General features: G+C 45.9%; 2 protein-coding genes and 1 long non-coding RNA gene across 3 annotated transcripts in view; 1 reads left to right on the top strand and 2 right to left on the bottom strand.

Annotated features, from left to right (window-relative positions):
* LOC137321523 (uncharacterized) overlaps positions 1-8,715 on the bottom strand; it is a 12,379-nt gene extending 3,664 nt beyond the window's left edge. The window contains exons 1-3 of the mRNA XM_067983920.1: positions 8,532-8,715; positions 5,080-5,209; positions 1,759-1,933 (exon numbers count right to left, since the gene is read on the bottom strand). Coding sequence (XP_067840021.1) covers positions 1,759-1,933; positions 5,080-5,209; positions 8,532-8,675 — 449 coding nt within the window. The 5' untranslated portion in view covers positions 8,676-8,715. The remainder of the gene's footprint in view (positions 1-1,758; positions 1,934-5,079; positions 5,210-8,531) is intronic.
* Positions 8,716-23,187: 14,472 nt separating this feature from the next.
* On the top strand, positions 23,188-30,655 carry LOC137321522 (uncharacterized). The gene is made up of 3 exons (XR_010962844.1): positions 23,188-23,259; positions 26,019-26,196; positions 30,253-30,655. It is a non-coding gene; the product is annotated as an uncharacterized lncRNA (long non-coding RNA).
* Positions 30,656-62,928: 32,273 nt separating this feature from the next.
* gnmt (glycine N-methyltransferase) lies at positions 62,929-128,153 on the bottom strand. The gene is made up of 6 exons (XM_067985168.1): positions 127,769-128,153; positions 83,174-83,301; positions 74,430-74,543; positions 68,114-68,256; positions 65,672-65,793; positions 62,929-64,848 (listed from the first exon to the last, which is right to left on the bottom strand). The coding sequence occupies exons 1-6, from the start codon at positions 127,972-127,974 to the stop codon at positions 64,677-64,679; spliced, it is 885 nt and encodes a 294-aa protein (XP_067841269.1). The 5' UTR covers positions 127,975-128,153; the 3' UTR covers positions 62,929-64,676.
* Between the last annotated feature and the right edge of the window lie 16,026 nt (positions 128,154-144,179).

Below are 144,179 nucleotides of genomic sequence, written 5' to 3'. Positions count from 1 at the left end.
CAGCCACCTGATGTGAGTGTGCGAACATGGAGCTGTGAGACCCTTGTACTGGTGTCACATCCCTGGTGCTTCATATTTAACCCATTAATAAACAACATGGACGGCACAGTGGTTTGGTAACATGGCCCAGAGAAACAGATGAGAATGAGCATGTCTGGGATCAGCAGTTGGTAAAGTGCCCTGCGTTCCCCCTCTGTGATGCTGCTCCAAGTGAGGAGCAATAAAGAAGCTTGGAAAGATAATCTCTGAAAGTGATGTCACTAGTTCACACACTTACATTCACAGAAATCAAAGATTTTCTTTCTCACCAACTCCCAGGTTGGGGCCTCAAGTGAGACTGCATTGATGCACTGTGTCATCTCCAACCATGGTGCTCTGACAGTTCTCTTTATTGCTGGGAGGTCTCTCCTCCAATTAAGGTCTCCCTTAGCTGGAGGACATCCTGCCCCAGGCCCGCCATTGCCTGATCGCTGTGTGGGGTTATTCTGCACCCAGTTATTTATTTAGGTAAAATCTAAGATGCAACTTCAAGGGCAGCTAGCTGCCCTGTGAGAGCTGTTGTGATTGTTTTATTAATTATAATCTGGAGTAAGTAGTCTTCATACAACAACTCTACCACATACTGCCAACCCATATAAAGAGTGACCACATCCAGCCTTCATTTCTATCTCAGAAACTCCTCCTGCACCACATTCTGTACATTTAGAGGAAATAATCCCACTTTCTCTGAGCTTTCTGGATATGAGGGCTAATTCCCTGATTGGGGGGTTCCTGGATCGATGCTCACAGGGAGCAGTTAGTCAATCACAGGCCCAAAACCCCTGATTTTCTGTTAACAATTTAAACAGACTGAAAATCAGACCCCAAGGGCCGTGATCTCCCAACCTGCGATCCCTCCGATCACCACTCCTCGGTGGGAACACCCAGTCCTGGAATCTCCACAGATGATAAAATAATACTACAGCTGCTAACAAAAGGTGCACTGACAGAGAGGAGGACACTGTCTACATTGGGGTTCATGCTGTGTAGTGACCCTCATTGACAGTGTGAGTTGGTGAATGTGGAGTGAGGAAATGACTGGGCCCAGCTCTGAGTCTCTCTCTGATCAGTAAATCACACTGACGTTCATCGCCCAGACACATATGTGGAAAATATCCCCTCCACAGGGCACTGGAGGGTGGGCGGTAACACTGGAACCGTGTAATTCATGACTCTGATCAGAAGAGAGCAGATAAAGGGACATTTAAGATCACTACAGTAGAATGGAACATCTAACATCTCAATGAAATGATGTTAGATTTTGGGTGCGGAATTGATCAAAGAAAGTGAAAGTGTTTCCCAAAAATACAGAATGTGGTGCGTGTGAGAATATCTGAAATACAGGAGCCGGCCCCATTATTGTTACAATAGAGGAGTCTAATACTAATGGGACAATCCAGCAGAGAAAAGCCCAACTACTTTAGTTACAAGGTATAGATTTCACATCCTGGGATCGTGTCCCGAGGAATTGTGGGTCCGCCATGTCCAGTGCTCCAGATGAACCTGAGTAATGTGAGTGTGGAGGTCCAGCCGTGTCCTCAGAAGAAGGAACTGAAGGATGTGAGACATGAAATACCTCATTACATGATCAATATTGGCCAACGTCCCCACCTGACTGGACCAGCCCGTTAATCACAGTCTAACTACAGGCTGAGTGGTGTTACCATGGCAGCCGTTGTTGAGAAATATCAATCACAACAAACTACCAACTAAGCTCACCTGATAAAATAATGAAGAGAAGATTCCTTTATAATTTTAACTGTTGGATCAGTTGGTTCGGGTGGACTGATGATCAAAGGAGGTAAATTAAGGGACACATTGAATTTCTGCTGCACTGTCCCATCTACCAAGTGTCCTTGAATCACCCAAGGTGCACTGACAGGAACAATTGTAGCTGCAGACAAAGAAAAACAGTTACAGCATTTTACTAGCAGATCACCGTGGAGTTGCTCAGAGTGAATCAGAAGTTACAGGTGGGAGCAGGGGGAACGGCACTGGGGTGGACCTTATTAAAAGCTTTTTCAAATCTGTATGAACCACATCCACTGCATTTCCTTCATCCCTCGTCTCGATTATATCGTCAAAGAATTCTATCAGTTTGGTCAGGTGTGACCTGCCGTTTAGAAATCTGTGTTGATTCGCTCTGATTAAATCCGGATTCTCCAAATACTGAGTAATTCCATCCTGTATTCTAGACTCTGGGACCCTGAAATTCTGGAGGCCCTGCTCCACCTCCGGAAATACCTTTGGGGTTGACCCTCATCTGAAATGACAGGGCCGGGGTCATTTCCACAGTGTGGGTGGGCAGCCCGTGTCTGTAGAGGTGCAACAGAGGGCACTCGCTCTGCTGTGTTGGTGACAGGTGGAGCGGCATCTTATATGGGAAGGGCCGAAGAGAAAAGATAAGCAAATTTCTTTCAATTCTCCACAGGGAGCAAAAGGGCATCACCGTAAAGAAGATCGACACTCTGGGATCGGGTCCCCAATCTTGAGACCGTCCTATGGTCCAGTTCTCAGGTTGGGTACTGAGTGCAATTCCCAGTTCGTCGGGGAATCTCCACAGTCTCACCTCCAAGGTTTACTGCATAAACAGGGGGTATGTTGGGGGAGAATGGGGGGGGAGAGTGGGGTAGAATGGGGGGAGAGTGGGGCGGAGAGTGGGTGGGCGGGGGCACGGAGGACCCACCTCCCCACCCCCCAATTAGAATTTATGAAGCTTCTTACAGGAGCTGTAAACCCGGTTGATCAGGATACCGCTCAAAACTCACCATTCCTGCCCTTCCCCAACCCTGGATTTTCAGGTGCCAGGTATTGATCAATAACTGAAGTGAGTTCTAGTGGGCGAGATGTTCCTCACTTATCTCTGTCACCTGTTCTGAGGATACTTTTCCCATTTGTCACACCCCAGTTCTCTGGCACAATTTAACCATAGTTAGAGCCTCTGATATTTCTTCTCCAGCTTTCCTCAGGTATAAACCATCAGGTCCCAGTGATTGGTCTACCATCATGGGGAGAAATTTAACTCAATACTGCCTGTTTTTCCAGCATAAAATCAGCGTTCGACCCCTGAGTTTCATGTTGTGATCTGTCGTGCCTAAACTGCGCTGGAAGTGCAACAGATGCCAACCTTTCTCGGACGATTATTATTCTGCCAGGGCACCCACCTGAAACAGGCATGCAGTTCCTTAAATATGCAAATTGGGGTCTTAAGGGTTGTAGAACCCCAAATGTGAAATTCAGGTAGAAATGGCCGAGTTTGTCCATTTCGCTCATGCAGCTCGACGGTATTTAATTCGGGCCGATGCCGATTTGTACCCCTTCCAAATCCTCTTCAAATATGTTCCATTGCTGATCTATGGTTCTATTTGCCCATGTTCCTTCTATTTAAACTGGAAAAGGTCCCATTTTACACTGTTATAATTTGGCTTTTTCCTTTTCTTTTTGCTTTTCTATTCTTACACCGAACCCAAATAGTCGTCACTGTTTCCCAATGTTCCATACTGTTAGTTCACCTATTTGCTCCATTTCATTACCCAGAACCAGGTCCAGTCGTTCCTCCTCTCTCAGGTAGAATGAAGCAACATACTGAAAACAGTCCTGAACACACTGCAGCACCACCTCCCCTTCTCACCACAAACATTTTCCCTGTCCCAGTCTATTTTTTGATAATTGATGACTAATTGGATAGCTCTTTCAAAGAGCCGGCACAGGCACGATGGGCTGAATGGCCTCCTACTGTGCTGTATGAATCGATAATTCTAATTAAATTCTCCCACAATTATTCCATTTTTATTTAGACATGATTCTCTAATTTGTCTCCAAATTTTACCCTCAATTTCTTTCCACTGTTTGTCAGTCTGTAACAGACCCCCAGTAATGTCACTGATCCCTTCCTATTCCTCAGCTGAATGAAAAGGAAATTTGTTTGTCCCACTTCTCTATTTAAATCCTAGTGCTCTCTGATATTGTTTCCAATTAATACTGCTGCTCCTCCTCCCTTTATTCCGTCCCTCCTGAAAGTATTATACCCAGGATTATTGAATCACCAATGCTGACCCGGCTGTAGCCCTGCTTCACTTACAGATATTAGGTCATGAATTTCTGTTTTAATCAATGACCATTCTATAATTTTGTTTCTTATCTCTGTGAATTAAAACACATCGATTTTTGTTTGGATTCAGTTGTTTACTAAATTTTTACCATTTTGTCTTATATATAAAAAAAACTGTAAACTGTCGATTTTTATCCTGAGTCTGGGGCAACTCAAAAAACAAACTCTGGAAATGTTGTGTGATACCAAAAATGGCCCAGAAATTCCAGGATGGTTCTACGGTCTCCATGGTAACTTGAGCAGGAGACCAATGGAAACCCTGATAAAAAGGGGAAGACCTGGTTACATTGGTTGTCCATCATTCCTGCCAGTTTCCACAATGCGTTGTTAGGGAAAGAGCTTCTTTCTGCCTCTTACAGGGTGAATGGTGGGCTGATGTAGGGGCCAGAGTGTGGACTCCCCAAGCCAGGAGTTCCTTCCATGGGGCCCAGTGTTTCAATGGCACCAGGCACACCGAGAAAGATGATGTGTATTGGGCTCCACAGGGGCACATGTGGGCTCCACTGGTGGGATCTAAGCCTGGCAAGGTGTATGGACTCTGGAGAGGACAACTTAATTTTGAGAAACTTATCTCCTGGATCAGCCTCCACACTCAGGGGCCAATTAGACCCATAACTGGGGTTTGGAGGGGCCTTGACATTTCACCCTCCCTTCAGGTGGCGACCACACCAGATTCATGGTGCACGGGGCAGGTCGCTGCCAAAGTAGCACCCTAAACGTGGAACCCTCCCAGTGACCCCACAAACTCTGGCAGGGGGTGTGCTGGAGGACATCAGTGGGCACAATCCCAGAACAAGCTCCAGGATGGCCAACTGTGGAATTGTGGGACCCATGTATCTCTCTATACAGGTAGTTTCAAATAAGACAGGTCAAACAGTGAAAGTTTGCTTTACATTCCGTCTTGTTACACTGATGAAGATCTGATATACCTGCAGCATTGGAAAAATATGAATATTTCAAAAGTTTGTCCATGCCAGTAATTACTGCATTCTTCATATCCATTCCACTAACTTCTGTTACAACCCATTGCAGGGTTGGAAATTCATTCTCTTCGTAAGTCTAAGAGAACAAGTAAAAAAATATTAGCTCATGGCATCACTGTACAGTTACTGAAAAAAAACCTGTGTTGAGGGGACTGTCCTCGGTACCGAGGTCTGGGAGCAGTATTCATGTCCTGGATGGACTGGGCTTTAAAAAGAGTTCGGAGTTTTTGATGGGAGTCTGAGCATCAGCACTTCATGATTCACCTTGTTTTCTCTTTTATTCATTTACCCTCAAATAATGAAGCAGTCCAAGCCTGCATGCAGCAAGATCTGGACAACATCCAGGCTTGGGCTCATAAGTGGCAACTAACATTCGCACCAGACAAGTGCCAGGCAATGACCATCTCCAACAGAAGAGAGTCTAATCACCTCCCCTTGACATTCAACGGCATTGCCATCGCCGAATCCCCCATCATCAACATCCTGGGGGTCACCATTGACCAGAAACTTAACTGGACCAGCCATATTAAAACTGTGGCTGCAAGAGCAGGTCAGAGGCTGGGTATTCTGCGGCGAGTGATTCACCTCCTGACTCCCCAAAGCCTTTCCACCATCTACAAGGCACAAGTGTGTTAAAGGGTGTAAGAGAAATGACAGCCATCCGTGGCTAAGTAAAGAAATTAAGGATAGTATCTGACTAAAAACAAGGACATATAAGGTAGCCACACTTCGTGGGAGGATAGAAGATTGGGAAGTCTTCAAAAGACAGCAAAAAGTAACTAAAGGATTGATTGAGAAAGGGAAGATAGATTAAGAAAGGGAAGATAGATTATGAAAATAAATTAGCAAAAAATATAAAAACAGATAGCAAGAGTTTCTACAGTTATATAAAAAGAAAAAGGGTGGCTAAGGCAAACGTAGGTCCCTTAGAGGATGAGACCGGGAAATTAATGGTGGGAAACATGGAGATGGCAAAAATGCTGAACAAATATTTTGTTTCAGTCTTTACGGTAGAGAACACGAAGAATAACCCAACACTGGACAAACAGGGGGCTCTGGCGGGGGACGAGCTAAATACAATTAAAATCACTAAGGAATTGGTACTCAGTAAATGAATGGGACTCAAGGCGGATAAATCCCCTGGACCTGATGGCTTACATCCGAGGGTCTTGAGGGAAGTGGCAGTTGGGATTGTGGATGCTTTGGTAATAATTTTCCAAAATTCTCTGGACTCGGCAAAGGTCCCGGCAGATTGGAAAACTGCTAATGTAACACCCTTATTTAAAAAGGGTAGTAGGCAGAAGGCTGGAAATTATAGACCAGTTAGCCTAACATCTGTGATGGGTAAAATTTTGGAGTCTATTATTAAGGAGACAGTAGCAGAACATTTGGATAAACATAATTTAATAGGACAAAGTCAGCATGGCTTTACTAAGGGGAAGTCATGTCTGACAAATTTGCTTGAGTTCTTTGAGGACATAACGTACAGGGTGGATAAAGGGGAACCAGTGGACGTAGTGTATTTAGACTTCCAGAAGGCATTCGACAAGGTGCCACATAAAAGATTATTGCTCAAGATAAAGAATCACTGGATTGGGGGTAATATTCTGGCATGGGTGGAGGATTGGTTATCTAACAGGAAGCAGAGAGTTGGGATGAATGGTTCATTCTTGGACTGGCAACCAGTAGCCAATGGTGTTCCGCAGGGGTCGGTGCTGGGTCCCCAACTCTTTACAATCTATATTAACGATTTGGAGGAGGGGACCGAGTGTAACATATCAAAGTTTGCAGATGATACAAAGATGGGAGGGAAAGTAGAGAGTGAGGAGGACATAAAAAACCTACAGGGGGATATAGACAGGCTGGGTGAGTGGGCGGAGATTTGGCAGATGCAATACAATATTGGAAAATGTGAGGTTATGCACTTTGGCAGGAAAAATCAGAGAGCAAGTTATTATCTTAATGGCGAGCAACTGGAAAGTACTGCAGTACAAAGGGATCTGGGGGTCCTAGTGCAAGAAAATCAAAAAGTTCGTACGCAGGTGCAGCAGGTGATCAAGAAGGCCAATGGAATGTTGGTTTTTATTGCTAGGGGGATAGAATATAAAAACAGAGAGGTATTGCTGCAGTTATATAAGGTATTGGTGAGACGGCACCTGGAATACTGCACACAGTTTTGGTGTCCATACTTAAGAAAAGACATACTTGCTCGCGAGGCAGTACAAAGAAGGTTCACTCGGTTAATCCCGGGGTGAGGGGTTGGACATATGAGGAGAGGTTGAGTAGATTGGGACTCTACCCATTGGAGTTCAGAAGAATGAGAGGCGATCTTATTGAAACATATAAGATTGTGAAGGGGCTTGATCGGGTGGATGCGGTAAGGATGTTCCCAAGGATGGGTGAAACTAGAACTCGGGGGGATAATCTTAAAATAAGGGGCTGCTCTTTCAAAACCGAGATGAGGAGAAACTTCTTCACTCAGAGGGTAGTAGGTCTGTGGAATTTGCTGCCCCAGGAAGCTGTGGAAGCCACATCATTAAATAAATTTAAAACAGAAATCGACAGTTTCCTAGAAGTAAAGGGAATTAGGGGTTACGGGGAGCGGGCAGGAAATTGGACATGAATTTAGATTTGAGGTTAGGATCAGATCAGCCATGATCTTATTGAATGGCGGAGCAGGCTGGAGAGGCCGATTGGCCTACTCCTGCTCCTATTTCTTATGTTCTTACGTAAGTCAGGAGTGTGATGGAATACTCTCCACTTGCCTGGATGAGTGCAGCTCCAACAACACTCAAGAAACTCGACATCATCCAGGACAAAGCAGCCCACTTGATTGGCACCCCATCCACCACCCTAAACATTCACTCCCTTCACCACCGGCGCACTGTGCCTGTTGTGTGTACCATCCACAGGATGCACTGCAGCAACTCGCCAAGGCTTCTTCGACAGCACCTCCCAAACCCACGACCTCTACCACCTAGAAGGACAAGAGCAGCAGGTACATGGGAACAACACCACCTGCATGTTCCCCTCCAAGTCACACACCATCCCGACTTGGAAATATATCGTCGTTCCTTCATCGTCGCTGGGTCAAAATCCTGGAATTCCCTTCCGAACAGCACTGTGGGAGAACCTTCACCACACGGACTGCAGCGGTTCAAGAAGGCGGCTCATCACTACCTTCTCAAGGGCAATTAGGGATGGGCAATAAATGCTGGCCTTGCCAGCGACGCCCACATCCCATGAACGAATAAAAATAAAACCCTTAGTTGCGTCCTGCACTATTAGCCTCGGTCCTTCACGTTAGATTTTCGATTAAAACCATAGAGAATGTAATGAAAAGTAAAATGAACTGGCACAAACATGACAGCAAACAGTGGACTCCTAACTATACTTACTCCGTGTGAGGTGAACGACAGGGGCTCAAGGCAGTAAACTTCATGGCAGAAATCGATCACCTCTTGATCTGCTCCTGTTCCTGTAATTTGAAGCCCGAGTAGGACAGACAGAGTTAAGCAGAGTCTCAGCATCTTGGTGTCCATTCTGATCACTGTTGAACGCACTGATTGACTCTCAGGCCCTTCAGGTGGATCTGGTGTTTGAGCAGCGAGTTCAGATCTTTTTATACTGTTTTATAAAGATGATTTTGAATACAACTATCTGCAGGCAGGAACATTAGATGCTGGAGAGAAAAGCAGGTGATATATTATGGAAATGTTGCTTTGTTCCAACCTTGTGATGGATTTAGAAATCATTAACTCTCTAAGTGCCGGATCCAGGGAAGTCTGAACACCCGGGGCAGCTCCCATTTTTTAAATGATACCAGCTCACACACTGTAAGGCTGGAAAACTCCCCAATAATACAGTAATAACATTGATGAAGTGTCAGGAGTGGCTTGTTCTGTGTGTTACAATTCAGCCTCTCCCAAAACTCTCTCCTTGTTCTCTGTAAAAGGCAGATTCCATTATCAGGCCCATTCCTCGAGGGAGATATCCGTGTTGGACGATTGTGAATCATCACCCGTTTTACACTCTGCTCGATTTATTTTTCCATTGGAGTCAATCGAAAGAAAGAAAGAACCTGCATTTATATAGCGCCTTTCACAACCTCAGGACGTCCTAAAGTGCATTACAGCCTATGAAGTACTTTTGAAGTGTAATCACTGTTGCAACGTAGGAGACACAGCAGCCAATTTGCACACAGCAAGCTCCCATATACAGCAATGAGATAATGACCAGATCATCTATTTTAGGTGTTGGTTGAGGGATAAATATTGGCCAGAACACTGGGAGAACTCTACTGCTCTTCTTCAAATAGTGCTGTTGGATCTTTTACATCAAACTGAAAGGGCCTTGGTTTAACATTTCATGTGAAAGATGGATGAGATGTTAAATTGAATAGAAAAGAAAAACGGGCCGGGTATAAATTGGGTAAGATATAAAACAGGCAGGGTGTAAAACGGGCGGGGTGTAAGACGGGCGGGGTTAATGATTCAGGTATAAGACTGAAAGCTGAGAGGCTGGGATATCTTTCAGTTTTCAGTTCTGAGGAAGGTCTTACAGCTACTCTTATTGTTGTAAGATTCTCAAAATTCACAGATCCCCCAAAACTCGGAGAAAAACCCGAAAGAAAGTCACCTTTTCCCTGAGTATGGAAAAACTTTGGACCTTGACTGTAATCCTAAGATGGAAGGATAGGTGAGAGGTCACCAGACGAATCCACCACAACACACAGTGGAATGCGGGAGAATTACTGCTTCAGACATGTCTCTGTTTTAATGCAAAGCCTACATCAGGTGGTCAACATTCAGCACTAATTCGAAAGGCAGTCGGCCATTGAAAGAGGCAACTGCTCCTGACTTGGTTCGGCAATGTCTTTGTTTTAAAGCAAAACCGATCAACACCTAGGACGTTGGATACAAAAGGAAGCCTTGTGTGACAAGTTCTAAAAATCGTTATTAACAATGACCCATCGCGAGAAGCAATTGCAACATGATGAGCGACCATCAAAAAGCCATCAAAGATTCTTAAGGACTTTGTAAGAACAGTTTAAACAGACATGAAGTTTTTATTTTAAAGTGACGAAAACCATTGGAAGAGAGGGATATAGAAGTAGAAACTCGATAACTCTCTCTCTTTCTCTGATTCTTGCTGGCGCTTGTGAGCTGCTTGTCTTGTTCTGCCTGTCTCTGGAAGGAAGAGCAGCTTCCAGCGAACAACAAGGCGAGGGGGCAACAGAGAGAAGGTCAGCAGCTCTAGAAGCAGGCCGACACACAAGAAGAAATCAGAGCAACAGCCCCAGTGACTATCGGACACCTCACGGCAACAAGGGCCTTTCGAAACAACCAACCGAATATTACCACCAACCAACCGGGTAATATTGGGCCACCGCGACCAAAGAAAACCAACTCGGGAGAAAACCGAAGATCCGCAAAGTTTCCACTCCACAATCTATTTCTGACTTACCTCTGGGTGAATTACTGTCAAGGATTCATTTGGGGAGCATTATCTCTGGTCCTTGAGAGTCCAACTTAGCTAGTTAGTGGGATTGGGAGGGGTGAGGTATCTTTCGACTGTAATTTCCCTCGTGTGTATCGAAGTGTTCCCCATTTTATTAGAGTGTTAAGATTGTTGTGTTGTATTTTCTCTCTTGAATAAAGGTCAAAGTTTCTTGCACCAAAACCAGTTGTCTGCTGCACTTTGTCACAATCCCCAAATAAGACCAAGGTCGAGAACCCAGGGAGTGGGAGCGATTCGAACCACTCAGAAGTCAGAGGTGAAGCTGACACACACCACCACCCCCGACACAGTAAAGAATTCCCTCCATCCCACAAACACAGTTCCATCTCCTTATTGAACTCCATGGCAACAAAGAAAGTTTAAAGTGGGACAGGGAACCAGACCTCGGCCACCAGACAATGGGGAGAGGTGTGGAGACAGATCACCACAAAGTCCACATTGGGCAGAATGGAAGAATCAATTTACAATCATTCCCCAACCATTGAAAACCAGAACCCCTCTCCCCCCACACAACATAAAGATAAATGTAAGGGCATGAGGTGATTTAGGTTGGAGATGCCCCTCCAGTTGCTCTGCCTGTTGCCGGCATTGAGCGCAATTTTACCTGAAGAAGATTGAGTAAATTAGGCGAAGGCTTGCAGTTGATGATTGTGTGAACCATCAAGGTGGTGATAGGTAGCCACATGGGGAAATCCCGAGTTTGTACTCCCCCTAACCAGAGTGTATTGTGGAGGGTTAGATGTTAGATGAAGGAATAGAGACTCACTCTATTTCAGAGCTGTCCTGGACCGCAGTTCCATTTCATCCTTCGCCACATCCGGCACTTTAACAAAACACTTTTTCACTTCCTTTCAGGTGTCAATCTCAGAATCATAGAATGCTACAGCACAGAAGGAGGCCATTCGGCCCATCGTACCTCTGCCAGCTCTTTGAACGAGCTATCCAATTAGTTCCCTTCCCTACCCTTTCCTCTGAGTCCTCTGGTTACCGATACTTCTACCACTGGAAACAGTTTCTCCTTATTTACTCTTTCAAAACCCGTCATGATTTTGAACACCTCTATCAAATCTCCCCTTAACCTTCTCTGCTCTAAGGAGAACAACCCCAGCCTCTCCAGCCTCTCCACATAACTGAAGTCACTCGTCACAGGTACCAATCTAGTAAATCTCCTCAGCATCCTCTCTAAGACCTTGACATCCTTCCTAAAGTGTGGTGCCCAGAATCAGACAGGATATTCCAGCTGGGGCCTAACCAGTGAATTATAAAGGTTGAGCATAACTTCCTTGCTTTTGTAATCTATGGGGGTAATTTTAACCCCACCTGGGGGCGGATGAGAAGGTAAAAATTGTAAAAATGTAAACCCCGACCCCAACTCGCTCCAACCCGCCCACTTCCGGTTTTAACAGAGGCCGGTCAGAGGGTGGGCGACTAACTCACTCTCAGGAGGCGGGTCGATCAGTAAAATCTTTTAAGGAGGGTGTGGGCCTCCATTTTAATAGGTTTTTTATTTTTAACTCCTGGAGGCTGGGATTCCCGGGCCTTCTGATTCACGACACATGAGAGGAGGCGAGAAGGCCCTCACTTACCTGCCATGATCTCACACAACCGATCGGCCGAACCCCCACTCCATGTTCAAACACCCGCCTCCGACGATCTCTGACCCCCACCACGGTCTCCAAACCTCATCCTACAACCGGCCGGCCCACACCCCCGCCCCCACCATGTCCAAAACCCCCCGATGATACCAAACTCCCATGATCTCTGAACCTACCACCCCACAATCGGTCGACCCCACCCCCTCCACTGTGTCCGAACACCCACCCGATGATATCCAACCACCGCCATGATCTCTGAACCCCCCCACCGCCATGATAGGCCAAACCCCCACCATGTCCAACAATTCACATGATCTACGACAACCACCCACTATTGATCCCATCCGTAATCTCTGACCCCCACCCTACGATCTCCGACCCCCCCGCTGTGATGACCGAACCCCGACGATTTCTGACAACCCCCACGATGTCCGACCCCCCCGCCCATCACCGATGACCGACCCCCATTCTGATACCCCACTTATTTGGCATCTGCTCCCCAACTTCCTTCCCGTCCCAATAAGCAGCCAGCCTATCAATCTGGCGGCCTGTTTAGCGGGAAATGCGCTGAGAAAATTTAAAAAGATGTCCTGAAGACAAAATCGTCTGGGCGTCCGGGAAACTCGAACTTCCAGGTTTCCCGTCCGGAAATCTTCCTTCCCCCTCTTCCACTCTCTTCATGGCCCCTATGCTGCTGTTTATAAAGCCAAGGATCCCATATGCTTTTTTAACAGGATTCTCAACATGTCCTGCCACCTTCATAGATTTGTGTAGGGACAGCCCCAGGTCTGTCTGTTCCTGCACACCCTTTAAAATTATACCATTTAGTTAATATTGCCTCTCCTCATTCATCCTACCAAAATGCATCACTTCACACATCTAAGTGTGTAATTGCATCTGCCACATGTCTGCCCATTTCACCAGACTGCCTCTGTCCTCCTGAAGTCTATTCCTATCCTCTTCACTGTTTACTACATTTCCGAGTTTTGTGTCATCTGCAAATTTTGAAATTATGCCCTGTATACCAAAATCCAGGTCATTAATATATATCAAAAAGAGCAGTGATCCTAATATCGACCCCTGGGGGACACCTCTGTATACTTCCCTCCAGTCAAAAAAAGACCCATCACCACTATTCTCAGCTTTCTGTCTCTCAGTCAATTTCGAATCCATGCTGTCACTGCCCCTTTAATTCCCATGGCCTTCAATTTTGTAAACAAATCTATTATGTGGTACCTTATCAAATGCCTTTTGAAAGTCCATGTACATAAAATCAACCGCACTGCCGTCATCAACTCTCTCCATTACTTCAAGGACCACAATCTTCAACAACTCTTTGATGCCAACACCCCTCCTGATCCTACTTTCTTGTCACTTTCTTCCGACCCCATCCCTCCTTCCAATCTCATGCCTTGTCCTGTTTTTACCATCCCCTCTGACCTTTCCCACTGTGACCCCGATCGATCAGTCCTCAGCAACGGCCTCAGCTTCATTTCCTTACGCCCCCACCTCAATGAATTTCGAGCTCGACGTGATGCTGGACCTGGACCCCTCCCTCTGGCCTTTTACCCTCTCTTGATCTTTTCATTGGGTACTGCCGGCGTGACATCGGCCGTCTCAATTTCTCTACTCCCCTCACTCACTCGAATCTATCGGCCTCTGAACTTGCAGCACTCCGTTCTCTCAGGTCCAACCCTGTCATTGTCATTAAACCTGCTGACAAGGGAGGAGATGTTGTTCTCAAAACTGTTAAATCTCTAACTTCTCCCAGTTCTGATGAAAGGTCATTAACTCTGTTTCTCTCTCTCTACAGATGCTGCCTGACCTGCTGAGTGCTTTCAGCATTTTCTGGTTTTATTTCACTATTTCTTACTAACCTGCTACACCCCAGCCTGCTGCTGCAATCTTCAGCCAGCACTGATTGTTTAAACACTGCACTTTAATATCTATGCACCTCAGCAGCTTACTCCCATCAGGGCTTCTCATCAATATTTCAATGTTGGGGTCAGCTGCATTTTTGGCGGATTATTTTCCTCACTCCACAATGTCCTTTTCTTTGAACAAACCCACATAAGGGAAAAGGATTGAGCTCCGTGACTGAAGAGCACTTGAACAATTTACAAATATAAAAATCACCTCCACGTATTGTTCTGAAATGGAGATCCTGTCAATGTCGGGATGGACATTTGGAATTTGGCTCCAGATCCTCCTTTGGAGGTCGGCTTCACTTCTGTGAACTTTGGGTGGTCCAGATCGCAACCACATTTACAATGACCCTGTTTTTGAGCGAGGTATCGAGCTGATTTTATTACTTTGCATTAAGAGTCACAAGTCATCCCTTGGCCCCTCTCCACAGTAACATTTACAAGGTGATTTACATCTTTTTATGTTGAGCTCATGAGAGATGAAGAAAAACATTGTCACAAGTCGGAAAGTGACCTCATCTGGACCTGTTCCTTTGGACAAACCGAATATCTGAATTTTACTAATGGGAGATATTATAATTGAGGCATGAAATGTACCAGCAATTGTCACTGACTCTTTATTCCCTGGAACATTTACAAGGTGCTTTACATCTTGTTTTCAGCTTGAAGCCAAACTGGTTGTCAGCAACGAAGAGCAGTGTGTGTCAGAGGTCAGAAAGTGACCTCAGTGGGCCAGTTCTTCTCAATTCACCAAATAGCTGGGAATTTACTGAAATCAGATCATTTATGGTCAGGTGCACACAAGTCTCTCTTTTTATTTATAAAATATAATATTGTCCATCATTATCTGATTTATTTTGTCTTTTAGGCCTCAGGTCTCTCTGTGCCATTCACCAATTTCCATCTGATTGCTCAGACAGGCGATATAATCCCAGGCCTCTAACCAACTGATACTAAAGGTGGAACTGAAGTATCTTCAGCCAGAAGTGCCAAGTGGATGATCCATCTAGGCCTCCTCCCATAATCTCCACCATCACAGAAGCCAGTCTTCAGCCAATTTGATTCACTCCACGTGATATCAACAAACGGCTGACTGCACTGGATACAGCAAAGGCTATGGGCCCCGACAACATCCCGGCTCTAGTGCTGAAGACTTGTGCTCCAGAACTAGCTGTGCCTCTAGCCAAGCTGTTCCAGTACAGCTACAGCACTGGCATCTACCCGACAATGTGGAAATTATCCCAGGTATGTCCTGTCCACAAAAAGCAGGACAAATCCAATCCGGCCAATTACCGCCCCATCAGTCTGCTCTCAATCATCAGCAAAGTGATGGAAGGTGTCGTCAACAGTGCTATCAAGCGGCACTTACTCACCAATAACCTGCTCACCGATGCTCAGTTTGGGTTCTGCCAGGACCACTCGGCCCCAGAGCTCATTAAGAGTATGAGAGCAAAGTAGCAGGGAACATAAAAACTGACTGTAAAAGCTTCTATAAAGATGTCTAGAGAAAAAGATTAGTGAAGACAAATGTAGGTCCCTTACAGTCAGAAATGGGGGAAATTATAATGGAGAACAAAGAAATGGCAGAACAATTAAACACATACTTTGGTTCTGTCTTTACAAAAGAGGACACAAATAATCTGCCGGAAATGTTAGGGAACCAAGGGTCTAGTGAGAGGGAGGAACTGAAGGAAATCAGTATTAGTAAAAAAAATAGTGCTCGGGAAATTAATGGGGCTAAAGGCTGACAAATCCCCAGGGCCTGATAATCTACATCCCAGAGTACTAAAGGAAGTGGCCCTGGAAATAGTGGATGCATTGGTGGTCATCTTCCAAAATTCTATAGACTCTGGAACAGTTCCTACAGATTGGAGGGTGGCAAATGTAACCCCACTATTTAAAAAAGGAGGGAGAGAAAAAACAGGGAATTACAGACCAGTTAGCCTAACATCAGTAGTGGGGAAAATGCTCGAGTCTGTTATAAAGGATGTGATAACAGAACACTTGGAAGGCATTAACGGGATTGGACAAAGTCAGCATGGGTTTATGAAAGGGAAATCATGCTTAACAAATCTACTGGAGTTTTTTGAGGAGGTAACTAGTAGAAGAGATAGGGGCGAACCAGTGGATGTGGTGTACTTGGATTTTCAGAAGGCTTTCGATAAGGCCCACACAAAAGGTTAGTGTGCAAAATTAAAGCACATGGGATTGGGGGGAGTATACTGGCATGGATTGAGAATTGGTTGACAGACAGGAAACAGAGAGTAGGAATAAACGGGTCTTTTTCCGGGTGGCAGGCAGTGACTAGTGGGGTACCGCAGGGATCAGTGCTTGGGCACCAGCTATTCACAATATATATCAATGATTTGGATGAGGGAACGGAATGTAACATTTCCAAGTTTGCAGATGACACAAAGCTGGGTTGGAATGTGAGCTGTGAGGAGGATGCAAAGAGGCTTCAATGTGATTTAGACAAATTGGGTGAGTGGGCAAGAACATGGCAGATGCAATATAATGTGGATAAATGTGAGGTTATCCACTTTGGTTGTAAAAACAGAAAGACAGATTATTATCTGAATGGTGATCGATTGGGAAAAGGGGAGGTGCAGCGAGACCTGGGTGTCCTTGTACACCAGTTGCTGAAAGCGAGCATTCAGGTGCAGCAAGCAGTTAGGAAGGCGAATGGTATGTTGGCGTTCATTGCAAAAGGATTTGAGTACAGGAACAGTGATGTCTTACTGCAGTTGTACAGGGCCTTGATTAGGCCACATCTAGAGTATTGTGTGCAGTTTTGGTCTCCTTATCTGAGGAAGGATGTCCTTGCCGTGGAGGGAGTGCAACAAAGGTTTACCAGACTCATTCCTGAGATGGCAGGACTGCGTCTGAGGAGAGATTGGGTCGACTCGGCCTATATTCACTAGAGTTTAGAAGAATGAGAGGTGATCTCATCGAAACATATAATATTCTAACAGGATTAGAGAGACTAGATGCAGGGAGGATGTTCCCGATGGCTGGGGAGTCCAGAACTAGGGGTCACAGTCTCAGGATATGGGGTATGCCATTTAGAACTGAGATGAGGAGAAATTTCTTCACTCAGAAGGTGGTGAACCTGTGGAATTCTCTACCACAGAAGGCAGTGGAGGCCAAGTCATTAGATGTATTCAAGAAGGAGATAGATAAATTTCTTAATGCTAAAGGGATCAAGGGATATGGGGAAAACGTGGGAACAGGGTACTAAGTTAGACGATCAGCCATGATCGAAGGACAAGAGCAGCAGATGCATGAGAACACCACCAACTGCACGTTCCCCTCCAAGTCACACACCATCCCGACTTGGAAATATATCGCCGTTCCTTCATTGTCACTGGGTCAAAATCCTGGAACTCCCTTCCTAACAGCACTGTGGGGGAACCTTCACCACACAGACTGCAACGGTTCAAGAAGGCGGCTCACCACCACCTTCTCAAGCGCAATTAGGGATGGGCAATAAATGCCGGCCTTGCCAGCGACGCCCACATCCATGAATGCATTAAAAAAAACACCTCCTGCTTTCACTAATATCTTTGCTCCTCCTTTCGACCCACTGGTGGAATGTGGAAACCTATTACACTGAGATCGGTTTGGATGAGCTTGTTATATTCTGTGGTTGAATGTGCTGGGACATTAATAGCACCTCATCACACGCAAGTACAACTGAATGAAGGGGCTTGCTGGGCCATGTCAGAGCATATTAAGAGTCAACCATGTTGTTTGAATTACAGTCTCATGTAGGCCTGACCAGGTTGGGATGACTAGCACTCTGGACATGAATTTTTGAAGAGGAAGTGCAGTTGGAAGAAGTTAAGTTGGAGGCTCCTGGAGTGAGGTATCACAGAAGGCGTAAGCTCACTATGTGCAGATGTGCACTCACCAGGGTTCACAGATAAGACAGGCTTGTATTTCTCTGCAGTTCACTGCCTCAGAAAGCCTCACTGCTTCCTGGAGACTACTGGGGAGATATGTCAACTAATGGTTGAAGACCTGCAGCCCACTTCCACCATCTTTTCCACTCAAAGCAACCACCGTCTTGAATTTCTTTGTAACTGGACATTCCAGACAGCATTATTCATATTTTTCCATATTATTCAGGCAGCAACTCATGATTACATTAAGATTCCGACTGATGCTCTCCTCTGATGGGCTGCACACTTCATTTATTCCCAATGGAACCAGGGAACGAGACAGCAGCACAGCTGAGCCCAATCCTGTCCTCTCCTCACACCCACACACGTACATTTTTCAGCAGGGATCAGTGGATAGTCGCCAGTAACAGGAACCCTGCTGCTCTTTTCCCATTTCCCAGACTCGGGATATTAGACTGACTGTTGTGTCACTACAGCCACCTGACTGAGATCAGATGACTGAGCACAGACTGGAGATTAAACCTCAGTCCTTGCTGGTCTTTATGGTTCTGTTCCACACTGCAGGCCAACTTATCAACTGAGAAAAAAATAGATTTCCAGAGACCCATTTTTAAACATGGCGGCCTACAAATTCGATTGGGACCAAAAACAGGCAAACAGGGGACGTGTCACGAGTCTGTTCATGTGGTTGAAGGGACCTGGTTAAATTGGTGCTTCCAGTAATAAGTCAGGTGAACAGCCAGCTCCCCCTGATATTCATTGGTTGCACACCTGTTTCAGAGGGCCGCGAAATCAGGCTTCTCTGGCATCACTTCAAGGCAGCCAGCACCTCTTGAAGGGAAATTACATTCAGGCTGCAGGCAGCAGGGAATGCTTCTGAAGAAATAAATGGCTGCAAGGCCTGCTTATCGGGCTCTGATTATGCTTTAGAAGTCCTGGTCCAGGTGGAGGACAGAAGGAGGAAGATCCTATTCCCCTCCAGGAGGCTGAACTCCTTATAGGCAATTTGATCTGAAGACAGTGGGAAGACGTTACAAAGCAAGTCAATGCCAGGAGCATAGCTTCCAGAACATGGCTGTGATGCAACAAAAAGTTCAATGACCTCACTAGAGTTGTCAAGGTAAGAATCTTATCTCTCACCTCAATTACTCTCTCTTCACACCTCCACCACCTACAGCTGCACGACTCACAACACTCCCTCCCCTGCTTCCCTTCACTCTCCTGCAATCACTGCTCCGCACAACATATGACCTCTTCCATCATGACAGTCACGTTCTCAAAACACCTCCGAAGGCTGTCACCAGCACATTACATTCTTACAGGAGAAGGTGGTGCACAACTTGCGACAGCAGGCCATGACGGGAGGAGGCAGAGACCGCCTGCACGCCCAGTCCCCTCTGGAAGAAAATGTGCTGGCCATCACGGGCAGAGGGAGGGTCATGTCCGTGGCGAGTGGTAACTCTGGAGGAGACATCGCGTAGGGTTTCTTCACACCTTCTCCCCCTTTCCCCTTCTACTTGTATCTCATCCTACACACTCTGCATGACAAACTGCAGCTGCATTCACCAACCACTCATCTCTCCCTGCTCCCTCTTCACACTAAAAGCTAACTCTTGTCCCTCTCTTTTATTTCAGGTGCTGAAAATCTCAATGCCCCTGTATCTCTTCTGGAACAGAAGGCCAGCTTTCCTGCAGATGCATCGTCACTCGATTTGGAATCTGTCTTTTGCAGTGAGAACAAGGAGAGAGTTTTGGGAGAGGCTGAATTGTAACACACAGAACAAGCCACTCCTGACACTTCATCAATGTTATTACTGTATTATTGGGGAGTTTTTCAGCCTGACAGTGCGTGAGCTGGAAACATTTTTAAAAATGGGAGCTGCCCCGGGTGATCAGACATCCCTGGATCCGGCACTCAGAGAGTTAATGATTTCTAAATCCATCACAAGGTTGGATCAAAGCAACATTTCCATAATATATCACCTGCTTTTCTCTCCAGCGTCTAATACTCCAGCTTGCAGATAGTTGTATTCAAAATCATCTTTATAAAACAGTATAAAAAGATCTGAACTCGCTGCTCAAACACCAGATCCACCTGAAGGGCCTGAGAGTCAATCAGTGCGTTCAACAGTGATCAGAATGGACACCAAGATGCTGAGACTCTGCTTAACTCTGTCTGTCCTACTCGGGCTTCAAATTACAGCAACAGGAGCAGATCAAGAGGTGGCTGATTTCTGCCAGCAGATTATCTGTTACCATCCCACACAAATAATTCAACACAATGTAAGTAAAGTTTAACATCGATCGTTTGCTGGCACATTTTTACCAGTTCATTTTTCTCTCTTCAATAAGAAACAATAAAACATCAGACAGGATGAAGAATGGATAGTTTTATATCGGGATCTGAGAAAGACAAATGGGAATATTTTCTTCATGGTGAGAGTCCAGGAGCTGAGGAGGAGCAAAGGAATTTAAAAGCTCGTGCACAGGTAAAAAATAAATCAAATGGGCGAAAGGAATGTTGGTCTTTATCTCAGGGGGGTTTGAATTCAAAAGTGAGGATGATGCTTCAGCTGTCCAGAGTCTTGGTCAGACCCCATCTGGAATATTGTGTTCAGTTTTGGGCACCGAACCTCAGGAAGGATCTATTGGCCCTGAAGGGTTGAACAATGAGGACAGGTTTTATAAACGTGCCTTCTATTCCCTTGAGTTTAGAATGTTGAGTGGTGATCTAATCGAGGATTTTCAAATGATAAAGTGCTGCGATAGGGTAGATACAGAGAAACTATTTCCTCTGATTGGGGAATCCTGAACAAGGGGGAATAATCTTAAAATTAGATCCAGGCCATTTTGCTGTGAAATCAGGAAGGATTTTTTCACACAAAGTGCAGTGGAAATCTGGCACTCTCTCCCGCAAAGTGCTGTCGATGCTGGGTCAATTTAAATTGACTGAGACTGATCGATTTTTGTTCGGTGAGGGTATCAAGGGATATGGAGCAAAGGTGGGTAAATGGAGTTGAGGTACAGATCAGCCAAGATCAAATTGAATGGCAGGACAGGCTTGTGGAGCTGAATGGCCCACTCCTGTTCCTATATTCCTGCTCTCATTGTTTACTTGACAGAAACCTCAGAGAAACGGCATAAATAGCAGTTTACACAATTTTTCCAGATTTACACTGATCACCAAATTTACAGTGGTGGAAGTGACAGGGGAAGAGATGTCAGTGCTGGGGACTGGAATGTTCTCCACAATTCAGATGGTCCCAGTCAGCATCAAGTACTCCTGGACCGGCTGTAACACAGACAGCTGCAGAGTAAAGTCCCAACTGGAACCTCAGGCCAAAGTTCACAAGAGCAACCACTCCTCCACCAGTTGGACACTTCCATTTCCCACAACACTTGATCCTTTCCCCACTCTGAGTCAGATTATCAATGAGTGGACAGTTCGAGCCATTCTATCTTCTGGATCCACCCCCTCTAGGAACTGGGTCTAAACTCCACAAACTCCTTTCACATTGGATCCTTACAGCTGACAGAGAGAGGAGACCTTCATCCTGTCAGCCTGAGCTGGGTTCAAACCCATTCCCTTGAGATGAAAGGATCGTTTGCTGTCCACTTTACAACTGAGCTCACTCGTCTCAGGCAAGTCAAAGTTTCAACACTGTTCCCCAGTGGTTGATACTCATATTGAAACATGTCTGTTAAAAGATAATGTGGTAAAAGACTCAGGGGGAAACTCCGCACCTGGAGACATGGGGCAGGATTTTAAATGGGAAAATGGATGGGTTGGGGTCGGAGAGGGGATTGAAAATTGGAACAATTTCAGACCGGAACGGTTTTCACCGGGGTGGGACGAGGGGCGGGCAACCAACCCCCTCTCAGGAAGCTGGCTGGACATGAAAACCTTTCAAGGAGGCTGCGGGATTTCAACCTGTGTGAGCCGGGATTCCCAGGCGTTCTCCTTCATGCCGCTTGAGAGGCACTGCTTGTGGGCCCAGAGGAGCAGGTCTGCCTGCACGACTACCTGCAGCGACCTCCCCCCAATGATCGCAAGACCCCCACAATGATTACGACCCCCGTGATGACCCCTATTCCTGACCGCAGCCCTCCTTGACTGACCCCACCCCAGTGACTGACAAACAATCACCCCCCCATGACCCCCGATCCCCCCCGATGACTGACGCCCGATGATTGACCCCCCCCAATGACTGACCCCTTGTGACTGACCCCCTCAATTACTGATCCCCACATGACCCCCGATCTCCCCACTGATAACTGACTGCCCCCCCGATGACTGACCTCTGATGCCTGACCCCTCCGATGACTGACGACCCCCCCCAGCTGACCCTCATGCCTGCCGATACCCTCATCCCCACCCATGCCCCCAAACCCCTGATGCCACCATGCACCCTGATGCCCCCATGCCCATCGATGCCCCCATGCCCATCAATGATTCCATGTCCCCACATGCCCCCCATCACCTGCCCCCTCCCATCCATACAATCTATGACTTACCTGAACACTTATCTGATGAGGTCCTCTTCTTTGCTCTGCTCCCGTCCCACTGAGACCAGCCTGTCAATCAGTCGGGCCTGTCGGACAGCAAAGAAAAATTAAAGGCGTCCGTCCTTATGTCAAAATCGAAAGCGCGCCAGGGAAAACCCATACTTCCGGATTTCCCATCCTCAATTCGAACCCCTGCCCCCTTCCCGGCTCCGGGCTAAAATCCTGGCCGTGGTCATGAGCATCTATTCAGTGTGGAAAGCTTTTAATAATGTTCTCGATGTTTACTGAAAACCCAAAGTGAAGGACCAAGGCCCATAGTGCAGGACAGCACCAGGGGTGAAAGAGTGAGAGAGAAAGGAAAGTGAATCAGGAAGTGTTGATGCCAGGAGTCCCATCAAAAGCTCTTAACTCTCCTTGAAGCCCAGTACATCCAGAACATGAATACTGCTGCCACACCTGGGCCCCTGGGATAGTCCTCTCAACATAGATGTGTTTCAGTAACTGTACAGTTGTGCCATGTGGTGATATCTTTCCTCTTGTTACCTTAGAATTATGAAGAGATGGAATTTCCAAACTTCCAATGGGTTGAAACTGATGTTAGTGGGACGGATATGAAGACTGCATTAAAGACCGGCCTGGAAAAACTTTTGAAATATTCAAATTTATCGAATGCTGCAGGTACTTTCGATGTTCCTTCAATGTAACAGCACAGAATGTAAAGCAAGGCTTCGCTGTTTGACCTGTTTATTTGAAACTCCTGTATCGAGAGACACATTGGCCCCAGAATTCCATGTTTGGCATTCCAGGTGGTTGGGCTGGGATTCTGCACCCTGGAGCCCTCCAACTCTCACCCCTGCTAGAGCTTGGAGGGGTCAATGGGAGGGGTCCTCGTTTATGTGGGACCATTGTGCGAATGTACCAATTGAGATGCTTCATTGGTGCCCATCTAGCCCTGTGTGACCAGAATCTGGGCAGTCGCCCCACATGGAGGGGTGGGATGCCAAGCCCTTGTGCTCAACCCCAGTCATGGCTTCAATCAGGCCCCAGTTGTGGGGGGCCACCCAGGGTATAATTCTTTTCAAAAGGTGGGAAGTGGTGTTCCACAAGGATCGGTGCTGGGACCACTGTTGTTCACCATTTACATAAATGATTTGGATTGGGGAAGTGGATGTACAATTTCAAAATTTGCGACGACATCAAATTGGGGGGTACGGTTAATACCAAAGAGGAGTGTGAAAAAATACAGGAAGACATTAATAAACTTGCAGAATGGGCATGTAATGGGCAAATGAATATTGGTAGGTGTGAGGTATTACATTTTGGTAGGAAGACTAAGGGAGCTACATACTTCTTGGAGAATAAGATTCTAAATGGGATAGAGGAGCAGAGGAATCTGGGGGTACAGATACGCAAGTCACGAAAATTGTCGACGCAGCTTAATACAGTTATAAAAAAAGCAAACCAAACACTGGGGTTCATTTCCAGAGTGATAGAACTGAAAAGCAGAGAAGTTATGTTAAATTCGTATAGAACCTTAGTTAGACCACACTTGAAGTACTGTGAACAGTTCTGGTCTCCATTTTATAAAAAGGATAGAGAGGGACTGAAGAAGGTGCAGAAAAGATTTACTAGGATGATACCAGATCTGAGAGGTTATACATATCAAGAAAGATTGAGCAGTCATGGGCTCTTTTCTCTCGGAAAGAGAAGACTGAGGGGTGACCAGATAGAGATCTTTATGATGATGAAAGGGTTAGGGTGGACCGTGAGAAGGTGTTTCGTCTTGCGGGAGAGACCAGAACCAGGGGCCATAAATATAAGATAGTTACTAATAAATCCAATCGGGAATTCAGGAGAAACCTCTTTACCCAGAGAGTGGTTGGAATGTGGAACTCGCTACCACAAGGAGTAGTTGAGGTGACGAGCATAGATGCATTTAAGGGGAAGCGAGATAAAGACATGAGGGAGGAAGAAATAGAAGGATTTGCTGATAGGATTAGATGAAGTGGGGAGGGAGGAGGCTCGTGTGGATCATAAACACCTGCATGGACCTGTTGGGCCGACGAGCCTGTCCTTGTGCTGTACATTCTATGTATTTCTACGTATAAAGAAATTTTTGTGTTTGGGAGTGCTGGCCCCTTTTTTATTATTAGTTCTCGGGCATCTAGGGTAAGGCTGATATTTCTTGCCCATCCCCAGTTTCCTTAAACTGTGTGGCTTTCTACACAAATTCAAAGGGCAGTTAAGAGTCAACCACATTTGTGTGGGACTGGAGTCACAGATATCTGAGACAGAGTAAGGACAGCAGATTTCTTTCCCTAAAGGATATTAGCAAACCAGTTGGATTTTTACGACAATCCAATAACTTCATGGTCACTTCTTCTGATATCAGCTTTTTGATTTTCCAAATTTTAAACAATGAATTCAAATTCTCAAACTTCAATAGTGGGATATGAGGTCACGTCCTCCCGATTATTAGCCCAAGGCTCTGGATCACTAGTCTACTAACAGCCCCACTACACCACCGTATCCTTCCCAGGAATGGACTCCTCTGGTGGAGCCCACATGGACCTTGTGGAGGCCGATACATCTCATCTCTCTCAGTGTATAGGACACCACTGAACCACCATGTCCTGTTTGAGACTCGGTGGGAATTCTTGGCTCAGGGAGTCCACAGCAACTTTCCACCTGTCATGTTGAAGCCACTGGAAGCACATCTCGTAGGAGAGTAGAATAGGTCAGGTGACATTTAAGAAAGGCAGTATAGGCTCACACCTGGGTGATAATTAGTTTGTAGACATTTGTCTAAGACAGTAAAATGCTAAACCTTTTTGAAATCTTTGTGTGCAGTGTGTTCCTGTAGTAGCTGGTGACCCGGCAATGTCAGGTGACATGAAGATCAATGTTGGTGTTTGGGCAGATGTAGTTTATTGGAGGGTGGAAGGACTGGGATTGTTGGTCATGACTGTTAATGCAGGATTTGTTCAGCTGAAACACACTTCAATGAGCTGCTGCTCAATGACTCTGGGTTTGAGCTGGTGTTGGAGCCCTCCCTCTTCCTCACTATCCTCAATGTCAACAATATCGTCTCACTCATCTCACTCAATGTCCTCGTTCAACGGTGGCTCTGGGACCTGGAGTCTATAATACAGGAAGAAATGACTCCATATTTGGAGATTCCTAATTTAATCAGGGCCAGTCAGCACAGGTTTCTAAATGGCAGGTCAAACCTGACCAACCGTCTTTCAAATAATAACAGAGAAGACGGATGAGGAAAATGCAGTGGATGTGGTTGATATGGATTTTAAAATGCATTTGATAAGGTACCATGTGAGTATCTTCACCCTGCCCTGTCCTGTAACTCCTGACTCACCATGAGCAATGCCACAGGTGATCTGCCAGTAGAATGCTATAACAGTGTTTTTCTTTGTCTGCAGAAACAATTGTTCCTGTCTCTGCTCCTTGGGGGATAAAAGGATCATTGATGAACGGCAAAATACAACGGGAATTCCAGGTCTATCTTTATTTACCATTTTCGGTCCACAGTCCACCTGAACCAAAAGATCCAACAGTTGAAATAACAACTTTTACTTCTGCTCTTTCTTGTTACGTCAGGTCAGTCCAGTTGACGGTTTGTTGTGATTGATATTTCTTTACATTGCCTGTCTTCCAACATCACTCAACCTGTAGTTAGACTGTGATTAATGGGCTGGTCCAGTCAGGTGGGGACGTTGGCCAACATTGATCATGTAATGAGGTTGTTCATGTCTCACATCCTTCAGTTCCTTCTTCTGAGGACACGGCCGGACCTCCACACTCACATTACTCAGGTTCATCTGGAGCACTGGACATGGCGGACCCACAATTCGTCAGGACACGATCCCAGGATGTGAAATCCATACCTTGTCACTAAAGTAGTTGGGCTTTTCTCTGCTGGATTGTCCCATTAGTATTAGACTCCTCTATTGTAACAATAATGGGGCCGGCTCCTGTATTTCAGATATTCTCACACGCACCACATTCTGTATTTTTGGGAAACACTTTCACTTTCTCTGATCAGTTCCGCACCCAAAATCTAACATAATTTCATTGAGATGTTAGATGTTCTGTTCTACTGTAGTGATCTTAAATGTCCCTTTATCTGCTCTCTTCTGATCAGAGTCATGAATTACACGGTTCCAGTGTTACCGCCCACCCTCCAGTGCCCTGTGGAGGGGATATTTTCCACATATGTGTCTGGGCGATGAACGTCAGTGTGATTTACTGATCAGAGAGAGCATCAGAGCTGGGCCCAGTCATTTCCTCACTCCACATTCACCAACTCACACTGTCAATGAGGGTCACTGCACAGCATGAACCCCGATGTAGACAGTGTCCTCCTCTCTGTCAGTACACCTTTCGACAGGAGCTGTGGTGTTATTTTATCGTCAGTGGAGTTTCCACGATCGGCCATTCCCTCTGAGGAGTGGAGATCGGAGGGAGTGTGTTTAGGATTTAAAGGGCCCTCAGTGCTTGATTTTTCTGTCCATTTTAAATTATTGACAGAAAATCTGGAGCTTTGGGCCTGTGATATCCTAACGAGTGCTTCCTGTGAGCACCCATTCACTCCAATAACTCCCAATCAGGGCATTGGCCCTTATAGAAAAAGATCAATGAAAGTGGCAGTGTTTATTCTAAAACTACAGAATGTGATGTATGAGGAGTTTTGTGAGATAGAAATGAAGACTGGGAATAAATTATTATAAGGATTCGCAGTATTTGGTAGAGTTGTGTGATTATAATTAATACAACAATTACAACAGCTCTTTCAGAGCTGCTCGCTGCCGTTGAAGTTGCATTTTAGGCGGCTGCAGAATGACCCCACTCAGTGATCATGTGCTGGTTGGCCTCCAGTGAAGGGAGACCTTATTTCGAGGACAGATCTCCCAGTAATAAAGAGAATTGCCAGAGCACCATGGTTGGAGATGACACAGTGCATCAATGCAATCCGACCCGTGGCCACAACCTGGGAGTAAGTGAGGAAGAAAATCTTTGGTTTCTGTGAATGTAAGTGTGTGAACTAGTGACATCACTTTCAAAGGTTGTCTTTCCAAGCTTCTTTATTGCTCATCACTTGGTGCAGCATCACAGAGGGGCAATGCAGGGCACTTTGCCAACTGCCGATCTCTGTAATTGCCCAGACAAGCTCATTAACTTCTGTTTCTCTGGGCCATGTTACCATATCACAGTGCTGCCTATGTTGGCAATTAATCGATTAAGTATAAAGCACCAGGGATATGTCAGCCCAAGGGTCTCATAGCTCCATGTTCACACACTCACATCAGGTGGCTGTTGTCCTGGTAACTTTAGTAGAACTCATCTTCCAGTAATAATTGAACAGGCGCTGGTCATTCAGCCCCTCAAGCCTGTTCTGCCATTCAATTAGATCATGCCTGATCTGTACCTCAACTCCATTTTCCCACCTTTCTTCAATATTGTTCCCCAAACCAACAAAAACCCATCAATCTCAGTTTTGAAAGTTTCAATTGGCCCAGAATCCACTGCCATTTGGGACGAGAGTGCCAGATTTCCACTATATTTTGTGTGAAAAAGTGCTTCCTGATTTCACTCCTAAATAACCGAGCTCTAATTTTAAAATGATGTCCTCTAGTTCTGGATTCCCCCACCAGAGGAAATTGTTTCCCTGTATCCAACTTAGTGAATTCTTTGACCATTTTACCCACCTGATGGAGATGACAGGTTCCCATCCCTGAAGGACATTGGTGAGCTCCGTGGGCTAGAAATTGGGCCGTCCAGCGCCCGTTGTTTCGGCGCTACGCGGCCTCTCGAAGTGCCAAAATGGCGTCTTGGCTGCGCATGCGCGTTTCTAGCGTGACGTGAGTCGGGCGCTATCTTGGAGAAAATGGACACAATCAATGTGCAACGTTGATTTAAAGTGATAGACACCATTTTGGGACTTAACGCTCAAATCAACGCTCAACTCAACGCAAGGTCTTAACCGCGACCATCTGAACATATCTTAGAGTGCCTGGAGGACCCCCCCACCAGTGCTATTTAAAGGGACCTTGCACGGTTTACAGGTTAATTGCTGGATTATTGCTTCTAGTTGCTGATGCATTTGTAACTGTTTTTGGAGGTTTCCTACACTTGAATACTAGGACTAGGGGACATAGCCTAACATTTAGAGCCAGGAAGAGCAGGAGTGAAGTTAGGAAACGCTTCTTCACGCAAAGTGTGGGAGAAGTTTGGAACGCTCTTCTACAATCTGCTGATCTGAGTTTGTACCAGGCCTGCGAGAGTGCATGCAAAAAGGTTCTCTGCTGATGCACTTGGTGCAAGATGTGGACAGAAGGAGGGACATCCTATATCCTCAGGCGGGGCAAGAGGCCCTCCAGACATATTCTCAAAGGTCAGTGGGAGGCAGCTGGGGACGAAATCAATGCCAGGTGCATAGCACCACGAATATAGATGCAGTGCAGGAAGAAGTTCATGCAGTTGATGCGAGCTCAATTGTGAATTTTAAATCTGAGATTGATAGATTTCTGTGAACCAAGGGTACTATGGGATTTGGGGCTAAGGCGGGTATATGGAGTTAGGTCACAGGTCCACCATGATAGCATTGAAAGGCGGTACAGGCTTGAGGGCCTAAATGTCACTGCCACTTGCTGCCTCCTGTTATGTGCCACCTTCTCCTGCAAGAAAGAGGGACGTGTGTCTGGGTGATATGCCAGTCATGGTTGAATAGCTGTCGGTGCATTAGGGTTAGGGTTAGGGTGTGAGTGGCTTGTGAGTTGTGGGTAGGCGGCTTGCAACAGTGGTAATGTGTAAGGATGAGAGGAAGCATCTGATTGGAAGAGTTGAGTACTGATTGAAAGAGTTTGTTGGTAGGTGGGTGATGGGGGGTGTAGTGAGTGGAGCAGTGGATGTGGCTTGTGGTGCAGTTGGTCAGAGAGGCCACTTGACAACTGAACTCACTCACTTTCACCACTCATGTCAAAGCATTGAACTTCTTCCTGCACTGCATCCATGTTCGTGGTGCTATGCGCCTGGCATTGACTTCGTCCACCACTGTCTCGTCCTGCCTGCGCAGGAATCACCGGGCGCGGGTTAGTCGTGGATCGCACTACTCAGACCCAATTATTGGCCTTGTCCAATTTAACCCCCGTTATGTCTAAACAAAAATCGGGAAACTTTCATGGTCATTTTTTCCCCTGTGCCTTGTACCAGATTTACTCCATTCAGTTCCACAATTTGCCAAACTGGGATTTGAACTCATTACAGCTAGGACTACTAGTCTAGTACTATAACCACACCATCACACCCTCTCAGCATCTATTTCTTGTTTTCATGGATCCTTCTCGTGTCGGCTTGGAGGAGAAGGCTGCAAATAACAGAGGGCAGAAGTTGCAGACAGGAGGGAGGTCACCAAAGCTGTGACCCTTGAGTCCTTCTGAGTGGAGGGTCATCAGGTTTATGAGGGTGGGGAAATAAAGGGAATGAGGGAGGGGGAATTCAGAGGCCTCCCAATGGTGAGCATCCTTTGATTTTCATTACTTGGGGGTATTTCTGTGTCCCTGTGTACCAAGTCCAGAGGGAGTGATGAGACCATCTCCCTTTCAATATATTTTGAAATAAAAATATAAAGTATCTTTATTCTTATCTGTTTTGCAGGACTTTCCAGCATGACAACCAAGAGTATGGCAGCCGTGTCAGGGAATTCATGAAGGACTTGCACCAAGACAATCGTCCCTTTTACAGGAAGTTCTTTTACATCGGATGGTATAACACACGTGGGCTAATGCAAATTTTTATTTTGAAGAAATGAAACAGAGCTTCTTTCTGAAAGGTTCTGTTACCTTTCCAGACATCAAACAGTGAGATGTGCTTAACTCTATTTTTAACTTTAATTTGAGCGTTCCATGAAGTACACACTGGATTTAACCATGTGCGTGTGTCAGTGTTGGGATTTTGATAGATTCCCCCCAATGCCCCACACGAGTTCTCCCACCCACACTGCTGCATTGTGAGGTGGAGCTTCTTTATTCAGAATTATTCAGCTGCATTAATTCCAACAGTGAGGTTTGCTTTGGCATTTTCTGTTTCGTATTTTACATTCACTGTTCACATTGAATCCTGGCTGCTGTTGTTCCTTTTAATATTGTTTATAATTTGGTGCCCTCTTCAATTCCAAGTTATTTGTCAAACTCCCAGATTCATTGCTGACCGACCACCTCCGAGGGGCAGCTTTGGTCATCAACCAGCTGTGTAAGTGCAGAGAAATCACACTGAAGGACAAAGGAGAATCAATCAGCCAGTAACAGAAACCACCCCCCCACCACATATTGAACCATTTCCCATTAGAAAAAGCAGGACAATAGCAATCAGGCCAATTATTGCCCCATCAGCCTATTCCCAATCATCAGCAAAGTGAAGGAAGGAGTGGTCCATTAACCACCTGCTCAGTTTGGGTGCTGCCAGGACCACTCAGCTCCAGACCTTACTGCACCCATGGTCCAAGCATGGACACAAGCTGAATTTGCGAGGTGAGGTGTGAGTAACTGCCATTAACTTCAAGGCAGCATTTGATGAGTGTGGCACCAAGGAGCTCTAGTAAACCTGAGGATAGTCGACATTAGGGGAAAACTCTCCAGTGCCTGGAGTCATACCTGGCACAAAGGAAAGTAGTTGTGTTGTTGGAGGCAAATCATCTCAGTCTCAGGAAAACGCTGCAGGAGTTCTTCAGGGCAGCATCCTAGGTCCAACTATCTTCAGGTGCTTCATCTATGACCTTCCCTCCATCATAAGGTCAGAAGTGAGGCTGTTCACTGATGATTGCACAATGTCCAGTTCCATTCACAATTCCTCAGATAATGAAGCAGTCCAATCCGCATGCAGCAAGACTTGGACAACGTCCAGGCTTGGGCTGATAAGTGGCAAGTAACATTCGGGCCACACCAGTACTGGGCAATGGCCATCTCTAGCAAGGGAGAGACTAACCACCACCCCTTGAGATTCAATAGGATTACCATCACTGAGTCCCCCACGATCCACATCCTGGGGGGTCACCATGATCAGAAACTCAAGTGAATCAGTCCCATCAATGCTGTGGCTCCTAGAGCAGGTCAGAAGCTCAACACCATCCAGGACAAAGCAGCCCGCTTGATTGGCACCCCATCCACAACCCTAAACATTCACTCCCTTCACCACCGGCGCACTGTGGCTGCAGTGTGCACCATCCACAGGATGCACTGCAGCAACTCGCCAAGGCTTCTTCGACAGCACCTCCCAAACCCGCGACCTCTACCACCTAGAAGGACAAGAGCAGCAGGTATATGGGAGCAACACCACCTGCACATTCCCCTTCAAGTCACACACCATCCCGACTTAGAAATATATCGCCGTTCCTTCATCGTCGCTGGGTCAAAATCCTGGAACTCCCTTCCGAACAGCACTGTGGGAGAACCTTCACCACACGGACTGCAGCGGCTCAAGAAGGCGGCTCACCACCACCTTCTCAAGGGCAATTAGGAATGGGCAATAAATGCCAGCCTCGCCAGCGACGCCCACATCCCATGAACGAATAATAAAAAAAATAAGGTCAGAAGTGGGGCTGTTCACTGATGAATGCAGTGTTCAGCTCCACTCGTAGTTCCTCAGATAATGAAGCAGTCCATGTCCACATGTAGCAAGACTTGGATAACATCCAAGCTTGAGCTGAAAAGTGGCAAGTAACATTCGGGCCACACAAGTACCAGGCAATGGCCATCTCTAGCAAGAGGGAATCTAACCACCTCTCCTTGAGATTCAATAGGATAACCAGCTCTGTGACCCCCACAATCCACATCCTGGGGGTCACCATGACCGGAAACTCAAGTGAACCAGTCACATAAATGGCGTGGTTCCTAGGACAGGTCAGAGGCTGGGTGTTCTGCGGTAAGTGGCTCATCTTTTGACTCCCATAGCATTTCCTTCATCATTACGAGATAAAAATCCATCACCTTCTCACAGCAACTAGGGATGGGTAATATAGAATCACAGAATCATAGAAAATTTACGGCACAGAAGGAGGCCATTCGGCCCATCGTGTCCACGCCGGCTGAGAAACGAGCCACCCAGCCTAATCCCACTTTCCCGCATTTGGTCCGTAGCCCTGCAGGTCACGGCTCTTCAGGTGCACATCCAGGTATTTTTTTAATGAGTTGAGGGTTTCTGCCTCTACCACCCTCTCAGGCAGTGAGTTCCAGACCCCCACCACCCTCTGGGTGAAAACATTTTTCCTCAGCTCCCCTCTAATCCTTCTACCAATCACTTTAAATCTATGCCCCCTGGTTATTGACCCCTCCGCTAAGGGAAATAGATCCTTCCTATCCACTCTATCTAGGCCTCTCATAATTTTGTACACCTCAATCAAATCACCCTTCAGCCTCCTCTGCTCCAAGGAAAACAACCCCAGCCGATCCAATCTGTCATCACAGCTAAAATTCTCCAGTCCTGGCAACATCCTCATATATCTCCTCTGCACCCTCCCTAGTGCAATCACATCCTTCCTGTAATGAGGTGACCAGAACTGTGCGCAGTACCCAAGCTGTGGCCTAACTAGTGTTTTATACAGTTCCAGCATAACATCCCTGCTTTTATATTCTATGCCTCGGCTAATAAAGGAAAGCATTCCATATGCCTTCTTAACCACCTTATCCACCTGTTCTGCTACCTTCAGGGATCTGTGGACATGCACTCCAAAGTCCCTCACTTCCTCTATACCTCTCAGTATCCTCCCATTTATTGTTTATTCCCTTGCCTTGTTTGCCCTCCCCAAATGCATTACCTCACACTTCTCTGGATTGAACTCCATTTGCCACTTTTCTGCCCATCTGACCAGTCCATTGATATCTTCCTGCAGTCTACAGCTTTCCTCCTCATTATCAACCACATGGCCTATCTTTGTGTCATCCTCAAATTTCCGAATCATGCCCCCTACGTTTAAGTCCAAATTGTTAATGTATACCACAAAAAGCAAAGGACCCAGTACTGAGCCCTGCGGCACCCCACTGGAAACAGCTTTCCAGTCGCAAAAACACCCGTCGACCATTACCTTTTGCTTCCTACCACTGAGCCAATTTTGGATCCAATTTGCCACTTTCCCTTGGATCCCATGGGCCTTTACTTTTCTGACCAAGCTACCATGTGGGACCTTGTCAAAAGTCTTGCTAAAATCCATGTAGACTACATCAATTGTGCTACCCTCATCGATCCTCCTTGTCACCTCCTTGAAAAATTCAATCAAGTTAGTCAGACACGACCTCCCCTTAACAAATCTGTGCTGACTGTCCTTGATTAACCCGTGCCTTTCTAAGTGACAGTTTATCCTGTCCCTCAGAAATGATTCCATTAATTTGCCCACCACTGAGGTTAGGCTGAATGGCTTGTAATTACTCGGTCTATCCTTCGTTCCCTGTTTAAACAACTGCATATGCTGGCAATGCCAGCGACACCCACATCCTGAGAAAGAATAATAATAAAAATAGAAATCTAGGAATTTTGAAAAAGAACCATTAAGCCACAAAGATATTTGTTTGATGTCTCCACACTGCACATACACAGGGCTAAATCCAGTTGTACATGGGTGGTGGGCCCCGCTTTGGGCAACAGGGATTAATCACTACAGTAATTTCTCTTTTCTATAATCTTGCTTTAAGTGAATCGTGCACAGACTGAGATTGAGATGGATCTGGTGGCAGATATAGTTCCAGGATGTTCTATCTTCACACAGCGATGGATTATGTTTCTGTTTATCCCAGTCATGCTGATCAGAACATTTAAAGGTGATGTGAAAAGAGCCAATAGAAAATGGAAAGTGTTTCAGAGCACAGAGTATTGAAGTTGTTCCATGTGGAATCATGGAGTGGTCAGATGTGGGATCGTACCTGGGGTCTCTCACTCTGTGAGTTGCTGACCACAGCCAGAGACCAGGTGCTTCCACAGAGCAAGCTGTCACCAGGCCCCTCTCACACTCCTTTTTCTGCCCAGCACAAGTATGTCTTTCCTGGGGCAGATTGTCCACTCAGCCTCAAATATTCAGCAACCAAACAACATAATTCACTCAGTTAAATGGTTTCGACAACATGATGTGCATTTAAACTGCAAGAGTTAGTTCAACACTGAATCATTGAATTACAATCGTATGTTTAAACTGAAAAGACGCAGTGTGTTTAACATTTGTAAAATGTTGAGGCTTTCATCGTGGAATATTGAAAATTTTCCTCCTGTGTTTAAATTGTTCTGTCTCCTGTACTCTGAGATATTAATAGGAATAGACTGTATAACAGACAGTGTCGACTGGACGCTGTGAACTGTAGGAAGAGCAATACATTCACTGGAGAAACCTGCTAATGGGGACCCCCAGTGTGAGGAGTAAAATATTCTCTTTTCCGACCATTCCTAATATGCAATCCAGAGACTGAAGATGTTATAAATTTCAGATTCAGATCTTCTCACACCTATACTGGGTGCTCACACTTGGAATATACACGGACTGAATCTGTGATTGAGAAAATGATCTATTCAGATATTGCTCCTGTTAACAGGCGGCCCATTCACAGGCTTCTCTTGTGGTGTAAATAATCCATTGTCTTCCAGCCTTTGTTTGTCTTTTGTTTTTTAAACTGCTGGGAATGTATTCTCACTGTGAAATAAAGAGGGTGATGCATCACAACACTTGGTCTCATGGTCTCTTACTCAGAAATTAAACTGGTCACTGTTACATAGGAAGTAACATAATCGGCAGGAGAAGACCTTTGGTCCATCAAACCCTCCAATCCACACTATTCCCCTGGTGCATTTCTATAAGAGTTAAACCGTTCAGATCTGAGGTTTATAACCCTTTTTAAAATTGAGTCCATAATTTAGGCTTGAGGCTCTACAATGAGACACTCCACCCCCAAAAGCCTCATTGCAAAGGTTTACTCGATAGACATGAACAGATGATAGACTGCCAATCTGGGAGACACCAGTAATTTCACCAGCCTGGGCTAATTCTAGTTTGTGTGCTCCCGGGGGTGAACTCACAGAGCTGCTCAAAGTTTCCCATTTTCAACCCTCAATGTCTCAGGTATACGTGCCCACTGACACATCTACCCATTACATGATTGGGCCAAAAGAGTTAAACACAATTCCACACAAGGAGAAACTAATAAGTGAGTATATACCTTATCTATAACTCAGTTAACAGGCTGAATTCCTAGCAAACGTATAATTACCTGCAGTTCAGGTAATGGCATCGGTACAATTCCTTATTCTGGTTATCTTATCACATAGCACTTTCTGGAATTAATTGCTGCTCAACCATGTGAATCTGAGAATTACAGCTGTGCTTTTAATACTTTGGGCGTTAAATTGTGCCACGTAGTGCCCGTTGTTTCAGCGCTATGCCTCTCAAACATCTAAGATGGCGTGTTTCCAGCATGACGTATGGCGGACGCCATCTTGGTATAGGAGTTAGTGCATGCGCAAATACCAAATACCGGAAGCATGTAAAGTAAGGAGAAAATGTGTGCAATCAGTGTGCAACGCGGATTTAAAGTGATAGACACCATTTTGGACCTTAACGCTCAACTCAAAGCACAGTCTTAATCACGCACACCTGAACATATCTTGGAGTGCCTGGAGGAACCTCCACCAGCGCTAATTAAAGGGACCATGCAGGATTTACAGGTTAGTTGCTGGATTATTGCTTCTGGCTGCTGGGGGAGTAGGAAGAGTTTTTTGAAGCTCCCTATACTTACTGAGAGTTCCTAGAGTACATTTGAGATGGTTTGGCAAGTACTGCGTTACGGTTCGGAAAGTTACAACCTGGCAATCTGCTCGGGCTCCTGCTGGGCATTGAGCACGACTGGGAGCATGCAGAGAGACCACGCACAGTGGGTCAAGCTGTGAGGAGAGGGAGGACGAGGAGCTGCAGGGCACTGAGCGGGAGGCCGTATCCAATGAGAGCCTTCCGGGACTAATTCTCTTTCCTAAACATGACCGAGGAGGATTGCATCCGATGGCTGAGGTTCACCAAGGAAGCCGTGACCGAGATCTGGTGCGGCCACAACTGCAACTTCAGAGCAGGGCGAGGACAGTATTGCCTGTGACTGTGAAGGTTACCGTGGCACTGAATTTCTACGGCTCAGGAGCATTTCAGGCCTCTGCTGGCGACATGTGCAACATCTCACAGTATGCAGTGCACTGCTGTATAAGGGAGGTCACAGACGCACTGTACCAGATGAAGAACAGGTTCATCACCTTCCCTCTGCACAGAGACAAGCAGAACGAGCAAGCACAGGGGTTCACCCGCATTGCTGGCTTCCCCATGGTGCAGGGTGCCATGGACTGCACGCACATTGCCCTGCGTGCCCCACATATCAACTCAGACATCTTCGTCAACTGAAAGGGTCTCACTCCCTGAACGTGCAGCTGGTGTGCGACCACACGTATCGAATCATGGAGGTCGATGCCCGCCACCCTGGGAGCAGTCACGATGCCTTTGACATGCAGCAGTCCAACGTGCCAGCTATCTTTCACCCGACTCGGCAAGTCAAAGGCTGGCTACGGGGCGACAAGGGCTATCCCCTCACGCCGTGGCTCATGACACCGGTCAGGAATTCACGCACACGTGCACAGCAGGCCTATAATGAGAGCCATGCTGCCACATGGAACATCATGGAGCAGACCATAGACCTCCTCGAACAATGCTTCCGCTGCCTGGATCGGTCTGGAGGAGCCCTGCAGTGCTCCCCCGAACGGGTGGGCAGATTCGTGGTGGTCTGCTGCATGCTGCATAACCTCACCATCATGAGGGACCAGCCTTTGCCACCAATGATCGGAGAAGACCCTGAGCCAGGGGTGGAGGAGGAGGCTGAGGAGGAGGAAGAGGAAGAGGCTGAGGCGGAGGAAGGGGAGGAGCCGGAAGAGGAAGTGGAGGAAGACGCAAGGTGCAACAGAAACCACACGTCTTGTCTGTAAGGGCTCTGCGTGCTCACCTGATCCGTGCCTGCTATCAATAATGTCACTACATCTCCCAACTCACCAACAGTCCTACACTCCCCACCTTTCCACTCCCACAAGACAATCAAATCGCCCTCCATCTGATTACACATTGGGTTCCACCTCAGCTCATCACACAAATAAAAATCACCACCAAATGCAAATTCAAAGTTACATTTATCAATGAATAAATGAAACTATGGGAACAGACAGAACTATTCACCCTTGTGCATTCCCTTAGTGCCTGTTGTCCGTGTGCCTTTACCTCTCCTAGTGCTCCTCCGAGGTTCTTCCCCAGTGGCTGGAGCATGGGTGGTGGGAGGCTGCTGGCCTTCAATGGAGGAGCGTGCAGATGGCCTTGGAGGACGACCTCGAGCAGCTCTGGGCCGGGAGGGCCCGGCTTCAGACTGCATCATCTCAGCATGGGCTGCAGCAGTCTGGCCCGTCTGGCTTACAGGCAACAACAAGGGCACTGGCGGAGTGGCAGGGGCGGGAGCAGGAAGACTGTCATCCTGAGAGAGGACAGCAGGTCCGACTGCCATGGCGCCACTGCCACTCTCCCGGGGCGGCGCCTCAGCAATCCTGGTGATCAGCTGGAGAACGGATTGCTGGAGTGCTGTGACGCCCTGGAAGCCCCGTTCAATAGTGGTCCCCAGAGCCACAATACGAGCTGTCTGGGCTTCCATTGCAGCAGTCTGAGCAGCAACCGTAGCTTGCAGACCTTTGATGACATCGGTTTGTGCTGCAATGGAAGCCGCGACATCGGCCATCAGGAGCTGCATCATGGTGGGTTCCATAGATGAACTGATGGAGGTGACCACCCGTTCCATGTTGGAAAGGATGGGCTCTAAGCTCTGCACAAAGCCCTGTGCCAAGTTGGAACTGGACTCCTCCATGCCCCTTGTCATTGTGAGCAGGCTTTCTGGCAGGCTTTCCAGTGCCCCAAGCATTTGTCGGTGTCGGTCCATCAGCCGTCTTCTGTAGTCTGGCCCATCGAAGTCCTCATCTGACTCCTCTGCAGCAGAACTAGTGAGCGACCTCGCCTTCCGGCGAGCTGACACCTGTGGTATCCGTTCCCGCCGTCCCGGCTCCTGCTCACTTGTGCTCGGTGTCTCACCACCTGCAGATCCCTCCTCTAACCTAACCTCTAAAGGATGCGCAGTGTCAGTCTCTGAGCTGGTGGAAGCAAGTGTCAGATCGAGTGACAGTGTGGCTTCATCATCCCCATCCTCCTCCTTCTCCTTCTCTTCCTCCTCCTCCTCCTCCTCCTCCTCGGACGGTGCCTGCACCTGTTCTTGGGTATCTTTTTTTTTATTCGTTCATGGGATGTGGGCGTCGCTGGCAAGGCTGGCATTTATTGCCCATCCCCAATTGCCCTTGAGAATGTGGTGGTGAGCCGCCTTCTTGAACCGCTGCAGTCCTTGTGGTGAAGGTTCTCCCACAGTGCTGTTAGGAAGGGAGTTCCAGGATTTTGACCCAGCGACGATGAAGGAACGGCGATATAGTTCCAAGTTGGGATAGTGTGTGACTTGGGTATCTGCAATGACAAAGGAAAACAGGTTGAGTTGTGGAGTGGGGAGAGGAGCAAGTAAGACATGTGTGCTGACACCATCTGCAGCACATGAGTCAGAAAAGATTATGGGAGGAGGGAGATGTGGGAAATGAGAAGAAGTATTAGATATGAAGAGACCCCCATCATTGGGACCTCCAGTGCGGCACGTTGTCACGGCTGCAGCGACGGCCCGCACTGTCTCCTCTAGGGGGGTGAGGACGTGTAAGCGTCCCCGTCCACCCTCAGGTCTCTCCTGCTGCCGGCTGTTATGTGCCACCTTCTCCTGCAAGGCAGAGGACAGTGTGTCAGTGAGTGTCCTGCAAGGTGTGTGGGTGATGTGCCAGTCGTGGTCGAATAACTGCCAGTGTGTGTGACCTGTGAGTGGTGGTTGTGTGGCCTGCAAGTGTGGTACTATGTGCGGGTGAGATGCAGCAATCTGAGTGCAACATTGCATATGTGTTTGTTGGTGGGTGGGTGAGGGGGAGTGTGATGTAGTGGTGCAGTTGGTAAGATGTGCCATTTGACACTTGCATTCACTCACCTTGACCACTCGTGTCAAATCATTGAACTTCTTTCGGCACTGCACCCATGTTCCTGGTGCTCACTTCCTGGGCCACAGCCTGCCAATGCCTGCGAAGCTGCAGTCTGGGGGGTCTCCTGCCACCCTGTGGGTACATGTTGGCTCTCCTTTCGTCCACCCCTTCCACCAGGGCCTCGAGTGCATCATCGGAGAAGCATGGGGGCCCACTCTCGCGCCGGTCCTGCCATCCTTGCGGCCATCTTTCCCTCCTCCTGGTGGACTGTGCAAGTCCCATTTAAAATGTGCACCTGCACCTTTAAGAGGTGCAGGCTGCTGATGACGTGCGCTGAGCACGCCCCATTTCCGACTTCCTCATTCTCCGTGCAGCCTCTCAGCAACGTGAGTTGCGCTGGCTGCACGGAGACATCATGGTAAGGAGCAGGCAGCTCGAAATTCACATGCTGCCTGCGTCGGGGCCATCGCGCGCAGGGTAATAGCTTAATCAGGCAACCCATGCCCGAAAATTGGCCCTATCGAATTTTTTTTCTCCCCCAGTATCTCTTCAATATATTGGGGGACATTTTAAGACCTTCTGCCTTGTGGAAACGGGGTAGTATTGCCCTGAAAATGGTGGGGAATGACTTTTCGCCCAATTCCCACAGTCATTGTGGGCACTGCGAACTTCTCCCACCCTAACGCTGGGTGCCCAGAGAGCCCACCTCATTCACACAGTCACACCATTGAAAATGCCAATCAGGATCCTATAAGGTACACAGGACCCCGATTGCCATTTTCGGACAGTCCTGGGTATAGAGTGCACCTCGTACACTCCACTCAGTGTCAGCTGGAGTTACAGCCGAAGAGGAGCCCGCAGTTAAGTTTTACTCTATTTTTTGTCGGACTGGGAGGAGCAGGAGTTCCTCACGGCTCCTCAAAACCTGCCTGGGAAACTGTCACTCCGGGTGCGGCCCCTCTGAGTTTGTAACCTCTCCCACAACCCCCCACCCCCGACATGGACCAACCACAAGGACAACATCATTAAAGAGAGCAGTGGTATCAGGGTCAGTTTCAGTTCAAAAAGGATCAACTGAGGGAGACCTTAATTGGAGGAGAGACCACCCAGCAATAAAGAGAACTGTCAGAGCACCATGGTTGGAGATGACACAGTGCATCAGTGCAGTCTCACTTGTGGCCCCAATCTGGGTGAGGAAGAAAATCTTTGGTTTTTGTGAACTAGTGACATCACTTTCAGAGATTATCTTTCCAAGCTTCTTTCTTGCTCCTCACCTGGAGCAGCATCACAGAGGGGGAACGCAGGGCACTTTACCAACTGCTGATCCCTGTAAATGTTCAAACATGCTCGTTCTCTTCTGTTTCTCTGGGCCGTGTTACCATACCACAGAGCTCCCCATGTTGGCAATTAATGAGTTAAGTATGAAGCACCAGGGATGTGACACCAGTACAAGGGTCTCACAGCTCCATGTTCACACACTCACATCAGGTGGCTGTTGTCCTGGTAACACTGGTAGAACAAATCTACTCGGACTCCCCGATATCCACCGCGGTAATAATGGAAACGGGCGTGTGCACGGTGGGTTAAGGTCATGTTTCGCAAATTTGACTATTTAACACACCCCCCACCACCCTCTCCACACCCATCGTGGGGGTTGGGGGCTAATATCGACCCCAAAGTCTTTTCATTCTTTATTCTTTTGCAGGATTTCCACCACAATGTTTACAGCCAACATTTCGAGAGACTCGTCACAGAATTCCTGAAGGACTTGGAACAAGACAAACGATTCTTTGATGGGAGTTTCTTTTACACTGGTTGGTTTAACACACATGGGCGAATGCACATAATCTTTATAAAGAAAGAAGAATGAAATCTTTCTGAAAGGTCTGAGGGAGTGCTGCACTGTCAGAGGTGCCATCTTTTGGATGTGACGTCAAACCGAGGCCCCATCTGCCCTCTCAGGTGGAAGTAAAAGCCCCCATGATGCTATTTCGAAGAGGAGCAGGGGCGTTCTCCTTAGTGCCCTGGCCAATATTCATCCCTCAACCAACACCTAAAAACAGATTATCTGGTCATTATCACATTGCTGTTTGTGGGATCTTGCTATGTGCAAATTGGCTGCCACGTTTCCTACATTACAACAGTGTATGCACTTTGAAAAAGTTCTTCATTAACTGTAAGGTGCTTTGGGAAGTCCTGAGGTCATGAAAGGCACTATATAAATGCAAGCTTTCACTTTCTTTACCTTTACAGATATCAAACAGTGAGATGTGCTCAACTCTATTCTTAACCTTCAGTTTAGGCCTCCCACAAGTACACATTCGTTTAATCCCGTGCATATTCCAATATTGGGATTTTGATCGATTCCCTCCGTGTCCCATCCCAAGAGCCCTGTGCAAAGTGAACCTGTTGATAAATACTGCCATCTACTGGCAGTTGGCAGTTTTTGTCTCCCACCCACACTGCTGCATTGTGAGGTGGAGCTTCTTTATTCAGAATTATTCAGCTACGTTAATTCCAACAGTGAGGTTAGCTTTGGCATTTTCTGTTTTGTATTTTACATTCACTGTTCACATTATTTGGTTTTGTCCGATGAGTCTAACCAATGGCTCTTTCCAGGTGCCCAGTTCAATGTATCACCACTTGTCATCCTGTGACAGATAGTCCCTGGTTTTCACCGGGGGATGGACCTCCTTGACATTCCCCAAATATGTTGGGGAGCCACCTGATCTTCCACCCACACGTTAACCAGACATTTAGCTCCGACCCTGGCAGATCTGACTGCTCCCGGGAGAGGAGTCCTGGCTGCTGTTGTTCCTTTTAATATTGTTTATAATTTGGTGCCCTCTTCAATTCCAAGTTATTTGCCAAACTCCCAGATTCATTGCTGACCGACCACCTCCGAGGGGCAGCTTTGGTCATCAACCTGCTGTGTAAGTGCAGAGAAATCACACTGAAGGATAAAGGAGAATTAATCAGCCAGTAATAGGAACCCCCATGTTTAAATAGTTCTGGTTAGAAATTTGGGAGTTTAGAAAAAAAAAGTCATCAAGTCTCAAAGGTATTTGTTTGAAGTCTCCACTGCACATACACACAGGGCTAAATCCAGCCTCTACATTCAATGGAACAGCCTCCTCCATTTCCGCCACCTCCAGTGCAATGCCACCACCAAACCTACCTTCCCCTCCCCTGCCCTCTCAGCACTCCAAGGGGACTGTTCCCTCCACAACACCCTGGTCCACTCTTCTATCCCCCCACAACACTCGCTCTCCTCCCCACGGCACCTTCCCTTGCAACAGCCGGAGATGCAACGCCTGCCCTTTCACCTCCTCCCTTCCCACCGTCCAGGGCCCCAAACACTCCTTCCAGGTGAAACAGCGATTTACTTTAACTTCTTTCACTTTAGTATAACTGTATTTGCTGCTTAATACACTGCCTCCTCTACACTGGGGAGACCAAATGCAGATTGGGTGATCGCTTTGCTAAACACCTCCGCTCAGTCCACAAGCGTGACCCTGACCCTGACCCTGACCTGAGTTTAATTCTCCGTCCCACCCCCATTCTGACATCTCTGTGTTCTTGGCCTCTTACATTGTTCCAATGAAGCTCAACAGAAGCTCGGGGAACAGCATCTCATCTCTCGTTCAGGCATTTTACAATCATTCGGTCTCAACACTGATTTCAAGAACATCAGATCATAACCACGGCTCCCATTTTTTTGGACAGCAGGTGCTGGAAATTCTGCTGTTGCCATTTACAGCTAGTCTAGACCTACCTTTTGTTTCTTTACTTGACCCCATTACCACCCCCTTTTGCCTTCCACCATCATCCCTTTTGTCATTTAATCACTCCTGCCCTCCACCCTATCACGGACCTTCCCTTTTGTTCTTTCCTCCCTCCGCCCCTTTTCCTGGCTCTGTACTTACTTAAAAACTGTTAAATCTTAAACTTCTGACAAAAGGTCATCGACCTGGAACATTAAATCTGTTTCTCTCTCCACAGATGCTGCCTCACCCGCTGAGTATTTCCAGCATTTCTATTTTCATTTCAGATTTCCAGCATCCACAGTATTTTGCTTTTGTTTATGTCTTTCCTGGGGCAGATTGTCCACTCAGCCTCAAATATTCAGCAACAATACAACATAATTCATTCAGTTAAAGGGTTTAGACAACATGATGTGCATTTTATCTGCAAGAGTTAGTTCAACACTGAATAATTAAGAGAATATATGAGCGGTAAAAACACAGTGTGTTTAATATTTGTAAAATGTTGGGGCTTTCATCGCGAAATCTTGAAGAATTTCCGTGTTTAAATTGTTCTGTCTCATGTACTCTGAAATATTAATGGGAATAGACTGTATAACAGACAGTGTCGACTGGACGCTGTGAACTGTAGGAAGAGAAACCAGCTAATGGGGATCCCTTGTGTGAGGAGTAAAATAGTCCCTTTTTCCTGCCATTCCTGATAATCAAACACTGGATGATGTGATAGCAATGAGTGGAAGGGTAGTTTCGGAATCCAGTTTGGCCTTACTCAGATCAGTGCAGGTTCAGAAAACAGATCGACCCAGGTAAGGAAAGTGAATCTGAAGGATTTTGGAGCACAGGTGTTAAGGAGCTTAAAACTGGTTATTAAAATAGAAAAAGAGGCTCAATTTTCCCGGGAAATTGCGGGCGCGTTGGGGGTGGGCGGGGGCTCCGAAAATTGGGGGAAATCCCGATTGGGTTCGGAACCCGGCTCCAACCCGCAGAATTCCAGGTTCCTCACTGACTCGTCCGGGTGCGCACGCACCTCCTGAATGTGGAAGTCCCACCGGCAATTAAAGCCGGCAGGATGATACTTTACACAGTGGTTAGTTTAAGTAGGTGAACTACTTAATTTTCTCCACTTTCAGGCAGGGGTGCGATTTTGAAGCATCCTCAGCGTGTTTCCCGTGCTGTGGGAAGCGCTCCATGTTGCAACAGACATGTTTCAGCCAGCAGCCAGTGAGAGATTCAAATCCTTATTTGACAGATGGGGAGAAAAGGTCACTCATTGCAGCCGGGCACTCTGTTATTTCAGACAAAGTTTTGGCTGCAAGATCTTTGTGATTTCACTCAAAATTCTTACTTTCCACTCAAAATTCTACTATTCAAACATATTTAACTACTTTGCGGACCCCCTCAAACTCACACCGTCAGGATGGAGGGGCGCCATGGCTGCATTCACCACTACATCCGAGGACGAGCTACATCACCAACATCGCCAGGCAGGGCGTCCACCTCCGTCACTTGGAGCTCCACAACACAGTGCTGCGCCACAGGCACCTGCACAAGAGCACAGATGGGAACAACAGAGAGAGCGATGTCGCAGGAGGCACTACCCTCGCCACAGGGTCTGCAGACCGAGGCTCAGCTCCCTGGACCTCTATGAGGAGCAGTGCATACGGAGGCTCAGAGTCAGTCGCCAGGTAGTCCCAGACATCTGCAGCCTCCTTCATGCCGAGCTGCTCCCGGCTGGGCCGAGCAGCATCTCCTTACCTGTTGCTGTCAAAGTCACCACTGCCCTCAACTTCTTCGCCTCCGGATCATTCCAGGGTGCCACCGGGGACATCGTCGGGGACTCTCAGTCTTCTGCGCGCAAGTGCATAAGGCAGGTCACCGACGGCTTGTTTCGCAGGGCCTCGCAGTACATCAACTTCCCCATGGACAACCTCAGCCAGGCGGAGAGGGCAGTGGGATTCCACGCTGTGGCTGGCTTCCCACGTGTATAGGGTGCAATCGATTGCACCCATATAATACGAGCACCTTCACACGAGCCAGGACTGTTCATCAACAGGAAGGGCTATCACTCCATCAACGCTCAGCTCGTTTGTGACCAGCGCAAAAGATTCCTTCACATGTGCGCCAGATTCCCTGGCAGCTGCTACGATTTCTTCATCCTCCAGGAATCCAACGTCCCGTCCCTCTTCCACGCACGGAGCACTCTTAAGGGCTGGCTCCTCGGGGACAAGGGATACCCCCTGCACACGTGGCTCATGACACCTCTGAGGAACCCCACCACCGAGCAACAGCGTCGATACAACAACAGCCACATCGTCACCAGGTCTACAATTGAGCAGGCTATAGGGCTGCTCAAGATGCGATTTAGGTGCCTTGATCGTTCTGGGGGAGCGCTCCAATACGCACCAGACATGGCACAACAGAGAGGGGTGCCGCTTGAGGAGGCCCCAACCACATCTGCCACCCACATTAAGGAGGAGGAGGTGGAGGCAGAGGAGGAGGAGGAGGAGGAACAGGATGAACCCATGGGCAGAGCAGCGGCTCACCTGGCTGCTCGTGAGGCCAGGGAGTCACTGATATGTGAACGGTTCTCCTAACATCAGACAGTGTGAAGAGTCCAGTCCTCACACCACCTGGAAAGAGCAGCACCAACACCAGGCCGCCCACCACCCCTCCCTGCACAAAACAGTCCTGCAACTACACATACACCCATTGTAAATTGACCCAATGGGTTGCATCAAGTGTCACCGTTCATGGTGAACCTCATGAAAGGGCCCTATCACAAAAGCCAGTCAAGAAAGGCCAAGACGTGCAGTAGTGGTGACAATCATAATATTTAATGTAAGTTTAACAAAAAGCTAATATAAATAAAAAACATGACCGACCATCAAACACCCTTGTGCATCTCCTTCGTGCTCACAAAACCTTCGCCTTTCTCTTCCGACTACTTCTACGTGGTGCTTCCCCTGTGGCTGCAGCAGAGGTAGTGGCAGGTTGCTCTTGTTCATGCACTGAACGATTAGATGTTTTGGGCCTACGCCTTCTGGGTTTCGGTGCCCGTGAGGGCCCCTCCAAAGACTGCTCCACCTGCACCTGCGCAGGGGCAGACTCGACCACCTGGAGAGGAGGCAACATTGCTGGTACTGGTTGAGAGGGAGGCAATGGGTGAGACGTGGGAACGCTTTGAGTGGCCTTCCATGTCCCCTTTCGCCATCATCCCTCCCCTGGGCCAGGCCCACATCACTCCTACCACCCTGCTGAACAACAGTTTGGAGGACATGTGTGAAGCCTTGTTAGGCCAGTGCTAGTGTATCTACCTGCCTGTTTAAGTCGGCAGAATGTTGTTCACTGTGAGTCCGAACAGTTGTTGTCAGGGCCTGAATGGACTCATTTGTGAGCCGTGCTTGAAGCTCAATGGAGGCTAGCCTTCTCCCCATCGCAGACGTTCCCGCACTTACCCGCAACAGTATCACAGAGATGCCCTCACATCCCTGTGACATTATCTCAGAGATTCCCTCATGTCCCTGCGACACTATCTCAGGGAGTTGCTCACATCCCTGCGACACTATCTCAGAGATTCCCTCACGTCCCTGCGACACTATCTCAGAGATTCCCTCACATCCCTGCGACAGTATTTCAGAGATTCCCTCCTGTACCTGTACCACCATTCCACTCATGCAGGAGTTGGACTCCTCCATCCTCTGCGCTATTGTGGAGAGTGCGCGTGGCACCTGTTCCAGCACCTCACAAATGTGTTGCTGTCCCTCGGTCATTCTCCTTTTAAAGGATGGCCCCCAGGGTTCAGCATCTGCGCCCAGCTGAGCAGAGCATGGAGGGGAGTGCGCCCACTCTCCGCAGCTGCCCCTGCCACCCGCGTATGTTCGTGCTCACGTGTGTGGTAACTCACTATGTGCCAACTCAACTAACTGAGGACTAGGACCCACCAAAGTATGAGTATCTGTGCTGGTGGATGGCTCGCTCAGATGTGACAGTGCACCCTCAGAAGCCGGCAGGTCCTCTGAGGAATCGTCCTCTGCCGTCACAGCGGTCGCTGAAGGTCCTGTAAGAGAACAGAAGGCAATATTAAGCATCATCACAGATGTGTCATGTTGCGATGAGCATACTGAGGTGCTGAAGATGCAAGGCAGGTTAACATCAATTCATATTGTGTGTGCTGAACGTTAAAGTTATGTCACCAGATGTTTGTCGGGTGCCAGTCTCGGTGTCCCCGACGGACAGGCACTCGAGGGTTCAGCTGAGCTCCAGTGCCTCCTGCTCCGCCTCTGTGAGGATGACGATTTGTTGCGGCCCCCCTCCTGTCCTCGCCCTTTCCTGTGCATTCTGGGCTCTCTTCTCCTATAAGGGGAGAAAGTACAAACACGCCAGTGAGTGATGGTGACATGGCCAACCGATGAATGCATTGGTTTGGGTGCGGCTGACCGTGAAAGATGCATCAGAGGGTGAGTATGAGACAGAGCCATGACATTGTATGAGGATTGGATTGAGTGGTAGTGGTGAGGTGAGTACTGGGGAGGTGAGGAAGTGCTGAGGAACTGCAGGTAAGTTGAGGATGAGCCTTAAGTGGGTGTGGGGAGTGATGTGATAGAGTAGTGTTGGCAATGCAGAATGAGTTGGGGGGTGGGGGCGGTGATGTGGAAGACGGAGTGTAGGAGAATCAGTAAGTGTACTCACTTTGGCTGAGATGTTGGTGGTGCTGGTGACCTCCTCTGCCACCTCGAGCCAGGCCTTCTTGGTGGCAGAGGCAGGCCACTTCCTCCTGTCCACCGGGTAAAACACATCCCTCCTCCTCCTCACCCCATCCAGCAGCACCTGGAGTGAGGCATCGCTGAATCTTGGAGCAGCCTTGCCCCTGGGCTGCTCCATTGTGGTGGATGGGTGTTTGTTCCAGGAAAAGCCATTGGAGGACTGCCCCTTTAAATAGAGCTCCTCCAGCTGACAGCCTGTGATGCGGGTGCGCAGCTTTCCGACGGCAAACTCGGAAGCCACGTTAAGTGGCTCCAATTGACTCACGATCATGTGTAAAACGGACATTTTTTATCGGGTGGATTACCCACGTGCCCCCCCTCCCCCGCCCGCTGTTATCCCATCTCCACTCTAATATCGGGGCCAGAATCTCAATACAAAATTAGGATCCAGGGACTGAAGATGGGGTAAAGTTCAGATTCAGATCTCCTCACACCTATACTGGGTGCTCACACTTGGAATATACACGGACTGAATCTGTGATTGAGAAAATGATCTATTCAGATATTGCTCCTGTTAACAGGCGGCCCATTCACAGGCTTCTCTTGTGGTGTAAATAATCCATTGTCTTCCAGCCTTTTGTTTTTCAAACTGTATTCTCACTGGGAAATAAAGAGGGTGATGCATCACAACACTTGTTAGATTCTTACTCAGAAATAGAACTGGTCACTGATCACATCACTAGTTTCATATTCGTCCTCCCGGACTCCCAACATGCTCAGAAGGACTCTGGAGAAGGTATTGGGTTCATCTTGGGCATACCTCTCAGTGCTGCCCCCTTATGGAGGAGGAGGAACAACAGCGTGCGGAGGCAAGGAAAATAAGACAGCCCGGCTGAAGACGTTAGCAGTGAGTGCGAGAGTCTCCTCCCTCCAGACGGCAAGGGTTAACACTCCTGGATGACTTGCTGCTTGGCACACCCAGGAGTCTGTCCGTCCTGTCTTCCACCTCTCCCAGGAGAGCTTGCAGGCCTTCTGGAGCAAGATGATGCCCTGTGGGCACAGCTGGTCTGTGACTGCTCACGGTACTGGCAGGAGGCATTTCAGGTGAGGGTGGGAGATATCCCGAGTGGGTAAAATGCAAAGGGAAGAGGGGTCGAGGAGATAATCTCTGCAACACCCCCCCCCCACCCCTTGTAGTCCCCAAGTGCTCCAATGAAGACTGCAGTGTTTACGGAGGCTGTGCTGCTCCTGTACCGAAGTTTCCTGGTGCCCGAGCTGTTCACTGCGCTTTTAGAACGCAATTACTCCAGAATTTACATCACTTCATTATGTAAATTAACTTACCCAGGAAACTTGAGTTCAGCTCCCTCTGCTGATGAACGGCCTAACGTTCCAGTGCAACAACTGTGCAGCGGCATTGAGGAAATTCAGGGGCTATGTTGAGGGTCCACTGCTCTTTGAGCTGGTGGACCAGTAATTTTGGGGTTTGCAGTGTTTCCTCCAGCAGGGCCAATACAGGCAAGCTGACAAAGAGCATGAGGTGCTGTCTGAGCACATTAACCACCTCGTGGTCCCCTCACTAACAGCAGAACTGTAAGGGGTTTTATTACTGTTTCTCGGGCTTATAATAGGTCAGCCAGTTATGTTTTCCTGAGCTGCCCTGCCCGCCTGTGCGGTTGCGAATCGCTTACCCCTTCCTGATTCTGAGCTGAGGACTTATCGAGTGGTAACAAAGACAGACAAACAGACCAGTGGATTGGTACAAGGAAAACCAATGTTTATTAATAAGAAAACTAAAACTACAAGGTAAACAGTATTATACAGAAGATAAAGAAATCGCTATGGATGTAATACAGTCTTACACTTATCGGGTTGAAAGAAACGGACACATCGAGGGAAAATTCTAAAATCACAAGTTTAGCAATATCCCCTTTAACCCCCACCCTTACACTTATCCTAAGCTGTCTTGTGGCAGCCAGAAAATTAATGCTCACCGGTGAAACAGATGAAAAGGCCTGGCCTCTGATGCCCTGCTGCTGCCGTCGACATGTGATTGCGAGGTTTACTAGATGGCCTTCCTTCTTGGTTGCTAGCAAGCAGCAGGACCCCGGGCCAAGAGGCGAAGAGAGAAGAGAGAGAGAGATACTGGGCAGCCCCAGTTATACCCTCCTGCTAACAGGTTTTTTCGTACCTCATCAGCTTGCTTCATTGTTTGATTTGAGCACGAAACGTAAGACAAAGGACCCCATCTCTGGCCCATTTACATTAATGGCCGGTTCCTGTATTGCTGAGTTCCATAACTGCTTTAAGACAAAGGACCTCATTTCTGGCCTATTTACATAATGGCCGGTTCCTGTATTGATCTGTTTGCTAACTGCTTTACCATTGTTCCGAATGTACCTTGATGGTTCACCTTTTGTCCTGCGATCACTTCCTGCTCGAATTTTGATGTGTAGGCCGGCCATGTTGATGGCTTGCCTCAGGGCTTGAATGCAACTGCATTGTGCAAGGAAACCTGTCTGAGACACGAAGCCTGCCAAGTTGTTAGAGAAATGCTGCAGGCTTTTTTTTTTAGGCCATGAGTCTGACCGCAGCCATTTTGAAAGATCCTGGATTTTTAAAACACAGTCACACCAGGGTTTCTTTAATAACTCCAATAAATCTTCGGTGGGGGGGGGGGGAACAAGTGAAATTTTGCGAATCCCTTCAGAACCTCCTGCAGGATGGAACCCAGCCATTAGCACAATGCTTGTGGTGGCACTTTCTAGTTCCCCATTAGTATTTTTAGAATGTAGGAGCCTAGCAGGATTGATTAACATGGTCCGAGTGGGAGGAGGATGGAGGCTCACAAGCAGAATCGGCGGAGACCAACAGTGATGCTAGAGACTATTGATTGAACTGGAGCCCGTTACAGAGATGGATGGATAGAGACCGAGAGAAAGAGATAGATGGTGTGGGTGACAGGTTATATACCCGGAGAGTGTAGGATATAACCGTCAGGTTAATGAAAAGAAAGAACATTCATTTATATAGTGCCCTTTATGACCTCAGCACATCCAGAAGTGCTTTACAGACAATTAAGTACTTTTTTGAAGTGTAGTCGCTGTTGTAATGTAGGAAACATGACAGTCAATCTGCACACAGCAAGGTCCCACAAACAGCAATGAGGTAAATAATCAGATAATCTGATTTTGGCAAATATATTGGCCAGGATACCATGGAGAACTCCCCTCCTCTTCTTCAAAAAGTGTCATGGAATTTTTTTATATCCACCTGAGAGGGCAGACGGGGCCTCGGTTTAACATCTCATCTGAAAGACGACACCTCCGACAGTGCAGCACTCCCTCAGTACTGTACTGAGGTGTCAGCCTGGATTATGTGCTCAAATCTCTGGAGAGAGAATTCTGATTTAGATACAAGAGCACTCCCTCTGTGACACCTAACCAGATCTCAGAGAAATGCATTTTAAATTGAAAGGTACAACAAAACCCTTAAATAGCACTTCTAGGGTAAGAAAAAAAAACACCTTGTAAAATGTGGGATATCCGTTCGCCACATTCCAAATATCCTTCTTCCCAATTATCTGCCAGAATTTTCACAGATTAAACGTTTGCTGCAGAAATCACATCAGTGGACATTCCACTAATAAACATTTGAGTTCCTTTCCCTGGTGAATTAAACTACAGACAGCTACTCCCGCTATTATTGTGGAGCCAGGTGATGCGCTCTTGCTCCTTCAGGCTCCATAAAAATATGGCCCAGAAATCCCATTGCGCCGCACCCGTTTTTCAGGCACATATCGGACGCCTAGGCATCCATTATGACGGGCGTGGTGAATGCACTCATTATGTGCCAGAAGTGTGCCACCCGCCATTTTGGTAAAGGCAAGAAAAAGTGCCATCCGGGGCTCGGGCCTGAAACAGGCGATTGGCCCTTTGCTTACGCAAATTGGAGGCTTAACACCTGTTTGAGGTCCCCTATGGAAAATTGTACATCACTGAGCGCAGCCGGTGCCAAGCTGGTCACGTTCAAGAAAACGTGGTCCTGTGGCCTAGCTGGCGGTCCTTAAAGGGACCACTGGAGGCCGTCACCAAGACGGTACGTTTTTTAAAAAACACTTAACCCGAACGTGGAACCACAAGGTGCAGGAATGGCCCACTCTGCTCCACTGCAGTGCCGCAGACCGTTGCTGGCCTCCACTCGGGCCCCTCCCTCCCTCCCTTCCGATCGTTTCCCCCTCCCTCGCGACCTTTCCTCCCCCTCGCCCAGTCGCCCCCCCACTTCCGATTGTTTCCCTCCTCCTGCCGCTCGGCCCCCTCCCTCATGATCTTTTCCCCCTCCCTCCAGATCAAAACAGACGGCCGTGAGTTGAATTTCTCCTCCAATGCAGAGTGTGGTTAGAATGTGGAATCCTCTGCCACAACATGGTGTTGTGGCAAAGAATTGAAGCAAAGTCCGAAAATTCTTTTAAGACAGAATTTGGAGCTGGAAAATTAGAGAAATATTAAAGTGCGTGAGGAAATAGCAGGAGTGTGGGATAAAACTAGGGACACGACTTTTGCCCAAAACGGGAGTGAAGTCAGCGTTGCGACTCCTCATTAGATTGAGCGGGAGGCCCAAACCAGTTTTGGGTTTGGGCCTCATTACATTACAGTCAGCAAGCTGCCCTGTGCTCAATGCTCACGGGTAGCTCGTCCAACTGGGAGGGCCAAAAATCCGGCGGCTCCATTGGCTGAATGAGGAAGGAAATTGCCCAGGCCCTAGATAATATATTTCAGGCCTCTGCTGGGTGAATGAGTGCTGGAGGACTGGGGATTGGGCCATTTTTTTTTCAATGGGAAGCAAAGCTAACCCGGGTTGTGACAGGTCATGACCTCCCATGGCCCAGTCACTGGAAAGGTGCCTTGTAGAAGCAGCAGATTTGGCACCAGACCACGGTTTACTGGCACCAGGGACAAACACTGAGGTAGTAAAGAGTAGCCAAGTTTGTATGTAGGGCAATGATACCAACGTGCAATACATTTGCGTTGTGTCGAGACTGTTCCTGCAATGACTTGGGGCTCAATTTTAAAAGGCCGGCAGGAGGAATGCGGGGAGGGGGGTGGTTTGCGGGCGCCAAACCCAGAAGGGAAGTAGGCCCGATTGACAAGCTGGCTGCCAACAGGAGCTGCACATCCGGGGGTGGGGGGTGGTGGAGAAAGAGAGAGAGCATCGGCCGTTGGGAGAGAGATTGGGGGGGGGGGGGGGAGACATCCTACATCGGTGGGGGGAGATAAAGATCGGGGTGGGGGGAGACATCGGACATCGGAGGGGGGTACATGTGACATCGGACATCGGCGGGGGGTTTACAGGTGACATCTTTGGAAAGTATGTTTATTTATTTTTTTACAATGTGAAATGTAATTTTATTTAGTTTATTTAGTCTATTTTTCACCGATCCGGCCCTTCATGTCTGGCGTGAATCGGAAGCCGTGGGAAAGCCGCCCAGGTAAGTTCAAAATCATTTCAACTGCCCAAAAGGCAAAAAATAAACAACCTTAATACCTCAATGAGGTACATTTGCTGCTTTAAATATCGTCCCACCGCACCCGGACTTGGCTTTTAAAATTGAGCCCTTGGTATTTTAGATTGTGCCAGGAAATAAATGGTGCTTTTGGTAGCTGGGCCGTAGGCCTTGCTTGTGGTGTGGAAGAACTGAGGCAAATGGTTGGCAAGATTGTGAAGGTGGGGAAGGAGGAGGGGTCAGGGACTCAAGGTCTCTTCAATCAACTGGGAGCTGGCAACTGTTGGGTGCCCTCAGGCTCCTGAATGTTGTGGGAGGTCTTCCCCGTCATAAGCCCTGCTCTAGCGGCAGTTCTGAGCGTAGTCCTTGCTGTACAACCAAACTGTGAATCGTTTGGCAAATCACGATGATGCGTCACATTCTGCCTGGCCATATTGGAGGAATAACATATCGCAGATCTGTGGGGGGATCAGGATTATTGGTTGAAGATTCCAATGGCACACTTGACGATGGTTCTCGTTGATCTGACTGTACCTGTATTCGTCAGATGTACATTGATTTCAAGAAGGGGCCGTAAAAGGGTTAATTGACACACTCTGGAGACGGAATTGGGTGCAGCATTAGAATGACTTCACCTCACCTCAGAGACCACAGCTGGCGTGGGGGGGGGGGCGGAGGGGTCGGTGGGAGGTCGAGAGATTTGCCAGGAGCCCACATCCAAGTGGGAGGTAGCAGGTTTAATTGGCAGCTCTACTGGCCAATCCCCAGGCATGGAGAGCTGGAGGAGGGTCAGGGGTCAAGTCTTCGGCTTCCTGTTCTAGTTGGAAGACAAACGGTGGGAAGGAACCCTCTCCTTAAGGTTAGTGCCAACTAGTTTTACAGCTTGGTTAGTCAGTGAAGTGAACTCAGCCCACTAACAAGGCGTGCTTTGTTATTTTCTATGTTACGAGGAACGCCATGAAATAATAGACTGAAATTCACTGTAAACTTTGTTCTGTTTGTTCATAGGTAAAACAAAAAATCAATCAGTTCGTTGGTTTATAAGTGGTCTCGTTTCACTAGTATTCATCGGTTGCTTTCCGGAAGATGGGAGAAACACGTGTGGGGGGAGGGGCATCCGAGCTGACAGTATACATTGATACCACCCCTGCATCACATGTTCATGTGACCAGACATTAGGCAGTAAACTCCTGATGGTAGGGAGAGAGCAGTGATGCTGAACTCAATAGAATATCCAGTGCAGGCCCAAACTTAGTAACATTAACACCTGTCACCTTGATGAGCTATTATTAATAGTAATAATTAACCGAAAACATGTTGGAGCAGTGTTTGTGTTTGCAGGGGACATATTATCCTGTTATTGTACTTGGTTTGAAGGGCAGAAGTGAAAATCAGATGGGCAAGGCCGCACATCCTTAACAGAGCCTGGCCCCTTTCTCCATCCACTTAAATCAACACCCTATTCCCCGGGCGCAAAGGTCAGGAGTGGAGACTCATGACATGAGGTCTCCTCCCCCTTTAGGTGCCCCCAGGATTGTCGGTGTTTCTGCCGAGCAAGGCTTGCACTTGTCATTCTCACTGAAATGAGGCATCTCCCTGCGGTTTGGCCAGCTGGGGCGCCCAGGAGCAAGAGCACCCAAAGAAGATGCTCGGTGGGCCCTTGCGCTTGGGACTCCTTCAGATCAAAGGGCTCCAGCAAATACGGCATCACTCAATGCAAGCATGAACTGCAGACCGATTGATAATCCCCCTGCTGTGGCAGTCTCGAAGGTGCTGGAGACAAAGAGGTTCAGGGCTGCAGTAACCTTGATTGCAACAGTGGCAGATGGTTGCAGGTCTTTGACAGCCTCTGTGACAGCCTCCTTATTCACTGCTCCTCAGAGAACGGCGTGTCTGTTGTCCTGGGCCTGGAAGCAGAGGCATTGAGCAGATATTTTGTATCTGTCTTCACAGTAGAAGACACTAATAACATACCAATAATAGTAGATATTCAAGAGACAAAGGGGAGGGAGGAACTAAAAACAATCACTATCACTAGAGAAAAAGTACTAGGTAAACTAATGGGTCTAAAGGCTGACAAGTCCCCTGGACCTGATGGCTTGCATCCGAGGGTCTTAAAGGAAGTGCCTACAGAGATAGTGGATGCATTGGTTGTAATCTTCCAGAATTCACTAGATTCTGGAAAGGTCCTAGTGGATTGGATAACTGCAAATGTAATGCCCTGATTCAAGAAAGGAGGGAGACAGAAAGCAGGAAACTAACATCTGTCATTGGGAAAATTCTAGAATCGATTATTAAGGAAGTAGCAGCAGGATATTCAGAGATTCAAAATAAAATCAAGGAGAGTCAACACAGTTTTATGAAAAGGAAATTGTGTTTGACAAATTTATTAGAGTTCTTTGAGGAAGTAACGAGCAAGGTGGATAAAGGGGAACCAATGGATGTAGTGTATTTGGATTTCCAAAAGGCATTCGATAAGATGCCACATAAAAGGTTACTGCACAAGGTAAGAGCTCATGGTGTTGGGGGTAATATACTGGCATGGATAGAGGATTGGCTAACCAACTAAGGGGGATGGGAACCGATGCAGGAAGTCAGTGGGAAGTAAAGTGGTGACAGAAACAAAAGGCAGTAAGGGAGAGTGTACAGAACATGACCGGACAGATGGTCTGAGAAAGCAGGGCAAAGACCAAGGGAAGTCTAGATTAAACTGCATTTATTTCAATGCAAGAAGTCTGATGGGCAAGGCAGATGAACTCAGGGCATGGATGGGGACATGGGACTGGGATGTTATAGCTATTACTGAAACATGGCTAAGGGAGGGGCAGGACTGGCAGCTCAATGTTCCAGGGTACAGATGCCACAGGAAAGATAGAGCAGGAGGTAAGAGAGGAGGGGGAGTTGCGTTCTTGATTAGGGAGAACATCACGGCAGTAGTGAGAGGGGATATATCCGAGGGTTCGCCCACTGAGTGTATATGGGTAGAACTGAAAAATAAGAAGGGAGAGATCACTTTGATAGGATTGTACTACAGACCTCCAAATAGTCAACGGGAAATTGAGGAGCAAATATGTAAGGAGATTACAGACAGCTGCAAGAAAAATAGGGTGGTAATAGTAGGGGACTTTAACTTTCCCAACATTGACTGGGACAGCCATAGCATTAGGGGCTTGAATGGAGAGAAATTTGTTGAGTGTATTCAGGAGGAATTTCTCATTCAGTATGTTTTTTTTTATTCGTTCACGGGATGTGGGCGTCGCTGGCAAGGCCGGCATTTATTGCCCATCCCTAATTGCCCTCGAGAAGGTGGTGGTGAGCCGCCTTCTTGAACCGCTGCAGTCCGTGTGGTGACGGTTCTCCCACAGTGCTGTTAGGAAGGGAGTTCCAGGATTTTGACCCAGCGACAATGAAGGAACGGCGATATATTTCCAAGTCGAGATGGTGTGTGACTTGGAGGGGAACGTGCAGGTGGTGTTGTTCCCATGCGCCTGCTGCTCTTGTCCTTCTAGGTGGTAGAGGTCGCGGGTTTGGGAGGTGCTGTCGAAGAAGCCTTGGCGAGTTGCTGCAGTGCATCCTGTGGATGGTGCACACTGCAGCCACAGTGCGCCGGTGGTGAAGGGAGTGAATGTTTAGGGTGGTGGATGGGGTGCCAATCAAGCGGGCTGCTTTATCTTGGATGGTGTCGAGCTTCTTGAGTGTTGTTGGAGCTGCACTCATCCAGGCAAGTGGAGAGTATTCCATCACACTCCTGACTTGTGCCTTGTAGATGGTGGAAAGGCTTTGGGGAGTCAGGAGGTGAGTCACTCGCCGCAGAATACCCAGCCTCTGACCTGCTGTCGTAGCCACAGTATTTATATGGCTGGTCCAGTTAAGTTTCTGGTCAATGGTGACCCCCAGGATGTTGATGGTGGGGGATTCGGCAATGGTAATGCCGTTGAATGTCAAGGGGAGGTGGTTAGACTCTCTCTTGTTGGAGATGGTCATTGCCTGGCACTTATCTGGCGCGAATGTTACTTGCCACTTATGAGCCCAAGCCTGGATGTTGTCCAGGTCTTGTTGCATGCAGGCTCGGACTGCTTCATTATCTGAGGGGTTGCGAATGGAACTGAACACTGTGCAGTCATCAGCGAACATCCCCATTTCTGACCTTATGATGGAGGGAAGGTCATTGATGAAGCAGCTGAAGATGGTTGGGCCAAGGACACTGCCCTGAGGAACTCCTGCAGCAATGCCCTGGGGCTGAGATGATTGGCCTCCAACAACCACTACCATCTTCCTTTGTGCTAGGTATGACTCCAGCCACTGGAGAGTTTTCCCCCTGATTCCCATTGACTTCAATTTTACTAGGGCTCCTTGGTGCCACACTCGGTCAAATGCTGCCTTGATGTCAAGGGCAGTCACTCTCACCTCACCTCTGGAATTCAGCTCTTTTGTCCATGTTTGGACCAAGGCTGTAATGAGGTCTGGAGCCGAGTGGTCCTGGCGGAACCCAAACTGAGCATCGGTGTGGATGGCCTGACTAGAGAGGGGGCAAAACTTGACCTCCTCTTGGGAAATAAGGAAGGGCAGGTGACAGAATTGTTAGTGAGGGATCACTTTGGGACCAGTGATCATAATTCCATTCGTTTTAAGATAGCTATGGAGAAGGATAGGTCTGGCCCAAAAGTTAAAATTCTAAATTGGGGAAAGGCCAATTTTGATGGTATTAGACAGGAACTTTCAGAAGTTGATTGGGAGAGTCTGTTGGCAGGCAAAGGGATGTCTGGTAAGTGAGAGGCTTTCAAAAGTGTCTTAACCAGGGTTCAGGGTAAACACATTCCTTATAAAGTGAAGGGCAAGGCTGGTAGAAGTAGGGAACCTTGGATGACTCGGGAGATTGAGGCACTAGTCAAAAATAAGAAGGAGGCATATGACATGCATAGGCAGCTGGGATCAAGTGGATCCCTTGAAGAGTATAGAGATTGCCGGAGTAGAGTTAAGAGAGAAATCACGAGGGCAAAAAGGGGACATGAGATTGGTTTGGCAGATAAGGCAAAGGTGAATCCAAAGAGCTTCTACAAATACATAAAGGGCAAAAGAGTAACTAGGGAGAGAGTAGGGCCTCTTATGGATCAACAAGGTCATCTATGTGCGGAACCACAAGAGGTGGGTGAGATCCTAAATGAATATTTCACATCGGTATTTACGTTTGAGAAAGGCATGGATGTTAGGGAACTTGGGGAAATAAATAGTGATGTCTTGAGGAGTGTACATATTACAGAGAGGGAGGTGCTGGAAGTCTTAACACGCATCAAGGTAGATAAATCTCCGGGACCTGATGAAATATATCCCAGGACATTATGGGAGGTTAGAGAGGAAATTGCGGGTCCCCTAGCAGAGATATTTGAATTGTCGACAGCTACGGGTGAGGTGCCTGAAGATTGGAGGGTAGCAAATGTTGTGCCTTTGTTTAAGAAGGGCGGCAGGGAAAAGCCTGGGAACTACAGACCGGTGAGCCTGACATCTGTAGTGGGTAAGTTGTTAGAGGGGATTCTGAGAGACAGGATCTACGGGCATTTGGAGAGGCAGGGACTAATTAGGAACAGTCAGCATGGTTTTGTGAGAGGAAAATCATGTCTCACGAATTTGATTGAGTTTTTTGAAGGGGTAACCAAGAAGATAGATGAGGGCTGTGCAGTAGACGTGGTCTACATGGACTTTAGCAAAGCCTTTGACAAGGTACCGCATGGTAGGTTGTTACATAAGGTTAAATCTCACGGGATCCAAGGTGAGGTTGCCAATTGGATACAAAATTGGATTGACGACAGAAGACAGAGGCTGGTTGTAGAGGGTTGTTTTTCAAACTGGAGGCCTGTGACCAGCGGTGTGCCTCAGGGATCGGTGCTGGGTCCGCTGTTATTTGTTATTTATATTAATGATTTGGATGAGAATTTAGGAGGCATGGTTAGTAAGTTTGCAGATGACACCAAGATTGGTGGCATTGTGGACAGTGAAGAAGGTTATCTAGGATTGCAACGGGATCTTGATAAATTGGGCCAGTGGGCCGATGAATGGCAGATGGAGTTTAATTTAGATAAATGTGAGGTGATGCATTTTGGTAGATCGAATTGGGCCAGGACCTACTCCGTTAATGGTAGGGTGTTGGGGAGAGTTATAGAACAAAGAGATCTAGGAGTACAGGTTCATAGCTCCTTGAAAGTGGAGTCACAGGTGGATAGGGTGGTGAAGAAGGCATTCAGCATGCTTGGTTTCATTGGTCAGAACATTGAATACAGGAGTTGGGATGTCTTATTGAAGTTGTGCAAGACATTAGTAAGGCCACACTTGGAATACTGTGTACAGTTCTGGTCACCCTATTATAGAAAGGATATTATTAAACTAGAAAGACTGCAGAAAAGATTTACTAGGATGCTACCGGGACTTGATGGTTTGACTCATAGGGAGAGGTTGGATAGACTGAGACTTTTTTCCCTGGAGAGTAGGAGGTTTAGGGGTGATCTTATAGAAGTCTATAAAATAATGAGGGGCATAGATAAGGTAGATAGTCAAAATCTTTTCCCAAAGGTAGGGGAGTCTATAACGAGGGGGCATAGATTTAAGGTGAGAGGGGAGAGATACAAAAGGGTCCAGAGGGGCAATTTTTTCACTCAAAGGGTGGTGAGTGTCTGGAACGATCTGCCAGAGGCAGTAGTAGAGGCGGGTACAATTTTGTCTTTTAAAAAGCATTTGGACAGTTACATGGGTAAGATGGGTATAGAGGGATATGGGCCAAGTGCAGACAATTGGGACTCGCTTAGTGGTATAAACTGGGCGACATGGACATGTTGGGCCGAAGGGCCTGTTTCCATGTTGTAAACTTCTATGATTCTAACAGAAAAGAGAGTCGGGATAAAGGGGTCATTTTCAGGATGGCAATCTGTAACTAGTGGGGTGCTGCAGGGATCAGTGCTGGGATCTCAACTATTTACAATGTATATCAATGACTTGGATGAAGTGAGTGTGCTGTGGCCAAATTTGCTGATGATACAAAGATAAGTGGAAAAGTATGTTGTGAGGAGGACACAGTGTCTGCAAAGGGATATTGACAGGTTAAGCAAGTAGGCAAAAATTTGGCAGATGGAGTATATTGTGGGAAATTGTCAAGTCATCCTCATTGGTAGAAAGAATAAAGAAGCAGAATGTTTTATAAATGAAGAAAGACTACAGAATGCTGCTGTACAGAGGGATTTGGGTGTCCTCGTACATGAAACACAAAAAGTTAGCATACAGGTGCAGCAGGTCATCCGGAAGGCAAATGGAATATTGGCCTTTATTTCTAGGGGGATGGAGTATAAAAGCAGGGAAGTCTTGCTACAACTGTACATGGTGCTGGTGAGACCACACCTGGATAACTGCGTACAGTTTTGGTCCCCTTATTTAAGGAAGGATGTACTTGCATTGGAGGCGGTTCAGAGAAGGTTCACTCGGTTGATTCCGGGTATGGAAGGGTTTTCTTATGCGGAAAGATTGAACAGTGGAGTTTAGAAGAATGAGAGGAGATCTCATTGAAACATTTAAGATTCTGAGGGGGCTTGACAGGTAAATGCTGAGAGGATGTTACCCCTCATGGGGGAATCTAAAACTAGGAGGCATAGGTTCAGAATAAGGGGTCGCCCATTTAAGACAGAGATGAGGAGAAATTTCTTCTCTCAGAGGGTTGTGAACCTTTGGCATTCTTTGCCCGACGGGCCAAATGGCCTACTCCTGCTCCTATCTCTTATGTTCTTATGTTATGTAGCTCTGTTGTGAGGGTAAGGATTCCTGCGAGCACGTCTCTTGCTCTTTACTCTCCTTCCAGTGCCAGCTCCTCTTCCTCCTCTTGTCAAAGAGTCATTTCCTGAAGGAACCCCATGCAGAAAACATTGTGATGCCAGAAGCCGGAAGAGTTCAGAATGTCCAGCAGCAACTACAAGTGCTTTGAAATTGCAAAAAAAAAATCACTCTCTAAAGGAAGCAAAATGTCTCCCAAAACTTTCTAGTTTCACCTGCGAGCAGGTGAGGGTCCCTTTAAATAGCGCTGGAAATGACCACCTTCCGACTTGTTTGTGGGCGGGATCAGGAACTGCCATAGACAAAAATGGCATCGGGGTCATAACTACGTCACCTGACCCCAATTTGCATTTACTAATGAGGCTCCCGCGTGTTTCTGGCAGGAACTCTGGCCACCTAGATCAGAGTCCGCCTGAAAACTACAACAGGCGGAAACCCAGCACTTCGATCACATTTACGGTGAGACGAGGAGGGAGCAGGACCACTTTTGGCAGCTGGGAAGCCCAGAAATACGGGGGACGCGGAGGTCCTGCCTCATTTAAACTTTGAGGCTGGCCGGAAAGGCCTGTGGTAGAACGCCGGAGCCGGGGACCAGGGAGGAGGGTAGGATGGAGGGAGAGATCGTGAGGAAGAGATCGCAGGGAAGGGTCTGGAGATCGCGGGGGGGGGGGTGGGGGGGTGGGGATCGGTTCCCTGGGGGGAGATCGGATCGCGGGGAGAAGTCGGCATTAGCCCACAAGCTGCGCTGGAAAGGCACTTACCTGCTGGATCCGGCAGTTCTCGCCCCCCTTTAGCTGCCCTGGGAAACCCGCAGCTGCTAAATCCAAATGGCTGCTACAATCTGAGGCACGTGGCCTCATTAACATATTAAAATTACTGACTCCCCCTCGAGAGCAGGTTACTCACCCAACATGTCTCGGTTAAACCAGAAGTAGGTGCGTTCAGTGGTGGATTGGGTTTGGGTTTGGGTTTGGGTTTCCCATTTTGAAGAATTTAAACCCCCCCCCTCGTCCCTCTCCTGCCGTTAAAAGTCCCCCTTTTATATCTTCCAATTAATGACCTTCGAAATCCTCTCTCTCGAGTTGCACAATGCCATAATAACCAACAACCATATCCAACTGGTCATCCTATTGTTGAAGGTAGTGAGAGGAATGCTGTAGGTCTCCAGGGGGCGTCCTGCCAACAATACAATATCACCTGTGAAAGGAAGGGTCACAAGTCTTTCAGAGCTCAGACTGTCCCCTGCAATGTCATCAACACATCATTGGTGAAGACATCGGATAAGATGGGTGACAACCTTGCTTCACTTCTGAGAGATAAGTTCAGGGCGTCTCCCATCTTACATGGATTTGATCTGCCGCTCCACTATCTAAGATTTGACCTGTATTCCCATAGTTTCCGAGGCAATTGCACCCTCTAGTGTTTTGAATATAATAATCAATCCAAATCACAACAATCAGACATTAACCACAGCTTGTATTAACCATACTCAGAAACCAGAAACCCTTATGTACATCAAGTCTATTCGTGTGTTAACAATGAATCAGTTAAGAGCATAAGCCTGAGAAGTTTTATGGTGCATTTCACCTAACCAATAACAACAATAATAATTGAAATATTCTTAAAAAATGCGTGTGGTCATTTGGGCCTGCAAGCCCCAGCGATATCACATTCTCAAACATTCCCACATGACAGGATCGATGCTAAATGTCATTGTCAACAGGTCATCTCACACAGAATGCTGAACTATTTAGCCAAAACAATACTGTAAATCGGAGCATGTCGTGCTACACTGTTTTCATGAGGTGGCTATGCCATACCTTGGGCGCTGTGCTCTGTTTTGGTCACCAAGACAACAAGGGAGGTTTTTAAGGCCAGGATGCACTGCACATAACTGCCACGAGATTGATCCCTGGGGGCAAAGGACTGAATTATGAGCACAGACTGCAGAAACCTGGGCTTTCTAGCTGAAAAAGGAAGTATTTATAGGGATACTAAAGATAGTAAACGGTAAAGAAAGATAAATCCGGAAAACTAAACTGCGAGGGTTGGGTAAGTTGGGGGGGGGGGGAAGAATGGGGGTACTGGGTCAAAGTGGCAAAGGGCAAATTAACTTTGATGTCAGGAAGTTCGTCACACAAAGCATGATCAACACTTGGAATGGATTTCCAGGTCGAGAAGTGGGGCATCTTGGTTCTTCTTTTCTGAAGTGGATTATGACAAGATGAGGTTTTCTGGTTAATGCTGTGCAACTGCTGTGGCCCATATCTGTTTTCTTTGACTCACAAGGGAGAAGCAGGACCACAGAACTGCTGTAGAGTTCTATAGTCACTCGCTCTCGAGTAAACATTTAAACTATGGAAGATCCCGGGTCTGTGTTAAGTTAGTTGATCTCAACTAAGCAACAATGGATGGGCAGGGGAGACCACTACAAAATCACCACAGGTTCCCCTCCTTATTGCTTGTGTGTGTTTGTGTAAATGTGTGTGTATGTATTTGTTTAAATGTTTGTCTGTATATGTGTATGTCAGTGTACATCTGCATACATGTGTCTGCATGTATGTCTGTGTGTATGTGTATATGTGTGTGTATATGTAAGTGTGTATCTGTGTGTTAGGGAGGTATCAGGTGAGGTCAGCACTTCCCCTATGACGACCTCACAATAAAGCAGCCCACCAGTACTCGTGTTCGAGGCTCACGGATTAAGACTCTTGGGCATGGTGCCAGGAGCTCGCGGTGCCCTCTGAACTGTAGCCCGCCAGGCATCACCACTTTCAGGAGAGGTGGTGCTGGGGGATTTGTATCTCAAGTTTGAAAAATAAACAAAGCGGCATGTCTATAAATACACACTGTGGCACTCTTTCTGATCACCAACATCACTCCTAACATTTGGCCAATGTTGACAGCTTTGGTCTGGGACTGGTACAGGGCCAACACCCAACACATTCAGTCATGCTTTTACTAATTACAGTATAATTATCATGGTTATCCTTTCCATCATCCACACCAATTGGTAATTAACAGACATGAACCTACATCCTGCTACAGTAATGTTATTAGCCCCCCCACCACCCTACTTTTTTTGGTCTGACTCTTTCCCTCCATGCATTTTCCTCTATTTTTGTATTGTTGTCGTTCTGTAACCGTACGTTTCCTCCCCCCTGGTTTTACAGGATCAAAGTCTCGATCTTTCCGGAGAGACGGTGTTCAACCAGTCCTCTTCACGACGTGGATGAAATAGCACGGAGCGTATTCCTGGTCGGGCTGGTGGGGTTTAAAGTCACCGTACAGGCTGTGCTGACATTTTCCTCGGAAAGCGTTCTTCAGCAACTCGGTGAAGGCGTCCACGCGGTGAGGGTAGTAGGACAGACGGAAGGTGCTGAGGAAGAGAAAAGGGGAACAAAGCATTTTGTCGGGTTGCATGGTAACAAATCAATCAATCAATCAAAGAGAGAACGGCAGCCTTCTTTCTTTCGTTGCTTGCCGAGGTCGACGTTAAAGGGCAGAGTTTCGGAGCCCGAGTCCAGCCCGCCGCAAGCGCAGGTGGAAAATGGTCATCAGAGCGCTCGGGATTCCCTCATCCTCACTCACGCTCCGGGCCACAAACATCAATCCTACAACCAACAACAGCCAAGAGTGGGGAGTTGCAAAGTGTTTGGTGGGAAGTTCCCAGCTCTGGGAATGGAGGAAGGAGATGGACTATTGACAGGTCCAATATGGCAGTAAGTAAAAATCAGAGAAATGGAGAAGGGGGGTAGGTGACATTTACCCACAGGTGGGCCTGGTAAAATGGTATGGGGGCAGCAATGAATACAGAGGGAAATGGAAAACTGTCATTGTGTCCAAAGGTCTGCTCACTATTTTTCTTTTAAGTTATTTGCTTGGTTCCCTTTTTTGTGAATGGGTTTTTTTTTTTGAGAGATAGTTGTGTGTGTTTGTGACTGTTTAATAGTTTCTTGATTGCCTTTTAGTGAATGTGAAATTTGAGCCAACCGATTGGCATACTTCATGCCCTATGGAAATACAGAACACATACCAGTGCAAAACTTCTAATGATGTAGTTAACAGAAAAGAACTATTGAAAAACTGCTGATGGTGTCACACTAAATTTACGTAATACCACCCCTCTTTTCAAAATTGAATTTTGATTTTGCCTCCTTGGATCTTTTATTATTTACTCCTGTTCCCCAACACAATCCTACCTCACATCTGGTTCTCCATCATCGTCCTGGTTTGGGACATGAATAGTATAATCCAATGTCACCATGTGAGGCTTGTTGTTTAGATACAGCACAGAGGTGTTGATGTCCCTGGTGAGGTCACTCTGGAAGACGTAAGTTGTAGAACATTTATTCTTCTCTATCGATTTGGCTACTTGCAATTCTGTTCTTTATTTGAATATGTAACAAAAACAGTACTAATAAAAGTCATTCTTAACCTATCATATTAGGGTGTATATCTTCTCATTGGTAACTCTTAACATAATGCAAAGGGGAAAATCAAATAGGACCTGGTTACTTTCACCTCTGACATCTGGGTTTAAACTAAGCCCAGATCAATGAGGAGGAAATCTCCTAAATTTTCGTTCTCAGTCATAGAGCCCACAAGACTCACACTGGTGCAGTAGGGTGTTGTTGTTGTAGAGCAGAAGGAGCTTTACTTTACAGCTGTCTGTTCTATATCTGACCTGGAAATGCATGATGTCGACAGTGAGAACGCATTAAGACTCCTCATCTTGATGAAACAAAGACCCTGAAAACCCACAGCCCTCCCAGCATTGGAGATGTTAGTTAAATCAAAGATAGGTGGTAGGTGTCAGCTGTGGCTCAGAGAGTGGCACTCTTGCCTCTAAGTCAGAAGGTTGTGGGTTCAAATCCCACTCTAGGGGACTTGAGCAGAAAATTCAGGCTGATACTCCAGCGCAGTACTGAGGGAGTGCTGCACTGTTGGAGGTGCTGTCTTTCAGATACGACCTTAAAACCAAGGCCCTGTCTGCTCTCTCAAGAGGACATAAAAGATCCCATAGCACTATTTCAAAGTAGAGCAGGGTAGTTCTCCCCAGTATACTAGCCAACATTTATCCCTCAACCAACATCACTAAAATATCTTATAAGTCAAGATGTCATTATCACATTGATGTTTGTGGGAGCTTGCTGTGCGCAAATTGGCTGCTGTGTTTCCTACATTCACTCCCTTCATCACCGGCATACTGTGGCTTCAGTGTGTACCATCCACAGGATGCACTGCCACAACTTGCCAAGGTTTCTTCGACAGCACCTCCCAAACCCGCGACCTCTACCACCTAGAAGGACAAGGGCAGCAGGATCATGGGAACAACACCATCTGCACGTTCCCCTCCAAGTCACACACCATCCGGACTTGGAAATATATTGTCGCTTGGTCAAAATCCTGGAACTCCCTACCTAACAGCACTGTGGGAGAACTTTCATCTCAGACTGCAGTGGTTCAAGAAGGTGGCTCACCACCACCTTCTCAAGGGCAATTAGGGATGGGCAATAAATGCTGGCCTTGCCAGTGACGCCCACGTCCCATGAATGAACAAAAAAAAATTACAACAGTGACTACAATGCAAAAAAGTATTTAATCGGTTGTAAAGTGCTTTGGGATGTCGTGAAAGGTGCTATATAAATGCACATCTTTCTTCCTTATAGGAGAAAAAAGTATTGTGATCTGTTGGGATATGTTCAAGGATCTTGGGGATGAAAAAGTGGAAGCCCTAGAAATTATATTTCAGGGTTCTGCTGAGAGAGAATGTGTGTTGGAGGACTGGTGAGTGACATTTGCAAAAAGGAAGTCAGAACTAACCCAGGTAATTACAGGCCAGTTAGTCTAGCATCTGTGGTAGGGAAAATTTTGAATCTTTAGCTAAAGATGAAATTACTAAGTATCTAGATAAAGAGAAAATAATTAGGAACAGTCTAATCCCACAGAGATTTCAGAAAGGAAAACCTGATGAGTTATTTGAGAAGATAACAGATATGGTGGATGGGGGAAAAGGCAGTGGATGTGGTGTACATGGACTTTAAGAAAGCCCTTGACAAAGTACCCCATACAGGAAATTACTGGAGGAAATTAAGGGGGAGTGGGGGGGGGGGGGGGGAGAAAGAGTAGCAAATTGGATCAAAAATTGATTCGAAGGGGGGGAAATAGGGAGTTAGGAGTTAAGGTAAATTTCTTATAAGTCAAGATATAATGATTAATCTATATAAAACCTTACTAAGACCAGTTGGAGTACTGTGCGAAGTTTTGGATTCCACACTGCAGGAAGTATGTTGAGACAATAGAGAGGGTACAGCTCAGATTCACTAGGTTTCTGCCTGGTTTGAGGAAATAGAAACACGAAGAAAGACTTGAAATTTGGGGCTGTTTTTATTAGAACTGAGGAGATTAAGGGGTGATTTGATAGAGGTGTTTAAAATTATGAAGATGTGGATCAGGTAGATAAAAAAAGATTGTTTCCAGGGGTTGGAGAGGGTCTAGAAGAGGGGAACGTAGATAGAAGATTAAATGTGATAATTATAGTATCATTTGTGTCGGAGTGCCTAATATTATCAAACTCAGAAAATACTTAAAATTAATTTAAAACATCTTAGGATAGATACAGTTCTACTGAGGTGAATTACCTTGTAGTAAATATTTTTGCCTTTCGGAGCATGACCAGTTTCCAGGATGGCATCATAGTTCCGGTGGTCGATGATTAAAATCCCATTTGGTTTCACCATGCTGGCAATATTTGTCAGCGCCAGTTTGTGCTCACTTTGGTCACCTGAAGCAGAACAAAAATCAAGACAGTTCCAACTGGCCATTCTTTGTGTGCTACAAAGAGTCTGAAGCAGATAAAGAGGTGGGACTATGGGAAGAGAGGGGGATTGTGGGATTAGTTTAGGATTTCTCTAGCAAAGAGCCGGCACAGACAGGATGGGCCAACAGTCTCCTTCGGTGCTGTAAACTTCTACAGTGTCTTGGTTCTGTGGGGAATTGGGGGTGTGTGTGTGTAAAAGAGGGAAGAGGGCAGGTAGCTGAGTGATTGTGGTAACAGAGCAGAACAATCTAATCCACCGCCAACAGTAACACAGAGGTTCCAAGAGGATTTGTCAAATTAACTTGCAGAATTTAAATATTGTGATCTCCTAAAGAAGCTTAAATGTGAAAACTCAAATATTAGTCATGTAAAATAAAAATTTGAAGTTGTAGTAAACTCAATTGCTGTTAAGTTCCACTTGCTCCATTTTCATCTCTTTCCCATTTCAGCCATCGTTTGGTGTTGTGCAGGAATAAATAAAGGTGAAGCGAGAAGGAGTTGATCATGAGGAGAAGAGAGTTGTGGAAATGGACTCAAAGGGATAAAAATGAAATAAGACCACAAGAGATAGGAGCAGGAGTAGGCCATTCAGCCCCTCGAGCCTGCTCCTCCATTTAATGAGATCATGGCTGATCTGATTTTTACCTCAACTCCACTTTCCCGCCCTTTCCCCATATCCTTTGACTCCCTTGCTGATCAAAAATTTGTCTAACTCAGTCTTGAATGTATTCAATGATTCAGCCTTCACGCTTTTCAGGGTAAAGAATTCCAAAGATTCACGACCCTCTGGGAGAAGAAATTCCTCATTTCCGTGTTAAACGGGCGACCCCTTATTCTGAGACTATGCCCACTAGTTTTAGATTCCCCCATGAGGGGTAACATCCTCTCAGCATCTACCCTATCGAGTCCCCTCTGAATCTTGTATGTTTCAATAAGATCTCCTCTCATTCTTCTAAACTCCAATGGGTATAGACCCAACCTGTTCAGTCTTTCCTCATAAGACAAACCTTCCATACCCGGAGTCAACTTAGTGAACCTTCTCTGAACTGCCTCCAATGCAAGTATGGCCTTCCTTAAATAAGGGCACCAGAACTGTACGCAGTACTCCAGGTGTGGTCTCACCCGCACCCTGTACAGTTGTAGCATGACTTCCCTGCTTTTATACTCCATCCCCCTAGAAATAAAGGCCAATATTCCGTTTGCCTTCGGGATTACCTGTATGTTGACCTTTTGTGTTTCATGTACGAGGACACCCAGATCCCTCTGTACCGCAGCATTTTGTAGTATTTCTCCATTCAAATAATATTTTGCTTTTTTATTTTTCCTCCCAAAGTGGATGACTTCACATTTTCCCACATTATATTCACATTTCCAATTAAATTAATTTTTTTTTTAAAATTCAAAATAGGCCAACAAAATACTCTACAGCATTTCATAATTCAGCAAGGTACTCAACCAGATAGCCAATCTGAGTAACAGCTTCAAGAGTCCACCATACATAGAGGTGCCATACATAGTCTGGTTGTACTTCTGGACACATTCATACATTGTGGAGGCAGTGGATGCAGTGTATAAATTTATAGACATAAGTTGATAACACCCATGACTTTCAGCAATGGTATTTCATTGTACTGTGGTATTAATAAGGTTGTTATAGATTAACCATTACATCTTGACTTTGAAGAAATATTCCTTAACTCCTAACACTCTATTTCCCCCCTTGTAACCAGTTTTTGATCCAACTTGCTATTCTCCCCCTAATGACCTCCAGTGGTTTCCTGTATGGTACCCAGTCAAAGCTTCTCTGCAAGTCCATGTACACCACATCCGCTGCATTTCCCCCATCCACCATATTTGTCATCTCCTCAAAGAATTCCATCAGGTTTGTCAAGATCAATCTTCTTTTCTGGATTCAGTGTTGGCTGTTTCTAATTATTTTCTCTTCATCTAGATATTTTGTAATTTCATATTTAGTTAAAAATTCCCAAATTTTCCATCCCAATAATTGATTGGCTGCAAAGCAAAAATGGCCATAGGTATTGTCACGATGACCACATTACCCAGTTAAAAAAAAGGATTTGGATGCCCTCTTGGCTATTTGCAATTTTGTCACTAATTATCAGTCACATCTTACTTCAAAATACACTTATAATGCATAGGCCAAGGCACACACCCTCTAAATGAAAATGGCTGCAATTATTACATATAATTACATAGAATATACAGCACAGAAACAGGCCATTTAGCCCAACTGGTCCATGTTAGTGTTTATTCTCCACTCGAATCTCCTCTTCATCTAACCCTATCAACATGTATTCCTTTCTCCCTCATGTGCTTAACTTCCATTTATATAATGCCTTTATCCACCAGCTTGTATTCCATTGAGGGGTGATCTAATTGAGGTGTTTAAAATTATAAAGGGATTCAAAAGGGCAGATACAGAGAAGCTATTTCCTCTGGTGGAGGAATCCAGAACAAAGACCCAAAATCTTAAAATTGGAGCTAAACCATTCAGGAGTAAAATCAGAAAGCACTTTTTCACACGGAGAGCAGTGGAAATCTGGAACTCTCTCCCCCAAAAGTCTGTGGATGCTGGGGGGTCAATTGAAAATTTAAAGTCTGAGTTTGACAGATTTTTATTAGGTAAGGGTATCAGGGGTACGGATCAAAGGCGGATAAATGGAGTTGAGGTGCAGGTCAGCCATGATCTGATTGAACGGTGGAACAGCCTCGAGGGGCTGGATGGCCTACTCCTGTTCCTGTGTTCCTATGAAACTAATTCAGGTCTTCAAATTGATTAAGGGAATCAATAACAAGTAAGCAGATAGTTTATCTGAAGCGATGAAGTTGGATAAAACGAGGGGCTGCCCACTTAAACTGAGAAAGCAGGGAGTGAGGATGGAATTTCCCAGAGTTTTTCCTAAATTGGCCAAAAGATTTTTTTTCCCCCCTTGGTTTTTTGCCTCCTCCAGAGAATTGTGTAGCTGCAGGGCTGAGGTGGTGAGTTGGGATGGGTTTAACAATGTGAGCAGGTTGCACCCCATGGAATGGGGCAGGCTTGGTGGACTAGCTGGTCTTTTTCTATCCTTTCTTGTATGTTTTGCATGTTTCCTGAAGATACGCAAACCCCTTTCCACTCATTGCCATCCTTTACGTCATCAACAAGTTTCATAACACCGCTCCAGACACGCTGCTTGCAAATACAGCCCGGCAGGCATGGTACTGGCCAGGGCCTAAAAGTGCAGTTGGGCGCTATCCGTTACTTTCCCGACACGTGGGCGCCCGCCGCTATTTTAACTGACGGGTTTTCGGGACCTGATAAATATTTAAATGTCGAGGTGTGATGATGCCACTCGGGACCTCGATGTGATTTTAAACTCGGGGTCATGGCTGCCATGCCCAGTGCTGGAGTCGCCAGTGAAACATTGCGACAGGCTGGTTCACGGCCAGAGGAGGCCCAAGTAAATTTTTTTTTTAAAAAACGATTTCCTTTTGTGGGCCAGGAGCATCAAGGGTTTACCCCCAGGCCCCACAATCTTGGGCTTCCCCTGCCCCGGGTCTCCTGCCCCCTCTCCCAGCCGCAATTCCCATCAGACCTACTCACCCCTCCCACTCCTTTACATCTCAGACACTGTTCCCTTGGGTCTCCAGCGGTGGTCTCCTGCCACCTGAAATCCCACTCCCACCCACCAGCCTTCTCTTCATTCCCGCCAGGTCTGGGTGGGATTTAAAATTGTCCGGGCCTCACGCTGGTGGCGTCATGGGCGCCTCACTCCCACCCCGCCCCCCCTCACTCGCACCCCACCACTCCAAGCTGCACTCCTGCCCTGAGTGAAAATCGGGGCTAGGAGTACCAAAACAGCTCCATGTGAAACATAGGTGGTTGCTTTTTCATTTGTTAGCATCCTCAGGGATAGATTTTGGGCGCTAAATTGGGCCGTGTAGTGCCCATTGTTTCGGCGCTACACGGCCTCTCCGACATCCAAGATGGCGTCTTGGATGCGTACGCACGTTTCCTGCATGACGTTCGCCAGACGCCATCTTGTTATAGGAGTTAGCGGCAGGCGCAGATAACGAACGCTGGAATCATGTAAAGTAGGGAGAAAATGGCTTCAATCAGTGTCAACGCTGATTTAAATAGACACAATTTTGGGACTTAACGCTCAACTCAACGCACAGTCTTAACCCCAACCATCTGAACGTGTCTTAGAGTGCCTGGAGGACCCCCACCCACCGGTGATATTTAAAGGGACCATGCAGGATTTAAGGTTAGTGGCTGGATTATTGCCTCTGGCTGCCGAGACATTTGTTACTGTTTTTGGAGGTCTCCTACACTTGAATACTAGGACGCGGGGACATAGCCTAATATTTAGAGCCAGGGCGTGCAGGAGTGAAGTTAAGAAATGCTTCTACATGCAAAGGGTTTGAAATGCTCTTCTACAGATGGCAGTTGATGCTAGCTCACTTGTGAATGTTAAATCTGAGATTGATAGATTTCTGTGAACCAAAGTATAAGGGATTTTGGGCTAAGGCGGGTATATGGAGTCAGGTCACAGGTCCACCATGATCTCATTGAATGGTGGAACAGGCTCGAGGAGCTAAATTCCACGACCACTTGCTGCCTCTTGATATGCGCCACCTTCTCCTGCAAGAAAGCAGGATGTGTGCCTGTCATGGTTGAATAGCTGCCAATGTGTGTTGCCTGTGAGTTGTGGGTGGGCGGCTTGAAACAGTGGTAATGTGTAAGGGCGAGAGGAAGCATCTGATTGGAAGAGTTAAGTACTGATGGAAAGAGTTTGATATGTGGTTGATGGGGGGTGTAGTGCAGGGTGCAGTTGGTAGGAGAGGCCACTTGACAGTTGACCTCACGCACCTTGCCCACTCATGTCAAAGCATTGAATTTCTTCCTGCACTGCATCCATGTTCATGATGCTATGCGCCTGGCATTGACTTCGTCCCCCGCTGCCTCCCACTGTCTTTTGGATATATGTCTGGAGGGCCTCTTGCGCGCCCCCCCCACGGATATAGGATGTCCCTCCTTCTGTCCACCTCTTGCATCCAAGGTCTCTAGTGCATCAGCAGAGAACCTTGGTGCACACACTCTCGCAGGCCTGGTATAAACTCAGGTTGGCAGATTGGTGAGGTCTGGTGTGCAGATTTGAGGATGTGGGATTTAGTAGTGCGCAACCTTCATTAAGGGATATGGGCCAAAGGCAGGTATATGGAGTTAGATCACAGATCAGCCATGATCTTATCAAATGATGGAGCAGGCATGAGGGGCTGAATGGCCTACTCCTGTTCCTATGTTTATTCAATGTTTTAACATAACTCCTCAGTGTGTAAACATAGGGATGGGATCAGCATCTGTGTTTTACGTGTGCGATGTCTGATCTCTGTTCAGGCTCCATGCGGACAGTAGACTGTTATTTTCAGCAAATAACAGGTACCAGCTACCTTTAAGAGATTGCTAAGAAACATCCTCCCTTTAAGAGATTGAGCTCCCTCTGGTGGTGGAAAGTGCAAATTGCATTGATTCCACCTGCAAGGCCTGGAAAGGAAGGCTGATTGCAGATAAGTGGGTCCAAACTTGCGTCTTGCCTGCCCAGGGTCCGTCGGGCGCAGGGCGTTAGCACATCGCCCAGAACGGACCCTTATCGAATTTCTCCCCCACTGACTTTGTGCGATCATGTAAAATGGGTGATAGCGAATCGGCAGCCCACAGAAGTCATAAAAATCAGGAGGGATGCAAAATGGGCTGCCGATTCACGATCATGCATTTCACACTATTGCACGAAGGCAAGATCTACCCCTCTGTCTCCTGTCCTGCTTATCCATCCAGGCAGTTTGTGGTGATTTTAACTTTCTTCGCACGACCATAGCGGATCGGCAGCCCGTTTTACAACGGAAAAGAAATCCGGGCAAGGGGTAAAACGGGCGGCCAATTCACCAGCAGTCGATTTTCACCCAGCGATAAAAATTAAAATGGCCCCGTGTGTCTCCTATTCCACAAGTTTTAAAGTCCCCTGCTGGTCTCACACGAGGATCTTTATCACCGTTTCTTTGTCACGGAAAAGTAAGAGGTCGGATAAAGTAGCAGCATCAACACTGTTAGTGCCACCTTAGATGGGAAATGTTACCTTTGAAGTCTGGCAAATGTGCAAATGAATTTCCTAAACAAATGACAGCGTCAAATCCATCACCGGGCTTCTGAATGTCCTTTGGCAACGTCAACCAGTTAGCTTCTTCAATCACTGCAAAGCAAAACAAGGTGGTTCAGGGGTACAGAGTTAAAAAGACGCAATGATGAGAATTGTTAGAGATAAATCACACCAGGTCACATGCAGAAATGGCATAATGAGCCACAAGAGAGAAGCAGCTTGCCATTTAAATAAGGATGTCGAAGCCTTGGATATACTGGAATGGTACCAGGGATGAGAGACTTCAGTTATGAGGAGAGATTAGAGAAGCTGGGATTGTTCTCCTTAGAGCAGAGAAAGGTTAAGAGGAGATTTAAGTATTCAAAATTATGAAGGGTTTCGATAGAGTAAATAAGGAGAAACTGTTTCCACTGGCAGTTGGGTTGGTAACCAGAGGACACAGATTTAAGATAATTGTCAAAAGAACCAGAGGGGAGATGAGGAGAATTTATTTTAGGCAGCGAGTTGTTATGATCTGGAATGCACTGCCTGAAAGGGCGGTGGAAGCAGATTCAATAGTAACTTTCAAAAGGGAATTGGATAAATACTTGAAAAGGAAAAAAACTGCAGGGCTGTGGGGAAAGAGCAGGGGATTGGGACTAATTGGATAGCTCTTTCAAAGAGCTGGCACAGGCATGATGGGTCGAATGGCCTCCTTCTGTGCTCTATGATTCTTTCATGACCTCAGAACGTCCCAAAGCACTTCACAGCCATTAAGTACTTTTGGAAGTGCAGTTACTGTTGTAGTGTAGGAAATGCAGCAGCCAATATGCACACAGCAAAGTCCCACAAACAACAAGAGTTTCCAGTGTGAAATGACCAGATAATGTGTTTTTTTTTAAAGTGATGTTGGTTGAGGGATAATAGTCGGCCAGGACACCGTGCTACGGAGCTACCCAGTGAACAGTAGGAGGCCCCACCAACCTGTACTCACATTGCACTGGCCCAGTGAGCCTCCCCAAAGGTTCCAATTGTAAGTGGGATGTAACACTAAGCCATGTAGACCAGAATGGTCCCAGGTACCTAGTATGTGCTGAGTTCACTAATCTCAGTCAGGGCAACAGGTTAGATGCTGAAATTGGCATTAGTGGCCCTGGTCTTTGGGGGGGGGTGGGGCGGAGTATTCTCATTACTGATTGCTGGTCAGTGACTTCTGATATAAGTGCGTCTGTACGTGCGTGGCCATGAGGTGAGACTGACCGGGCTTGACTGTGAATACTCCCATGGTAGAATAACTTATCAACTGTGATTACAGACCAAGAGGGGCCATTTGGGAGAAGCACTGGACGGCAGCCAGCGTTGGTGGAGCTTGGTAAAATCAGTGCATTGAAGAGGGGACACAACTGGGGAAGAAAACAAAGTGAAATAGTTTCTAGAACAGCTGTGAACAAAATCAGACATTTCCAAGCAAAACACTTTCTTGCAAAATCCAAAAACTCAAACAAGGGATTCTCGTGTGAACAGGTGCAAGGTACTGGGATCTGCTGATAAACCATCTGAACTTTTCAATTAGATTCCAGTCTGTAATCACTCCCAGGTATCCATTATTCTATATATAAACCATCTGAACCCCTCGATTAGATTCCAGTCTGGAATCACTCCCAGGTATCCATTATTCTATATATAAACCATCTGAACCCCTCGATTAGATTCCAGTCTGTAATCACTCCCAGGTATCCATTATTCTATATATAAACCATCTGAACCCCTCGATTAGATTCCAGTCTGTAATCACTCCCAGGTATCCATTATTCTATATATAAACTATCTGAACCCCTCGATTAGATTCCAGTCTGTAATCACTCCCAGGTATCCATTATTCTATATATAAACCATCTGAACCCCTCGATTAGATTCCAGTCTGTAATCACTCCCAGGTATCCATTATTCTATATATAAACTATCTGAACCCCTCGATTAGATTCCAGTCTGTAATCACTCCCAGGTATCCATTATTCTATATATAAACCATCTGAACCCCTCGATTAGATTCCAGTCTGTAATCACTCCCAGGTATCCATTATTCTATATATAAACCATCTGAACCCCTCGATTAGATTCCAGTCTGTAATCACTCCCAGGTATCCATTATTCTACATATAAACCATCTGAACCCCTCGATTAGATTCCAGTCTGTAATCACTCCCAGGTATCATTATTCTATAGAAAACCATCTGAACCCCTCGAAATTTGTTGAGTGTATTCAGGAGAAATTTCTCATTCAGTATGTGGATGGCCCGACTAGAGAGGGGGCAAAACTTGACCTCCTCTTGGGAAATAAGGAAGGGCAGGTGACAGAAGTGTTAGTGAGGGATCACTTTGGGACCAGTGATCATAATTCCATTAGTTTTAAGATAGCTATGGAGAAGGATAGGTCTGGCCCAAAAGTTAAAATTCTAAATTGGGGAAAGGCCAATTTTGATGGTATTAGACAGGAACTTTCAGAAGTTGATTGGGAGAGTCTGTTGGCAGGCAAAGGGACGTCTGGTAAGTGGGAGTCCTTCAAAAATGTATTAACCAGGGTGCAGGGAAGCACATTCCTTATAAAGTAAAGGGCAAGGCTGGTAGAAGTAGGGAACCTTGGATGACTCGGGAGATTGAGGCCAGAGTCAAAAAGAAGAAGGAGGCATATGACATGCATAGGCAGCTGGGATCAAGTGGATCCCTTGAAGAGTATAGAGATTGCCGGAGTAGAGTTAAGAGAGAAATCACGAGGGCAAAAAGGGGACATGAGATTGCTTTGGCAGATAAGGCAAATGTGAATCCAAAGAGCTTCTACAAATACATAAAGGGTAAAAGAGTAATTAGGGAGAAAGTAGGGCCTCTGAAGGATCAACAAGGTCATCTATGTGCGGAACCACAAGAGATGGGTGAGATCCTAAATGAATATTTCGCATCGGTATTTACGGTTGAGAAAGGCATGGATGTTAGGGAACTTGGGGAAATAAATAGTGATGTCTTGAGGAGTGTACATATTACAGAGAGGGAGGTGCTGGAAGTCTTAACGCGCATCAAGGTAGATAAATCTCCGGGACCTGATGAAATGTATCCCAGGACGTTATGGGAGGTTAGGGAGGAAATTGCGGGTCCCCTAGCAGAGATATTTGAATCATCCACCGCTACAGGTGAGGTGCCTGAAGATTGGAGGGTAGCAAATATTGTGCCTTTGTTTAAGAAGAGCGGCAGGGAAAAGCCTGGGAACTACAGACCGGTGAGCCTGACATCTGTAGTGGGTAAGTTGTTAGAGGGTATTCTGAGAGACAGGATCTACGGACATTTGGAGAGGCAGGGACTGATTAGGAACAGTCAGCATGGTTTTGTGAGAGGAAAATCAAGTCTCACGAATTTGATTGAGTTTTTTGAAGGGGTAACCAAGAAGATAGATGAGGGCTGTGCAGTAGACGTGGTCTACATGGACTTTAGCAAAGCCTTTGACAAGGTACCGCATGGTAGGTTGTTACATAAGGTTAAATCTCACGGGATCCAAGGTGAGGTAGCCAATTGGATACAAAATTGGCTTGACGACAGAAGACAGAGGGTGGGTGTAGAGAGTTGTTTTTCAAATTGGAGGCCTGTGACCAGCGGTGTGCCTCAGGGATCGGTGCTGGGTCCACTGTTATTTGTTATTTATATTAATGATTTGGATGAGAATTTAGGAGGCATGGTTAGTAAGTTTGCAGATGACACCAAGATTGGTGGCATTGTGGACAGTGAAGAAGGTTATCTAGGATTGCAACCGGATCTTGATAAATTGGGCCAGTGGGCCGATGAATGGCAGATGGAGTTTAATTTAGATAAATGTGAGGTGATGCATTTTGTGAGATCGAATCGGGCCAGGACCTACTCCGTTAATGGTAGGGCGTTGGGGAGAGTTATAGAACAAAGAGATCTAGGAGTACAGGTTCATAGCTCCTTGAAAGTGGAGTCACAGGTGGATAGGGTGGTGAAGAAGGCATTCAGCTTGCTTGGTTTCATTGGTCAGAACATTGAATACAGGAGTTGGGATGTCTTGTTGAAGTTGTACAAGACATTAGTTAGGCCATACTTGGAATACTGTGTACAGTTCTGGTCACCCTATTATAGAAAGGATATTATTAAACTAGAAAGAGTGCAGAAAAGATTTACTAGGATGCTGCCGGGACTTGATGGTTTGACTTATAGGGAGAGGTTAGATAGACTGGGACTTTTTTCCCTGGAGAGTAGGAGGTTGAGGGGTAATCTTATACAAGTCTAAAAAATAATGAGGGGCATAGATAAGGTAGATAGTCAAAATCTTTTCCCAAAAGTAGGGGAGTCTATAACGAGGGGACATAGATTTAAGGTGAGAGGGGAGAGATACAAAAGGGTCCAGAGGGGCAATTTTTTCACTCAAAGGGTGGTGAGTGTCTGGAACGAGCTGCCAGAGGCAGTAGTAGAGGCAGGTACAATTTTGTCTTTTAAAAAGCATTTGGACAGTTACATGGGTAAGATGGGTATAGAGGGATATGGGCCAAGTGCAGGCAATTGGGACTAGCTTAGTGGTATAAACTGGGCGACATGGACATGTTGGGCCGAAGGGCCTGTTTCCATGTTGTAAACTTCTATGATTCTATGATTAGATTCCAGTTTGTAATCACTCCCAGGTATCCATTATTCTATATATAAACCATCTGAACCCCTCGATTAGATTCCTGTCTGTAATCACTCCCAGGTATCCATTATTCTATATATAAACTAACTGAACCCCCTCGATTAGATTCCAGTCTGTAATCACTCCCAGGTATCCATTATTCTATATATAAACCATCTGAACCCCTCGATTGGATTCCAGCCTGTAATCACTCCCAGGTATCCATTATTCTATATATAAACCATCTGAACCCCTCGATTAAATTCCAGCCTGTAATCACTCCCAGGTATCCATTATTCTATATATAAACCATCTGAACCCCTCGATTAGATTCCAGCCTGTAATCACTCCCAGGTATCAAATATCAGTGATCATAATGTGATCAAATTCAATGTTAGGTTTGAAAAGGAGAAACTTAACAAAATCTAGAATCTTAGTAACTGTGTTAAGGCTAACTCTAACGAGATGAGACAGAGACTGACCGCAGCAAACTGTTCAAAACTGATATCGGGTAAAACTACAGATAAACAGTGGGAGGTGTTCAAAAAAGAATTTAGCTTAATACAGGACCAGTACATACCCCTAAGAGGCAAGAGCTCTATGTACCAAATAAAACAGCCATGGTCAACAAAAGAGGTGAGAGAGAACATAAAACTGAAGGAAAGAGCATACAAAAGTGCAAAGAATAATGTAGATCATGGGAACTGGGAGAAATATAAAGAACAGCAAAGGAAGACAAAAAGACAGTAAGAGCTGGAAAGAGGGAATACGAAAAGAAACTTGCGAGGGATCTCAAAATAACACAAAAAGATTTTACAATTATTATTAGAAGAGAAAGGATAGTCAAGAGTTAAGCGGGCCCTTTAAAAACAGATGCGGGTAATATTGCAGATGAAAATAAAGAAATGGCAGACTTGTTGAATAATTACTTCACAGCAGAAGAAGAGGATAATATACCTGACATTCCAGGGAAACTAATAATGAATCAAGGACTAGAACTCACTAAAGTTAACGTAAGCAAGAAAACAGTATTAGAAAAATAATGGCACTAAAGGCTGACAAATCCCCAGGACCTGATGGTTTCTACCCCAGGGTTTTAAAGGAAGTAGGTGAGGAAATTGCAGATGCTTCAGCCATAATCTTCCAAAGCTCTCTTGACTCGGGAATTGTCCCTTTATATTGGAAAATTGCAAATGTAACTCCATTATTTAAGAAAGGTGAGAGAGAGAAAGCAGAAATTTGTTGTGGGGAAGTTGTTGGAATCTATAATTAAGGACAGAGTGACTGTGCACTAAGAGAAATTTGAGCTGATTAGAGAGAGCTAATATGGATTCATAAAGGGCGGGTCATGTCTAACAAACCTAATCAAATTTTTTGAGGAAGTAACTAAAGTGGTCGACAGGAGAATGTCTATAGATGTATTTTAAAAGACTAAGGTTCGGTAAGGTTCCACATAAGAGACTGTTAGCTAAAATTAAAGTTCATGGAATTGAAGGCAAATTATTGACCTGGTTCAGAGTTTGGTTAGGCAGTAGAAGATAGAGAGTAAGGATAATGGGTATGTACTTGAATTGGAAGGAAGTGACTAGTGGTGTCACACAAGGATCTGTGCGGGGGCCTCAACTGTTCACTATATTTATTGATGACTTAGATAATACAATAAAGAGTCATATATCCAAGTTTGCCGATGATACAAAGATCGGTGGCATAGTAAGGAGTGTAGAAGGAAGCATAAAATTACAAAGAGACATTGATAACAACAACAACTTGCATTTAAATAGCACCTTTAATGTAGTAAAACATCCCAAGGCACTTCACAAGAGCGTCATCAAACAAAATTTGACACCGATAGATTAAGTGAGTGGGCAAAACTGTGGTTGTTGGATTTCAATGCAGGTAAGTGTTAGGTCGTCCATTTTGAACTAAAAAAGGACAGATCAGAGTATTATTTAAATGGTAAAAAGCTAGGAACAGTGGAGATCCAAAGAGATTTACGGGTCCATGTACACAGATCACTAAAATGTAGCAATCAGGTACAAAAATAATCAAAAAGGTTAATAGAATGTTAGCCTTTATAACTAGAGGGCTAGGATATAAAGGGGAGGAAGTTTTGCTACAGCTACACAAAGCCCTGGTTAGACCACATCAGGAGTATTGTGTACAGATCTAGGCACTGCACCTTAGAAAGGATATATTGGCCTTGGAAGGAGTGCAGGGCAAATTCACCAAAATATTACCAGACCTCCAAGGGTTAAATTATGATGAGAGATTACGTAAACTAGACTTGTATTCCCTGGAATATAGAAGGTTAAGGGGTGATTTAATTGAAGTTTTTAGGATTTTGAAAGGAATTGATAGAGTAGATAGAGAGAAACATTTTCCGCTGGTGGGGGAGTCTAGGACGAGGGGACGTAACCTTAAAATCAGAGCCAAGCTAGTCAGGAGAGAAGTTAGGAAACACTTCTTTATGTAAAGGGTGGTAGAAGTGGAAAAAACAGTAGATGCTAGGTCAATTAATAATTTTAAATCTGAGATCAATAGATTTTTGCTAGCCAAGGGTATTACGGGATATGGAGCAAAGGCGGGTGGGTGGAGTTAGGATACAGATCAGCCATGATCTCGCTGAATGGCAGAACAGGCTCAAGGTGCTAAATGGCCTACTCCTGTTCCTGTGTTCCTATTCTTTATATTAATCATCTGAACCCCTCGATTAGATTCCAGTCTGTAATCACTCCCAGGTATCCATTATTCAATATATAAACCATCTGAACCCCTCGATTAGATTCCAGTCTGTAATCACTCCCAGGTATCCATTATTCTATATATAAACCATCTGAACCCCTCGATTAGATTCCTGCTTTCCTATAACTTCACAGATCTCCGCCCAGATAGCTTTGTGTCATCATCAAATTGAACACGACAAATAACCTGTCCTCCCCTCCTCTCTGAATTGTATAAATCATACGGATACAATTAACATTCTCAAGGTGCTGACTCTTGTTGGGTTAGTTCCACACCAACAACAACCTGCCGGTTCCTTAGCCCAGCCATTCTTTTTGACAGAGTCTAGACATCGAGCCTCAACAGGCTGTCTGATCACAGGGCAAGCTGAACCCGCCTTTACCCAACATCCACAGTCACACTTTTTAGCATGGGTCAAGGGACAGTGGTCATCTAGATATTTTACAGTCCTACAAGAGGTAGGTACCCTGTAATATAATTCAGAGTCTATGTGATCTTCTGGACTAGTTTCAATCCCTTAAAGTGGTCGGAGAGGAATTGTCCAGATTTTGTTTCCCCCTAATTGGCTTAGGTTTTTATCTGTTTTTTCACCTCTCCCAGGAGATTACATGGCTCTGGGAGGGTAGGGAGGGTCTGTATTGTGATGCATAGGACTTCATAACTATATACTGATCGACCAGTGGGTATTCTCCTGTCCAGCATTTTCGTATGTTCATATATAAGTGCTGCTTACCGCATCATCCTTTTACACATTAGGAACATAGGAACAGGAGTAGGGCATTCACCTCTTTAAGCCTGTTCCACCATTCAGTTAGATCCTGGCTAATCCACACCTCAACTCCATTTCCCGCCTTTGATCCATATCCCTTGATATCCTTGCCTAACAAAAATCCATCGACCTTGGTCCTGAAAGCTCCAATTGTCCTAGCATCTGCAGCCGTTAAAATAAGTATATCTGGTTTAAAGTAGCCGAAAGCCCAAAGCAGATCCTTTCTCTTTATAAAGCTCATAGATGTAGGCCGTTCAGCGGTGGTGTCAGGAAGTACTTCTTCACACAAAGGATAGTGGAAATCTGGAACTCTCTCTCCCAAAAAGTTGTTGAGGCTGGGGGTCAATTGAAAATGTCAAAACTGAGATTGATAGGTTGTTGTTGGGCAAGGGTATCGAGGGTTATTGAACCAAGGCGAGTAGATGGGAGTTAAGACACAGATCAGCCATGATCTAATTGAATGGCAGAACAGGCTCGAGGGACTGAATGGCTTACTCCTGTTCCTATGTTCCTATGGCTACGGAGCATTCCCTTCTTTGTTTTTTCTTGTCACAGAATATTTACCCCATTTATCGAATGCCTCTTCTTTCCGTCGGTTCCATCTCTCTTTCAATGCATATTTCAGCATTTTGTCGCTGGCATCTGCACTGACCATGGTGAAACCTTCTTCCACCAGCATTATGGAATCCACTCTGTCGAGGTAAGCACATGGTGCCATTAGAATGGGCTGAGCTACTGCAGCAACAGGACTTCGACTGTGACAATCTCATCCTGACAAGGGGACGACGGGCTGTTCGCAGGACAGATGCGGATGAGAAAGGCCCTTTTGGGCTCAAGCTCACCCATCCGGAGAGAAAGAGCCTGCAGCCTCCCCATCACAGGATGAAGAAAGAATTTGCATTTATATAGTGCCTTTCACAACCTCAAGACATCCTGCAGTACTTTAGAAGTGTAGTTGTATGGTGTAATGTAGGGAAAGACAGCAGTCAATTTGAGAACAGCGAGGTCCCTCAGGCAGCAATGAGACAGTGGCCAGATTTCAGTTGAAGAAATTATTTGGATATCAGCTCACAATATTAAATTAGGGGCACAGTAAACTGTAAGAAAGAATATAATGGATTGTAGGAGGGGATAGACAGGTTAGATCGGTCGCAGATGTAATTCAATGCAAAAAAAAAATGTAAAGCAAATTATTTTACTTGAAAGAACACTGAAAGGCAACATTCTTCACAGATTGCTTTCCTCGACAACTGCTCGCTACAGCTGATCAATGCTCTCGCCTCTCACTGCTCACTACAGCTGATCAATGCCCTCCTCTACAACTGCTCCCTACAGCTGATCAATGCTCTCCCCTCTCACTGCTCCCGACAGCTGATCAATGCTCTCCTCTCTCACTGCTCCCTACAGCTGATCAATGCCCTCCTCTCTCACTGCTCACTACAGCTGATCAATGCTCTCCTCTCTCACTGCTCCCTACAGCTGATCAATGCCCTCCTCTCTCACTGCTCACTACAGCTGATCAATGCTCTCCTCTCTCACTGCTCACTACAGCTGATCAATGCCCTCCTCTACAACTGCTCCCTACAGCTGATCAATGCTCTCCCCTCTCACTGCTCCCTACAGCTGATCAATGCTCTCCTCTCTCACTGCTCCCGACAGCTGATCAATGCCCTCCTCTCTCACTGCTCCCAACAGCTGATCAATACCCTCCTCTCTCACTGCTCCCTACAGCTGATCAATGCTTTCCTCGACAACTGCTCTCCTCGACAACTGCTCCCTACAGCTGATCAATGCTCTCCTCGACAACTGCTCTCCTCTCTCACTGCTCCCTACAGCTGATCAATGCTCTCCTCTCTCACTGCTCCCTACAGCTGATCAATGCTCTCCTCTCTCACTGCTCCCTACAGCTGATCAATGCTCTCCCCTCACTGCTCCCTACAGCTGATCAATGCCCTCCTCTCACTGCTCCCTACAGCTGATCAATGCTCTCCTCTCTCTCTCTCTCTGTTCCCTACAGCTGATCAATGCTCTCCTCTCTCACTGCTCCCGACAGCTGATCAATGCTCTCCCCTCTCACTGCTCCCTACAGCTGATCAATACCCTCCTCTCTCACTGCTCCCTACAGCTGATCAATACCCTCCTCTTTCTCTGCTCCCGACAGCTGATCAATGCTCTCCTCTCTCACTGCTCCCGACAGCTGATCAATGCCCTCCTCTCTCTCTGCTCCCTACAGCTGATCAATGCTCTCCTCTCTCACTGCTCCCGACAGCTGATCAATGCTCTCCTCTCTCACTGCTCCCTACAGCTGATCAATACCCTCCTCTCTCACTGCTCCCTCCAGCTGATCAATACCCTCCTCTCTCACTGCTCCCTCCAGCTGATCAATGCTCTCCTCTCTCACTGCTCCCTACAGCTGATCAATGCTTTCCTCTCTCACTGCTCCCTACAGCTGATCAATGCCCTCCTCTCTCACTGCTCCCGACAGCTGATCCATGCTCTCCTCTCTCTCTCTGCTCCCTACAGCTGATCAATGCTCTCCTCTCTCACTGCTCCCTACAGCTGAATAATGCTCTCCCCTCTCACTGCTCCCTACAGCTGATCAATGCTCTCCTCTCTCACTGCTCCCTACAGCTGATCCATGCTCTCCTCTCTCTCTCTGCTCCCTACAGCTGATCAATGCTCTCTCCTCTCTCACTGCTCCCTACAGCTGATCAATGCTCTCCTCTCTCACTGCTCCCTACAGCTGATCAATGCTCTCCTCTCTCACTGCTCCCTACAGCTGATCAATGCTCTCCTCTCTCTCTCTCTCTCTCTGTTCCCTACAGCTGATCAATGCTCTCCTCTCTCTCTCTCTGTGTTCCCTACAGCTGATCAATGCCCTCCTCTCTCTCTCTCTCACTGCTCCCTACAGCTGATCAATGCCCTCCTCTCACTGCTCCCTACAGCTGATCAATGCTCTCCTCTCTCACTGCTCCCTACAGCTGAATAATGCTCTCCTCTCACTGCTCCCTCCAGCTGATCAATGCTCTCCTCTCTCACTGCTCCCTACAGCTGAATAATGCTCTCCTCTCACTGCTCCCTCCAGCTGATCAATACCCTCCTCTCTCAATGCTCCCTCCAGCTGATCAATGCTCTCCTCTCTCAATGCTCCCTACAGCTGATCAATGCTCTCCTCTCTCTCTCTGTTCCCTACAGCTGATCAATGCTCTCCTCTCTCTGTTCCCTACAGCTGAATAATGCTCTCCTCTCTCTCTCTCTCTCTGTTCCCTACAGCTGATCAATGCCCTCCTCTCTCTCTCTGTTCCCTACAGCTGAATAATGCTCTCCTCTCTCACTGTGTTCCCTACAGCTGATCAATGCCCTCCTCTCTCTCTCTCACTGCTCCCTACAGCTGATCAATGCCCTCCTCTCTCTCTCTGTTCCCTACAGCTGATCAATGCTCTCCTCTCTCTCTCTGTTCCCTACAGCTGATCAATGCCCTCCTCTCTCTCTCTCTCTCTGTTCCCTACAGCTGATCAATGCTCTCCTCTCTCTCTCTGTTCCCTACAGCTGATCAATGCCCTCCTCTCTCTCTCTCACTGCTCCCTACAGCTGATCAATGCTCTCCTCTCTCTGTTCCCTACAGCTGAATAATGCTCTCCTCTCTCTCTCTCTCTCTGTTCCCTACAGCTGATCAATGCCCTCCTCTCTCTCTCTGTTCCCTACAGCTGAATAATGCTCTCCTCTCTCAGTGTTCCCTACAGCTGATCAATGCCCTCCTCTCTCTCTCTCACTGCTCCCTACAGCTGATCAATGCCCTCCTCTCTCTCTCTGTTCCCTACAGCTGATCAATGCCCTCCTCTCTCTCACTGCTCCCTACAGCTGATCAATGCCCTCCTCTCTCTCTCTGTTCCCTACAGCTGATCAATGCCCTCCTCTCTCTCTCTGTTCCCTACAGCTGATCAATGCCCTCCTCTCTCTGTTCCCTACAGCTGATCAATGCCCTCCTCTCTCTCTCTGTTCCCTACAGCTGATCAATGCCCTCCTCTCTCTCTCTCTCACTGCTCCCTACAGCTGATCAATGCCCTCCTCTCTCTCTCTGTTCCCTACAGCTGATCAATGCTCTCCTCTCTCTCTCTCTCTGTTCCCTACAGCTGATCAATGCCCTCCTCTCTCTCTCTGTTCCCTACAGCTGATCAATGCTCTCCTCTCTCACTACTCCCCACAGCTGATCAATGCCCTCCTCTCTCACTGCTCCCTGCAGCTGATCAATACTCTCCTGTCACTGCTCCCTGCAGCTGATCAATGCTCTCCTCTCTCTCTCTCTCTCTCACTGCTCCCTACAGCTGATCAATGCTCTCCTCTCTCACTGCTCCCTGCAGCTGATCAATGCTCTCCTCTCTCTCTCTCTCTCACTGCTCCCTACAGCTGATCAATGCTCTCCACTCTCACTGCTCCCTACAGCTGATCAATGCCTTCCTCTCTCTCTCACTGCTCCCCACAGCTGATCAATGCTCTCCTCTCACTGCTCCCTACAGCTGATCAATGCTCTCCTCTCTCTCTCTCTGTGTTCCCTACAGCTGATCAATGCCCTCCACTCTCACTGCTCCCTGCAGCTGATCAATGCTCTCCCCTCTCTCTCTGTGTTCCCTACAGCTGATCAATGCCCTCCACTCTCACTGCTCCCTACAGCTGATCAATACTCTCCTGTCACTGCTCCCTGCAGCTGATCAATGCTCTCCTCTCTCTCTCTGTGTTCCCTACAGCTGATCAATGCCCTCCACTCTCACTGCTCCCTGCAGCTGATCAATGCTCTCCCCTCTCTCTCTGTGTTCCCTACAGCTGATCAATGCTCTCCTCTCTCACTGCTCCCTACAGCTGATCAATGCCCTCCTCTCTCACTGCTCCCTACAGCTGATCAATGCCCTCCTCTCACTGCTCCCTACAGCTGATCAATGCCCTCCTCTCACTGCTCCCTACAGCTGATCAATGCTCTCCTCTCTCACTGCTCCCTACAGCTGATCAATGCTCTCCCCTCTCACTGCTCCCGACAGCTGATCAATGCCCTCCTCTCTCACTGCTCCCTGCAGCTGATCAATGCCCTCCTCTCTCACTGCTCCCTACAGCTGATCAATGCTCTCCCCTCTCTCTGCAGCTGATCAATACCCTCCTCTCTCACTGCTCCCTACAGCTGATCAATACCCTCCTCTCTCACTGCTCCCTACAGCTGATCAATGCTCTCCCCTCTCTCTGCAGCTGATCAATACCCTCCTCTCTCACTGCTCCCATCAGCTGATCAATACCCTCCTCTCTCACTGCTCCCTACAGCTGATCAATGCCCTCCTCTCTCACTGCTCCCTACAGCTGATCAATGCTCTCCTCTCTCTCTGCTCCCTACAGCTGATCAATGCTCTCCTCTCTCTCTGCTCCCTACAGCTGATCAATGCTCTCCTCTCTCACTGCTCCCGACAGCTGATCAATGCTCTCCTCTCTCACTGCTCCCTACAGCTGATCAATACCCTCCTCTCTCACTGCTCCCTCCAGCTGATCAATGCTTTCCTCTCTCTCACTGCTCCCTACAGCTGATCAATACCCTCCTCTCTCACTGCTCCCTACAGCTGATCAATACCCTCCTCTCTCACTGCTCCCTCCAGCTGATCAATGCTCTCCCCTCTCACTGCTCCCTACAGCTGATCAATGCCCTCCTCTCTCACTGCTCCCTACAGCTGATCCATGCTCTCCTCTCTCTCTGCTCCCTACAGCTGATCAATGCTCTCTCCTCTCTCACTGCTCCCTACAGCTGATCAATGCTCTCCTCTCTCACTGCTCCCTACAGCTGATCAATGCTCTTCTCTCTCTCTCTCTCTCTCTCACTGCTCCCCACAGCTGATCAATGCCCTCCTCTCTCTCTCTCTCTCTGCTCCCTACAGCTGATCAATGCCCTCCTCTCTCTCTCACTGCTCCCTACAGCTGATCAATGCCCTCCTCTCTCAATGCTCCCTACAGCTGATCAATGCCCTCCTCTCTCTCTCACTGCTCCCTACAGCTGAATAATGCTCTCCTCTCACTGCTCCCTACAGCTGATCAATGCTCTCCTCTCTCAATGCTCCCTACAGCTGATCAATGCTCTCCTCTCTCTCTCTCTCTCTGTTCCCTACAGCTGAATAATGCTCCCCTCTCTCTCTCTGTTCCCTACAGCTGATCAATGCTCTCCTCTCTCTCTGTGTTCCCTACAGCTGATCAATGCTCTCCTCTCTCACTGTGTTCCCTACAGCTGATCAATGCCCTCCTCTCTCTCTCTCTCTCTCTGTTCCCTACAGCTGAATAATGCTCTCCTCTCTCTCTCTGTTCCCTACAGCTGATCAATGCTCTCCTCTCTCACTGTGTTCCCTACAGCTGATCAATGCCCTCCTCTCTCTCTCTCACTGCTCCCTACAGCTGATCAATGCCCTCCTCTCTCTCTCTGTTCCCTACAGCTGATCAATGCCCTCCTCTCTCTGTTCCCTACAGCTGATCAATGCCCTCCTCTCTCTCTCTCTGTTCCCTACAGCTGATCAATGCCCTCCTCTCTCTCTCTGTTCCCTACAGCTGATCAATGCCCTCCTCTCTCTCTCTGTTCCCTACAGCTGATCAATGCCCTCCTCTCTCTCTCTCTCTGTTCCCTACAGCTGATCAATGCCCTCCTCTCTCTCTCTATTCCCTACAGCTGATCAATGCCCTCCTCTCTCTCTCTCTGTTCCCTACAGCTGATCAATGCTCTCCTCTCTCTCTCTGTGTTCCCTACAGCTGATCAATGCTCTCCTCTCTCTCTCTGTGTTCCCTACAGCTGATCAATGCTCTCCTCTCTCTCTCTCTGTGTGTTCCCTACAGCTGATCAATGCCCTCCTCTCTCTCTCTCTGTGTGTTCCCTACAGCTGATCAATGCCCTCCTCTCTCTCTCTCTGTTCCCTACAGCTGATCAATGCTCTCCTCTCTCTCTCTGTTCCCTACAGCTGATCAATGCTCTCCTCTCTCTCTCTCTCTCTCTCTGTTCCCTACAGCTGATCAATGCCCTCCTCTCTCTCTGTGTTCCCTACAGCTGATCAATGCCCTCCTCTCTCTCTCTGTTCCCCACAGCTGATCAATGCCCTCCTCTCTCTCTCTGTTCCCCACAGCTGATCAATGCCCTCCTCTCTCTCTGTGTTCCCTACAGCTGATCAATGCCCTCCTCTCTCTCTGTTCCCTACAGCTGATCAATGCCCTCCTCTCTCTCTGTTCCCTACAGCTGATCAATGCCCTCCTCTCTCTCTCTCTGTTCCCTGCAGCTGATCAATGCCCTCCTCTCTCTCTGTTCCCTACAGCTGATCAATGCCCTCCTCTCTCTCTCTCTCTGTTCCCTGCAGCTGATCAATGCCCTCCTCTCTCTCTCTCTCTCTCTGCTCCCTACAGCTGATCAATGCCCTCCTCTCTCTCTGTTCCCTACAGCTGATCAATGCTCTCCTCTCTTACACTGCTCCCTACAGTTGATAAGTGTGATCCTCTGTCTCAAAGCTCTCAATAGCTCCTGATATTCATCCACTGACCCCTGCTGGTAAGTGTTAGTGTGTTGGACAAGGACAGGATTGGGCTCTGTGGTCATGCTTCACATGGTCCTAAAGCCTGCCATTTCTCACTGTCTCTGCTGCAAGGTACTGGTACGAATCAAGCTGTATCCAGGCAAAAGTTACCATCTTCAGGGATACAGTGAAACTAAATTGTTAGATTTTACCTCTGCGCTTGGCAGCACAGCTCCTTTGACTTTTCTAATTTTTTTGATTTTTCCCCGTTTTGATTTATTGTGGTTGAGTGGGAAAGGTCAGATTACCCTTCAAAGAGTAGCTTTGCTTTTGGAGGACTTAGCTGTTCCAGCTTGGCTGTTTATTCAGTGCTCCCACCCTTTACCATGCAACACCTAAGCAAAGCCGTACACTCTGACTGCACTGTGAGTACAAACACAGGACATTGTGCTGATAATGTCATTGTGAAAATAAAAGTCACCCGACAACATAATCCTTCAACAAAGAGGATAAGAGTGGAATCAGTCGCTAGTTACTCTCTCTCTCTGTGTCTCCCTTTCTTTCACTCTCTCCCTGTCCCTTTATGGCTATATTATAGTGTTCATTCTGCACTCCTGTGCTTCCTGAGGAAAGCTGCACTGTCAGGGATTGGATAGCAAATTTTAATGGGTGCACATCGAGATACTTGCATTCTCTGACACACACGCGGAGAGGATACCGGGTCGGAAGCTCAGCTCGGGGTCAAACAGGACGCCGAGGTTGCGAACAGTTGGCTTCAGCCTGAGACAGTGGCTGGGGTGGGGGTTAGAATTGGTCACAACGGGGCAGAGATTGTGGTGGGGCCCGAAGACTGTGGCTTTGGTCTTCCTAATGTTTAACTGGAGGAAATTGGGTTAAATTTATACCTGTAACTATCTTACATACTAAGCACACCTGTCAGACACCCCTTTCCAAGCTCAAAAGCCCAAGTCAATCCAGTCTGTCCACATAACCCAGGCCCCGTCACTGGGGATCAGCCTCGTGGCTCTTTTCTTCCCTCCCTCCAGTGCTTCAATGTCTCCCTGGTTTCTTGGTGACCAGAACTGGATGCAGTAATTCAAGATGCAGTCTGACCACAGCACCATAATTTGATCCTTCTCTGACTTATATTTTACTGTTTTGGCTTTGTACTTCAACATCCTATTGGCTTTCTTGATTGCTGCTCTGCATTGGCTGGATGTATTTAGCATCTTAGGACTTTTTACTACATTAAAGGTGCTATATACATGCAAGTTGTTGTGTCTACTAGGACTCCTAGGTTACTTTCAACTTCATCCTTAGTTATTTCATCACCATTCGTGGAATATGCATGTCGTGTATTTTTCCCTTTCAATGTGTAGCATTACATTTCATCTCCCATTGTTCTGCCCACTTACAAATCTTGTCCAACTCATTGTTATAATTTCTGACCTGCCTGCTCTGATTTCACTGCCCCTCCTAGTTTGGTCTTATTTATAAGTATGGTCACTTTGCATTGAGTTTCTGAATCCAGGTCATTGATGTAAATTAGAAACAGTGCTGGTCCCAGCACTGAGCCCTGAGATACCTGACTCAGTACTCACCCCCCCACCCCCCCAACCCCCCAACCCCTGCATAACTCCTCCAATGAGTATGCCTTGTTTCTTACCCTTCAGACAGTTTCTAATCCATTCTCAGGGTTTAGAATCATAGAGACATAGAATCATACAGCACAGAAGGAGGCCATTCGGCCCATCATGCCTGTGCCAGCTCTTTGAAAGAGTTATCAACTTAGACCCACACCCCTGCTCTTTCCCCATAGCCCTGCAATTTTTTCCCTTTCAAGTATATATCCAATTCCCTTTTGAAAGTTACTATTGAATCTGCTTCCACCACCTTTTCAGGCAGTGCATTCCAGATCATAACAACTCCTCATCTCCCCTCTGGTCCTTTTGCCAATTATCTCACATATGTGTCCTCTGGTTACCAACTCTCCTGCCAATGGAAACAGTTTCTCCTTATTTGCTCTATCAAAACCCCTCATAATTCTGAATACCTTTATTAAATCTCCCCTTAACCTTCTCTGCTCTAAGGAGAACAGTCCCAGCTTCTCCAAACTCTCCTGATAACTGAAGACCTTCATCCCTGGTATTATTCTGGTAAATCTCTGCGCACTCTCCAAAGCCTTGACATCCTTCCTGAAGTGTGGGGCCCAGAATGGGACATAATACTCTAGCTGGGGCCTAATTAGTGATTTATAAAGAGTTTCCATAACTTCTTTGCTTGGTTGTTGAAATACATTGGTTGTGAGTGGTTTGGGGCATCCTGAAGATGTGATAAGGCACTATATAAATCCAAGTTTTTATAATTCCATTATATTACATTCTATTTTAAGAGAGAATGTGGGGAACTAAGGCTATAACAAGCTGCATGTTATGGTGAAGACATATCAGCTGTGGTGATATGTCAATAACCATTCTGGGAAAAACTGTTCAAATATCTCCAACTTTTACAGAACATCCTGGGTAATTATAGCTCTGACATCACAAGATTGTTGAGCAAATGGTGGGAGGAGACTTGTTTTCGATAATCAGGACTGACACTGGCTGATTAGCAGAACAGGACATGTTGTTGTCCACTTTGGTCCATTTCTCCCTAGTCCAATAGTTCAGATGCACAGTGAAGGGCTTCCTGAGTATACTTGTGTGTGTGACACATGTGTTCATATATGTGCTAGAATGTCCCCTTTCAAAGACCCACAGTGCGCTCCAATTGCTCAGCAAGTAGTCTGTGCATTGGAAGACTGATCTACGTCTGACCCCTGACGGTCTAATGCTTATTGATCTCTGTAGAGGCGACAAGCTTGAATAAAACAGTCAAGGTTCCAGCTTCCGATCACTATGCAGTGACTGCTGCTGGAAAGTGTGGGTGTGTTGGGTGATGGCTATGAATTCAGCTCTGATGACCCTCATGATATGTCATCCTGCAGGCACTCACTGTCTGGATTCACAGATTAAAGTGTTTGCTTGGGCAAGGTACTACAGGGCAACACCAATAACGACTTGCATAGAGTACAAAAGCGAGGATGTTACGTTGAACCTTTATAAACACTGGTTCAGCCACAATTGGAGTATTGTGTCTAATTCTGGGCACTGCACTTTAGGAAGGATGTGAAGGCCTTAGGGAGGGTGCAGAAAAGATTTACTAGAATGGTTCCAGGGATGAAGAACCTCAGTTACGTGGATAGACTGGAAAAGTTGAGATTGTTCTCCTTAGAGCAGAGAAGGTTGAGAGGAGATTTGCTAGGAGTGTTCAAAATCATGAGGGGTTTAAGACAGAGTAAATAAAGAAAAACTGTTCCCACTAGTGGAAGGGTCGTGAACCAGAGGACGCAGCTTTAAAGTGATTGGCAAAAGAACCAAAGGCGACATGAGGAAAATTTTTTTTAAGCAGTGAGTGGTTATGATCTGGAATGCACTGCCTGAAAGGGTGGTGGAAGCAGGGTCAATTGTGGCTTTCGAAAAGGAATTAGATAGGTACCTGGAGGAGAAAAATTTGCAGGGCTACAGGGAGAGAGTGGGGCAGTGGGACTAGCTGGATTGCTCTTGCCGAGAGCCGGCGCAGACTTGGTGGGCCGAATGGCCTCCTTCTGTGCCATAACTGTTCTATGATTCTATGTAGAAGTTGGTCTCAGAGCACTTTACAAAGAGGGGAGGACACCAACACAGGAGGGGGAAAAAAAAAGTTGAAGGAATGGTGAGAGGGACAGATTTTTAGGAGACTCTTGGAGGAAAGGGAGAAAGTTAGTCAGCCAAAATGGTTTGGGGACAGTTCTAATAAGCAGGGAGCTGGGGACGGGGGACGGGGTGGGGTGTATTGGCTGAAAGATGACCTGCCAATGGAGTGGAGCGAGCAGGGCAGGGGTAATCTGGAATCGGAGCAGACGGGCTGAGAGATGCAGCTAGAGAAGATCTCTTAGGTAAGTAGCAGTGAGACCAAGGAACAACGTGGAACATTAACCCAGCAAACACCCTGAGAAGTGGATGGAACAAGAACCGGAATATGTCAAAGGAGGGACCTTTTCTGTCTTTGCATTTGTCCGAAGCTGAATGTGTGACTGACTTTACAGGAAGCTTGCCAAGTCAGCAGCACGTACCGGTGTCAGTTACGTGTTACTAGTAATAAGCACATGGCCAGCATTACGTCGATCTCTGGCACTATTTATTACCCCAGCACAGATATCCTGCTGTATAGAGTTACTTTTGGGACTTAAATAATAAAAGTTGTTTATCTCACTCACTGAAATCAATCTTGAACTCTGCTCCAATTGCATGACGGATGAGCCAGCACAAGCTCGTTGGGGTGCAGGGGAAAGTGGATGGTTAAACACGTGCTCCATATAAAGTGTAAGTTCATTCAGGGTGTAGTGGACTAATAATCATGACCAAGTGAATATGAGCTCAAATCCCACCATGGCAGTTTGAGAATTTCAATTCAGTTTTGAAAAAAAAAAATCAGGAAATGAAAAGCTGGTGTCAGCAAAAGCTGTCGGATTGTTGTAAAAACCCAACTGGTTCACTAATGCCCTTTAGGGAAAGAAACCTGCCGTCCTTAGCCAGTCTGGCCTATACATGACTCCTGTCCCACACCAATGTGATTGACACTTAACTGCCCTCTGAAGTGGCAATGCAGCAGTTCAAGGAGAAGGCTCACCAGGGCAGCTAGGGATGGGTAATAAATGTGGCATTGCCAGCGATGCCCACATCCCCAGAATGAATTTTTTAAAACTCCAAAAGGAGTCGGATTAAATTGTAACTTGGGTATTCCCTGTATTGCCAGCTGGAGATAGATAACCAATTACTGTTGACTTTAGTCTGTGGGCTCGCACCGACCGAGCAGGAGGTTGAATCTGTGTGAACCTGCCTCACTAAAATCCTTCACCAAACAGCGAAGAAACGAGGCTCTTTCCACCTCCTCTCTATCCAGCCAGCACTTGGGTCTTGGATCATTCGTCATGGTGCCTGACACCAGGCACTGGGGTCTGGTCAGAGACCTTTTATAGTCTCTTTGAAGCCGCCTTCCAATCTCACCCTGCCTCCTGCAAGTGCTAGTCTTAACACCCAACAAACATGTTTACACACAGCTCAGCAGCCGGGTTGGATTCCAGCAAATCCCTGAATAGCACTGTTGCCTTGAGCAGACTTACAATAACAGGGCCAGACTGACCGCAAGACTTACCGAGATACAAAGAATTTCATTCTGTTTCAGGCTGTTATCATTCTCCCAAAGCAAACAACATGGGCTTTATTTTAGCACCCGCTATCTGGTGCATTCCTGGCAGGGGGGGGGCTCTGAAAATCGGGGAATCCCGGAGCGGGTTCGGAGCCCGGCTCCAACTCGCCCACTTCCGGGTTCCCCACAGACGCGCTGACGTGCGCGCGCAGCCCCCGCATGTGGGAATCCCGCAGGCAATTAAAGCCAGCGTGGTTCCACTTAACAGTATTTACCTTGGTATTTCAGGTCATTAACAGACCTGATTAAGGGAATATGTGAGGAGGGGTGGGATTTTATTGACAACTGGGACTGTTTCCCATACTGGGGAAAACACTCCCAGTTGAAATGGACGTGTTGCAGCTGTCAGCCTGTGGCAGCTGCAAAGGTCCATTTGACAGGTGGGGAGGGGGGAGACCCTCACTCATTGCAGGAGGCCACTGTCACTTGGGACAAAGTTTAGCCTCCACCACCTCCTCCTGACAAGAAAATTCACCAACTTGCACACTTACCCCGGGGTCCAGAGACATGTACCTACCTTGCGGACCCCCTCAGATGTACATCTTCTGGATGGGGGCCGCCGTAGCTGCAGTCATGACCTCCTCAGAGAGCGAACAGCCTCACCAGCCACGCCGTCCACCTCTGACACGTGGAGCTCCACAACAGAGTGCTGTGACACATCCACCTGCACAGCAGGAGGGAGGGCAACCGCAGAGAGAGATGCGTCGCAGAAGGCACTACCCTCGCCACAGGGTCCACAGACCGAGGCTCAGCTTCCTGGACCTCTCTGAGCAGCAGTGCACACGGAGGCTCAGAGTCACTCGACATGTAGTCGTGGACATCTGCAGCCTCCTTCATGCGGAGCTGCTCCCGGTTGGCTCGTGCACCATCTTCTTACCTGTCTCTGTCAAAGTCACTATTGTCCTCAACAACCTCTCCTCCACATCCTTCCAGGGTGCCACCGGAGACATCGCCGACATCTCTCAGTCGTCCGCACAAAAGAGCCCTGCAAATACACCTACACCCACTCTGCAGTGACACAATGGGTGGCATCAGTTGTGGGTCTTCATTGTGATCCTCAGGAAAGGGCATTATTGCACAAACCAGACAAGATTTGCAAAGACGTGGCAGTAGTGGTGCCAATATAATATGTAATGTGGGTTGGTCAGAAATTCAATACAAGTAAAAACCATGACAAACCCTCAAACACCCTTGTGCAGCCCCTTCATGCTCACGACACGTTTGCCTTATGCTGCCTACTGCACATATGTGATGCATGCCCTGTGGCTGCAGCACAGGTAATGGCAGGTTGAGTGAGGCTGACTGTGAAAGAGATGCATGAGAGGGTGAGTATGAGATAGAGCCATGAGATTGTATGAGGATTGGGTTGAGTGGTAGTGGCAGGATGAGTACATGGTGAGGTGAGTAAGTGCAGGTAAGATGAGGATGAGCTTTGAGTGGGTATGAGGAGTGATGTGACAGAGTAGTGTTGGCAGTGCAGAAGGAGATGTGGGGTGGGGGCGGTGATGTGGCAGATGGAGTGTAGGGGAATGAGTAAGTGTACTCACTTTGGCTGACCTACTGAGGTCATTGGAGCGCCTCCTGCACTGTATGCAGGTGGGCGATATGTTGGTTGCGCTGGTGACCTCCTCTGCCACCTCGAGCCAGGCCTTCCTGGTGGCTGAGGCAGGCCACTTCCTCCCGCCCGCCGGGGGGGAAGATCTCTGTCCTCCCCCTCCTCCTCACCCCATCTAATGATACCTGGAGTGAGGCATCATTAAACTGGGAGCAGCCTTCCCCCTGGGCTGCTATTTGTTGCAGCATCAGTCAGTGGAGGACTGCCCCTTTAAATAGAGCTCCTCCAGCTGACAGAGCTTACTGCGCATGCGCAGCCCGCCAGACGCGCAGATCAGCAGGGGGGAACCTGGAAGACCAGGTAAGTGGATCCAATTAGGCTGCGATCGCGCGGGGGGCTGACTGATTTCACCAGGCGCGTTACCCACGCGCCCAATAGCACCCCCCGCCGCGAACCCGCAGCCCTGCTAACATCGAGCCCCACATTTCAAACTAATCTTTTCCTTTAAACTCCCTAATGGGTCGAAATTGCTCTTAACTGTACTTCTGACAAATGCATTACCACATTCACAAGAAAACAGAAAGACTTGCAATTATATAGCTCCTTTCATGATCTCAGGACATCCCAAAGCACTTTATAGCCAATGAAGTACTTTTTCATGTCGTTACTATTGTAATGTAGGAAACGCAGCAGCCAAATTTGCACACAGCAAGTTCCCACAAACAGTAATCACCAGCTAATCTGTTTTAGGTGTTGGTTAAAGGATAATTGTTGGCCAGTACACAGAGAACTTCCCTGTCCTTCTTCGAATAGTGCTGTGGGATCTTCTACGTCCACCTGACAGGGCGGACGAGCCCCGGTTTAAAGTCTCAACCGAAAGACAGCATCTCCAACGATGCAGCACTCCCTCAATACTGCACTGAAGTGTCTGCCTAGATTATGTGCTCAAGTCTCTGGAGTGGCACTTGAACCCACAACCTTGTTATGCAATTTAAGCATGGTCATTCACCTGCTTCCTTTAAATAAGCTGACAGAGAAATTTCATACAAGTTCACTAAAAATACTACAAAGCAAATTCATACCCACTCATTTGCAACGTCCTAAAATGTAAACAGGGAGATTGGAAGAGAGATGGATCAGAGTTGTGATTATATGGGGGAGGGTGGAAGGTTTGGCACAGAAGGAAGGGATTGGTTAATGGATCACTGTTGGGATCTTTACTGTAGATCTGACCAATACTGTACCTGACCTGGCAGTACTCAATGCGGATGCGGGCTGAAAAATTGGAAGATTCAGCACTGACATCCCTCACCACGATGAGCACTGAAAGAAATATTTGTAAAAAAAAATAAAAATTTTGAACCTCACAAACGAATTTGTCCACTGCCCAAGCATTGGCTGCCTTATGGAGTATTGTACATCAACAGGAAGAGAGGGAAAGAGTAGCAATAGTTCAATTTAACCCCATTGAGTCTTCCATGGAATACTGTGTGCAGTTCTGGTCACCCTATTATAGAAAGGATATTATTAAACTAGAAAGAGTGCAGAAAAGATTTACTAGGATGCTACCGGGACTTGATGGTTTGACTTATAGGGAGAGGTTGGATAGACTGAGACTTTTTTCCCTGGAGAGTAGGAGGTGTGGGGTGGTCTTATAGAAGTCTATAAAATAATGAGGGGCATAGATAAGGTAGATAGTCAAAATCTTTTCCCAAAGGTAGGGGAGTCTATAACGAGGGGGCATAGATTTAAGGTGAAAGGGGAGAGATACAAAAGGGTCCAGAGGGGCAATTTTTTCACTCAAAGGGTGGCGAGTGTCTGGAACGAGCTGCCAGAGGCAGTAGTAGAGGCGGGTACAATTTTGTCTTTTAAAAAGCATTTGGACAGTTACATGGGTAAGATGGGTATAGAGGGATATGGGCCAAGTGCATGCAACTGGGACTAGCTTCGTGGTATAAACTGGGCGACATGGACATGTTGGGCCGAAGGGCCTGTTTCCATGTTGTAAACTTCTATGATTCTATGATTTCAGAACTTACCACAGGATGATTACGAGAGCACCATAACATCAAATGTTATGTTCAGTTTACAGCCCCAGAACTCAGCTCAGACACAGACTCAGTCTCAGTCTCAGTCTCAGTCTATATATAGTCTTCACTCTCCCCTACCCAGCTCTATTGTCCAACCTGAAAGGTGCCTGGGGATTACTGAGTGCAACATAATCCTAGAGCATTAAGCTTATTACAGACAAATCAAAGGAGGGAGGTATAATCGCTTAATAGTTAACACCTGCGTCATTGTCAAATTGTCAAATGTGGATTAGGTAACAGAGGGCCAGGTAAATTAAAAAGTCAATTGGGCAATTTATGTAAGTAGGCAGAACCATGGAAGATGAGATTGAATGTGAACAAGTGTAAAGTACTGCATGTAGGATGGGGAAATGGGCAGCACTTGTATTCCATGAATAGTGTGCAGAAAGCTGGGGATGAAGTTGAAAGAGACCAATGCAGAGCAGCAATCCTACATTACAGCAGTGACTACACTTCAAAACTACTTCATTGGCTGTAAAGCACTTTGGGACGTCCTGAGGTCGTGAAAGGCGCGATATAAATGCAAGTTCTTTCTTTTATTTCTTTAACAAAACCAACAGAATATTGAACTGTATACAATATAAGTCAAAGGAAATCATGATCAAACTGGATAGATCACACATTGAAAACTACATCTAGGGCTATGGGGAAAGAGCTGGGGAAATGGGACTAATTGGATAGCCTTTTCAAAGAACTGACACAGGCACGATGGGCCGAATGGCCTCCTTCTGTGCTGTAAGATTCTATGATCTAGTTCTGGTTACCAAGACACAGGGAAGATATTCAAACATTGGTGGTAGTGCAGACAGCAGCCTGAGGCTAATCCCTAGTGTTAGATGCCTAAGTTACAAAGAAAAACTGGAAAATTAATAAAAGACAACTTTAGGACTAATATCAGAAAGTTCATCTTGACACAGAGTGATCACAGATAGAGTAGTGGAGGTGGGAAGACCAATTGGATACTGCAATGGGGGAGTGTAGGATGGAGCCACTAAGATGGGCCAAATGGCTTCCCTCGTCCAAAATTACCTCGTGATTTTGTCATCTTGACTTTAATGGAAAAGAAAATCGAGCCATGGCTACTAACCAAGCCCAAAGACCAATTTCATCCCCAGATTCTGGCACAATGCAGCACTCCTGCTGCGTAAAAAAATTTCTCCTCATCTCTCCTCTGGTTCTTTTGCCAATTACCTTAAAATCACCACTAGTAAATCAACACATACAGAAATCTGATGACTTTGGGGATCCCGTAGAATCCCCTCATAGAGCCTCTAGGGTCTGCACATCCTAAATGAAAACCAATGGCATTTGAGTATCGGCCTAGATGACATGCTCAAATCCTACAGTGGAGCTTGAACTAATGATCTTTTGGCTTTGAGGCGAAAGTACTACCAACGCAGCAAAGGTGACACTTAACTAGATAACCAAAAGAGGGAAGAGTTACCACACCTCTAGCTCTATATCATGGTGCTCTAACCAACTGTTCCACAGCAGAGTGGTACTGAATCCCTTTTTGAAAGGTTTGTCAGGAGAAGAAAGCACATGGAGGGTTATTTACTTGATTGCATCACCTTTTATTGCCAGGAGGTGAAGTTGACAAAAACAGTTGTAACATAATCACTGCTATTACACACTGTACCAGCTCCACCTCCAGCAGTGCCGAATCACATTCAGTCCTTACCAGGGCTCAAAGTTAACTTTGCCCAGCGTATGCCTTTGTCATCATCTCACTGTCAAGTGAAAAGATTGCACATAAAGTGAGTTTGGAGCTGTTTCAACGCTGCTCCTAATGGGTGTAAGCCCAGAACACACACTGGCCACAATTTGGCACCAGTCCACAATCTTGCTCAAAAGAGGCTGTGAAGCAAATTTAAGATTTTTGCACATACAGAGGTTTGCTGTACGGGGAACCCCTACAAATATTAACCTATTCCCGAGGGCTCACTCCAAATAATAACATTCTACAGGGGTCCCTTATTCGAACCTCACAAAGAGCGTGTCAGCTACCAAAAGGAAATGGTGCTATCATTGTAGAAAATGTTGTCTTATTGGAGTACTGCAACTAAAGTAACAGAATCATACAGAGAGAAGGAGGCTATTCGGCCCATCGTGCCTGTGCCAGCTCTTTGAAAGAGCTATCCAATTATTCTTCATAACCTGCTCTTTCCCCATAGCCCTGCAATGTTTTCCCCTTCAAGTATTTGTCCAATTCCGTTTCAAAAGTTACTATTGAATCTGCTTCCACCGTCCTTTCAGGCAGCGAGATCCAGATCATAACAACTCGCTGCGTAAAAAAACTTCTCAAGCACTTTTGCCAATTACCTTAAAATCAACACTAGTAAATCAATACATACAGAAATCTGATGACTTTGGGGATCCTGTAGAATCCCCTCAGAGCCTCTAGGGTCTGCGCATCCTAAATGAAAACCAATAGCATTTGAATAAGGGCATCTAAAATGTGATCTGTAGGCCATATGTGGCTCACAGGCCCTGACAACCAAGTCTGCAAAGCCCAGACAACTCAATCCTATTTAGTTTTTTTTTAATTCATTCTCCTGATGTGGGAATCACTGACAAGGCCAGCATTTACTGCCGATCCCTAGTTATCCTATCGTGCTAGGCCACTTCAGATGGCAGTTAAGAGTCGACCATATTGGTGTGGGACTGGAATCAGGTATAGACCATACTGGAGATACATGCAAATTAACAGGTTAAAGGATTTAAATGCTAATGGGTAGTTTTTTGGGAATCTCTGCTCCTGGCACTGAGCTTCACCCACCAGGAGCACATATTGGGAATTTGGCCGAGGTGGTCAATGGATCCAACAGGACCTGATGATCATCCTGCCTGAATTCCCAACGTGTACTCCTAACGGGCAAAGCTCCCTACCGGTAGCACAATTTCGAAAATTTACCTATATATGTTGCCCTCAAAGTCTCCATGCCTACACACTTAGATGACCCACGAAGACAAACTGCCCGGACGTTTGTACACTACAGCAGAACAGAGCGTTTCTATCAGGTTTGGACTGAGGCCGAGGCATACTGCTAGGGTTGTGTTTGATGCTGACATTGGGTGCCTGAAGAGGAAAAGTATTCCCTCCCACACATTACTGAATGCAAAATATTTGGGAACAGCAAAACCTTTGGGTCCAATACCACTTTGTCCTCATTTCACTAAACATTCCTGGATTTTAATTAGGGCTCACAGATCCTAGGGGCTTTATGAGGGGATTCCACAGGATCATTATGACCCTTCATCGATTTGATCATCTCATCTGTCCTGACCCTTAAAACCAGGGCCACAAGTTTTCAGTGACTGAATAAATCAAATTCTGTTTTTATTAAATCGGATTCTCGGATTTTTACCATCATTTTGGAGATTGCACTCTGTGATTCTGTGTGTCTGTCCATGAAAACGGAAAAGCACTGGTCTTTCCTGTAGCACACATAAGGGCTGCTATTCACCATAATCATTGGATTATGGTGACTGGATAAAACAAATTCCATTCAGACAAGAGGATTTTGGGGATTGCATTCCACAATGCTATACTTTTTGCCTCGAAAATGTCTTCTCGCCGTCAATCCAGTTCCCAACCAGATATTCTTCTAGCTCTTTGTCAAGCACTGATGGCCGTGCCTGAACTGTTTGCTTTGTGGGAGAGTTATTTAAGGACAACCCGAAGAGCCTTAGTCAGTCCCAGATTGTTATTCACAAACCATAAAGCTTCAAACTAGACAGACTTCCATAGGAAAGTCACATGAGCTGGGCGGAGTTTTTTGTGGCAACACTGAACTCGTGCCTTTGTGTATACAGAGTGTCAATGAGATACTAAAGTCATATTATAGTTGTGCAGACACTGGAAAGTATGGAATGCACTTGTTGCTGACCTGCAGAATGGAGAGAGAAAGAGAGAATGAAAGAGAGACAGAAAGAGAGCGAGAGACAGACAGACAGAGATTACAGTTTCATTTCAATGCATAAAACTGCACTGACTTAGTGAAGATGATTATTTGCATTACAAATGCAATGGAGATTTATGATAACAAACTGCTGGAATTAGTCTGGCTCCAACAACAACTTGTATTTAAATAGCCCCTTCAATGTAATAGAACGTCCCAAGGCGCTTCACAGGAGCGATTATCAAACAAAATTTGACACCGAGCCACATAAGAAGATATTAGGACAGGTCACCAAAAGCTTGTTCAAAGAGGTAGGTTTTAAAGAGCGCCTTAAAGGGGGAAGAGAGAGAGGTGGAGAGGTTTAAGGAGGGAGCTTAGGCCTAGGCAGCAGAAGGCTCGGCTGCCAATAATGGAGAAGAGAATCGGGGATGCACAAGGTGCACAGAATTGAAGGAGCGCAGAGATCTCAGGGGGTTGTAGGACTGGAGGAGATTACAGAGATAGGGAGGGGCGAGACCGTGGAGGAATTTGAAAATAAGGATGAGAATTTTAAAATCGAGGCGTTGCCGGTCCGGGAGCCAATGTAGGTCAGTGAGCGCAGGGGTGATAGGTGACGGGGTGAGTTAGGATACAGGCGGACGAGTTTTGGATGAGCTCAAGTTTACGGAGGGTGCAAGATGTTTAGTGTAATATTCTCCAAGGGTCGGGCATTCCCGCTTCAGTGTGCCCACTCCTGAGGTGTAAATCCACTGCCATGGGACTTCTGCACACATGAGGTCTGGTCACAGTCTGCCTGTGACTAGTTGAGATAAAAGGAAAAAAAGAAAAATCACATGTCGGAAATCTGTAACTAACATAAAGGGAATCCAAAAGTCTTCTATAGGCATATAAATAGCAAACAGGTAAGAGGAGGGATGGGGCCGATTAGGAACCAAAAAGGAGATCGACGCATGGAGGCAGAGGGTGTGGCTGTGGTACTAAATGAGTACTTTGCATCTGTCCTTACCAAGGAAGAATATGCTCCAAAGTCACAGTAAAAAAGGAGGTAGTTGAGACACAGGATGGGCTAAAAACTGATAAAGAGGAGGTACTAGAAAGGCTGGCTGTACTCAAAGTAGGTAACTCACCAGGTGAGGATGGGATGCATCCTAGGTTGCTGAGGGAAGTAAGGGTGGGAATTGCGGAGGTTCTGGCCATAATCTTCCAATCATCCGTAGATACGGGGGTGGTGCCAGAGGACTGGAGAATTGCAAATGTTACACACTTGTTCAAAAAAGGGTGTAAGGATAAACCCAGCAATTACAGGCCAGTCAGTTTAACCTCGGTGGTGGGAAAACTTTTAGAAACGATAATCCATTCTTTGATGAGGTAACAGAGAGGGTTGATGAGGGCAATGCAGTTGATGCGGTGTATACGGACTTCCAAAAGGTGTTCACTAAAGTGCCACATAATAGGCTTGTCAGCAAAGTTGAAGCCCATGGAATAAAAGGGGCAGTTGCAGCATGGATACAAAATTGGCTAAGTGACAGGAAACAGAGAGTCACGGTGAACGGTTGTTTTTTCAGACTAGAGGGAGGGGTACAGTGGTGTTCCCCAGGACCACTGCTTTACTTGATATATATTAATGACTTGGACTTGGGTGTACGGGGCACAATTTCAAAATTTGCAGGTGACACAAAACTTGGAAGTGTAGTGAACAGTGAAAAGGATAGTGATAGACTTCAAGAGGATATAGACAGGCTGGTGGAATGGGCGGACACTTGGCAGATGAAACTTAACACAGAAAAGTGCAAAGTGATATATCTTGGTAGGAAGAACGAGGAGAGGCAATATAAACTAAAGGATGCAATTTTAAAGTGGGTGCAGGAACAGAGAGATCTGGGGGTATATGTGCACAAATCGTTGAAGGTGGCAGGGCAGGTTGAGAAAGTGGTTAAAAAAGCATACGGGATCCTGGGCTTTATAAATAGAGGCATAGAATACAAAAGCAAGGAAGTCATGATGAACCTTTATAAAACACTGGTTTGGCTACAACTGGAGTATTGAGTCCAGTTCTTGGCACCACATTTGAGGAAGGATGCAATGACCTTAGAGAGGGTGCAGAAAAGATTTAGTAGAATGGTTCCAGGGATGAGGGACTTCAGTTATGTGGATAGATGGAGAAGCTGGGATTGTTCTCCTTAGAACAGAGAAGGTTGAGAGGAGATTTGATAGAGGTGTTCAAATGTGTTTGATGGAGGGGTCTAGGCAGAGTAGATAGAGAAACTGTTCCCATTGGCAGAAGGGTCAAGAACCGGAGGACACAGATTTAAGGTAATTGGCAAAAGAATCAAAGGTGACACGAGGAAAAGCTTTTTTACTCTGCGAGTGGTTAGGATCTGGAGTGCACTGCCTGAAAGGGTGGTGGAGACGGATTCAATTGTGGCTTTCAAAAGGGAATTGGATAAGTACTTGAAGGGAAAAAATTTGCAGGGCGACGGGGAAGGGGCGGGGGAGTGGGACTAACTGGATTGCTCTTGCAGAGAGCCGGCATGGGCTCAACGGGCCAAATGGTCTCCTTCCGTGCTGTAACCATTCTATGAAAACAGAAAGTACATTTACGCAGCGGTCTGCCAGCATCTGAAAAGAGAAAAGACTAAGTTCAGGCCCTCAGTTTCAACGAAGGGTCACGATCCAAAACATTAGCCTGTCCTTGATCCACAGCTGCTAATGTTGGGCCTGCTGTCGATTGGCAGCATTTTTTGATTTTTAGGCTCGTTATCAGTGGCCATAACCCTCAGATAACCAACTGGCAGGTGCAGGGAACTTCTGCACTCCCTGGACCAGCCATTTTTTTTAAAAAAAGGTTTCCGACTCACACACTGTGTGACTGAAACACTGATCTATTATTACACTAAAAATTGTACATAGATCACAAATTTTCCATAAGTGTCACACTTACTACCTGTCACACTTTAGCCTATGATTCGCCGTGAGCGATGCCACGGGACAGCCAGTAAGTAAGAAAACTATCCAAATGTCAAGAATAACTATAATATTCATATATTATAGAAATAAAGACACAAACAATTTTAAATTAAAACATTTAAATATGTAAATGATTTACTTCTGCTTGCCTTTTTTATTATCTTTCTCATTTTCAGTATTTGCAAAAAATCTATTTCATTTAACATATTCTATTCTAGCCTATTTATCCCTTTAAAATAACACTTTTTACCATTATTACATTTCCCCTGATTTTCATCATACATTTTGGAGTTGGGAGCAAATTCAAAGCAGGTTAGCCGTCGAATGACCCAGGCTTAGGGATCTCTAAGTATGCCTAGAAGCATTCCTGGAGTTTAATCACCTAAAACCATGCAACTTAACAGTACAGAGTGCTTGTCTGATCAGGACCACAATACCCATTGTGGCATCGGCTTGCGGAGCTAATTAGAGCTGAATGGGAAAAATATAGTACAGAAGGAGGCCATTCAGCCCATCGTGCCTTTGCCGGCTCTTTGAAAGAGCAATCCAATTAGTCTCAATCTCCTGCTCTTTCCCCATATCCCTGAAAATGTTTCCTTTTCAAGTGTTACTCAATGTTTACAGCACAAAAACAGGCCATTCAGCCCAACAGGTCTGCGCCAGTGTTTACGCTCCACAAGCCTCCTCCCATCTTATTTCATCTCATCCTATCAACATGTCAGTATTTATCCAATTCTCTTTTGAAAGTTACCACTGAATCTGCCCCAGTAAGAGGTCCACCTCTCTTTGTTCCCATCAATGAGCCAGGCTGGCCAGCACGTCATAAGACATCAAAGGTAGAACTGGAATGGAAGTCAGAGTGCCCAAACGGCAGTGCTTCCCATTTTCCGGTGCTCCCACTGAGTAAGGCTCCATGCCGCAAGCAGAGCCTCGCAAAATTCACCCAAACTTGACAATTTGCAGCATTACTTAAGGGCAATGAGATTACATTTTTAATGTAGATTATTTTTATTGACTTAACTCTACCTACAAAAGATGATCTTGCATTTCTATAGCGCCTTTCACGACCTCAGGATGTCCCAAAGCGCTTTACAGCCAATTAAGTACTTTTTGAAGTATGGTCACTGTTGTAATGTAGGAAAGGTGGCAGCCAATTTGCACAGAGCAAGGTCCCACAAACAGCGATGAGATAATGACCAGATAATCTGTTTTAGTGATGTTGATTAAGGGATTAATATTGGCCAGGGCACTGGGGAGAACTCCCCTGCTCTTTTTTGAAATAGTGCCATGTGATCTTTTACTTCCACCTGAGAGGGCAGACGTTGGTTTAACATCTCATCCAAAAGACGGCACCTCAGACAGCGCAGCACTCCCTCTGTATTGAAGTGACAGTTTAGATTTAATGCTCAAGTTTCTGAAGCAGGACTTGAACCCACGACCTTCTGACTCAGAGGCGAGAGTGCTACCAACTGAGCCACGGAATACGAAAGTCCCACGTGCCTTCTCCAGAGGAGCTAGCATGCTACTGTCGTCTCTCAGGCCAGTGCTGGGTTTACTCTTTATTTAACAGGTTAACAACAGATGCACAACGACAGCTGGGCTGCCCACCCGCACAATCCTTTTTTTGTGTAGACAAGGGTCTGATCTCCATTTAGCACCTCCCCATAACGGCACGGCTGAGATCGTAAATTCCACCCCCCCCAATCCCCCAACTCCAGTACATCCAAAATTTAACTTTTCCAAACAACAAACAAAAATACAATCACACTACAGTACCAATAAACATAACCCAACAATCACCAAAGGCATGCCAATGGGAAAACAGTGCACACTATGTTTACCATTTTTAAAAAAAAACCTCAGGAAAGCAACTTAGTTGAAGTCTGGCACTACCGGCTTTCCAGTCAACCAAATGGGCCCAGTCGAGTGTATCCGGGCAGGTCACCGGGGTTGTTACAAGACAAAAAAAAAAAAGAGGTCAGTCTACTTGCTATCAGCATCATCTCTTATGCTAAATGTGCTAATGTGGCCTGTTTGTTAACCAGAACTTACATTTACATTTACACAGCACCTTTCAAATTAATACCAAGACAAATATCATCATTCATCAAATGGTTTTAAATAAATTGTTCAGCCAAAAATCAAACAGTTGGCTCTGAAGTCACTAATATAATTATTCCACTTCTAAACGCTTCTTAAGATGAATATCCAGGGCTTGCTGTGACTTCCCGCAGCAGACACCCCGATGCAGATGTTTCATTTGGAAAAGTGCAGTGTTATGCATGTGGGCAGGGCAAACGCTCAACATGCGTACATCCTTCAGGGAAAAGCATTAAAGAAGTTGGAGAAAAAGATCTGGGCGATCTAGTACATAGATCTCCAAAGGTTCATGAGCAATACAGTGAAGTGATAGCTAGAGGGGATAGGGTGTTGGGGTGAATTTATAGGACAATTGACTATAAGACAAAGCAGACTATTTTGTCCTTGTACAAAACCTTTGTCAGGCCTCAGTTGGAATACTGTGTCCAGTTTTGGTCTCCTCACGTGGTGGATGATATTGAGCCTTTGGAAAGGGTGCAGAGGAGGGCCACTAGACTAAATCCCAGTTTAAAGGCTCTCTCCTCCTTTAAGGCTCTTCTTAAAACCTATCTCTTTGAACAAGCTTTTGGTCACCTGTCCTAATATCTCCTTATGTGGCCCGGTGTCAAATTTTGTTTCATAATCACTCCTGTGAAGCGCCTTAGGATGTTTTACTACATTAAAGGCGCTATATAAATGCAAGTTCCAGCTCTCGCTTGAAGGTAGTGATCTCAGGATTACTACCAGTGCCACATGCTAGTGAGTATAGGGACTGGAAAATAGACCAGATGAATGGGTGGCTGCAGGGATGGTGTAGGAGGGAGGGATTTAGATTCCTGGGACATTGGGACCGGTTCTGGGGAAGGTGGGACCTGTACAAGTGGGCTGGGTTACACCCGAGCAGGACTGGGACCAATGTCCTCACGGGGGTGTTTGCTAATGCTGTTGAGGAAGGTTTAAACTAGAGTGGCAGGGGGATGGGAACCTGAGCGGGGAGTCAGAAGGGAGTAAAGTTGAGAGCAGCAAGAGAGGGGAAGACCCAGGGGAAATTTACAATACAAATAGTACAAACAGTTGTTCAAGAACAAGTGAAAGGGAAAAGCGCAGAGCAGCAGAAAGAAAGTGTACTTTAGACACTACAGATAAAGTAAAAACTAGAAGGTGTAAGGCGATTAACCCAGCATCAAAGCTGAAGGTCAGGCTAGGGTGTGTGGCGCAACTAAGAGTTCTATATACAAATGAAAGGAGTATAAGGAATAAATTAAATGAACTACAGGTTCAAATTCAAATTGGAGGGTATGACATGATAGCTATTACTGAAACATGGCTGCAGGATGGTCAGGATTGGGAACTAAATATACCGGGTTATAAGGTCTACAGGAGAGATAGGGAAAATGGAAGAGGAGGAGGAGTAGCCTTAATGATTAGAGATGAAATCACTTCAATGATAAAAGGAGGATATAACGAGAGGTAAGCAGCCAACAGAGACCTTATGGGTTGAACTGAGAAATAGGAAAGGATCTAAGACTATAATGGAATTGTGTATAGGACCCCTGGCAGCAGCTCTGAAGTGCTAGATTGTAGAAATGCAGAGATTAGACAAGCGTGTAAGAGAGGCATAGTGGTCTTAAAGGGAGACTTCAACCTTCACAGAGATTGGGAAAAGCAGACTAGCAACTGTCAGAAAGGTAGTGAATTTCTTGAGTGTGTCCGGGATAGTTTTCTACAGCAGTATGTCCTAGAGGCAACAAGGGGGCAAGCCATACTAGATTTAGTAATGAGTAATGAACCAGATTTAGTTAACGGCTTAACTGTACGCGAACATTTATCCAATAGTGATCATAACATGATCGAGTTCAATGTAGTGTTTGAAAGGGAAAAAAGTGAGTCAGCTGCTAAGATTCTAGACTTGGGTAAGGCCGACTTCAATGGGATGAGACAGAGACTGTCCACAGTAAACTGGGCAAATCTGTTAATGGGTAAAACGACTGATGATCAGTGGGAAATGTTTAAAGAAACATTTAATGTGATAGAGAATCGGTTTATACCCCTGAGGGGCAAGAACTCTACTTGCCAAAAAAAACAGCCATGGACAACTAAAGAGGTTAGGGACAGTATAAGACATAAGGAAAGGGCATACAAAAAGGCAAAAAATGGCACAGATCCTGGCGAATGGGAAAAATACAAAGAGCAACAAAGGGTCACAAAACAGATAGTAAGAGCTACAAAAAGAGAAAAGAAACTTGCAAGGGATATCAAAACCAATATGAAGAACTTTTATAGTTACATTAGGAAAAAGAGGGTGGTCAGGAGCAGTGTTGGCCCCTTAAAAACTGAAAGTGGGGATATTGTCATTGACAATGGGGAAATGGCGGACATGTTGAATAATTACTTTTCGTCAGTATTTACAGTAGAAAAAGAGGATAGCATGCCGGAAATCCCAAGAAAACTAATATTGGATCAGGGACAGAGACTCGATAAAATTAATATAAGTAAAGCAACTGTAATGAAGAAAATAATAGCACTAAAGAGTGACAAATCCCCAGGACCATAAGATTTTCATCCCAGAGTTTTAAAGGAAGTAGGTGAGCAGATTGCAGATGCCCTAACTATAATCTTTCAAAGTTCTCTAGATTCAGGAACTGTCCCTCTGGATTGGAAAATTGCACGTTACTCCGCTTTTTAAGATAGGAGAGAGAGGTAAACCAGGGAATTATAGACCAGTTAGCCTAACATCTGTTGTGGAGAAAATGCTGGAGTCCATAATTAAGGATAGGGTGACTGAACACCTCGAGAATTTTCAGTTAATCAGAGAGAGCCAGCATGGATTTGTGAAGGGTAGGCCGTGCCTGACAAACCTGATTGAATTTTTTGAAGAGGGGACTAAAGTAGTGGCCAGGGGAATGTCAATGGATGTTCTTTATATGGACTTCCAGAAGGCATTTGATAAGGTCCCACATAAGAGACTGTTAGCTAAGATAGAAGCCCATGGAATTGAGGGAAAAGTACGGACTTGGTTAGGAAGTTGGCTGAGCGAAAAGAGACAGAGAGTAGGGATAATGGGTAGGTACTCACATTGGCAGGATGTGACTCGTGGAGTCCCGCAGGGATCTGTCTTGGGGCCTCAATTATTCACAATATTTATTAACGACTTAGCCGAAGGCATAGAAAGTCTCATATCTAAGTTTGCCAATGACACAAACATTGGTGGCATTGTAAGCAGTGTAGATGAAAATACAAAAGATAAAATTACAAAGTGATTTTGATAGATTGGACGAATGGGCAAAACTGTGGCAAATGGAATTCAATGTAGACAAATGTGAGGTCATCCACTTTGGATCAAAAAAGGATAGAACAGGGTACTTTCTAAATGGTAAAAAGTTAAAAACAGTGGATGTCCAAAGGGACTTCGGGGTTCAGGTACATAGGTCATTGAAGTGTCATGAACAGGTGCAGAAAATAATCAAGAAGGCAAATGGAATGTTGGCCTTTATATCTAGAGGACTGGAGTACAAGGGGGCAGATGTTATGCTGCAGCTATACAAAACCCTGGTTAGACGGCACCTGGAGTACTGTGAGCAGTTCTGGGCACCGCACCTTCGGAAGGACATATTGGCCTTGGAGGGAGTGCAGCGTAGGTTTACTAGAATGATACCCGGACTTCAAGGGTTAAGTTACGAGGAGAGATTACACAAATTGGGGTTGTATTCTCTGGAGTTTCGAAGGTTAAGGGGTGATCTGATCGAAGTTTATAAAATATTAAGGGGAACAGCTAGGGTGGATAGAGAGAAACTATTTCCACTGGTTGGGGATTTTAGGAGTAGGGGGCACAGTCTAAAAATTAGAGCCAGACCTTTCAGGAGCGAGATTAGAAAACATTTCTACACACAAAGGGTTGTAGAAGTTTGGAACTCTCTTCTGCAAACGGCAATTGATACCAGCTCAATTGCTAAATTTAAATCTGAAATAGATAGCCTTTTGGCAACCAAAGGTATTTAGGGATATGGGCCAAAGGCAGGTATATGGAGATAGATCACAGATCAGCCATGATCTTATCAAATGGCGGAGCAGGCACGAGGGGCTGAATGGCCTACTCCTGTTCTTATGTATCCGCGTCCACCGCTCAAGCCGGCAGCCTGTTCCAGAGGTCCACTATTCTCTGGGAGAAGAACCACCTCCTGACATCTAACCTCGATCTGGCCTTATACAATTTAAAATTGTGAACCCCGTCCCTAACCTATTTAATTGGAACAAAATGTTAACTCGAACACAATCGATTCCCTTCATCATCTTATAAACCTCGATCAGATCACCCCATGTCCACGTTTCTCTAAAGTGTAGAATCCCAGTTCTTTTAGCCCATCTTGATAACTAAGATACTTTAAACTGGTATTCTCAGTATCTGAAATATGAACCCCATTCACACAACCAAGGATGTTTATTGAAAATAGCAGCTACCAGCTGCTGCATCCTTGCTCTCCCATCACCCAGACCCTATGATTTATTTTTAGATGCATATATCCTACAAATGATTTGCATTCCCTTGCATATGTAAACAGAAATGTCCATTCTCCCAACCAATAGGGTGGGCAGAAGTCTTGATTCCGGGCATTTTCCAACATCATTCAACCAGTTGCTAGAAAGTACTCATCGGAACATAGGAACTGAGCTGCACTCATCCAGGCAAGTGGAGAGTTTTTTTAAAATTCGTTCATGTGATGTGGGCGTCGCTGGCGAGGCCGGCATTTATTGCCCATCACCAATTACCCTTGAGAAGGTGGTGGTGAGCCGCCTTCTTGAACCGCTGCAGTCCGTGTGGTGACGGTTCTCCCACAGTGCTTTTTAGGAAGGGAGTTCCAGGATTTTGACCCTGCGACGATGAAGGAACGGCGATATATTTCTAAGTCAGGATGGTGTGTGACTTGGAGGGGAACGTGCAGGTGGTGTTGTTTCCATGTGCCTGCTGCCCTTGTCCTTCTAGGTGGTAGGGGTTGCGGGTTTAGGTGGTGCTGTCGAAGAAGCCTTGGTGAATTGCTGCAGTGCATCCTGTGGATGGTACTCACTGCAGTCATGGTGCACCAGTGGTGAAGGGAGTGAATGTTTAGGGTGGTGGATGGGCTGCCAATCAAGTGGGCTGCTTTGTCCTGGATGGTGTCGAGCTTCTTGAGTGTTGTTGGAGCTGCACTCATCCAGGCAAGTGGAGAGTATTCCATCATACTCCTTTGTGCCTTTGGAAAGGCTTTGGGGAGTCAGGAGGTGAGTCACTCGCCGCAGAATACCCAGCCTCTGACTTGCTCTTGTAGCCACAGTGTTTATATGGCTGGTCCAGTTAAGTTTCTGATCAATGGTGACCCCCAGGATGTTGACGATGGGGGATTCGGCGATGGTAATGCCGTTGAATGTCAAGGGCAGGTGGTTAGACACTCTCTTGTTGGAGATGGTCATTCCCTGGCACTTGTCTGGCGCGAATGTTAATTGCCACTTACCAGCCCAAGCCTGGATGTTGTCCAGGTCTTGCTGCATGCGGGCTTGGACTGCTTCATTATTTCAGGGGTTGCGAATGGAACTGAACACCGTGTAATCATCAGCGAATATCCCCATTTCTGACTTTATGATGGAGGGAAGGTCATTGATGAAGCAGCTGAAGATGGTTGGGCCTAGGACACTGCCCTGAGGAACTCCTGCAGCAATGCACTGGGGCTGAGATGATTGGCCTCCAACAACCACTACCATCTTCCATTGTGCTAGGTATGACTCCAGCCACTGGAGAGTTTTCCCCCTGATTCCCATTGACTTCAATTTTACTGGGGCTCGTTGGTGTCACACTGGGTCAAATGCTGCCTTGATGTCAAGGGCAGTCACTCTCACCTCACCTCTGGAATTCAGCTCTTTTGTCCATGTTTGGACAAGGCTGTAATGAGGTCTGGAGCCGAGTGGTCCTGGTGAAACCCAAACTGAGCATCGGTGAGCAGGTTATTGGTGAGTAAGGGCCACTTGATAGCACTGTCGACGACACCTTCCATCACTTTGCTGATGATTGAGAGTAGACTGATGGGGCGGTAATTGGCCGGATTGGATTTGTCCTGCTTTTTGTGGACAGGACATACCTGGGCAATTTTCCACATCATCAGGTAGATGCCAGAGTTGTAGCTGTACTGGAACAGTTTGGCTAAAGGCGCAGCTAGTTCTGGAGCACAAGTCTTCAGTACTGCAAACGGGATGTTGTCAGGGCCCATAGCTTTTGCTGTATCCAGTGCACTCAGCCGTTTCTTGATATCACATGGAGTAAAAGGTATGATCAGTAAGTTCGCTGATGATACAAAAATTGGTAGGGTGGTAAATAGCGAGGAGGATAGCCTCAGTCTGCAGGACGATATAGATGGGTTGGTCAGATGGGCGGAACAGTGGCAAATGGAATTTAACCCGGAAAAGTGCGAGGTGATGCACTTTGGAGGGACTAACAAGGCAAGGGAATACACAATGAATGGGAGGACCCTAGGCAAGACAGAGGGTCACAGGGATCTTGGTGTGCAAGTTCACAGATCCCTGAAGGCGGCGGAACAGGTAGATAAGGTGGTAAAGAAGGCATATGGGATACTTGCCTTTATTAGCCGAGGCATAGAATATAAGAGCAAGGAGGTTATGATGGAGCTGTATAAAACACTGGTTAGGCCACAGCTGGAGTACTGTGTGCAGTTCTGGTCGCCACACTACAGGAAGGATGTGATCGCTTTGGAGAGGGTGCAGAGGAGATTCACCAGGATGTTACCAGGGCTGGAGCGCTTCAGCTATGAAGAGAGACTGGGAAGATTGGGTTTGTTTTCCTTGGAGCAGAGGAGGCTGAGGGGGGACATGATTGAGGTGTACAAAATTATGAGGGGCACAGATAGGATGGATACTAAGGAGCTTTTTCCCTTCGTTGAGGGTTCTATAACAAGGGGACATAGATTCAAGGTAAAAGGTGGGAGGTTTAGAGGGGATTTGAGAAAGAACTTTTTCACCCAGAGGGTGGTTGGAGTCTGGAACTCACTGCCTGAAAGGGTTGTGGAGGCAGGAACCCTCACAACATTCAAGAAGCATTTGGATGAGCACTTGAAATGCCATAGCATACAAGGCTACGGACCAAATGCTGGAATATGGGATTAGAGTAGTCAGGGCTTGATGGCCGGCGCGGACACGATGGGCCGAAGGGCCTCTATCCGTGCTGTATAACTCTATGACTCTATGAATTGGCTGAAGACTGACTTCTGTGATGGTGGGGATATCGGGAGGAGGCCGAGATGGATCATCCACTCGGCACTTCTGGCTGAAGATGGTTCCAAACGCTTCAGCCTTGTCCTTTGCACTCACGTGCTGGACTCCGCCACCATTGAGAATGGGGATGTTTACAGAGCCTCCTCCTCCCGTTAGTTGTTTAATTGTCCACCACCATTCACGACTGGATGTGGCAGGACTGCAGAGCTTTGATCTGATCCATTGGTTGTGGAATCGCTTAGCTCTGTCTATAGCATGTTGCTTCTGCTGTTTAGCATGCATGTAGTCCTGAGTTGTAGCTTCAGCAGGTTGGCACCTCATTTTTAGGTACGCCTGGTGCTGCTCCTGGCATGCTCTTCTGCACTCCTCATTGAACCAGGGTTGATCCCCTGGCTTGTTGGTAATGGTAGAGTGAGGAATATGCCGGGCCAAGAGGTTACGGATTGTGCTGGAATACAATTCTGCTGCTGCTGATGGCCCACAGCGCCTCATCGATGCCCAGTTTTGAGCTGCTAGATCTGTTCTGAACCTATCCCATTTAGCACGGTGGTAGTGCCACACAACACATTGGATGGTATCCTCAGTGCGAAGACGGGACTTCGTCTCCATGAGGACTGTGCAGTGGTCGCTCCTACCAATACCGTCATGGACAGATGCATTTGCGACAGGTAGATTGGTGAGGACAAGGTCACGCAAGTGTTTCGCTCGTGTTGGTTCACTCACCACCTGCCGCAGGCCCAGTCCGGCAGCTATGTCCTTCAGGACTCGGCCAGCTCGGTCAGTAGTGGTGCTACCGAGCCACTCTTGGTGATGGACATTGAAGTCCCCCACCCAGAGTACATTCTGTGCCCTTGCTACCTCCAAGTGGTGTTCAACATGGAAGACGACTGATTCATCAGCTGAGGGAGGGCAGTAGGTGGTAATCAGCAGGAGGTTTCCTTGCCCACTTTTGACCTGATGCCATGCGATTTCATGGGGTCCAGAGTCAATGTTGAGAATTCCCAGGGCCACTCCATTCTGACTGTATATCACTGTACCGCCTCCTCTGGTGGGTCTGTCCTGCCGGTGGGACAGGACATACCCAGGGATGGTGATGGAAGAGTCTGGGACATTGGCTGAAAGGTATGATTCTGTGCGTATGGCTATGTCAGGCTGTTGCTTGACTAGTCTGTGGGAGAGCTCTCCCAATTTTGGCACAAGTCCCCAGATGTTCGTGAGGAGGATTTTGCAGGGTCGACTGGGCTTGGTTTGCCGTTGTCGTGTCCGGTGCCTAGTGGTCCGATGCCGGGTGATCCATCCGGTTTTATTCTTATAATAAGAACATAAGAAATAGGAGCAGGAGTAGGCCAATCGGCCCCTCGAGCCTGCTCCGCCATTCAATAAGATCATGGCTGATCTGATCCTAACCTCAAATCTAAATTCATGTCCAATTTCCTGCCCGCTCCCCGTAACCCCTAATTCCCTTTACTTCTAGGAAACTGTCGATTTCTGTTTTAAATTTATTTAATGATGTAGCTTCCACAGCTTCCTGGGGCAGCAAATTCCACAGACCTATTACCCTCTGAGTGAAGAAGTTTCTCCTCATCTCAGTTTTGAAAGAGCAGCCCCTTATTCTAAGATTATGCCCCCAAGTTCTAGTTTCACCCATCCTTGGGAACATCCTTACCGCATCCACCCGATCAAGCCCCTTCACAATCTTATATGTTTCAATAAGATCGCCTCTCATTCTTCTGAACTCCAATGAGTAGAGTCCCAATCTACTCAACCTCTCCTCATATGTTCGCCCCCTCATCTCCGGGATTAACCGAGTGAACCTTCTTTGTACTGCCTCGAGAGCAAGTATGTCTTTTCTTAAGTATGGATACCAAAACTGTATGCAGTATTCCAGGTGCGGTCTCACCAATACCTTATTTCACTGCAGCAATACCTCCCTGTTTTTATATTCTATCCCCCTAGCAATAAAAGCCAACATTCCGTTGGCCTTCTTGATCACCTGCTGCACCTACACACTAACTTTTTGATTTTCTTGCACTTGGACCCCCAGATCCCTTTGTACTGCAGTACTTTCCAGTTTCTCACCATTAAGATAATAACTTGCTCTCTGATGGTGGGGGATTCGGCGATGGTAATGCCGTTGAATGTCAAGGGGAGGTGGTCGGACTCTCTCTTGTTGGAGGTGGTCATTGCCTGGCACTTGTCTGGCGTGAATGTTACTTGCCACTTATCAGCCCAAGCCTGGATGTTGTCCAGGTCTTGCTGCATGCAGGCACGGACTGCTTCATTATCTGAGGGGTGGTTCATTATCTGATCTGTAATTCACTGCCTGAAAGGTTGGTGGAAGCAGATTCAATAGTAACTTTCAACGGGAATTGGATATGTACCTGAAAAGGCAAAATTTGCAGGGCTATGGGGAAAGAGCACGGAAGTGGGACTAATTGTATAGCTCTTACAAAGAGCTGGCACAGGCATGATGGGCCAAATGGCCTCCTCCTGTGCTGAATGATTCTCTTATGACAATTCCCTTTAACTGCTCCCATCTCTTTAAATGTTACTTATGTGCAATATTCCACTCCTACCACTAGTGTGCTCACTGCACTCGCCCAAGTTTGCACCCAGAGCTGAGAATAATTATGCACATGGACTGATCCATGAAACTTGAGTGCTTTAACAACAGCGCCATTCTAGTGTGAGTTGCACAGTTCTTAACTGTTTAGCTCTAAGAATCGATTTGTACATGAAAAATCAGTCCCACTGCACTAAAAATTTGAACACAAGCATGGACCTAAGATGCTAAAAATTAATTTGGATTGCTCAGCTGTGCACCAGCACTTCAAAAGTTGAATAGCACTCTGCTCCCAGTGTCAGTTTGGGATGAATAGCCAGGGCACTGTGGGATTGCTACCTTCTGATTTAGTGATCACAACATTATGAAGATCAAGTGGAGATGATAGAATCTTACAACACAGGAGGCCATTCCACCCATCGTGCCTGTGCCAGCTCTTTGAAAGAGCTATTTAACTAGTGTCCTCCCGCCCCTCCCAGTCTTTGCCCTGCCCAAATCCACTGCAGGCTGAATTCTGAGATCATCTTGCAATGATTACACCACCGGTTCAAACCTTTGATGGCAACTTCATAACAATTTAAATCGAGTGCAGCATCCCAGCCGTCAATACCAGACATGGCATCTGCCCCACATGTATCATAGAATCATAGAATCTTACAGCACAGAAGGAGGCCATTTGGCCCATTGTGCCTGTGCCGGCTCTTTGAAAGAGCTCTCCAATTTAGTCCCACACCCCAGCTTTTCCCCAGAACCCTGCAAGTCCTCTTCAAGTACATGTCCAATTGCCTTTTAAAAGTTCCTATGGAATCTGCTTCAACCACTCTTTCAAGTAGTGTGTTCCAGATCTTAACAACCCTCTGTGTGAAAAAAATTCTCCTCATTTCCCCTCTAGTTCTTTTGCCAATTATTTTAAACCTATGACCTCTGGTTACTGACCCACTTGCCAGAGGAAACAGTTTATCCCCACTTGCTCTATCAAATCTCCTCGTAATTTTGAATACCTCTATTAGGTCTCCCCTTAACCTTCTCTGCTTTAAGGAGAACAATCCCAGCTTCTCCAATCTCTCCACATAACTGAAGTTCCTTATCCTTGGTATCATCCTGGTAAACGTTCTCTGTACCCTCTCCAAGGCCTAAAGTGTAGTGCCCAGAATTATCCACAATACTCCAGCTGAAGCCTAACCAGTGATTTGTAAAGGTTCAACATGACTTCCTTGTTTTTGTATTCAATGCTCCTATTTACAAAGGCATACACTTTCTGACCGCCTTATCAACTTGCCCTGCCACCTTCAAAAATTTTTAAATATGCACCCCCACGTCCCTCTGCTCTTGCACCCCCCTCAAAATCGTACCATCTAAAGAGATGGGGAAGATCCAGTTGTCATGGTTCATGTTGGGACCAATAATGTAGGGAAGAAAAAGGAGGAGGTCCTGCTAAGAGAATTTCAGAAGTTAGGAACTAAATTTAGAAACAGGACCTCACAGGTGGTAATCTCGGGATTTACTACCCGAGCCACGTGCTAATTGGCACAGGGATATACAGATAAGGAAGGTGAATGCGTGGCCAAAAGACTGGTGTGGGAAGGAGGGGTTCCGTTTCATGGGACACTGGCACCAGTATTGGGACAGAAAGGAGCTGTCCCACTGGGATGGGCTCCACCTGAACCAGAATGGGACCAGTGTCCTAGCGGAAAGGATAAATAGGGATGTGGATAGGACATAAAACTAGTAATACGGGGGGAGGGATCTGGTGAAAATAACATAAGTCTGAAGATAAAAGAAATAGGAAACGAGAGTAAAGGTCAGACCAAGATAAGGAATAAGGGTAACATGAACAGGGAATAAATACAGTTAAAGAACATGAGTACAAAATGACTGTTAAAAATAAAGCGAGGGCAGCAATTCTTAAAAAAAAAATAGACTGCCTGTACAGCAATGTGCACAGCATCTGAAACAAAATGGGGGAACTGGAGGCAATAATTCATAGCAAGGAGCCAGATGTAGTAGGGATAACTGAAACATGGCTACATGAGGAACAGGACTGGCAGTTAAATATTGCAGGATGTAACGTATTTAGAAAGCATTGGGAAGGAAGGCGGGGGGAAGCTGTACTAATTAGAGACAACATAATGACAATAGAAAAAAAGGGACATAAGAAACATTAAGCAAGAAACAGAATCCGTATGGATTGAGACAAAGGATAAGAGATCGATCACGTTAATGGATATATTCTACAGACCACCGAATAGTGGAAGGGAAGTGGAGGCTGAAATATGTCAGCAAATCTATGAAATGAGTAAAAAACATTGAATAATAATCATAGGAGATTTCAACTACCCCCAAATAAACTGGCAAGAGGAGGTAGGGAAAGGGGAAAAAGGAATGGAGTTTTTACAGTGTGACGAGTATGTGAAAAGCCCAACAAGAGAGGAATCACTGTTGGATCTAGTAATGGGAAAAGAACCAGACCAGATAAGAGAAGTAAGCATAGGGGAACATCTAGGCAATATCAATCATAACATAATATGGTTTAAAATAATAATTGAGAAAGACATAAGTAAGATAAAGACCAAAGTAATAGATTGGAGAAAAGCTAATTTTGAGGGGATGAGATTGGAACTCGGGAAAGTAAACTGGAAAAAAATGTTGATAAAGAGATAGAACAGCAGTGGGAAATATTTAAAACGGTGATCAATAAAGTTCAGGAAAAATATATTCCTCTAAAAAGCAAGAGCAAACTAGCCAATAATGAAACACCATGGACGAATAAGGAGATAAGGGTAAAATTGAAATTAAAGATAAAGGCATATTCTAAGTACATAGACAATAAAGGAGAAGAAGAGGTTAGGAAAGAAGTAAAAATAAAATTAGGAAAGCAAAGAGGAACTACAAAATTAAATTATCAAGGAATATAAAAAGAAATAGTAAAGTATTCTACAGAAACATAAATAACAAAAGAAAAATCAGGACAGGGATAGGGCCACAAAGGGATGCACAAGATAAACTCACAGGTAATGACAGCGAAATGGCAGAAATATTGAATAGTTACTTTGCCTCCGTATTTACCAGGGAGACTAACAAGGAGGGCATGACATTAGAAGAGATCAAAAAAGATATAAAGACATTTAAGATAGAAAGGAGGGAGATAATTGATAAACTAATCAAACTTAGAGAGGATAAAACTCCTGGTCCAATAGATTGCATCCGCGAATATTAAAAGAATTTAGGGACGAGATAGCAGAAGCATTTTTACACATGTATAAAAATTAATTAGAAAAGGGAATGGTGCCGGAGGACTGGCGGACAGCTAATGTTATTCCTATATTTAAAAAGGGAGATAGAACAAGACCAGTTGGCTCAATTGCGATGGTAGGAAAGATAATGGAATCTTTAGCAGTGTAGATGAAAACATAAAATTATAAAGCGATATTGATAGATTAGGTGAATGGGCAAAACTGTGGCAAATGGAATTCAATGTAGACAAATGTGAGGTCATCCACTTTGGATCAAAAAAGGATAGAACAGGGTACTTTCTAAATGGTAAAAAGTTAAAAACTGTGGATGTCCAAAGGGACTTAGGGGTTCAGGTACATGGATCATTGAAGTGTCATGAACAGGTGCAGAAAATAATCAATAAGGCTAATGGAATGCTGGTCTTTATATCTAGAGGACCAGAGTACAAGAGGGCAGAAGTTATGCTGCAGCTATACAAAACCCTGGTTAGACCGCACCTGGAGTACTGAGAGCAGTTCTGGGCACCGCACCTTCGGAAGGACATATTGGCCTTGGAGGGAGTGCAAAGTAGGTTTACTAGAATGATACCCGGACTTCAAGGGTTAAGTTAAGAGGAGAGATTACACAAATTGGGGTTGTATTCTCTAGAGTTTAGAAGGTTAAGGGGTGATCTGATCGAAGTTTAAAAGATATTAATTAAGGGGAACGGATAGGGTGGATAGAGAGAAACTATTTCCGCTGGTTGGGGATTTTAGGAGTAGGGGGCACAGTCTAAAAATTAGAGCCAGACCTTTCAGGAGCGAGATTAGAAATCATTTCTACACACAAAGGGTGGTAGAAGTTTGGAACTCTCTTCCGCAAATGGCAATTGATACTAGCTCAATTGCTAAATTTAAATGTGAGATAGATAGCTTTTTGGCAACCAAAGGAATTAAGGGATATGGGCAAAAGGCAGGTATATGGAGTTAGATCGCAGATCAGCCATGATCTTATCAAATGGCGGAACAGGCACGAGGGGCTGAATGGCCTACTCCTGTTCCTATGTTCCTTTACACAAAAATGTAATAGAAAAACATCTGCAAAATGAAAATATAATAAAGAGTAGGCAGCACGATTTCAGAGGGGAAAGTCACGCATGACCAACTTTATTGAATTCTTTGAAGAAGCAACAAAGAGTCGACAAAGGTAATGCAGTAGATGTAATATATTTGGATTTTCAAAAGGCCTTCGATAAGGTGCCGCATTGTAGACTTATGACTGAGGTCAGAGAAAGTGGAGTCAGGGGACAGGTAGCAGAATGGATAGCAAGTTGGCTACAAAACTGAAAAGAGAGTAGGGGTTAAGGGTAGCTACTCAGACTGGCAAAAGGTGGGAAGTGGTGTTCCACAGGGATCGGTGCTGGGACCACTGTTGTTCACAATTTACATCATCGATTTGGACTCGGGAATCAGAAGTAGAATTTCAAAAGATGAGAACGAAACCAAATTGGGGGTTTAGTTAATACAAAGGAAGAATGTGTCAAAATGAAGACATCAATAAACTTGCAGGATGAGTGTGTAATTGACAAATGAATTTCAATATAGATAAGTGTGAGGTGGTGCACTTTGGTAGGAAGTAAATTAGAGGCCACAAACTGCTTGGATAATAAGAGTCTAAATGGGATAGAGGAGCAGAGGGATCTGGGGGTACAGATACACAAATCACTAAAAGTAGCGACACGGTTAATAAGGCCATAAAAAGGCAAATCAAACACCGGGGTTCATTTCTAGAGGGATAGACTTGAAAAGCAGAGAAGTTATGTTAATCTTGTATATAACCTTGGTTAGACCACACTTGCAGTACTGTTCACAATTCTGGTGCACTCTTTTTAAAAAAGGATATAGAGGCATTGGAGAAGGTGCAAAAAAGATTCACAAAGATGATACGAGAAGTTAGAGGATATACTTATCAGGAAAGGCTAAACAGGCTGGGGCTCTTTTCTCTAGAAAAGAGAAGACTAAGAGGTGACCTGATAGAGGTCTTTAAGATAATGAAAAGGTTTGATAGAGTTGACGTAGAGAACATGTTTGTGGGGGAGTCCAAAACTAGAGATCATAAATATAAAATAGTCGCTAATAAATCCAATAGGGAATTCAGGAGAAACTTCTTTACCAAAAGAGTGGTTGGAATGTGAAAGGCGCTACTACAAGGAGTAGTTGAGGTGACTAGCATAGATGCATTTAAGGAAAAGCTAGATAAGCACTTGAGGGAGAAAGGACTAGAAGAGTATGCTGATAGGGTTAGATGAAGTCGGGAGGGGGGAGGCTTGTGTGGAGCATAAACGCTGGCGTTGACCAGTTTGGCCAAATGACCTGTTTCTATGCCATAGATTCAATGTAACTTGTTGTAACTTGATTATACTGCCTCTCCATGTCGTCCCTCCCAAAGTGCATTACTTGACACTTATCCACATTAAATTGCTGTCTGCTCATTTCACCAGTCTGTCTATATCCTCCTGAAGTCTGCTACGATCCTCCTCACTAGTTACTACCTTGCCAAGTTTTGTATCATCCACAAATTTCAAAATTGTACGCCCTATACCCAAGTCCAAGTCATTTATATATAAAAAAAGCAAAGGTCCTAATGCCGACCCCACTGCATACTTCTCTCCAGTCAGAAAAACATCCGTTCACCTCTACCCTCTGCCTCCTATCCCTTAGCCAATTACGTTTCCAAGTTATCACGGACCTTTTAATCCCATGTGCTTCTATTTTCTGAATAATTCTGTTATGTGGTACTTTCTCAAATGCCTTTTGAAAGTCCATATATACCAGTATCTACTGCATCACCTTCATCAAACCTCTCTGATACTTCATCAAAGAACTCAGATTACCTAGACACGATTTGCGTTTAACAAATCCATCCTGGATGTCCCTTATTAACGCATACTTCTCCAAGTGAGAATTAATTTTGTCCTTGACAATGGTCTCTAGTAGTTTTCCCAGCACTAAAGTTAGACTGATTGGCCTGTAGTTACCAGGTTTATCCCTCTCCCCTTTTTTGAAAAGGGGTGTAACATTTGCAATCCTCCAATCCTCTGGCACTACTCCCATATCCAAGGAGGATTGAAAGATTGTGGTCAGAGTTTCTGCTATCTCCATCCTTGATGTAACCCAGGATGCATCCAACTGGACTGGGTGTCTTGTTAACTGAGTGATGCCAACCTATTTAGCATCTCCTTTCTATCTATTTTTATCCTATTCAATATCTCTACTCCTTCCTCCTTTACTGCAACGTTAATTTCATACAATCTTAGAATCATAGCAAGTTACGGCACAGAAGGAGGCTATTTGGCCCATCGTGTGTGTGCCAGCCGATAAAGAGCTATCCAGCTTAATCCTACTTTCTAGCACTTGGTCCATAGCCCATAGGTTACGGCACTTCAAGTGCACTTCCAAGTACTTTTTAAATGAGTTGAGGGTTTTTCCCTCTACCATCCTTTCAGGCAGTGAGTTCCAGACCCCCACCACCCTCTGGGTGAAAACATTTCTCATCAGCTCCCATCTAATCCTTCTACTAATTACTTTAAATCTATGCCCCCTGGTCACTGACCCCTCTGCTAAGGGAAATAGGTCCTCCCTATCCACCCTATCTAGTCCTGTCATAATTTTACATACCTCAATTAAATCTCCCCTCAGCCTCCATTGTTCTAAAGAAAACAACCCCAGCCTATCCAATCATTTCTCATAGCTAAAATTCTCCAGCCCTGGCAACATCCTCGTAAATCTGCTCTATACCCTCTCTAGTGCATTCACATCTTTCCTGTAATGTGGTGACCAGAACTGTACGCATTATTCAAGCTGTGGCCTAACCAATGTTTTATACAGTTCTAGTATATCTTCCCTGCTCTTATATTCTATGCCTCGGCTAATAAAGGAAAGTATCCCATATGCCTTTTTAACCACCTTATCTACCTGTCCTGCTACCTTCAGTGATCTGTGGACATGCACTCCGAGGTCCCTTTGATCCTCTGCACTTCTCAGTATCCTCCCATTTATTGTGTACTCCCTTGCCTTGTTTGCCCTCTCCAAATGCATTACCTCGCACTTCTCTGGATTGAATTCCATTTGCCACTTTTCTGCCCACCTGACCAGTCCATTGATATCTTCCCGCAGTCTACAGCTTTCCTCCTCACTATCAACCACATGGTCAATTTTTGTATCATCTGCAAACTTCTTGATCAAGCCCCCCACATTCAAATCCAAATCATTATATACCACAAAAAGCAAGGGACCTAGTACGGAGCCTTCCAGTCACAAGAAAAACCCATCGACCATTTCCCTTTGCTTCCTGCCACTGAGCCAATTTTGGATCCAACTTGCCACTTTCCCTTGGATCCCATGGGCTTTTACTTTTTTGACCAGTCTGCCATGTGGGACCTTATCAAAAGCCTTGCTAAAATTCAGGTACACTACATCAAACGCATTACCCTCATCGACCCTCCTTGTTACCTGCTCAAAACATTCAATCAAGTTAGTCAGACATGACCTTCCCTTAACAAATCCATGCTGACTGTCCTTGATTAACCCGTGCCTTTCTAAATGACAATTTATGCTGTCTTTCAGAATCGATTCCAATAATTTGCCCATCACTGAGTTTAGACTGACTGGCCTATAATTACTTGGTCTACCTCTTTCTCCTTTTTTCAACATTTCACCTTCTTTTGTGAAGACAGATGCAAAGTACTCATTCAGTACCTTAGTCATACTCTCTGCTTCCATAAGAAGATTTCCTTCTTTGTCCCTAATCTGCTCCACCATTCCTTTAACTATCCTTTTACTTTCTATATGTCTAGCAAAGATTTTTGGGATCCCTTTTATGTTACCCACTAATCTTTTCTCATATATCTTTTTTTTTCAATTTCCCCCTGCACTCTATTTTGCCTGGTTTTCTATTGTATTCTGTACCTGACATTTGTCATAAACCTCCTTTTCCTATTTTATTTTAACCTCCATTTCCTTTGTCATCCAGGGAGCTGATGGCTTTAGATGCCCTATCTTTCCTTCTTATGGGAATATGCTTGGTTTGTACCCAAACTATCACCGCCTTGAAGACCTACCATTGCTCATTTACAGTTTCTGTGGCCAATATTTATTTCCAGTCCACCTGTGTTAGATCCCTTCTCAAATCACTGAAATTGACTCTCTTCCAGTTGGGTATTCCATCTTTAATTTTTCTTTGTCCCTTTCTGTAACTACTTTAAACTTAATTATATTATGATCACTATTACCCAGATGTTCTCCTGCTAAGACACATTCCACTTGCCCTATTTCATTCCTTAGAACTAGATCTAGCACTGCTTCCTTCCTCATTGGGCTAGAAACATAATGATTAAGGAAGTTCTCCTGTACACATTTTAGGAATTCTTCACCCTCCTCGCCCTTTACACTGTTTTTTTTCCTCAGGTCGATATTAGGATAATTGAAGTCCCCTACTATTACTGCTCAGGGATCTGTAATAAACACCCAGCAATGTAACAGTTCCTTTTCTGTTCCTTAACTCTAACCAAATAGATTCATTACAATTTTACAACACCAAGTTATAGTCCAACGATTTCAATTGTCAACCCCAGTCCATCACCGGCATCTCCACATCAAATAGATTCAGTCCTTGAACCCTCTAGTATATCATGCCTCTGTCAAACTGTAATATTATCCTTGATTAATACTGCCACCGCCTCTCTTTTTTTCCTTCCCAACCCTCCTGAATGTTTAGTTCCCATTCCGGCCCTTATTTAAGCCAGGTCTCCATTATAGCCACTATATCATAACCCCATGTGGCAACTTGTACCTGCAGCTCATCAATCTTATTTGTAACACTCCTCACATTAACACTCCTCATTTTCCACATCGTTCACCTGAGGAAGGAGGTAGCCTCCGAAAGCTTGTGAATTTAAAATAAAATTGCTGGACTATAACTTGGTGTTGTAAAATTGTTTACAATTGTCAACCCCAGTCCATCACCGGCATCTCCACATCCTCACATTAACGTAGGGCTGCCAGCTTTTACCCAGTTGAAAACCAGCCAGGGATTGTTAAAGATTTTTTTAAAGAGAAAGCACTACACACGCACATCTGCCTGTACCTGTGTGAACACAAAACGTTTCCTTTTTTAAAAAAATAAGACAGCAATGGATAGACTTTAGTACTGTACCTGGTTTTAATCCCTCACAAATAACCGGGTGGTCACCCCATTGTCCAGTTTCAAAATCGGAGGGCAGACGGTCACTCTAGTTCCCTGATTCCATATGGTAATCACCATACTTATTTTTACATGGTTAAATGTGATTTTTTTTAAATTAGCTTGTGTGGCACTGGTTACAGTGCATAATTTCTCCTCGGGGTTTCAGACTGATAAATCAGTGGATTTATGGTACAAGGGTGTGAAATTTTCTTAGGCAAGCACTCCCGTTTACTATTATTTACATATAGCTGTGTTTTTTTTTGTAGGTTCAGAATTTGCTTTGGTTGTACCTGTAACCTGATACTTCTGGCTGCTAAATTTGCAACACGAGACACTAGCTGTTCTAACATAAAGCATCTCTTCAAGGGCAGCAGAGCCTCACAAAATAAAATGCACCCCTTTGTAAGACACCGGCAGAAGCGTGATTGCTTTTTAACACTTCTATATGAAGAGAGCAAACAGTCGGTCGCGTTTGATATAGTTCCCCTACCCGGTGCCGCACGCCACGTCCAGGATTCGCTGACACTTGTGCTGCCTCAGCAGCTGTACCACCGCGCTCCTGTACTCGTCTGTCCTGCTCCTGGTGTCGCCAATGTACAGCTGCCAGACCTTGGCGGCTTTGCCGTCCGCGTACTGGTCGGGCAAACCGACAGCCGCGACCCCGAGCGATCGGGTCCGGTAAACGCTGTCCACCATCCCTGAAATTTAGACAACAGAGAGGAACAGGTCGGGTGGGAAGAAGAAGAAGAAGAAGGGAAAACGGCCCCGAAAAGCAGAGGGGAGAGAAGGCGGCTTCGCCGGACCCTGTGGGAACACGCCGGCCAGCTCAGGTCCTCAACAACCTCTCACAAAACTTTCCGCAGCAAAAACAACTTTTTGTGCAACTCCTTCAACCAAGTCCAAACTTTCTCAGCCAATCGCCGACTCCGGTTCTGGACACACCCTCCGCCTGGTCCCGCCCCTTTCCTTGTGTCACAATGGAAAGTTCCCGCCCACCCGGGGAAAATCCCGCCTCTCCTCTGTGATGATTGGCTCCTCCGCCGCTTGTCTCTGATAGTTGCTTGGTCCGCGATTGGTTATTGCTCACTGTCACTCCCATCAAAGGACTGTCTTCCTGGGGAAAACAATTGTGAACAATTTTGCAACACCAAGTTATAGTCCAACAATTTTATTTGAAAATCAAAAATTTGTTGGACTATAACCTGGTGTTGTAAGATTCCTTACATTTGTCAACCCCAGTCCATCACCGGCATCTCCACATCATGGTTAAAGGAATCAGTCAAGGAAAAAGTCCTAAGATAGATTAGAGGGGGCTTAAGGGGAAATGTAACAGAGGTTTGATAGGATGATTGGGGAAATACTATTTCCTTTGGTTGGGGATTCAGTAATGAGGGGTCATCAATTTAAAATTGCCACTCAGAGTGAGGACAGAGGTTAGAAGAAGTTTCTCTAGCCAGAGAGTTCCTGGGGTATGAAACGCTTTGCCACAGGGAGTGATTGAGGCAGAAGCCATAGGAACACAGAATTTTACAGCACAGAATGCCTATGCCAGCTTTTTGTACATCCCATTGGTGTGGAGCCAGGTGCTCTTCCCTCAAAATTTAAAATGGAGAATCCCTCCATTATGCCTTCATTTTGTGACAATTATGTCGCATCAATATGTTGATACACACTGATTGTGCACAAGCAATGAAAGCACAATGCCCAAATGGATAATTGTATTTCGGAACTAAAAAATGCTCCCTTTACTCTCTTTACAGAGCGTGGAGAAACCAATGGCCTTTAGAGTGCAGCCTCAGAAGCACTCACCACGGTACAAAGCAACACAACCTCACTTGAATGAGTGATTGCACTAGAGAGAGTACAGAGGAGATTTATGAGGATGTTGCCAGGATTGGAGAATTTTAGCTATGAATGGGTGACACAAAGTTCTGGTGAAGAACAAGTAGTGCAGAGGTGGCTACTGAGGGGCCGACAGGTACAGATGGGAGTCCAGCATGCTGCAAGCCTGAAATACAGACCTTGGTGGGCCTGCTTTCCAACGGCGGTGTTACAACATAATGGCCGAGCTGAACAGGCACCTGGCTCCACACCAATGGGATATACGAATGATTGTACTACGGTCTGCCATTGAGCAGCGAGTAACATCAGTAGCAACTGCAACAGTCATCACAGCAAAACAAGCTATAGAGAAAGCAGTAGGAGACTCTCTCACTGTTTGACTCTCAGACATATCTCTGGGCTTCATGAGGAATTGGTCTCCAGCAGTGCTATTCATGGACAAGCAGAGGAGCAGTTGAGTGGCAGTAGCATCAGTGCCAGTTCCAGGCCATATGTTGCCTTCCACAAGTGGCTGCAGGTACTGTCTCATAAAGAAATGAACCCCTCTAGAGGAGGAAAAGAAGATAGATGGATTAGAATGGGTTGTTGAGGAGGTGTGTTTGCATGTCACTTTCAATAGAAGGAGTCTAATCGGGCTTTCATGATATAGTTTGCTGAAAGGTAATGTGGGGAGAAGGAAGAGAAAAAGAATGTCATCACAAACCTAAAGCGGGCCCCTGCCCTCCTATTTCCCCATCTCTAATTCCAGAGAGAGACTGGGGAATGGGGGCTCAGGGATCTGGAATGCACTGCCCTGTCTACCTTTTCCTTCATATAACAAGATGAGGAGAGTTTTTTTTAATGCAATGAGTTGTTATGATCTGGAATGCACTGCCTGATACGGAGGTGGAAGCAGATTCAATAGTAACTTTCAAAAGGGAATTGGATGTGCTGTCAAAAAGGAAAAATTTGCAGGGCTTTGGAGAAAGAGCAGGGGAGTGGGACTAGTTGAAAGCGCATGGAATTGGAGACAAGTAATTGGTTAGGAGGTAGGAGGCAGAGAGTAGGAATAATGGGTATGCATTCCAATGGCAAGATGTGACTAGTGGTGTTCCCCAGGGATCTGTACTGGGGCCTCAGTTTTTCACTATATTTATCAGTGACTTAGATGAAGGAACAGAGAGCTATATATCCAAGTTTGCTGATGACAGTAAGTTAGGTGACACAGTAAGTAGTGTAGATGGGAGCAGGAAGTTGCAACGGGTTGTTGATAGATTGAGTGAGTGAGCAAAACTGTAGAAGATGGAGTTCAATGTGGGGAAGTGTGAGGTCATCCACTTTGGACCTAAGAAAGGTAGATCAGTGTATTTTCTAAATGGTGAGAAGCTAGGAACTGTGGAGGAGCAGAGAGATTTAAATCACTAAAAACTAGTGGACAGGTACAAAATACAATTAAACAGGCTAATGGAGTGTTAGCCTTTATCTCAAGTGAGCTGGAATACAAGAGTATAGTAGATTAAGGAGTGATCTAATTGAGTGTTTAAGATGCTTGAAGGATTTGATAGGGTAGATAGAGAGAAACTATTTCCTCTGTTGGGAGAGTCCAGAACAAGGGGCCATAATCTTAAAATTAGAACTAGGCCATTCAGGGGTGATGTCAGAAAGCACTTCTTCACTCAAAGGGTAGTGGAATTGTGGAACTATCTCCCCGAAAAAGCTGTTGAAGCTGGGTCAATTGAAAATTTCAATACTGCAATCGATAGATTTTTGTTAGGTAAGGGTTTTAAGAGTTACGGAACCAAGACAGATAAATGGAATTAAGATACAGATCAGCTGATCTAATTGAATGGCAGAACAGGCTTGAGGGGCTGAATGGTCTACTCCTCTTCCTATTTCCTGTGTTCTTTCAAAGAGCTGGCACAGGCACGATGGGCCGAATGGCCTCCTCCTGTGCTGAATGATTCTGTAAGATCACCTCTCAGTTTCCTCCTTTCAAGGCTGAAAATCTCAAGCTTCTTCAGTCTTTCCTCATCTCTCAGAATCGTTGATGCTGGGGATCTACTTGTGGAGGTCCAGGCCTCTCTACATTAGCCTTCTTCAAATTAAGTCCCAGGATTGTTTACACTGAGCCCATTTTTGAAGCAATAATCTGATTAATTATTTGAGTAGGGTCGTGACTGCCACATGATCCTTTCCTGTGGCAGCAGAGACAAACAAGCCACTCACCTCATGATTCCCATCATCTTTAATCTATTGTATTTTGGCATCACTATTCTGTCACACACAACCAGCTGTATATTTCTACCACTAAGGAAACAGGTGACCTGTTCGTTATCTTCCAGAGTTGGTGGACCCACTGTACTTTGCCAGCATTTTCTGTTTTGATTTCAAACCTGATCTATGGGTTTTCTACATGCAGCACCTCTTCCATTCTCTCACCTAATCTTTTATTGAACCACAATGTCCTAGAGTCATATAGCACAGAAGGAGGCCATTCAGACCATCGTGTCTGTGCTGGCTTTTTGAAAGAATGATCCAATTAGTCCCACGCCCCCTGCTCTTTACCCATAGCCCTGCACATTTCTCCTTTTCAAATATTCTAGGCCTGAGTATTTTTCTCCTTTTCCTCATAATTCCTTTCCAAAACCCTTATTTAAAGTATATAAACCGAGAAAATGACTGCGATATTTATGTACAAACACTTAATATGCTTGTACGACATTCGTTTGTCCACTGTTTCAATGACCCATTTGAAACAAACAGTTAAAATAACTGACAAAGGAATTTCAAATGTTTGGACTATAATTTGGGGTTTATTTCTGGGCTGTAATGAAAATATAATTTTTTCTTTTACCTTTCACTTAATCCTCCCTTCCAGCCTCTAATGTGCTGGACAGTTGCATGGCAAGCTTTGGCTTTAGTCTTCAGCTCAATAACAGAGTGGCTGCAGTAGCAACAAGCTCCAAACTTCTCCATTACTGGCTAAACTGAACCTTCTGAGGCAAGACATTTCTAGATCACGTGTCCACCCATGTGTAACCTAGGAGATTGCAAAGGAAGACCTCACATCCCGAGGAGTCAATGCACTGTCACATGAAGTAAATCTATACACACACAAGGCAACCTTTCATCACATCTTGTAAACAATTCACAACAACTTTGAAAATTAAAAAATGAAACTTCTTGTAATGGAAGGGGAGTGGGAAATGTATTTTCAACACCAAACAGCCAAAGAGGTTTGCAGCACAGAATGACGCCATTCGGCCCATCATATCCGTGCCAGCTCTTTGCTAGAGCAATCCAAAACTAATTCCATTGCTGTCTCCCCGAGTACCAAATCTTCCTTTAGGAAGACTTTGCCTACTCTTCCTTTAAAAGATGCAATGATTTCTGCATCAGCGACTCCCTGTGGTAAGGCATTCCATACTCCAATAACTCTGGATAAAAAAGTTTCCTAACCTCTCTCTTCACTCTCTGAGTGACAATTATTTTTTTCATTCTCAGGATGTAGGTGTCACTGGCAAGTTGCCCTTGAGATGGTAGTGTTGCGCCTGCTTCTTGAACCGCTGCAGTCCATGTGGTGAAGATGCTTCCACAATCTGTTTGGGAGGGTGGTCCAGGATTTTGACCCAGCGACAATGAAGGAACGACAGTATATTTCCAAGTTCGATGGTGTGTGACTTGGAGGTGACGGTGTCCCCATGCACCTGCTGCCCTTCTAAGTAGTGGAGGTTGCAAGTTTGGGAAGTGCTGCCGAAGAAGCCTTAGCGAGTAGCTGCAGTGCATCTTGTAGATTGTACACACTGCAGCCTCAGTACGCTAGTGGTGGAGGGGGTGCATGTTTAGGCTAGTGGTTAAAGTGCCTAAATATTCCATCACACTCCTGACTTGTACCTTGTGGAGAGGCTTTGGGGAGTCAGGGGGTGAGCTATTCATTGCAGAATACCCAGCCTCTGACATGCTCTAGTAGCGATGGCATTTATGTGGCTGGTCCAGTTGAGTTTCTGGTCAATAGTGACCTCCAGGATGATCCACCATCACTGGCTCCGCAGCTAGATACAGAGCCTTAAAAGATTGAGGACTATCCCAAAATCTGAAACCAGTCTGCTGCAACGTGGGTGATTTTTAAAAACTTTGTTTAATGCAGTTTTATTGCTGATGAAAGTCTGATTTCAGTTTTTTCCCGCAGAGTAGAATTTATTGTTAACAATGCTTTGCTGTTGTGGTGGGTTAAATCTTTTTAAAAATAGAATATTAACCTTGCAAGTTAAAAATACAAGTGGAGGATGAAAAATATGTGGTAAATTTTGCAGTGAAAACAGATGTAATGTGTCCTTGAATATCACGGAGAATAGTTCAGCCAATGGGCCAAAGTCAATATTTTTGTGTGGAAAATATTTACAATATTTATCATTTGATCCAGTCTGTCCCAATAATATGCCTTGACCCTTGTTTCTAAAAAACATCCCCTGCTGCAGCTTTGTCAATCTCCCACACCAGCCATTTATGGGCTTTCTGTGTCTGGAGATCACCGATTGTTAATTAAGGTTCAAATTAATGCCTAATTATGGATAGGCTGCGTTATGGGTCCATGCTCATTAGAAACTTATAGTATCAGCCGTGGCTCAGTGGGTAGCATTCTCGCCTCTGAGTCAGAACATTGTTCGAGTTCAAGTCCCACTCCAGAGACTTAAGCACATCATCGAGGCTGACGCTCCAGTGCAGTACTGAAGGAGTGCTGCAAAGTCAGAGGTGCCGTCTTTCGGATGAAACGTTAAACCAAGCTCTGCCCTCTCGGGTGTACGTAAAAGATCTCTTGGCACTATTTCGAAGAAGAGCTGGGGAGTTCTCCCCAGTGTCCTGGCCGATATTTATCCCTCAACCAACACGGATTATCTGGTCATTATCACATTGCTGTTTGTGGATGAGGAAACTCTGAGACTGTTGCTGGAAAGTGGTGCCTGGAGGCCAGCTACGAAAACGAACACTCATAATATCCAGGGCTATGTTGGGTTGCAGAGAGCCAAGCTCCATACCTCCAACATGGTTCCATGGAGTATGAACGTAAGAAGATGTGTGTCCATGCTGTGGTCGGGATGGTGGTGGCAACGCACTCACATATTTTGTGGTGAATTGTGCTGCTCACCGCACTGTTGATGAAGATCCTGCTTTCCACTTGGCAAGTGCTCAAACCCATGCTTTTCAATTGTCTTATCAGCCAGCTAATGGCTACCCTCCTTGAGGACCTCACCTCACACAGGACTTATGCTCAGTACAAACCCAGATGGGCAGAACAGTGGTAGGATTTTGCACAGGGACCAGATTCAGCAATGGACCCAAAAAGCACTGTGGACATGCCTCAGACATGTCTGTTTACTCATAAAATACTTTAACATTGCATCTTTAACATCCAAAAGCATTTCACAGCCAATTAATTACTTTTGAAGTGTGTTACTAAGTGGAGAAATGTGGTAGTCAATTTGTGCACAGCAAGATCCCTCAAGCAGCAAAGGCTATGGGCCCCGACAACATCCCAGCTGTAGTGCTGAAGACTTGTGCTCCAGAACTAGCTGCGCCTCTAGCCAAGCTGTTCCAGTACAGCTACAACACTGGCATCTACCCGACAACGTGGAAAATTGCCCAGGTATGTCCTGTCCACAAAAAGCAGGACAAATCCAATCCGGCCAATTACCGCCCCATGAGTCTACTCTCAATCATCAGCAAAGTGATGGAAGGTGTCGTCGACAGTGCTATCAAGCGGCACTTACTCACCAATAACCTGCTCACCGATGCTCAGTTTGGGTTCCGCCAGGACCACTCGGCTCCAGACCTCATTACAGCCTTGGTCCAAACATGGACAAAAGAGCTGAATTCCAGAGGTGAGGTGAGAGTGACTGCCCTTGACATCAAGGCAGCATTTGACCGAGTGTGGCACCAAGGAGCCCTAGTAAAATTGAAGTCAATGGGAATCAGGGGGAAAACTCTCCAGTGGCTGGACTCATACCTAGCACAAAGGAAGGTGGTAGTGGTTGTTGGAGGCCAATCATCTCAGCCCCAGGGCATTGCTGCAGGAGTTCCTCAGGGCAGTTTCCTAGGCCCAACCATCTTCAGCTGCTTCATCAATGACCTTCCCTCCATCATAAGGTCAGAAATGGGGATGTTCGCTGATGACTGCACAGTGTTCAGTTCCATTCGCTACCCCTCAGATAATGAAGCAGTCCGAGCCCGCATGCAGCAAGACCTGGACAACATCCATGCTTGGGCTGATAAGTGGCAAGTAACATTCGCGCCAGATAAGTGCCAGGCAATGACCATCTCCAACAAGAGAGAGTCTAACCACCTCCCCTTGACATTCAACGGCATTACCATCGCCGAATCCCCCACCATCAACATCCTGGGGGTCACCATTGACCAGAAACTTAACTGGACCAGCCATATAAATACTGTGGCTACGAGAGCAGGTCAGAGGCTGGGTATTCTGTGGCGAGTGACTCACCTCCTGACTCCCCAAAGCCTTTCCACCATCTACAAGGCACAAGTCAGGAGTGTGATGGAATACTCTCCAATTGCCTGGATGAATGCAGCTCCACAACACTCAAGAAGCTCGACACCATCCAAGATAAATCAGCCCGCTTGATTGGCACCCCATCCACCACCCTAAACATTCACTCCCTTCACCACCGGCGCACTGTGGCTGCAGTGTGCACCATCCACAGGATGCACTGCAGCAACTCGCCAAGGCTTCTTCGACAGCACCTCCCAAACCCGCGACCTCTACCACCTAGAAGGACAAGAGCAGCAGGCGCATGGGAACAACACCACCTGCACGTTCCCCTCCAAGTCACACACCATCCCGACTTGGAAATATATCGCCGTTCCTTCATTGTCGCTGGGTCAAAATCCTGGAACTCCCTTCCTAACAGCACTGCGGGAGAACCGTCACCACACGGACTGCAGCGGTTCAAGAAGGCGGCTCACCACCACCTTCTCGAGGGCAATTAGGGATGAGCAATAAATGCCGGCCTTGCCAGCGACGCCCACATCCAGTGAACGAATAAAAAAAAAGATAAATGGCCAGTTAACCTGTTTTGGTGGTACTGGCCAGGACACCAGGAGAAACTCCCCTGCACTTCTTCGAATAGACCAATGGGATCTGAAAATTCTCTGATGTAGTCTGCTGTTGCATCATTAGTTTCACCGATAAATCGATTACTCACAGGGGGTGTGATGAGAACACTCATGCATTGCCCTCGCTGGAATTATATGTCGGGTCTGCATACGCTAAATAAATAGGATCTTTTACGTCCAACTGAAGAGACAAACAGGGCCTCAGTTTGACACCTCATCTGAAAGACGGTACTTCTGACAATGCAGCACTCCCTCATTACTATACTGGGTGTAAATTAAATCGGCTCACAAGCATGGGTGGGCTCAGGAACTGCCCAATGCCATTAGCACTGATGCCAATACTAACACTTCTGTTTGTTTGTCGCTTAAGGACTGGCACGTAGGCTGGCACCAAATGCTGACTTCTGGATGTTATCCGATAATCTATAATGTTACAGCACTTTTCTGGTGTGAGGGAAGATACAAAATGGCACAGGAGGAAAGGGAATCAGTAATAAAAAAATTACAATAATGCCCACAAGATCGGGCTCTTCTGCGACAGTTTGGCTCAGTTGGTAGCACTCTCATTTATTGTCTGCTATGTAGAAAATGGCTGCCACACTTTTCTGCAAAACAACAAGCTATAAATGAAGCTCTTCAAAACTTTTCTGAGAGCTGTGATAAGGTAAAAGAGAGATTGTGCGTTTATATAGTGCCTTTCACGACCTCCGGACGTCCCAAAGCGCTTTACAGCCAATTAAGTGCTTTTTTGAAGTGTAGTCATTGTTATAATGTAGGAAACGCGGCAGCTAATTTGCACACAGACTACAATTTGTCCCACAAACTACAACGTGATAATGACTTACATAATATTCCTATAATGGTACAATATAATTGCTAGTCTTTCTTTCACACCATTTTTTCAAAGTGAAAATGCTCCACACAGTTCTGCGCCTTATCTTTTTAAAAATTATAAATAAAGTTATTTAAAGCCAACCTTCCAAACACCCATTTGTTATATTTGGAACAAAAGTTAAATGCTCCTGGAGAAAAACAATGAGGCTTGTGCACTGTGGCTGTTTCATCAGAGGTCATGGCTTTGTGCCTGTTCTGTGTCCCTCAGTGACGTATCTGAAGAGCATTTTTCAGCAAAAGAGTGGAAAAACAGCAAAATCAATTGAATAAATAATGGGGGAAAAATAACATTTCAGCCCTAGGTCACTTTAGAGTCAAACACAGCCAGACTACTGTGGGCCCTGTATTCTGTGCATTGGTAATTTAACTTGTCCTGTATTGTCGAATGAAAAATTACAGTTTTTTAGTGAATACACTGAGAGTATTCATAAATAAAAACAGAAAATGCTGAAAACCGTCAGCAGGTCAGGCAGCATCTGTGGAGAGAGAGTTAATGTTTCAGGTCGAGAAACTGTCATCAGAACTGGATCAAAGGTCATCGGCCTGAAATATTAACTCTGTTTCTCTTTCCACAGAGGCTGCCTGACCTCCTGAGGGTTTGCAGCATTTTCTGTTTTTATTTCAGATTTCCAGCATCCGCAGTATTTTGCTTTTGAGAGTATTCATATATAATTTAATATAGGAATGCCATTGCTAGTGAGCTAAAAGATCAAGGGAGCAGATCACTAACTTTAGCTAGTCTGATATTTCCCAATATTTTACAGACCTCAAAACACCAATGTATTAAGTCACGATTTAGGCAAGATCTTCCACTCCTTTTCCACTCCTAAAGGCACTGATTTATATTGGGTTACTATTCTACAAGCTCCAGATACGCTCTGGTTACCTTGCCCAAGTAACCACTCATCATAAGTGAGCATAATGTCGATACGCTATTTAACAATGGGAAGCATCACAGCGGAGCACAATCCCGTCTACAACTGACGTCCATAATGGGAAACCCGGGCTTACATTTCCCCCTCCACAGCCCAATGGCACTGGGGACCAATTGCAGGACCCTCACTCCTACTCTGGTTAAGATCAGGTAAACCCAGCCTAGGTTGTGGATAGAAACATGGACCTCTTGAGTGTGTGGCTCAGTGCCATTCCTGTTGGTGCATCTTGACCTCTAAGCCATGGTGGGGGGGGGGGGGGGGTGGGGGGGGGCACTAGGATTTTGCCACATTCATACATAGTGCTTGGATCTATTTGGAAATTGTCTTGCCGATGAGACGTTAAACCGAGGCCCCGTCTGCCCTCTCAGGTGGACGTAAAAGATCCCACAGCACTATTCAAAGAAGAGGATGGGAGTTCTCCCCAGTGTCCTGGCCAACCTTTGTCCCTCAACCAACATCACTAAAACAGATTATCCGGTCATTATCACATTGCTGTTTGTGGGATCTTGCTGTGCGCAAAATCAGCTGCTGCGTTTCCTGCATCACAACAGTGACTATACTTCAAAAGCAATTCACTGGCTGTAAAGTGTTTCGGGATGTTCTGTGATCGTGAAAGACGTTATTTAAATTCAAGTTCTTCCTTTTCCTGTACAGTGTGAGGAAGAGCAAGATGAACTGGAACTTGCAGGGAGATAGGAGGAGGGGATCAAAGAGAAGGGTGTACAAGGCAACAGTAAGTTACTTAAGCTCACCAAGCAGGGCTATGTCCAATGCTGGCTCCAGATCTGGAGGAGCTCCAATTTCCCTGCCGACAGCTGTAAAAGTCATTATTTTTTTTTTGCTACTATGTCTGTGTTGGGCACCGGGTGGAGATTGTCAACTGTTGCTCAAGGCACCATGTCCAACTGTGTAGCGAGGTGGCTAACAGATTGTTCTAGAAGGCTAAGGAGGTTCATTCATTTCTCCAAGAATGCAGACCAACAGCTGGCCACACATAGCGTTAGATCTTATATCACTGCTAGGTTACTTGGAAAGCTGTGTGTGTTGTGGGGTCTACTAACAGTTATTGGAGCTGTCATACAACCGTTGGATTGACTATCTACCATAGGGTTTCCATTCCCTCAACATTCAAAGCGTGTGAAATACCCAGGCTAACACATCACTTCTTCATCCTGAACCATTCTTATCTGCCGCCTTTAATTTGAGGAGGATAACTGATCGCTTTTGGGTGAGGGAGAGAATCATAGTTTTGCCTTAGAATCATTGCTTGTGATCTCTTTACACTACCCAAGATGTCAACAGAATATTGATACAACAGGCACACAAATCTTCACACCTGACAGCACCTCCCATACCCACGACCTCCATCACCCAGAAGGACAAGGGCAGAAGGTGCATAGGAAGACTATCACCTCCAAATTCGCCTCCAAATCACACACCGTCCCGACTTGGAAATATATCTCCGTTCCTTCATTGTGACTGGGTCAAGTTTCTGGAACTCCCTACCTAACAGCACTGTGGGAGAACCTTCACCACACGGACAGCAGCGGTTCAAGAAGAAGGCTCACTATCACCTTCTCAAGGGCAACTAGGGATGCGCAGTAAATGCCAGCCTCGCTGGCAATGCCTACATATCCAAGAATTAATTAAAAAACGACTAAAGGTTAAACCTCAGGACAAAATCTGAAATGAGACTAATCAATCACCGCTGTCCCGTTGGTTGATCGTTACCAACCCCTCTGCTATGAACACCTCATGTACCACCCCGAGTCTGACCCTGCCAGAGCATTCACCACCAACATGGAAGAGGCATCGAAGCAGACCCAGCACAAGATAGGATGACAACTTAAAAGTTCACCTGAACAGCATGGGCCTTACTGCCGATGAGGCCTGAACCATACCAGCTGAAAGAAGCTGATAGCGGCAACATCCTCTTATGGACAAGTCCTAGACGTTACAATATAACTCTACCCTTCCTCCACAGGTTATCCAGAATAATCTGTGTCTGCTGCACACTCCATAACTGCACCCAATAAAGGGGCCTCGGCATGCAGCTTAATGAACAGGATGGCAAACACATGGCAGAATAAGAGAGGTGAAACTCTAATGAGGAATTGACAGAGGTACCAGCAACACAGCAAGGAAGACGGATGGATCCGATATTAAACCCAGAGGGCGTCCAAAGAGTGCAACGATTATCACACCTGCCAAGTAACAGTGCCCAAACCACCTGTCCTAAATTTTACACTTAGATCTTCTGATATCATCCACTGACATTTTTGGATGGGCCTCCTCAAAAGCTATCCTTGATTCTATCCCAACAGTCCTACAAATGCTCAGCATCCGTTTCTCCTCTGTGAAGTGACTTTGGATGTTTTCTATATTAAAGGCACAATTTAAGTTGTTAAAGAATGTGGGCCATAGAATACGGGGGGGTTAATTTCTCCGAGGTTCCTCGATCGGCCGCTGTAATTCCAGCAGAAGATCATCGGAGAGCCCACTTACACCAATCTTTCTGCTGAAATGACAGCAGCCGATTGGGAGGGCCAAAAAGAAAATTCCCAGCATCTAAGTCAAAAGGAATTGTGATGATGCTTTATAAGGCATCAGTGAGATCACATATAGGTGGTCATTTTCCGAGTTAGTGCCATTGTATGGAGCCTTGCCCACAGACCGTGCATATCGGGAAATCATGGATCCACTGCCAGGCATTCTTAGCCCATTAATTGTGGGCGAGGACCCTGCAATTTCCCAGTATGTGTGACCGGCAGACAAGGCTCCGCACCGATAGTCAAATTCATAAAATTGGCCCCGTGTCTAGGTATCATCACCGTGCTCAAGAAAATCTATAGATGCACCTATCATGGGGACATAAATACACAAAGGACAATTTCATCCTCACTACCGGAATCCAGAGATTCCTATTTACAATATTAGCACTTCAACGTTTAAATCATTCATGTGACAGTTATTTTAAAGGGCTCAGCACCTCTGTTTAACTAGCGATCAAGACTGCATTAAGCATTCTTATACCGGTACCACAAGCAGTATCTTCCACAATAACAAAAACGCATTTATATAGCGCCTTCAACACAGTAAAATGTCCCAAGGTGCTTCATAGGAGCATAATCAGACAAAAATTGACACAGAGCCAAAGAAGGAGATATTAGGACAGATAAGCAAAAGCTTGGTCACAGAGGTAAGTTTTAAGGAGCATCTTAAAAGAGGAGAGAGAGGTGGAGAGGTTTAGGAAGGGAATTCCAGAGCTGAGGACCTAGACAGCTGAAGGCATGTCTGCCAATGATGGGGCAAAGGGATTTGGGGATTTACCAGAGGCCAGAGTTCTTGGAGGGTTGTAGGGCTGGAGGAGGTTACAGAGATAGGGGGGGCGTATACTTAGATCAGAGACTATAAAAACATCTGATTAGTGTATCAGACCAACAACAACGAGGCTTATAATTTACAATCCCCCCATGGTCTTTGCTCACCCCACAACCTCCTCGGGCCCCCTGTTCCAGCCCATGTTTTTTTCAGTCCTAAGCATACAATATACACAATGGACTAAATCTCGCGCAGTTATAAAAGTTTAAGCCTAATCGCCAGCCCAATGTAGCTCATTTTTCACTCAACTCCACCGTTCGCTGCAAAAATGTTTACAACATTTTTTTGTTGGCCTCGTTCCCATCTGATTCCAGAACACACTGAAAATGTAAAAAGGGACTTTCTCTGCTCATCACTGGGCTCACTTTGCGTTGGCCTTCTAACTTGGTTCATCATTCATTCTGGGAATGTGGAGTGATCCAATCTGCTGCAAAATCTATCAGGGGCAGCACTTTGCCATTTTCCCTTTGGTATTTTTACCTAAATGGACAGAAAGAATCCTGTCTTATCAGCAGGAATCTGCCCTTTTGTCACCTCATTCCGACAATATTTTATTCTACTTTTGTATCTTCTACCTCACCTGCACGCACTTTATGTGAAAGTTTTCACCTCATCAGATCAGCTTTAGCAAAGTTTCGGTCAAACTGCCACATTGCTTGGTGAAACCTATTTGGGTTAACTGGAAAAAAAAATTGCTGAAGGATAGGGTGTTTCAGCAAGGCAGATGTACTGTTGAGGCACCGTTAAGACTGGAAACCCTACAGCAAGGAGTCAGGGAGAGGAGGCACACATTTTATGTGACTGATCACCATCCTTCCCCATTCCCCAGAAGCTTGGTTGTTGCAAATGATGCAGGACGTGGCAGGAAACAGGTAGGACCAATCAGCACTGCAATCTGTCGATGTGGCTGAATGCAGTGCACTTCCAAAGGGGAACGAGGGCCACCAGAATCCCAGCAGCCTATCAGTGAAACTCTGCAGCCAGCTAGTACACTTACTCCAAGGTCGTAGACAGCTGCCATGTCAGCAACACTGATTCTATATGCGGGCTGGCAACACGTCGGATGTGAATTGGGCCATGAGTATGATTCTGCATTCCATGCTCCTGTCAAGTGAGACTCCACACTGGGAGCTTGGAGTCGCTGAACATTCACCCCATGGTGAGCTGTGCTCTTAAGTGATAATGCTGGTAATAACAAAGTTAATTTCTCTGATGTACTTTTTCCGTGCTGTAACACTCAGGCACAACTTTCATTCCACAGAATTTCGGAGTGTTTAGGTAACCAATAGCACTTCAATGGGATGAGACAGAGACTGTCCACGGTAAACTGGGCAAATCTGTTAATGGGTAAAACGACTGATGATCAGTGGGAAATGTTTAAAGAAACATTTAACGTGATACAGAATTGGTTTATACCCCTGAGGGGCAAGAACTCTACTTGCCAAAAAAACCAGCCATGGACAACTAAAGAGGTAAGGGACAGTATAAGACATAAGGAAAGGGCATACAAAAAGGCAAAAAATGGCACAGATCCTGGCGAATGGGAAAGATACAAAGATCAACAAAGGGTCACAAAACAGATCGTAAGAGCTACAAAAAGAGAGTATGAAAAGAAACTTGCAAGGGATATCAAAACCAATACGAAGAACTTTTAGAGTTATATTAGGGAAAAGAGGATGGTCAGGAGCAGTGTTGGCCCCTTTAAAACTGAAAGTGGGGATTTTGTCATTGATAATGAGGAAATGGCGGACATGTTGAACAATTACTTTGCGTCAGTATTTACAGTAGAAAAAGAGGATAGCATGCCGGAAATCCCAAGAAAACTAATATTGAATCGGGGACAGGGACTCGATAAAATTAATATAAGTAAAGCAACTGTAATGAAGAAAATAATAGCACTAAAGAGTGACAAATCCCCTGGACCAGATGGTTTCCATCCCAGGGTTTTAAAGGAAGTAGTGAGCAGATTGCAGATGCCCTAACTATAATCTTTCAAAGTTCTCTAGGTTCAGGAACTGTCCCTCTAGATTGGAAAATTGCACGTGTCACTCCGCTTTTTAAGAAAGGAGAGAGAGGGAAACTGAGGAATTATAGACCAGTTAGCCTAACATCTGTTGTGAGGAAAATGCTGGAGTCTATAATTAAGGATAAGGTGACTGAACACCTCGAGAATTTTCAGTTAATCAGAGAGAGCCAGCATGGATTTGTGAAAGGTAGGTCGTGCCTGACAAACCTGATTGAATTTTTTGAAGAGGTGACTAAAGTAGTGGACAGGGGAATGTCAATGGATGTTATTTATATGGACTTCCAGAAGGCATTTGATAAGGTCAACATTAGAGACTGTTAGCTAAGATAGAAGCCCATGGAATTGAGGGAAAAGTACAGACTTGGTTAGGAAGTTGGCTGAGCGAAAGGTGACAGAGAGTAGGGATAATGGGTAGGTACTCACATTGGCAGGATGTGACTAGTGGAGTCCTGCAGGGACCTGTCTTGGGGCCTCAATTATTCACAATATTTATTAACGACTTAGATGAAGGCATAGAAAGTCTCATATCTAAGTTTGCCGATGACACAAAGATTGGTGGCATTGTAAGCAGTGTAGATGAAAACATAAAATTACAAAGCAATATTGATAGATTCGGTGAATGGGCAAAACTGTGGCAAATGGAATTCAATGTGGACAAATGTGAGGACATCCACTTTGGATCAAAAAAGGATAGAACAGGGTACTTTCTAAATGGT

Source organism: Heptranchias perlo, chromosome 5 (genome assembly GCF_035084215.1).
Source record: "Heptranchias perlo isolate sHepPer1 chromosome 5, sHepPer1.hap1, whole genome shotgun sequence".
Taxonomy (NCBI): domain Eukaryota; kingdom Metazoa; phylum Chordata; class Chondrichthyes; order Hexanchiformes; family Hexanchidae; genus Heptranchias; species Heptranchias perlo.
Note: the sequence above shows the minus strand (reverse complement) of the source record. Positions and strands in the feature narration are given on the sequence as shown.

Coding starts and splice junctions, on each gene's coding strand:
- gnmt (XM_067985168.1), bottom strand. CDS start 127,974: ATGGTGGACAGCGTTTACCGGACCCGATCGCTCGGGGTCGCGGCTGTC. Junction 83,302..127,768: donor GACGTGGCGTGCGGCACCGG/GTAGGGGAACTA, acceptor TTACCTCGACAG/AGTGGATTCCATAATGCTGG. Junction 68,257..74,429: donor ACATTTGCCAGACTTCAAAG/GTAACATTTCCC, acceptor GTTCTGCTTCAG/GTGACCAAAGTGAGCACAAA.